The following is a 137,218-nucleotide window of genomic DNA, read 5'->3' on the forward strand; positions in this document are numbered from 1 at the left end:
ATTTGGAGTTCTGTAGGCTTCTTGTATATTTATGGACATCTCTTTCTTTAGGTTAGGGAAGTTTTCCTCTATAATTTTGTTGAGGATATTTACTGGTCCTTTAAGTTGGGAGTCTTCCCCCTCATCTATTCCTATTATCCTTAGGTTTGGCCTTCTCATTGTGTCTTGGATTTCTTGTATATTTTGGGTTAGTAGCTTTTTGTATTTTGCATTTTCTTTGACAGTTGTGTCAATGTTTTCTATGGAATCTTCTGCACATGAGATTCTCTCTTCCATCCCTTTTATTCTGTTGGTAATACTTGTGTCTATGACTCCTGATCATTTTTTTAAGTTTTCTATCTCCAGGGTGTTCTCCCTTTGTGATTTCTTTATTGTTTCTACTTCCATTTTTAGATCCTGCATGGTTTTGTTTAATTCCTTCTCCCGTTTGGTTGCATTTTCTTGCAATTCTTTAAGGGATTTTTATGTTTCCTCTTTAAGGGTTTCTATCTGTTCTTTGAGAGTTTTATTTATGTCTTTCTTAAAGTCCTCTATCATCATTATGAGAAGTGATTTTAATTCTGAACCCTGCTTTTCTGGTGTGATGGGGTGTTCAGGGCTTGCTATGATGGGGGAACTGGGTTCTGATGATGCCATGTAACTTTGGTTTCTGTTGCTTATGTTCTTGCACCTGCCTTTTGCCATCTGGTTAAATCTAGTGCTACCTGTACTTCTGTCTCTGATTGAAGCCTGTCTTTCCAGTTGTCTCGCTTGTGTTTGGTCTTCTGGAAGTCCAGATGTCTCTGTGATTGTTTCCAGCTGCCCTGATTACAGTGGTATCTCTAGGATGCCTCAGGATATCGTGACTCTAAGGTAGCAGTCCAGCTAGATGTCTGCTGTTCTGGGTGCAGTGTCTTCTATTAGATATCTCAGGATATGTTGTCTGACACTCTGAATTCAGTTGTTCCTCTGTGGCTCTGTGTAGCGCGCAGCCTCGCTGATAAGGAGCACGCCACACTTCAGGATTCTTCTGACAGCATTTATTAAACAGCTCTCTTAATAGTGAGGTGGAGGAAGGACGCCGAGCTCAGAAAGCCCGCTGCTTAAATAGAGCTTTGTGAGACGTGCAGATCCCTCATTGGCTCAAATCTTTCATCCAATTGTCATACTCGGTTTTCGCGCCATGTGCAGGTGCATTCTCAAGTAAAGCTTCCGTGAAGAACCAGGAAGCAGAAGCCTGCGCCATCTTTCAATGGCAAATGCGGCTCCTCACAGCTCTGGGTTGAGTGGACCTTCCAGTATGTCTCAGGCGGAATCTGGGGTCCACACAACTGCAGACCTGGTAGAGGTCTGGTCCAGGCCTCAGAACCGGGAGATGGGCAGAAGGGGGGTGCTAGCCAGCAGGGGCACAGGGGTTGGGTGGGGGGGAGGGGTATCTGCTGGATTCTGAGCACTCAGGGCACCCAGCTATGAGCTCAAAGTAGTATGTGGGTTTTCCTACCTAAAGCTGGTTGTGGGATCTGTGGATCCCCCAGAATGTGTCTGGCGGAATCTGGGGTGCACTCACCCGCAGGCCTCAGACTGGAGGAGGGGCAAGTGGCGGAAGGGGAGTGCTAGCACTGGCTATGGGTTCTATGGATCCCCCAGAATGTGTCTGGCAGAATCCGGGTGCACTCACCTGCAGGCCTCAGACAGGAGGAAGGGCGAGCGGCAGAAGGGGCGTGCTAACGCTGGCTATGGGTTCTATGGATCCCCCCGAATGTGTCTGGTGGAATCCGGGGTGCACTCACCCTCAGGCCTCAGACCGGAAGAGGGGCGAGCGGCAGAAGGGGTGTGCTAGCGCTGGCTATGGGTTCTATGGATCCCCAGAATGTGTCTGGCGGAATCCGGGGTGCACTCACCCGCAGGCCTCATACTGGAGCTTAAATAATTATTAAAATTATGTTCAATATATATCTGAGTGAAAACAGCCTTTTTAATTGGACAAATAGAAAAAAAATGTAGCTGCTTATATTATGAATGCTAATTATGTTGTCCAAAAATGTCCTGCTTACATTAGAGGATCTGCACATAGCTTCTGGAAAACTGGCTCCATTTTGTTATTATTGGTAAATGAATATGTCAATAGCCAGTAGCTGTAGAGAACAGATAGAATTGGGATTTTAATATTTCCTGTTCTTGGGACTGGGTGACTGAAGGGAAGGAGGTCCACCATGCCAAGAAAGTGTCAAGGAGAGGAGAGATGCTATGCCTGAGAAGAACATAGTTCAGATATGCATAGGCACCATGTGAATGATTCTTTCTATTGCTTTCTCTTTCTCTAACTGATTGATTTCATCCCTGAATTTGATTATTTATTGCCTTCTGCTACTCTTGTGTGTTGTTTCTTCCTTCTTCCTTTTTCCCTAGATCTGTCAGGATGTACTTTTAAATTGCTGATATGAAACGTTTGTAAATTCTTTATGGAGGCATTCAATGCTTTTAAATGACCCATTTAGAACTGCTTTCATTGTGTCGCATTAATTTGGAAAGATTGTGCTTCATTTTCATTTAATTTTAAAATTCCTTTTATTCATTTATTTTTTTCCTACCTAGAAATCAGTGAGTATACAGTTGTTCAATTTTCATGAGTGTTTTGGAGTTCTGTTCTTTCTGCCTTTGTTGAATTCCAGCTTAAATCTGTGGTGGCATAATAACATACAAGTTATTTGAATTTTCTTTCATGTGTTGAGGTTTACTTTGTGACTGACTACATGGACTATTTTGTAGAAGGTTCTATGTGATGCTGAGAAGCAGGTACATTCTTTATTGTTTTGGTGAAATGATCTGTAGATATTGGTTACGCTCATTTGATTGATAAAAGCATTTAGTTTCATTATTCCTTCATTAGTTTTCATCCAGATGACCTACTGATTGGTGAGGTTAAATCTTAAAGTCTCACATAGTAATAAATGAGGTTCATTGTGCAGATTAATTTAGCAATGTTTTATTTGAAAATGTGAGCACTCTTGTGTTTGGGGCATAGAGTTTCAGAATTGGGAAAGATTAGGTAGATTTTTTTCTTTAATGAGGATGAAATATTCTTTTCTGTATCTGTAGATTAATTTTGCATTAAAATGTGTTTTGTTCCATACTAGAATACCTAATCCAGTTTGTTTCTGGAGTCTCTTTCCTTGGAAAATATTTTAGCCAGTGCACATTTGCCTGGAAAATATTTTTCTAGCCCTTTACTCTGAGGTAGTGCTATTTTTATTTCTGAGGTGTGTTTCTTTTATAGAGCAGAATCATAAGCCTGTTTTAGCATCCATTAACTTGTGTGTTTTTTAGTGGGAAATTGAATCAATGATGTTCAGACATAGTAATGACCAGTGATGGTTAATTTCTATTATTTTGTCATAGTTTTTCTCCCTCCCTCTCTCTCTTCTTTCCTCTCTCTCTCTCCCTCTCTCTCTCTCTCCCTCTGTCTCTCTCTGTCGCTGTCTCTCTCTCTGTCTCTAGCTCTCTCTCTCTCTCTCTCTCTCTCTCTCTCTCTCTTTCCCTTTCTATTGGTGTGGGTGTGTATTTTTTCTGAGTATCACATGTGTTTTTTGTTTGTTTTGTTTTTTTGTTTGTTTGTTTTTTGAGACAGGGTTTCTCTGTGTAGCCCTGGCTGTCCTGGAACTCATTCTGTAGAGCAGGCTGGCCTCAAACTCAGAAATCCATCTGCCTCTGCCTCCCAAGTGCTGGGACTAAAGGCATGCGCCACCACCACCCAGGGAGTATCACATGTTTTGTTTTTGATGGTATAGAATTACTTATTGCCTGTCTCCTGTCTTCTTGGATGTAGTTTCCCTTTTTGGGTTAGAGTTTTGCTTCTAGTATTTTGTGTCAATCTGGGTTTGTGGACACATATAGTTTAAATTTTGATTTTTCTTGAAATATTTTGTTTTCTTCATCTATGGAGATTGAGAGTTTTGTTGTGTATAGTACTCTAGGTTGGCATCTGTAGTTTTTTAGAGGTTGCAATATATCTGTTCAGACACTTGAAGCTTTAAGGGCTTATTTTGGGAATTTTGGTATAATTCTGATGTTTGCCTATGTGTACTACCTTTCCCCTTTATCTCTCCTCTCTTAATATCCCTTTCTATGTTCTGTAGAATTACTGTTTTGTTTGCTATGCAGTGGGAGGAGTTTCTTTTATGGTGTTGTTTAATTGGTGTTCAATAAGCTTATTACATGTTTATAGGCATGTCTTTCATTTGTTTGGCAAAGCATTCACCTATGATTTTATTGAAATTAATTTCTCTTCCTTGGGATAGTACTCTCCATTTTCATCTATTCCTCTGATTCTTCAGTTAAACCTTTTCATGGTAACCCATATTTCTTGGATATTATCATGTCAGGATTTTTTAAATAAAATATTTTCTTTCTTTGATGTATCATAACATGTATCCTCAATGGTTAGTATTTCCTGGAGGCAATTGCATACAAAAGTACTATCCAATTACTAAAACAATGTGTTTTTATTTCACCATGTCTGCCTAATGAACCCATACAGTTTATATAAAGTCCATTCTGTCATTCTTAAGCTGCAATCCTGTTTTATAGAGTTTTTGCCCTTGTTGTGCTATGATTCTAAATAATTTTAAATGTAGTATAATTTTTCCCTAAGACAAAGTATTTGAAGTATAATCCATATTACTTGAAAAGTACAAAAAAAATTTGAAATCTTTTTGTGAACTAGACCTTCATCTTGCATTTCTGAAATTTCTAAACTTTTACCTCATTATGATGTGAAAATCATAGTAGAATGAAAGAGAAAAAAAAGAAACCTATGGAAAATTCCAGTTAATCATTGAGGCTCAATCTGAGTTCTTATTAGTACTTTTTGTAGACTGATAATACATCATATGTGTGAGTTTTGCAGGTAAGTACAATGTCTCTCTTCGTGTTGTACAGTATTTGCTTCATAGAAAGTAAATGACAAAGTATTGGGTAGTAAAGATGCTTTTACTGTAACACTTTTCAACCTCTGATCAGCTCAAAGTTGTCAACATGGATGACATTGTTGGAGGCTGAAGTTCAGGTGCATTCAGTGACAGGTGAAGGTACTAGAATTGGAGCAGTGCTGTTATATATACATGTGAATAGTGTTTTTGATAATTACTCTGAAGGAATCAAACTCACTTTAAAAGGAAACAGGTAAGAAAATATAATCAAGGTTCTCTCCTTAAAACAACAAAATCATGGTATTTTATAATGGGAAATGGAAACCAAGAATAATATCTCGTTGGAGACAATAGTGAGATAGGAATTGATTGCCTTGTTTTTCTTGGCCACAGACAAGTGTTTTGTTTACCTATTATCAGAAATAATTTCAGCTGGGGATACCTCACAGACCCTGACCATTATTGTAAATAAAGGCGTCATTTTTTTTTTTTTATAAAGCACCTTAGGCAAAGGTAAAAAAAGCAAAGGGTGAATATAAAATTTAACTACATTCAGCCTCCATTTAAAATTACAATCTGCCTGTTAGTTACATAATAGGTCACTACTGCTACCTACCCAGCTCTACAGAGAAATACACCATCTTCTGGAAAAACAGAGCAGCTGAAGGCAGAAAAGGATTTTTTTTTTCCTTCTGCCTATATAAGGTCATGATCTCTGAAGCTATTTTCTGGCAGAAGGCAAGGAGTTGTGATTCCTGCTTTCCACACTTCAGTTTTATCAGGGACAGGGCAGGGAATTGGTTGCCTACCAATAAAGAGTGGCTCGTGGAAGGTGTAATTTCCATATAAATTTTTGTGAGACATTTCATTCTGGAGGAGAAAGAAAAGATGTGTTCTTCTCAGGTAAATGTGTGCATTGGTATGGGACATGATGACTATTTTTAGAGAAATAACCTCATATTATAACATCCAAACTTTCACTGTGCTAACTCACATTTACAAAAAAACCCTTCATATTATTCTGTGTTTTAATTTATAAAATAATTCATATAGCATATTATTTAATAAATATATAATTTTATTATATATTAAACTATGTAATAAATGTATAATACATAAGTAATATATATTGTATATTAAGTTATATAATGAATACATAATAATAAATTATATAATAAGACTGAGAGACTATTGCCATAGGTCTCAGCTTTCCTGCTGCTGCAACTCTTTAATAAAATTCTTAGGTTTTATTGATCCAAACCATGAGGTTATTTTTGTTCCTAGTTCATAACTGCACTTTTGCTACTGCAATGAAGCATGCAATGTATTACATGATATGTAAATATCTCTGCTTTCTCGAGGCTAGAAAACCAGCATTAGATCATTTAGGGGATTATGCCATTTGACCAAGAAAAGTGTCAACATCCACATGTTGAGAACTACTAGACTATTGGATCTTTGCAGAGAAGTCAAATACTCTTTTTCATAGATCATAAGTCATCAAAAATTCATATTAGTTACTGATATCATAAAAGTTTACATAGGTAACTAATCTTTTCTTGGGTCAAATATAGAACTTAGCTAATAGACATGAGGGAAAATGGTTAATTTTAATTTCAGGGTCTACTGACATTCATTGATGTGGCTATAGAGTTCTCTAAGGAGGAGTGGGAATGTCTCAATTCTGCTCAGAAGGCCTTGTACAGAGATGTCATGTTGGAGAATTACAACAACCTGGTTTCTGTGGGTAAGAATATTTTTATTTCATAACTTCTACTTCACCTCAGGAATGTCTGAAACTTATTTTAGTATTTGGATCTGCCTTCATTAATTACACTTAATTATGAGTGACATATTTACAACTAATATATTACCTAAATTTATTTTGATTTTACATTTAACCTAAGGATCCTTCAATCTTAGTTACTTATTTGTAGGCAGTCATTATAATTTATATGTGAATCCACTTTGACTTCCACAGTTGTCTTTATCTAGTGTTATAATTTTAAAAAGATATTCAGAGTTTGAAAAAGAATTGAATTATGAAGAGTCTAAATTATTTTGGAAAAAAAGTGATTTTTAAAAAGTCATTCATGCATTTTTTAACTCTCCTTCATGTTACATGCATGGTACATTCCTATGTAAGTACCCAGGCACATTCAATTGTATATTGTTATGTATATTTGAATATACAGGTGTTACACTTTCAAAACCAGAGTTAATCATCTGTCTTGAACAACAAAAAGAGCCCTGGATTGTTGATCGAGAGAAAACAGAAGGAAGAGAACCAGGTAATCTGAAATAACATAAAATGGGAATGATAATTCTAAACCAAGGAGCAATCTAGACCTGAAGTGTGGTTATTATTTTATATTAAATCTATCTTACATAGAGATTATTCCTAAGCATTTAATTAAAAATACTGTACCAAAGAAATGTAAACCATGGCTGTTATTTGAATTTTGCCTTATATTATTTGAATAGTGGTAGTTAGAAATATAGTATGTAATATCTGCTTTAAAAAGTAGTAAATGATTATTTTGTATTTTAATTGTTATAATTATTTTTCTGTTGCAAATATATGACAAGTACATTTTAGTAATTATTGTTTTATTACCTTTCTAAAGAATGTTATAAAGTATATTTTGCTCATTTTTTTCTTTCTTTCATCTCCTCGCAAATTAGTTCCACTTCCAACATTAATTCAATATCTTAGTTCTCTGACTGTTTATGTTCCTTTCTCTTTCTCTCTCTGTCTCTATCTCTCTTTCACTTTCTCTTGCATTCTCACTTTCAAAAACAGAAAAAAGAAACAAAAGTAGAAGCCAAAAATGTATTTAAAGATAGTGTTATATTTGTACTGACAAATATTTGTGAACATAATCCAAGAAATATAATTAATATAACTAACATTGCATCATAGAATAAAACTGATTTTCCCTCTCCAAGAAATTATGTACTTTGGATAGGTTCTTACATCATAGAAAATTTTCTACCCAATTTCTCCTTCTCAAAGCTGGGGTCTTATCTGCCTTGAACATGTCCTTGTCTCTTGAATGTTGTCACAATCTCAGTGAGTTTATATAGACATTAATCTTGTGTGGAAATGCTATTTAGCATCGTTAACCACCTATGTCCTATAATATTCTTGTGTTTTATCTCTTGTGTTGATCCATGAGCATTGATAGGAGGGGTGTGAAAAATATAAGTGCATACTACTGAGTCTTCCAACATCTCGCAGTTTTTTCATTTCTCCAGGTGTTGATCTCCACATTAACCTTCTTTATTGAAGGTTGATTGCTGCAAAGATATACTGGAAAAACAATATACTTTTAGGAGACATATTATCATGAATTTATTTATTTACTTATTTATTTATTTATTTATTTTTTTTGGTTTTTTGAGACAGGCTTTCTCTGTGTAGTCCTGGCTGTCCTGGAACTCACTCTGTAGATCAGGTTGGCCTCGAACTCAGAAATCCACCTGCCTCTGCCTCCCAAGTGCTGGGATTAAAGGCATGCGCCACCACCGCCCGGCCTATCATGAATTTAATTTGCAGAAATTATAGTAGATTATAATACAAGACCCAGGACATGTTTACTCTCAGATTATTGGCCTCATATACAGTTTCAACTATGGGTTTTAACTTAAACAACCACCATACTGTCAAACAACCTGTGATAAATACTGCCAATGCATTTGTGGAATGATTTACACCAATGAGCATTGTTGAGGCCCACATTTTGCCTCAACACTTTGTCTCAACACTTTTGGGGCTAAGTGCTCTGATCAAGAGAGAGTGTGGCTCTTGGGGCAAGAGACTCGAAGAATGGAGACAAGACAGGGTGTGATTCAGTCTCTTCTATTTTCTCAAGTCTCCCTCAAGTCTCTCTTATTGAAGGGAATTCTGAGGTATTTATATACACAAGCAGGAGAACACAGGTGAAAACATTTACCACGTGCACCATACAGCTGAGGTCACTAAACAGCAAAACAAGCTATGTGGGATAAACAATATACTTATCACAGTGTGCTTCAGCTGTTATAGGCTTTTGAAAACCAAGTCTTTCATCAGGGTATATGGTTCCAGATGGCTGCAAAGTTGATCTAGCCGCTTTCTGCTTAAGTCAGCTCCCAACAGAGCATATCTTACACGAAGGTCAACATTGGACATCACAAAATAAATAAATGAATAAAACTAATAATCAATATTGTCCTCCTATAGCAAAGTAGTACCTGAAAGTACTATGAATGTAAGTCAGTAAGCATGAAATATGCAGTTTAATATTCTACTCAATATTTCTAGTGTTTTATGTATTTACTGTCTTTGTCAGTGGACACATATCCTCAGGTTTAAAATGAAAATAAATATGTCTGGAATTACTGTGATATTTCAGTGGACTATAACTCAAAATATTACAACCCATTGCTTGTACTATATGCAATGTGTAGAGACATGTGATGTGTAGCTTTGCAACGTCCATCCTAATTAGTGGTAATGTCATTTAAGCTGTCTTTCATGTGAATATATGTTAGGAAGCTTGTGTGACAGTAGTTTTTCATATATCATTAAAAGATGTGAACCAGAGAAATGGTGCAGAAGTTAGAGCTGATTGCATTTTAATTGTATGAATTGATTTCAAGATCCAGAAGCCACCTAGTGGAAAAATATTCTATAAAGGATTTCCTGATTACACATATGCCTACACACACACAACACACACACACACACACAGACACACACTGTGTGTGTCTGTGTGTGTGTGTATAAAAACGTTAAAATTGGCCCTACTGTGTTATTGATCTCCACTATATTTCTTCTCTATTCTATGCCCGACCTCATGATATAAACTTGAGTATATTTTGTTTATCTTCTATAAAAAACAACAAGGATATTCGGGTCCCTAACTAGCTACATAGATATTCTAAATATAACAGATATTGCCATATCTTAAAAAGCTAAATTAGCACATGAAATTAAGCTTGCATTGTTTGTTTTCTCAAAATTACTCATTTATATTGATTGTTCCTAACTTCATCCATTTATCTAAAAATTCCTTAAACATAAAATAATAAAAAGTTTCATGAACCCTAAAAGGATCTTGTACATACAGCTTACAAACTGTAAGTCAAGATGAAATGGACTGTTTAAATACAACACAAATCCTCTGATGGTAAACAAGTTTCCATCAGAGCCACCCAACTAAAGAAATCCTATGGCACATGTTAGAATGAATGCCAAGTTCTTTATGTTTTTCTTCAGTGAAAAAACTCAAGGAAGTTTTCAATGTTTTTCCCTTTACAAAATAAAAATGAATTTATTTGGTCCAAAATCTAAACAGAGATAATTGAGTCTCCGTATTCCTTATATAATAAGATACTAAATTTGGTAGTAAAATATTTTGAAAATTAACTCAAACACATTTACAAATGATTATCTACTATGTTTAAGTTGGTTTCATTCCAGAGATGAAGAGGATTTCAACATAAGTTAACTAACAAGGTAATAAAATGAGTAAACAAACTACAACATAGATACCACAGGATAATCTCAAAAGGCTCTGAAAAGGCCTATGACAAAATACAGGATCATTATGTTACACTTATAAACAGACTAAGGATAGTAAAGGGAGGTTTAAACAAGCCTGGTGTAGCAACATTCTTCATGGAGAGAGCCTCAAAGCAATTTGCTTAAAATCAGGGACAGTAGATGTTTGCCCATATTTTCCATAGATATTTAATATTTTATGAAATCATATCTAAAGCAATAAGACATAGTAATTAGTTTTAGATAATAAGCATAGATTAGGTACTATCAAAGTGTCTATTATTTGATAATAATTTTACATATACATAAATTTGACATGGCATTTCTCAGTCTTTTAATCAGATTTGTGTTGATCTGTGGTTCTTTTTAACAGCATTGTCATCCTTAGTGACATAACACACACACACACACGTGGTGATATATTTATATATTATAAGGTATATAAATTTTACATATGTAATGAGTATCATATACAGACATATTTATTTTGTACAATTTTAAGTAAATGTAAAACAATATTTCTATGTGGATTTACCAAAACTACCTTTTTATTATTTGTCAAAAAATCTTATTTCTTTTTCTATATTGACCGTTTGCCTGCTCCTAATTTAGAAACTCTTACCCATTCCAATTTATATTTCCTCTATTTGTCCCCATCACTATCCATATAATTACACTACACTCATAAGTCTTAGGAAAATGAGCATTAGTTTCTCACTAGATATGATCAGCATCATGGGTTTTGCAGTACAGAGTGTTCATCACTTAAACAATACATTGTGACAAACAACAGGAACTGACACACAGAGATGATTTTATGTAAGTGTAAATACACATAACAAATACACATACACTTGCACAGGTACACAAGTGTAGGCTCTTAAAATATAATCAAAGGAAAAAGGAAGAAAAGCTTTTACATGGGAATGAAGGTGGGGAATGTGGAGTCTTTCCTGGGACATGCTGGGGGAAAAGAAGGGATGGTAAATAGGATGATGTGCCTACTACAATTGGAAATATTTTTTTAATTAGTTAATTAAACTAAGTTATTTTGCATCACTTTACATAAAGCTTTCTTGTTATATGGGTATTCCACTTGTTTGATTAGATTTGTACCAAGGTATGCCATTTTACTTGTGGCTATTGTGAAGGTAGTTATTGTACTTATTTCTTCTTCAGGCCATTTATCAATTGTATGAAGGAGGGCTACTGAGTTTTTGGGTTAACTTTATACTGAGCCCCTTTACAAAGTCATTTTTAGTGTACGAAGTATTTGATGGAGTTCCTCAGTCATTTACATATACTATTACATCTTCTGTGCATTGCAATATTTTTCTTTTATTCTTTTTAAAATTATTTTTTAATTATTTTATATATTTCATCTCAAATGTTGCCACCTGGATTCTCTTCCCAAAGTTCTTCATCCCATTCCCATACACATTCACCTCTGAGAGGGTGTCCCCCCTCGTCTGCCCCTGCACATCAAGTCTCTATAAGTTTAGGCACATCCTCTCTCACTGAGGCCAAACAAGGCAGTCCTTTGCTACATATGTGCCAGGGACCTTGAACCAGCTTATGTGTGCTCTTTGCTTAGTGGTTTAATCTCTGGGAGCTCCCAGGGGTCCAGATTAGTTGACATTGTTCATCTTCCTATGAGGTTGCCTTCCCCTTCAGCTCCTCAATCCTTCCTCTGTTGCTTCCATAGGGTCCCCAACCTCAGTCCAATGCTTGGCTGTACATATTTCCTTCTATCTTAGTCAGCTGGTGGTAGAGTCTCTCAGGTGCCAGCTATGCTAGACTTCTCTCTGCAAGCACAACATGGTATTAATAACAGTGTCAGGGTTTGGTGTCCACCAACAGCCCAAGTTGGTCACTGTGTATCTTTGCCTTTACTTTCTGCTCTATTTTAGTCACAGAATTTCTTTTTATCAGGAACAATTCTGGGACAAAACTTTTAAAGGTGGGTCAGTAAAATCATTCCTCCTCTTTTACACTTTATATCTTCTTGATCTCCTTTTGTTGCCTGACTGATCAAACTAGAAATTAAAGTAGTATGCTGAGGAAAAAGTTTGGCTCTGTTTCTTCTGTTTCCGTTTTGTGGAATAATTTGAGGAGCACTGATATTAGCTTTTCGTTGACATTATGGAAGAATTCTCTGCTAAAAGCATCCAGGGATGAGCTTTTTGATGTAGTTGTTTTTGTTGAGAAATTTTAATGACTGCTTCAGTTTCCCTAGTTACATTGTTTACCTGATCTTAACTTTGGAATGTGGAGTCTATCCAGAAAAGTACACATTTCATTTATACTTTCTAATTCTAGGCACAGAGCCTTTTGAAATAAGAGTTATTGATTCTTTGGATTTCATTGGGTTTGTTGTTATGTCCATGTTTTCATGTCTGATTTTTCCATTAGGGATGTTTTCTCACTGATTTTTAGTTAGTTCAGCGAAGGGTTTGTCTGTCTTGTTGATTATTTCAAAGAACCAGCTCTATGTTTTCTTGATTCTTTTTCTTGTTATCTTTGTTTCTAATATTTTGCTTGAAGCTATGTGTTTTCTTTCCTGCCATCTAATCCTGTTTGGTGTCTTTGTTTTTGTTTTTTGTCATTGTTTTTGTTGTTCTAGTGCTTTCATGTGTGTTTAATTTGCTAGTATGTGATGTATCTATCTATTTTCTTTAAGAAGGCAGTGTTATGATCTTTCCTCTTAGCATTGCTTTCAGTGTATCTCATAAATTTGAGCATAGTTTGCCTTAATTTCTAGTGAATTTAAAAATTCTTTAATTTTTTTATTTCTTCATTGACTTCAATGTCATTGATTTAAGAATTATTCAATTTCTATCATTTTGTATGCATTCTGATTTCCTATTGTTGAAATTCAGGATTAATTCATGGTGCTATAAAAATATACTAGTGTTTATTACAGTCTTCTTGTATTTAATGAAGCCTAATAAATGACAAAGCATATGGTCAATTTTTGGGAAGGCTCTGTGACCTGCTAAGAAGATTATATACTATTTTTTTGTTTTGTTTTGTATATATCTGTTAGGTCCATGTGATTCATAATGTCTGTTATTTTCTTTTTTGATTGTTTGTCTATTGCTGAGAGTGGAGTGTTCAAATCTCCCATTATTATTGTGTAGTGTTCATTGTATGTTTTGAGATTTTGTAAAGTTTTTTTTAAAATAATTGTGGGTTCATTTGTTGTGTAAAAGTTCAGAATAGAGACTTCACCTGGTATGTTATTCCTTTTATACATATAAAGTGTTGTTCTTCATGTGTTCTGATTATTTTGATTGAATATCTATTTAATTAGATATACAAATGGCTAATCCAGCTTGTTTCTTGTGTTTATTTGATTAGAACAACTTTTTATCAAGGACTTTCTTCTGTTGTAGTATTTGTCTTTGTTACTGATTAAAAAAAAAAACATTTTGATTTTCAAAAAAAACAATGAAATGATAGATCCTGGTCACATATCCATACATTTAGTCTGTTTTTTTTTTTTAAATAGGAAAATTTCATCCATTTATATTGACAGATATTAATGAGGAGTCATTGTTAGTATCTGTTATTTTGATATTGTTGTGGTGTGTGTGTGTGTGTGTGTGTGTGTCTGTGTGTGTCTGTGTGCATGTGTGTGTTTGGTATTTCTTCCTTTGCTTTTTCTGGTGTGAATTATTTATGTCTTGTTTTTTGGGGGGTGTATTTACCCTTCTAGTGCTTGAGTTATCCTCCCACTATTATTTATAAAACTGTATTAATGGAAATTTTTTTATTGTATTTGCTTTGCTTATGGATTTTTTTGGTTTTCTTCATTGGTGGTAATTTAATGTTTTGGGGGATAAAGGTTGTGGTCGAATATCTGTAGTGTCATATGTCTAGGCCCTTCTAGCTTATAGATTATCTGTTGAAAAGTCACGTGTAGTTCTGATAACTTTGTCTTTATATGATTTTTAACCTTTTTCTCTGGCAGCATTTTGTATTCTTTCTTTTGTACTGTACATTTAGTCTTTTGTATCTTATACTCTGAGGATTTAATTTTGGATCCGATCTATTTGATGTTCTGTAAACTTCATAGATGTATAAACCATATGTTTCTTTAGGATGGAGAATTTAATTTTCATAAATTTGTAGTGAATAATTTCTGTGCCTTTAAGCTGGGAATCTTCTCTTTCTTCTATTCATATTTTTTGTGGTTTAAACATTACATACTTTTCCAAATCTCCTGCAATTCTGGTGTTAGAAATATTTTAGACTTGAAATTTTCTTTATCCAATTTATCTTTTTCTATCATATCTTCTACATGTTTGATTTTCCCTTTCATATCTTTTATTTGGTTGGCAGTACATGTGTATAAAGATCCTGTTCTCTTCCCTAGGTTTTTCAGTTCATGTTTTGTTCATTGCTTCTATTTTTCTTTTCAGATTGTGAATATTTTTATTTACTTACTTCATCCATCTGATTGTAATTTCCTGCATTTCTTAGTATTCATTTATTTTCTCTTCAAGGATATCTACATTAGATTTTATTTTCTGTACTTTAGGGGAATTATTCATTTTTTAATGGTCTCTATCATCTTCACAACATGAAATTTAAGACCATTTTCTTGCAATTCAAGTTTGCTAGTATATACAGTGTTTGCTAGTGTATACAGTGTTTGCAAGTGTATACAGTATGTACAGTATATATTTTTTGTCCTCTTGTTGTGAAATAGTACTTTGGGTATTGTTGAATATATTTTTCTCATGTGCTTTAGCCATCTGGTTGTCACTGGTATTGGAAGGCCTGGTAGAATTGTTGCTGTTCTCTGGGATTTCGGGTAGAGTTGTGTTGCCCTGTGTGGCAGCAGCATTTTAGAATTACTGGCCAAGCTGGTAGTGCCTTGTGGCTTCAAACATTTTTTTGCTCAGGAAATGAATGTCCTTAAGGGACAAAGCTAGGGGTTTCTAATGGCTGCAGGAATTTGGGATTGCAGGTAGTTATGTGTACTGAAAGATGCAGATCTCTTCTGTTGTACTTGCCAGGGAACCTGTATTGTAGAGGTTTAGGGACTGGGAAATCTCACATGGTTGGGCTGGGTGTCAGCAGGCCTCCAAGGATGCAGACAGAGCTGTCTTCCAGACAATGATGTGCAGACCAGGGATTCAGAAATATATTTCAAAAATAATGTTTGAATTTTCAAATTTTAGTTTCAGAATATCATACTTTAAATTTAAATATACTGTAACATATGAGTATTTTAGAAAAATCGACATTATACACAGATTAAAAATTCTCAATGTTATATGAAATTTATGTCTCAGTGAATTTTCTTTAAGATTTGAGAACAATTTTAAATCTTCATTTCTCATGTGCCTGACATGATTTGTAACTGGTACACTTAGATTTTTATTATGTTTCTTTCTTACAAATAATCTTTTTGATGTTAAAACCATTAATTAATATTTGACTAGGATTCAATCCTAAAATGAGTATTGTACTTCTTTATTTCTGTCATTGTTTTCTTCAAGTGATCTGAAAAATGATTTGTATCCATATTAATAATTGAGAATCATAATGAGGAGGAAAAATTATTCATGGGTGATAGTTAAAAAATTTGTTTCAAATAAACTTTTACTCTGAATAATTCCTGATGACTTTTGTATATATTAGAAAATATATGATACATTTCATGAAATGTGTCTTAACCTTCTTTACATTTATGACATTTATTTCATTGGAACAACGTTTCTGAAATTCTATGTTATGTCCTTTTGCTTAAATCCTATGATTAGTGTTATTTTAGGCATTATTCCAGTTTATTATTTTCATCCAACTCAAACATGTCATATAATGGTTTACTTTATTTCTTTCAGCACTGTCCTGTGGTCATAACAAGGCACTCTTCCCAAAAGTGTGTATAGAAGATTATTTCCAGAAAGAAATAACACAACAATTTGAACATAATGACCTTTCAGATTTACAAAGAAAGAAGTTCTGGGAATATAGAGATGGCAGTGAGAAGCATAAAAAATGTCATCATGGAAATGTTCTGCTGGGGAAACACATCTATTTGTTTTCTGAAAAGGACGAAGAGGCTCGAATCTCTCCTGAGAGAACTCAGTTTGGGTCACTCCCAATTATACAGTTAGAGACTGCTCTAATAAAATGTTCACAACAAGTTTTGAAATACAACTCAGTTCTACACACAAATGTACAACCATTCAAAAGTGATATTTGCATGAATAAACTAGATTTCTGGAATTATTTAACAAGTAACACATTATTAGACAATATTACACCAAGTTATGAACAAAGAAGATTTTGGAGACAAGAAAGTACTGAGTATCATGAAAGTGAAAATTATTTCCCTAAAAATTTATTGCAGCTCTGTCAACCAGTAAATCTTTGTGATGAGTTCTACAATTTAGATCAATGTAAGAAAATGACCATGTATGCAATGAAACTTGGATCATATCATGAGAGAGATGCTTCTGCAAATGCAAACAGATTATATGATATCAACATAGTCTATCAGAACCCATTAAGGAAGTATTACCTAAATATTCTACATAGAGGTATTTTATACAAAGGAAATATCTTACATGATTCTCTTCATGAAAGAATTACTAGTAAAAATAAGATAGGTAATTCTGTTTCAGAAATTCAAGACAACCCTGAAAGAAGACAGGCTATCTCTAATAACTACTATCAGTTATTTTTCCAACTTCTGGAATACACCACAGAGAAAATTCACAAATATGATGATAATTATGGTATTTTAAATCAATCCTTAATACTTCAGTTATATAATGCAATATGGATGAAAGAAGATGACAGCCGATACACATGTGATGCTTACATGAATGCAACAATTGAATCATCAAAATTACAGAGGGATAATATAAACCATATTAACAGAATTATTTTCAAGGACCTAACATGTGAAAAATTCTTGAATTTTTATAAATATATATTTCCACATGTTTCAGGTCATAAAGGAGAAGGCACTCAGAAAGGCAAAGTATTTACCCAGACCCCAAATATTCAAGCTCACCAAAGTATCCATAAAAGAGACAAACCTTACAAATGTAAAGAATGTGGAAAATCTTTCTCCTGTTTCTCAAGGCTTAAAGTTCACCACAGAAACCATACTGGAGACAAACCTTACAAATGTAATGAATGTGGAAGATCCTTCTCCCATTCCTCAAGTCTTAGAGTTCACCACAGAATCCATACAGGAGACAAACCTTACAAATGTAATGAATGTGGAAGATCCTTCTCCCATTCCTCAAGTCTTAGAGTTCACCACAGAATCCATACAGGAGACAAGCCTTACAAATGTAATAAGTGTGGTAAATCATTTACACAGTCCTCAGATCTTAAAATTCACTACAGACTCCATACTGGAGACAAACCTTACAAATGTAATAAGTGTGCTAAATCATTTACGCAGTCCTCACAACTTCATACTCACTACAGAATCCATACTGGTGAGAAACCTTACAAATGTCATGAATGTGGGAGATCCTTCACCTATTCCTCAAGTCTTAGAATTCACCACAGAATTCATACAGGAGACAAACCTTACAAGTGTAATAAGTGTGGTAAATCATTTACAACGTCCTCACAACTTCATGCTCACTACAGAATTCATACTGGAGACAAACCTTACAAATGTACTGAATGTGGGAAGTCTTTCACTCACTCTTCAAATCTTAAAGATCACCACAGCATCCATACTGGAGACAAACGTTACAAATGTACTGAATGTGGGAAGTCTTTCACCAGTTCTTCATATCTTAAAGTTCACCACAGCATCCATACTGGAGACAAATCTTACAAATGTAGTGAATGCGGAAAATCTTTTGCCCATTCCTCAAGTCTTAGAAATCACCACAGAATCCATACAGGAGACAAGCTTTACAAATGTAATAAGTGTGGTAAATCATTTACACAGTCCTCACAACTTCAGATTCACTATAGAATTCATACTGGTGAGAAACCTTTCAAATGTACTGAATGTGAGAAATCCTTCAAACAGTCCTCATATCTTAAAATTCACTACAGAATTCATACTGGAGACAAACCTTACAAATGTACTGAATGTGGGAAGTCTTTCACCCGTTCTTCATATCTTAAAGTTCACCACCGCATCCATACTGGAGACAAACCTTACAAATGCAGTGAATGCGGAAAATCTTTTGCCCATTCCTCAAGTCTTAGAAATCACCACAGAATCCATACAGGAGACAAGCTTTACAAATGTAATAAGTGTGGTAAATCATTTACACAGTCCTCACAACTTCATGTTCACTACAGAATCCATACTGGAGAGAAACCTTACAAATTCAATGAATGTGGGAAATCCTTCACCCGTTCTTCCAGTCTTAGAGATCACCACAGCATCCATAATAGAGACACATCCTACAAATAGTAAGAAGTGTGGTAAATCATTTACACAGTCCTCACATCTTTTCATTCAGTATAGAATTCCTACTGAAGAGGAATTACATTACAAATGTAATGAATGTGGGAATTCTTTCACCCATGCCTACAGTCTCAGAGTTTACCACAGAATCCATGTAGGACACACACCTTAGAAATGTCATAAGTATGATAAATAATTTACATGGTTCTTACATCTCCAAGTTTACTACAGAATCCGCTTAGAGTTCAACCCTATAATGTAAAGGATGTGCCAAATCTTATATCTGGTGTTAATCTCTCTAAGGTCATCAAACAATCCATACTGGAAAGCAATCTTATAGGTATAATGAATGCAGAAAGTCCTATTCCTGCTCATCAAATTTTCAGTCTTACCAGAGAATCCTTACAGGAGACAAACCTGAAAAATTTGGTAACAGTGGACATTTATTTCCAAAGTCCTCAACTCATCAGCCTCATCACTATAATCTATCCTGAAGACAAACCTTTCATATATAGTGAATTTAGGAAATCATTTACCCTGTCCTCAAATCTTCAAGGTGACCACAGAATCTGTGTTGAAAAAAAAGTTACCAATGTAAAGAATGTGGAAAATCATACACTCTGAAATTTTATTTGCAAACCAAATTTAGCATGCATACTAGAGGCAAACCTTACAAATGTAAAGAATATGGCAAATCATTTATCACAAGTTCAATCTTTAGACCACAAAAAAGATCCATGCAAGAGACTAACATGATAGGTAATTACTCTTCTAGTATTCATTCAGAAATCTGTTGTTTACAATGAGAAATGTATTCATAAGAATTTAAATAATGTTGAAACCTTACTCATTATCAGAGAACTACCACAGGAAAGTCCCATATTTCATTAGGAATTGGAAACATTTTACCCAAGAAGAGCTCATATTATTAAGTGTTTATTTGGAAAAAATGAAAAAAGTTAACCCAGTACTAATCTGACATCATTAATTAATCATGGTATGGAGTTTATATTCTAACAAATTAAAGAAATAGTATTTTAAAATGTAAGGATTTAAGTCAAGATAATATTAATAACTATCCTAATAAAAACCAGTTATATAGTGTTGTGTATGTTTTATTAGTCTTTAAACTTTTTATAGAGTTTATATTATAGGTAATTTTAAAACTCAAACTAATCCCTTCTTTGTCAATGTTTTCAATAAATATATTACAAATATCTTCTATTAATCCTGCCTTGGTGTGATTAGTATTCATTTTATGCTAGGATGGCATCATTCTCATCCTACTGTTACTCATTAATAATACCACAAAATCATGTCTCAAAAAATTAATTTGATATCTTTAGACAAATGCCAAGACAGCAATTATGAGATGTACATATCCTGAGGAGAGAATCCCTGAGGTTGTGTGTGTATGCGTGTGTGTGTGTGTGTGTGTGTGTGTGTGTTTTATGGATGAAGTCACTGTCATTTCAAGGAACATAACTTCAGGTATATGAAAAAGTTCAAAGTTGCCCCATTGTTGGGTGATGGGATTGAGGATTTAATATGATAAATCCTCCTGTGCACATATTTTGATATTCATTGTGGGTGCTGAATATAGTCTACTATAGAATTCTCCTGCATAGAAGTTTTATCCAAAATATTTGTTCCCTAGAGAAATTGGTTATCCTAAATAAACCAAAACTGCCTCCTTCTTACATATATACATAATAAACCTGTCTCTCTTCTTCTTTGTGGCTATTGACCTGTGTCCCATGTTAAACTCTGTGGGATGAATCTGCAGAGCTTTCTGGACACAGTGATTCAACATTGCAGATCATATCACTGGGATCACATCTGAATATAGCTTTTCAACAGAACCCTTTACTCTTTGCTCTCTGTCTTTTAAATATTGCCTTGAGACAACAGTCAGATCTATTAATGGAAACATGCTGAAAATGACAAATTTTAGACAATATATTTTTTTAAACATGAAGGAAGTACTTTGAGTCTTTTAAATGAATAGTATTAATAATTTCATTAAGGATGAAAATTGCCAGTGCATTAAGTACTAATTATTATATAAGTAAGACTTCACAAATAACATTTTATGAATGTAGAAAGAAAGAAGTTTATCAAAAATGAAAACTATACTTAGAATTGTATCTTTCACAAGTCTGTGCAGAGAGATTTTGGAACTCCAAGAGAACTGTATTGAAAGATAGCTGTCTGAAATCTGTCTCCAGCAGAACACAGGCAATCAGCCTGTAATCGATGATTTGACTTGAGTTATTCATTCATTACTGCCAGTTAGCATTTCCTGAGATTTCCTTTGCAAGCCGAGGCTAGTCCTTGGCACTTCACTCAGGTTTGGTTTCTTGAGCTGTGCTGAAGAATTTTACTTCTATAAAATCCAAGTTGTTAATTGTTGGCCTTAATTCTGAGGAAACGGGATTTCTATTCAGAAAATACTTTCAAATAGATAGATAGATGATAAAACATTAGAATATACATAGATATGTAGCGGATATATTATATGTACATAAATATGCTTACCAAAATAAATATTTATATCTATATATATGTAATCTATGAATGTATTTTCTGAATAAGATTCCATACACACACACACACACACAATCTAGGTTTATTTCTATGTACTTAATCCTCCCTCTATAATTATGTTAATATAGATAGGATATAAATGTATAAGTTTTCTATATATGTATGTATGGGATATAGATATAGGTTTAGGTACAGATATAGTAATGGGTAGAGTCTATGATTGGATATAGTCTATTCTAATCGTTTCAGTATTTGGTTTTAATGTTTATGCTTTTTAATCCCTTTAGATAGTTTTTGTAAAATGTTAAAACCACAGTTTTGAATATATTTATCATTTCTGGAACGTTTTTTAGTAGAGTTTTGAGTATATATATATATATATATATATATATAATCTAGGTTTATTTCTATGTACTTTATCTATCCTCCATCTATAATTATGTTAATATAGATAGGATATAAATGTATAAGTTTTCCATATATGTATGTATGTATGTATGGGATATAGATATAGTTATAGCTTTAGGTATAGATAGAGTAATAGGTATCTTGATACATATATATATGTGCGTGTGTGTGTGTGTGTGTATCAAGATACCTTCTGAAATAGGAATACCTTAATTTATATTTTCATTATAAGTATCACTTTCATTTTCTTCTGTTGCTTCTTGCACCAGGTAGCATGTAGAATACAATATTTAATAGGTAGTGGTAAAATGGACATCAGTATCCAAATTTTTAATAATGAATGCAGTTCCTTTAAGTTGCCTTCAATTGGCAGGATGTTGGCAGTATGATTTATATCTGTAGTTTTAAAAATTACTTCAGTAATTTATGTACATCCAAAATTCTGTATCCTTTCCAGTCCCCCTTCATAGTGTCCCTCCTCCCATACCTGCTCCCCTTCTTCTCTGAAAAGATGTGCCTCCCCAACCCCCCAGATATCTGCCTTGCTGCATATCAAGTCTCTGTGGGGTTAGGAACTTCCTTTGCCATAGAAGTCAGAAAGGCAACCCTATGTGATGGAGGCCTCATTCTAGCCCATGTGTGCTGTGTGTAGTTGCTCAGTTTCTGAGTACTGTCAATTATGAAGGTTAGTCAACTTGTTTGGTATTGCTATGGAGTTTGTATATCCCTCATGTCCTTTAATCTTTCTCCTAATTTTTCTGTAAGAGTTGCTGACCTCTATCCAATGTTTGGTTGTTCGAATCTACATCTGTTTTAGTCAGCTGATGCAAATAGCCTCTCAGAGGACACTTCTCGTCTTCTGTCTGTAAGAATAACAAAGTATCATTCCCACTGTTGGGAATTGGTTCTTGGTCATGGGATGAGTCTCAATTTGGGCCACTTACTGGTTGTCCAGTACATCATTCTATGCTTCATTTTTGTTTCTACACAGATTTTAGACAGGACAAACTTTAGTTCAAATATTTTGCTGATGGGTTGGTGACCTTAACCCTCTACTAGGAGAACTCCCTGGCTAGTGGAGGTGACCTCTTCTGGTTTCATGTATGCATTGTTAGGCATCATGTCTGTGTTCACAACCATTGACTTAGGGGAGCATCCGCAATCCCAGCAGATATCTGCTGCTTAATAGAGATTACCCCCACTCCCTCCCTCAGCTGGTGCAGAGTTCTTTCCATTATCATGTACAGCTAGACCTCTCACCTGTCTCTGCACAACTGATTCTGCCCCACAAATTTCTCTCCCCATGCCCTCTTTCACCAAGTTTTCTTGCTCCCTCTGGCTTCTATGAGTGTCTATTTCTTTCTCTATGTAAGATTCAAGCATCTGCACTTGAATTTTTCTTTTTGTTTAATTTTTGTACTGTTGGGTAGATCATGTTCGTTGAACCTTTATGGCTAATATCCACTTATCAGTGAGTACAGTATCAAACTGTACATGCCCTTTTCAGTCTGGGATAGATCTTCCAGGATAATATGTTTTAGTTCCATTCACATGCCAGCAAATTTCATGATGCCCTTCTTTAAAAACAAATAGCCAAATAGTATTCCATCGCAGAAATTAATCACATTTTCTGTATCCATTCTTTAGTTGAGTGACTTCAGAGTTGGTCCCAGTTTCTGACTCTTGTGAATAATACTGCTATGAACACAGTGGAACAAGTGTCCATGAGGTATGGTAGAGCATCATTGGTTTAGATGACCTGCAGTATTCCTGGGTTTTCAAGTAAAACTATTTATAATTTTCTGATAAACCACTGGACTGATTCCAAAGTGTTTGTACAAGTTTGCAACCCCACCATTAATGAAGGAGTGTTCCCCTTGTCCATATATGTGGCAGTAGGTGACATAAGGTGATAGCTCTTGAGTGTTTTATCTTGGGTATTCTGATTGTTGCAAAATGGAATACCAAATCACTGAAATGCACTTCCCTGGTGAATAATATTGCTGGACATTTCTTTAAGTGCTTTTCAGCTATTTGAGATTCATTTGTTGAGAATTTATTTAGTTCTGTTTTTAGATTGGGTTATTAGGTTTGGTGGAGTAAATTTCTTTGTCCTTTATGTAATTTGGATATTAGCCTTCTAATGGATGTACATTTAGGGAAGATCTTTTCCAAGTCTCTTGGCTGTTGTTTTGTCCTATTGCCAGTTTTCTTTACCTTACAGAAGGATTCATTTCAGTTTCATGAGGTCTCTTTTTGATTGGTAGATTTTTACTACTCAGTCATTGTGGTTATATTAAGAAGTTGTGTCCTGTATAACTGCATTCAAGGCTATCCCATAATCTTTCTTCTTTTTGGATGAAGTTATTATTTATTAATTTTTATAAATGGGTAAAATAGACTGTCCTGCTTGACAGACCTCAGGAAGTTCAACTATAGTAAGAATATCTGCAATAAAATACTGAAAATTCAACCAATGCACCATATTTGTAATAAATTTAATCTGTTAAAAATCAACTTTCCCTTTACCAATAAAAAGGGTAAAAACAGAATGAGGCCTAAGAAAGATATACTCCCAAAGTAAAACATGAGTAATTCAGAAAAATCTAGGTGTTGTGGACAACTGTCATATCTAACTTGTTTGGAATGACAATACTGGTTGTTTATTGGTTTTGTGATACTAAGCCAGATGCTGCACTTCTGAGTATAGGTCTATATGTCACACTATGTGATCACTTCTGGTTAAGTTTAAACTTACTTTTGAAAAGTTTATATTAAAGTACACAGTATACACATAGTTTAATAATCTTCCAAACAGCATAGTACACTATTAGATTTAGTATATTTAATTTTATATTGAGAACTTTGATCCACATAGAATAGAGTTTTGAAAATATCAATCGATTTAATTCATCACATTCAGATATCCTGTTCGATCAGCACAATTTAGAGAAGATTCTCTCTTTTTCTACTGTATGTAATTTGCTTCTTTCTTTTTAAAAATCTATTGTCCACCACTGTGCAGGCTTATTTCAGGTTCTTTGATTTGTTTACATTGATCATCCACTCTGTTTCTATACCCATAGCAGGCAGCATACAGCCTGTATACATCAACATGCCACAGTTTAGGGAACTGCCAGGGCAGCAAGGCGGGAGTAGGTGGGTTGGGGGGTGGAAAACAACATCACAGAAGTGGGGGAGGGAAGATGACATAGAGGGTGTCCAGAAGGAATATTGAGAAAGGGGAACACATTTGAAATGTAGATAGATAAAATATCCAATAAAAAATCTATATGTTGCAAGCCAATAGCCAACATCATGTTAAAAAGAATGACCCTTAAACAAGTCAACTAAAATCAGGGTCAAGACAAAGCTTTAACTCTCCCCCTATCATTTCAATATAGTACTTGATGTTTTAGCTAGAGCAATAAGAAAAGTAAAAGAGATCAAAGGGATACAAATTGAAAAGGAAAAGTACCTCTATCTGCAGATGATATGATAGTATATTTAAGGGATCACAAACTTTTACCAGAGAATACTTACAGCTGATAAACACCTTCAGTAAAGAAGGCTTTTCAATACAAATATGATACATATCAGTATTACTCCATGATGCAAGCAATCAATGGTCTGGTAAAGAAATTAAAGAAACCACACCCCCAAATAGACACAGATTACATAAAAATATCTCTCCCACTTGATCAATGTGCATGATGTTTTAATGTATTTGTTGGATTTGTTTTGGAGTTATGTTATTTAATAAATTGTCATCAATATTCATAAGAAAGTTTGGTCTGAAATATTCTTAGTTGAAGCTCAGTGTGGATTCGATATCAGGTTGGTTTTGGTCTCATAGTATGAGATTCTAATGCTCCTTCTGTTTCTATTTTGTGGAATAGTTTGTGGAAAATTGGTATTAGTTCTTCTTTGAAAGTGTAGTAATGCCACGCGGTGGTGGCGCATGCCTTTAATCTCAGCACTTGGGAGGAATAGAATTGAAGACCCAGAAATGAACCCACACACCAATGGTCACTTGATCTTTGACAAGGGACCTAACACCATCCAGTAGAAAAAGGACAGCATTTTCAACAAGAGGTCAACATGTAGAAGGATTCAAATTAATCCATTCTTATCCCCTTATACAAAGCTCAACTCCAAGAGGATAAAGGACCTTCACATAAAGCCAGATACACTGAAACTAATAGAAGAAAAGTTGGGGAAGAGCCTCGAATACCTGGGCACAGGGGAAAAGTTCCTGAACAGAACACCAATGGCTTATGTTCTAAGATCAAGAATCGACAAATGGGACCTGATCAAATTGCAAAGCTTCTGTAAGGCAAAGGACACTGTCAACAAGACAAAACGGCAACCAACAGATTGGGAAAAGATCATTACCAATCCTACATCCGATAGGGGGCTAATATCGAATATTTACAAAGAACTCAAGAAATAAGACGCCAAACAACAAAATAACCCCATTAAAAAATGGGGTACAGAGCTAAACAAAGAATTCTCAACTGAGGAAACATGAATGGCCGAGAAGCACCTTAAGAAATGTTCAATATCCTTAGTCATCAGGGAAATGCAAATCAAAACAACACTGAGATACAACCTGACACCAGTCAGAATGGCTAAGATCAAAAATTCAAGTGATAGTAGATGCTGGTGAGGATGTGAAGAAAAAGGAACACTCCTTCATTGTTGGTGGGGTTGCAAACTGCTACAACCACTCTGGAGGTCAGTCTGGTGGTTCCTCAGAAAATTGGACATAGCACTACCTGAGGACCCAGCTATACCACTTCTGGGCATATACCCAGAAAATGCCCCAACATATAACAAAGACATATGCTCCACTATGTTCATAGCAGCCTTATTTGTAATAGCCAAAAGCTGGAAAGATCCCAGATGCCCTTCAACAGAGGAATGGATACAAAAAAAAAAAATGTGGTACATTTGCATAATGGAATATTACGCAGCTATTAAAAATAATGAATTTGAGAAATTCTTAGGTAAATGGATGGAACTAGAAAATATCATCCTGAGTGAGGTAACCTAATCACAAAAGAACACACATGGTATTTACTCACTGATAATCGGAAATTAGCCCAAATTTTGGAACAACAAAGATTCAACTACTAGATGACATGAAGCTCATGAAGAAGAAAGAACAAGTGAGGATGCCTAGGTCTTTCTTAGAAGGAGTAACTAAATACTCAAGGGAGCAAATATGGAGACAAAGTGTGGGACAGAATCTGAAGGAGAGGTTATATGGAGACCATTCCACCTGGGTATTCATTCCATGTGCAGTCACCAAAAATAGACGCTGAAATGGATGTCAGGAAGGGAAAGCTGACAGCAGTCTGATAAGGCTGTCTCATTAGGTGTCCCCCAGAGTCTGACATATCCAGAGGCAGATACTCACAGCTAACCATTAATCTGATCAAAGGTTCCCAATGGAGAAATTAGAGAGCAAACTGAAGGAGCCTTAAGGGCTTGTGGCCTCATGAAGAGAGCAACAATACCAACCATCCAGAGCTCCCCAGGGTCTAAACCACCAGCCTAAGAGCACATATGGAGAGCCACAAGACTCCAGCTGTACATGTATGGGAGGATGGCCTTGTTGGGCATAGGTGGGAGAAGAGGTCAATGGTACCTTGAAAGCTGAGCACTGAGTGTGTGTGTGGGGTAATCTGAGGGTGGGTAGGGGGATTGGGGGGTAGGTGGGTAAATACCCTCATAGTAGCAGGAGGAGGGGGGATTGGATAAGGGGTTCCTGGGTGGTGGGGAGAATGCGGTAAGGGGATAAAATTTGAAATGTAAATATATCCAATAAAAGAGAAAAAAAAGAAAAGCAGTTAGAACTAACATCCTTAATAAAATGTCAGCCCGCTTTAAAAAAAAACTATCTTGATACTAAAATTTGTTTTGAGAATTGTATATTGAAGAATGGTCAGCCTTGGTGTATCTACTCAACAAGCAAGCTGGGCAGACCTGCTCAAAACTCTGAGGTCTGGGAATTCCATCTGGAGGCAGTGAAGACACAGCATCAGAGGCTTATCAATTTGCTCTTTCCCCCAATCCTTTTCTAATATCTCAATGCCCATAGTCAGCTTGAAGAAGCGAATGAAGACTCAGCACCCCTATTCCCTGGGCTAGGGGACTAAGGTGGTAAATGTTGGGCTGTCTTTCTAGGGAAAAGTATTGGTTTTGTTGAAATAGAGAGGTTTAGCTAGGGTTTATTGCATAGCCATAACCTATTAGTAGAAATCTGTATAATTAGTATCAAGATGAAGATATAAATTCTTAAATGGCACCAATTTACTTTGATTACAAATTTTAAGGTTTTCATTGGTACGAGCTTCTTATTGATATAAGAGTGAGATGAATATTGTTACCCTCATAGGCATTGTACCAGTATAACACATTTAGGAATACAAAGCTTAGACCCAGTCCTTCTTTAACTTTTTAAAACTGATTTGAGATGGTCAGCCTGTGAGTTAAGGGACTATAGCAAATTCATTATTTTATTTTATTATAAGTGTGTTCTCTATGTTTATTTAGAAATAGCTGAGTGGAGTTAACAGGCAACAGTCCAGATTACCTTACATGGATAGCTGGTTTTCAAAACATCAGAAATCCTTAGAATTGACATGACAAACATTTCTGTATTAATGTTCATTTATTATAATATATAGGAGTTTATTATAAGTGTGTTCTTTATGTTTTATTTAGAAATAGCTGAGTGGAGTTAACAGGCAACAGTCCAGATTACCTTAAATGGATAGCTGGTTTTCAAAACATCAGAAATCCTTAGAATTGACATGACAAACATTTCTGTATTAATGTTCATTTTCATTAGAGACCTGTCTGCTCCGGACAGCTTCCTATATTGAATTCTAAGAAGAAATTGAGCATCCTTGGAGTTACTCCAGTTGTGGTGAGACAGCCACTAGGCAAGAATTGCCACTTTCCTTCTACAGACAAATTACTGTCCAGAAAAGGACACACTTGCAGAATAGTCGACTGATTATATCTGCCTAGACAGAGTAATCAGCCCTTAATAATTCTGCAGCACTAAGGTCTGTCAGATGATCCTGGGCCAGAAGGCAGAAGAACAGATGCTCCAACGTTTTGAAGTAGAGCGAGTGTCCAGGTATTCAGAGGTCTCTATAAACTGGCTAAGTTTTAGAAACTACGATTTGTGCTTCCCACAATTATAGTTAACTCAGTCATTCTGGGTTTCTGATGGGGTTGAAAACATATAGCTAGCTATTGACCTTAAGAGAAAAGATTTGAGTGGATGGTCGTCAGCTGACATTCATCCTAAAACCAGGTTCAGAACTAAATGTTCTAGTTAGAATAGATGACAGAGGAGCTGGTTAGTCAACAAAAGGATGGACTGGGTATTAGGACTATCCTGTGCCTCACTGGTACAAATTGGCATAATTATGCTCTAATTGTATTTTGAGAGAAAAGTTTCATTTTAACAGGGAGGGTGATGTGTAGGAGGAGCTAAGGTGGGAGGAGTACTGAGAGGAAGAAAAGGAGTAAGAAGAGGAGAAGAAGAAGGAGAGGAGAAGCTAGGTGATGAAAGAGAGAAAGAGGGGGGAGACAGGGAGGCAGATATTCATGTATCTCCACCAGTCAAAGATAGTTGATATATCTAGGTTGGGTAGTGTGTTACACCTCTGATTGAACAATTCCAAACTTATAAAGCCTATGATTAACATTATTTTTAAAAAATGTATAAATGCAAAAAGGAAAAGGGGCATGGGTTAGGGGTTTCCTAAGGGGTGTGGGGGAGGAATGGGGATAGGGGATGCCATCTGAAGTGTAAATAAAATATCTAATAAAAAAATTTTGGACCTTAAAAAAAAGAAAGAAAGTGTAGTAATGCTGGGCAGTGGTGGCACAGGACTTTAATCCCAAGTCTTTGTCTCAAAGTTGGCTCTGATTCTGATAGGTCAGCTTTTGTATGTTATGGGGCCTTTTCTGCTTGCAACTTTTTATATTTTTCTTTGTTCTGTAAATTGGGTGTTTTAAATATTATGTAACAAGCATATTTTTCTTCCTGGTCCAATTTAGTTGGTGTTTTATCAGCTTCTTATGTGGTTATATGCATGTCTTTCTGTAAGTTGGAGAAACTTTTGACTATGATTTCATTAAAAATATTTTCTGGTCCTTGGAGTTGGGACTCTTCACCTCGTTTGTAACTTCTTATTCTTAAGTTAGGATTTTTCATACTATGCCAGATTTCCTAGAAATTTTTGTGTCAAGTATTCATTAAATTATTTTTTTTATGTAACAGTTTCTTCTACTGTATCGTAACACTTCAGATTCTCCCTTCAAACTCTTGTATTCTATTGGGGATGTTTATATATGATGTTTTTGTTCTTTTTCCTAAATTTTCCAATTCCAGGATTCACTCAAATTGTGTTTTCTTTATTGAGTCCATTTCTATTCTCATGTCTTGAACAGTTTTATTAATTTCATTCTCCTATATGATTTTATTTTCCTGGGTTTTTTGAAGAGTTTATTAGTTTCCTCTTTAAAGTCCTCTACTTCTTTGATTATAGTTTCTGGATTGCTTTGAGAAATTTATTAATTTCTAATATAAACACATCTATCACCATTACAGGACTTGATTTAAGGCCATTTTCTTTGTCTTTTGTTGTATTAGAATATCCAGGGCTTACTGTGTTCAGATACTTTTGCTTTGAGGGTGCCATGAAGTCTTGATTCTTGTAGTTCTTGTTTAGGTTCTTATTGGGCCTTTACCCATCTAAGTTTCCCTGAATGTTCCTTATATATTAGTTATAGGGAAGACAGACCTAAGTCTAGATGTTCACTGTGCAGTAGGCCTCCTATGAGCAGCCATGTACAAGTGGTTTTTGGTATAGCAGGTCTGGAATGTTTGGTGGGCTTTGTCTTTCCTTGGTAGTACGGCCTGGATGATAATTGTTAGTCTGGAGTGACAGAATACAGCAAAGCAGTGGACAGAAAATGGAGTGCCAGAGAGAGCCTGAATCTATCTCAGGGATATTAGGCATGGCCCAGAGGATAGGCAGAAGTATAGGGAATAAGTGATCTGACTTCATTGTTTCTTCTTCAGCATGCTTGGATGTTCCTTATTTGGTAGCCATGATGGAAGCCAGAAAATACAGTGGCTAGGCTGATTCTGAGTTTTTGATACTAATCATAGTAGCACACAGAAATCTCTATTCATATGTTTGTATGTATTATGTTACCTGTTACCATAGATGTATACCTAAGAGTAATTTGTCATGTGTTTAATGGTATTAAACACTTAGCAAGCATCTAAACAGTATTTCTAAACAGCTACCCAATTTTGTACTTTTTCTAATCCTCTGTGTTCTCAATTACTATATTGTTAGTACTTATTACTATCTCTTTCCTAAGTACTATCTCTGTCTTGGGTCTGCAACTTGAAAACATCCAGTTGATTTTCCATGAATGGTGGGGCGAAACCTCTGACCACATTCTATGTACCTGCAGGTTTGTAAATATCCTCTGGATATAAAAATCTATGACATCTCTCTTATATCCACCCTCTTGCCCAGTACCTTAGTATTCCATCCATTATTTCTTTATAGTCCAAAGTACTGTGCCAAATGTGTATCATCATTTACAAGAGACAAAGGTAAAAATAAAAATCAAATAAAATCAAATATATCAGTGGTTAAACTATTTCTTGACAGGATCTCATAGTGTAGAGCTGGTTATCCTTGAACATGTTATATTGCCTGGATCCAGTGTTTTTGTCTTTTCTTCATCAGCCACAAAAATATCAAGGCGATGTGAATCAGTTCATGTTTATTAGATCAATCCTGGTCAATGATGGGTCAAATGGCACCTTCTCATAACTCTGCAGTCTTAGGTTACAGTTTTCAGAGTCTGGCAGGCTAGATTTCCCAAAAAAACTTGTGAAATTCTCCATGGATGCTGGTTGCCTATTATGAACCTTCCTTTCAAAGTTATTCCCAGAAAGTCTTTAAATTGTAATGAGTTCCTTTTATTTGCTTTGAGTTAAGGGTCCAAAATTATTCTTTTGCTTATGGATTTGGACTCTATAAGAGAATTCTGTTGAAAGGTTATTCTGGCTGTAACATGGTAACTTTGCAAAGTCAACTAAATGAAAACATAAATACAATACTTATGGAATTCTGGTAGTAATTTATTGAACTTTATATTCATTATAACAATCACTTTAAATCACTTTATTGAGTCAGTTGTTTTAGCGTAATGCTTTAATCACAGCACATGGAAGGCAGAGATAGGTGGATCCCAGCATCCCAGCCTAGCCTGGTCTACAGAGAAAGATAGAGGATTTTCAGGTCTACCTAAAGAAGCCCATTCACAGGGAACAGAATCATATAACATCAAACAAATAAATTTTATTTAAAAATTAGGTAGATATTTTTCTTTAATGAGAATGAAATATTCTTCTCTGTATCTGTAGATTAATTTTGTGTTAAAATATGCTTTTTTAGATTTTTTAGATATTAGAATATCTAATCCAGTTTGTTTCTGGAGTCTGTTTGCTTGGAAAATATTTTAGCCAGTGCACATTTGCCTGGAAAAAATTCCAGCCCTTTACTCTGAGGTAGTGTCTTTCTCCTTCCCTCCCTTTCTCCCACCTGCTCTCTCTCTCTCTCTCTCTCTCTCTCTCTCTCTCTCTCTCTGTGTGTGTACTGTGTTTGTGTGGGTGTAAGTGTGCATTTTTTTAGCTTCAAGTGTTTTGTTTTTGATGGTATATAATTACTTATTGCCTTTCTCCTTGGGTGTAGTTTTCTTTTGTGGATTGGAGTTTTGCTTCTAGTATGTTCTGTAGAACTTGCTTTGTGGAGACATACTGTTTAAATTTTGATTTTTCTTGAAATATTTTGTTTTTTTCATCTATGTAGATTGAGAGTTTTGTTGTGTATAGTACTCTAGGTTGGTATCTGTGGTTTTGTAGAGGTTGCAATATATCTGTTCAAACCCATGAAGCTTTAAGTGCCTATTTCGGGAATTTTGGTATAATTTTGATAAGTTTGCCTATGTGTATTACCTTTCCCCTTTAACTCTCCTCACTTAATAGCCTTTCTATGTTCTGTAGGATTACTCTATTGTTCCCTATGCAGTGGGAGGAGTTTCTTTTCTGATGTTGTTTAATTGGTGTTATTACATGTTTATAAGCATGACTTTCATTAGTTTAAGAAAGTTTTCTCTATGATTTCATTGAAAATAATTTCTGTTCCACCATTAGATCATTTAGGGGATTATGCCATTTGACCAAGAAAAGCATCAACATCCACATGTTGAGAACTGCTAGACTATTGGATCTTTGCAGAGAAGTCAAATACTCTTTCTCTCAGATCATAAGTCATCATAAATTCATATTAGTTAGTGATAACATAAAATTTACACAGTTAACTAATCTTTTATTGGGTCAAATATAGAAATTAGCCAATAGACATGAGGGAAAATGGTTAATTTTAATTTCAGGGTCTACTGACATTCATTGATGTGGCTATAGAGTTCTCTAAGGAGGAGTGGGAATGTCTCAATTCTGCTCAGAAGGCCTTGTACAGAGATGTCATGTTGGAGAATTACAACAACCTGGTTTCTGTGGGTAAGAATATTTTTATTTCATAACTTTCACTTCACCTCAGGAGTGTCTGAAACTTATTTTAGTATTTGAATTTGGCCTTTATTCATTATAGGTATTGATTAGTAACATATTTACAGCTAATATATTATGTACATTTATCTTGATTTTACATTTAACCTAAGGATCCTTCACTCTTAATTACTTATTTTTAGGCAGTTATTAGCATTTATATGTGAACCCACTTTGACTTCCACAGTTGACTTTATCTGATGCTATAATTTTAAAAAGATATTCAGAGTTTGAAAAAGAATTGAGTTGTGAAGAGTCTAAAACATTTTGGAAACACATGGTTATAAAAAAGTCATTCATGCATTTTTTAACTCCCTTTCATGTTACATTATGGTACATTCCTATGCCAGTACCCAGGTGCATTCAATGGTATATTATTATGTATATTTGAATATGCAGGTGTTGCACTTTCAAAACCAAGGGTAATCATCTGTCTTGAACAACAAAAAGATCCCTGGATTATTGATCAAGAGAAAACAGAAGAAAGAGAACCAGGTAATCTGAAATGAAATAGTATGTGATGTGATAACTCTAAACCAAGGAACAATCTAGTCCTGAAATGTGGTTTTTATTTTATATTAAATCTATCTTACATAAAGATAATTCCTAAGCATTTAATTCGGGATACTGTACCAAAGAAACGTAAACCATGGCTGAATTTTTGTTTTATATTATTTGAATAGTGGTAGTTTGAAATGTAGTATACATACATAAACATATATACATATATATACATATATGTATATATATACATATATGTGTATATATATGTATATATGTGTATATATGTATATAGGTATATATATGTATATACATATGTGTATATATATGTATATATATATGTGTGTGTATATATATATATATTTTAAATTGGCCCTAGTGTGTAATTGCTCTCCATTGTGTTTCTTCTTCTCTCTTGTATGCCCCATCTCATGATATAATCTTGAGTATATTTCTTTGTCTTCTATAAAAAACAAACAAGTATATTAGCATCCCTAACTTACTACATAAATATTCTAAATATAACAGATATCCCCATATCTCAAAAGGTACATTATCACATGAAATTAAGCTTGCATTGGTTGATTTTTTCAAAGTTTCTCATTGATATTAATTGTTCCTGTCTTCATCCATTTACCTAAAAATTTCTTAAAACATAAAATAATGAAAAAATTCATGAAACCTAATAGGATCTTGTATATAAAGCTTACAAATAGTAAGTCAACATGAAATGGACTGATTCCCGAATCCCAATTTAGAAACTCTTTCCCTTTTCCAATTTTATATTTCCTTTATTTCTAGTCATCACTATCCATATAATTATACTACACTAATAAGTTTTAGAAAAATGAGCATTAGTTTCTCACTAGATATGATCAACATCATGGGTTTTACAATACAGAGTGTTCATCACTTAAACAATACTTTGTGACAAACAACAGGAACCCATTCACAGAGATGATTATATGTATTATAAATACACAGCAAAAAACACACACATGCACATACACACACATGCACAGATACACAAATGTAGGCACTTAAAATATAATCAAAGAAAAAAGGAAACAAAAACTTTTAACATGAGAAGGAAGTTGGGCAAGGTGGAGTCTTACATGGGACATGCTGGGAGGAAAGAAGGGATGGTAAATAGGATGATGTTCCTATTTCAATTGAAAATATATTTTTTAATTAGTTAATTAAACTACGTTATTTTTTTATCACTTTACATAAAGCTTTCTTGTTATATGGGTATTCCGCCAGTTGTCCACTTTACTGAAGCCATTTTTAGTTTTAGAAATTATTTGATGGAGTTTCTCAGTCATTTACATATACTATTATATATCATCTGCACATTGCAATATTTTTTCTTTAATACTTTTTAAAGATTTTTTAAAATCATTTTATATATTTCCTCCCAAATGTTGCCACCTGGCTTCTCTTCCCAAACTGCTTTATCCCTGCCCCACACACATTCACCTCTGAGAGGGTGTCCCCACATCGCCTGCCCCTGCACTTCAAGTCTCTATAAATTTAGGCATATCCTCTCTCACTGAGGCCAAACAAGGCAGTCCTCTGCTACATATGTGCCAGGGGCCTTGAACCTGCTCTTTGCTTAGTAGATTAGTGCCCCAGTCCCACAGAGCATTGAATTGGGATCAGAACACTTGAAAGAGAGAACTGGAGGACAGAAACACAAAGAACTATCGGCTTGTTTATAGGCTGATCAAACCACTGATTTTACGTTTTTCACACAGGGGTTATATAAACAAAAAGGCAGGATGTGGGGACGGGGATGATGCAGGAGCATAGGTGTTCAGGGGGAGTACAGATATCTCACAGAACAGAGTGTCAGCTGGCTTAAGATTCAGGGGACAGGTCACTATGACTCTGACTATGACTCATTTGTCCTTATCTAAGTTGGTACTATCTACCAAGGCTAGCCAAGGTCTATGATTATCTACAAGACTAACTACTACCTGTTCCTATCCAGGCTGGTAAATTTCCACCAAAGCTGCATGTTTACAATATCTTATAATTATCTCTTTCAGTGTTTTTCCACAGAAACTGGAGAATTTCTGTTAGCAGGCTGACTTAGGCCTATGGCTGATTTTAGGCCTTCAGTTTATAAGCAAAGCTGCCCCTGACAGCTTAGTCTCTGGGAGCTCCCAGGGATCCAGATTAGTTGACATTGTTCATCTTCCTATGGGGTTGCCTTCCCTTTCAGCTCCTTTAATCCTTCCTCTGTTGCTTCCATAGGGGTCCCCAACCTCAGTCCAATGCTTGGCTATACATATGTGCTTCTATCTTAGTCAGCTGGTGGTAGAGTCTCTCAGGTGCCAGCTATGCTAGACTCCTCTCTGCAAGCACAACATGGCATTAATAACAGTGTCACGGTTTGGTGTCCACCAACATCCCAAGTTGATCTCTGGATATCTTTGCCTTTACTTTCTGCTCTATTTTAGTCACAGAATATCTTTTTGTAAGAAAAAATTCTGAGTCAAAACTTTTAAAGGTGGGTTAGTGAAACCATTCCTCTTCTTTTACAATTCATACCTTCTTGATGTCCTTTAGTTCCCTTATTGATCGAACTAGAAGTTTAAGTAGTATGCTGAGGAAACAAGGAGAGCATGGACAGCCCTATCTTGTTCTTCACTTTAGTAGACTTTTTAAAAGTTTCTCTCCACTTAATTTAAATTTGGCAATTGGCTTGTTCTTTATCGCCTTTTTGAATTTAGCTGTATGCCTTGTATCCATGGTCTCTCGAAGACTTTAATATGAACAGGTATTGGAATTGTTTAAAGGATTTTCATTGTCTATTATAATAATCCTAGTTTTCATTCATTCAGTTTGCTTATATATTGGATTACATTGATAGATTTTTATATATTGAATGACCCCTTCGTACCTGAGATGAAGCATTCTCGATTATGTTGGATGATATTTTTGATGTCTTCTTGGATTTTTGTTTGCAAGTATATTAATGAGTATTTTGCATCATTGTTCATAATGGAAATTTCCTTTGACTGTTGTATATTTCTGTGGCTTAGGTATCAGGGTCAATGTGTACTAGTAGAATGAGTTTGGCCATATTTCTTCCATTTCCATTTGGTGGAATAGTTTGAGGAGCATTGGTATTAGCTTTTCGTTGACATTATAATAGAATTCTCTGCTAAAAGCATCCAGTCATGAGCTTTTTGATGCTGTTGTTTTTCTGTTGAGAAAATTTTAATGACTGCTTCAATTTCCTAAGTTACATTGTTTACCTGATCTTGATTTAACTTTGTTGTGTGGAGTCTATCCAGAAAAATTTAGATTTCATTTATACTTTTTAATTTTTGACACAGAGCCTTTTGAAATAAGAGTTATTGATTCTTTGGATGTCCTTGAGGTCTGTTGTTATATCCATGTTTCCATTTCTGATTTTTCCATTCAGGATATTTTCTCTCTGATTTTTAGTTAATTCAGCTAAGGCTTTATCTGTCTTGTTGGGTTTATCTATCTTGTTGATTTTTCCAAAAAACCACCTCTGGTTTCTGCGACACGCTACCTAGCCGATAAGGAGCACATCACACTCAAGATTCTTCTGACAGCGTCTTTTATTGTTACAGCTCTTTTAGTTAGAAGGATGCAAGATGGAGAACAAAGGAAGGACCCCAAGCCCCAGAATGTACTGACTTATATACTATCAAAGAGACATGATCTGTCCTCATTGGCTTACAGACTGGGGTCTCATTTACATATCCACTGATAGTACTTTCAGCGGGAAAATTCACGCCTACGCGTGAGCACAGCTGCAGACACCAAGGCCAAGAAGAACCAGGAACAGGAAGCCAGCGCCATCTTATAATGGCGAGCGTATAGCTACTTCAGCAAACCCAGCATGGCTCCTAACAGGTTTCCTTGATTCTTTTTCTTGTTATCTTTTTTTCTAATCTTTTGCTTTAAGCTATGAGTTTTCTTTCCTGTCATCTAGTCCTCATTGGTGTCTTTGTTTCTTTTTGTTCAAGTGCTTTCATGTATGCTTTTAATTTGCTAGCATGTGCTGTATCTATTTTCTTTAAGAAGGCAGTGTTATGATCTTTCCTCTTAGCATTGCTTTCAGTGTATCTCATAAATTTGAGCATAGTTTGCCTTAATTTTCAGTGAATTTAAAAATTCTTTAATTTTTTTATTTCTTCTTTGACTTCATGGACATTGATTTAAGAACTATTCAATTCCTATTATTTTGTATGCATTCTGATTTTCTATTTTTGAAATCCAGGTTTAAATCATGGTGCTATAAAAATATACAAGGACTTATTTCAGTCTTCTTTTATTTAATGAGGCTTAATATATGACACAGTATATGGTCAATTTTGGGTAAGGTTTTGTGACCTAAGAAGAATATATATTATTTTGTGTTTGCGTGAAATGTTCTATATATATATTTGTTAGGTCCATGTGATTTATAATATCTGTTAATTTTCTGTTTTGATTATTTGTGTATTGCTGAAAGAGGGGTGCTAAAATCTCCCACTATTATTATTTGTTCTTCCTTGAATATTTTGTGCATTTATAAAGTTTCTTTTATGAATGTGGATTCATTTCTGCTCTAAAAGTTCAGAATTGAGACTTCACTTGGTAGATTATTCCTTTTATACGTATAAAGTGTTATTCCCCATCTGATCTGATTATTTTGGTTGAATATCTTTTTAATTAGATATAGAAATGTCTACTATAGCTTGTTTCTTGTGTTTATTTGATTTGAACAACTTTTTATCAAGCACTTTCTTCTGATGTAGTGTTTGTCTTTTTTGCAGAGGTTTTTATTTTTTTAAACAACAAAAGGATGAATCATGATTACACATCCATACATTTAGTCTGTTTTTTTTTTTTTAAATAGGGAAGTTCCATGTATTTATATTGACAGATACTAATGAAGAATGCTTGTTAATATCTGTTATTTTGTTATTGGTGCGGGTTATGTGTGTGTGCATGTTTATGTATGTTGGTGTTTTTCTCTTCTTTTGCTTTTCCACATTCACATTTAGTGTGAATTATTTATTTCTTGTTTTTTTGGTGGGTTATATTTACCTTTCCAGTGCTTGAGTTTTCTTCCCACTATTATTTATAAGGCTGTATTAATGGAAATTTTTTAATGTATTTGCTTTGCTTATGGATTTTTTGGTTTTCTTCATTGGTGGTAATTTACTGTTTTGGGTGATATAGGTTCTTGTCAGATATCTGTAGTATCATTTGTCTAGGCCCTTCCAGCTTACAGATAATCTGTTGATATGTCAGGTGTAATACTTATAACTTTGTTTTTATATGTTTTTTAACCTTTTTCTCTGGCAACATTATGCATTCTTTCTTTTTTATTGTATATTTCCACATATTTCATGTCATAAAGGAGAAGGCACTCAGAAAGCCAAAGTATTTACCCAGTCACCAAATATTCAAGCTCACCAAAGCATCCTTAAAAGAGACAAACCTTACAAATGTAAAGAATGTGGGAAATCTTTCTCCTGTTTCTCAAGGCTTGAAGTTCACCACAGAATCCATACTGGAGACAAACCCTACAAATGTAATGAATGTGGAAGATCCTTCTCCTGTTCTTCACATCTTAGAGTTCACCACAGAATCCATACTGGAGACAAGCCTTACAAATGTAATAAGTGTGGTAAATCATTTACACAGTCCTCAGATCTTAAAATTCACTACAGAATCCATACTGGTGAGAAACCTTACAAATGTAATGAATGTGAGAAATCCTTCTCACGTTCTTCAAATCTAAGAGCTCACCATAGAATCCATACAGGAGACAAACCTTACATATGTAATAAGTGTGGTAAATCATTTACAAGCTCCTCAATACTTCGTGTTCACTACAGAATCCATACTGGTGAGAAACCTTACAAATGTACTGTATGTGGGAAATCCTTTAAAACATCCTCAGATCTTAAAATTCACTATAGAATCCATACTGGAGACAAACCTTACAAATGTAATGAATGTGGCAAATTCTTCACAACTTCTTCAAGTCTTAGTGTTCACCACAGCATCCATACTAGAGACACACCCTACAAATTGTAAGAATTGTAGTAAATCATTTACACAGTACTCACATCTTTTCATTCACTACAGAATCCTACTGGAGAGAAAACTTACAAATGTAATGAATGTGGAAAATCCTTCACGCATTCCTCAAGCCTCAGAGTTTACCACAGAATTCATGTAGGAGACAGACCTTAGAAATGTAATTATGATAAATAATTTACAGGGTTCACACATCTTCAAATTTACTACAGAATCCATTCTAGAGTTCAACCCTACAAATATAAAAGATGTGGCAAATCTTCTCTCTGGTGTTAATCTCTCTAAGGTCATCAAAGTATCCATACTGGAAAGAAATCTTAAAGGTATACTGAATGCAGGAAATCCTATTCCTGCTCATCAAATTTTCAATCTCACCAGAGAATCCTTACAGGAAACAAATCTGAAAAATGTGATAGTTGTGGACATTTATTTCCAAAGTCCTCAACTCTGCAGCCTCATCACTATAATCCTTTCTGGAGACAAACCTATCAAATATAGTGAATGTTACAAATCCTTTACACTGTCCTTAAATCTTCATGGTGACCACAGAATTTGTATTGCAACAAAATCATTACCAATATAAAAAATGTGGAAAAAGCTACACTCAGAAACCATATTTGCAAACCAAATTTAGCATGCATACAATAGGCAAACTTTCAAATGTAAAGAATATGGAAAATCATTTATCATAAGCTCAGTACTTAGACCACAAACAAGATCCATGCAAGAGACTAACATGATAGGTAATTAATTACTCTTCTAGTATTCATGCAGAAATCTGTTATTTACAATGAGAAATGTATTCATAAGAATTTAAATAATTTTGAAAACTTACTCATTAACAGAGAACTACCACAGGAAAGCCCTATATTTCATTAGGAATTGGAAACATTTTGCCCAAAACCAGCTTATATTCATATTAAGTATTTAACTAAAAAATGAAAAAAATGTTCACCCAGTAATAATCTGAAATCATTAATTAATCATGGTATGAATTTATGTTCTAACAATTTAAAGAATAATATTTTAAAATGTAAGTATTTAAGCCAGAATAATATTAATAATTATCCTAATAAAAACCAATTGCATAGTGTTCTGTATACTTTAGTAGGGGAGAATATTGTAATTTGTGAGATAAAGTTTATGTGAAGATTATTGTTTTATTAGTCTTTGAGCTTTTTATAGGGTGTATACTATAGGTAATTTTAAAACTCAAACTACTCCCTTCTTTGTCAGTGGTATCAATAAATATATTAAATCTGTCTTCTAGTAATCCAGCCTTGATATGTTTATATTTTATTTTATTTTATTTTATTTTATTTTATTTTATTCTGGGATGATATCATTCTTGTCCTACATTTAATCATTAATAATACCAACAGAATCATGTCTCAAAAAATTAATTTGATTGATTTAGACAAATGCCAAAACATCAATTAAGTTTATATATCCTGAGGTGAGAAACCCTGACTTTTCTCACTGTTTGTGTGTGTGTGTGTGTGTGTGTGTGTGTGTGTGTGTGTGTGTGTGTGTTATGGATACTGTCACTGTCATTTCAAAGAACGGAACTTCAGGTATATGGAAAAGTACCAAGTCAACCAATTGTTGGGTGATGAGATGAGGATTTTAGATGACAATTCCCTCTTGGCACATACTTTGATAGTCATTGTGTGTACTGAATATACTCTACTATAGAATTCTCCTGCATAGAAGTTTTATCCAAAATATTTCTCACCTAGAGAAACTGGTTCTGTAAAATATCCCAAAGCTGCCTCCTCCTTACATATATACATAATAAACCTGTCTCTCTTCTTCTTTGTGGCTATTACCCTGTGTCCCATGTTAAACTCTGTGGAATGAATCTGCTGACCTTTCTGAACACAGTGGTTCAACATTGCAGATCTTATCACTGGGATCACATCTGAATATAGCTTTTCAACAGATCCCTTTACTTATTGATTTCTGTCTTTTAAATATTGCCTTGACACAACAGTCAGATCTATTTATGGAAACATGCTGAAAATGACAATTTCAAGACAATCATCTTTTTAAACAAGAAGGAAGTACTTTCAATCTTTTACTTGAAGAGTATTAATAACTTCATTAAGGATGAAAATTGCCAGTGCATTAAGTACTAGTTAGTATATCAGTAATTCTTCACAAATAACATTCTATGAACGTAGATGGAAAGAAGTTTCTCTAAAATGTAAACTATACTTAGAATTGTGTCTTTCACAATTCTATCCAGAGAGATTTTGGAACTCCAAGAGAGAACTGTCTTGAAAGGTAGCTGTTTGAAATCTGTCTCCAGCAGAACATAGGCAATCAGCCTGTAATCCGTGACTTAACTTTGAGTTATTCAATTCATTTATTACTGCCAGATAGCCTTTCCTGAGTTTGCCTCTGCAAGCCAAGGTTCATCCTTGTCACTTCACTCAGTTTTGATTTCTTGAGCTGTGCTGAAATAATTTTAGTTCTATAAAATCCAAGTTGTACATTGTTGACCATAATTTGTTGGGAGCTGACTGTTAGCAGAAAGTGGCTAGATCAACTTTGCAGCCATCTGGAACCATATACCCTGATGAAAGTTTTGGATTTCAAAAGCCTATAACAGCTAAAGCACACTCTGATAAGTATATTGTTTATCCCACATAGCTTGTTTTGCTGTTTAGTGACCTGAGCTGTATGGTGCATGTGATAAAATGTTTTCACCTGTGTTCTCCTGTTTGTGTTTATAAATACCCCAGATTTCCTTTGAATAAAAGAGACAGGACGAGAGAGATGGGACAAGAATTAAGACCTGACCACACAGCCTGTCTTGTCTCCATTCTTTGCATCGCCTGCCCCTGAGGCCCCACTCTCTCTCTTGACCAGAGCACTTAGCCCCAGAGTGTGGTCCTCAACAATAATTCCTTGAAAAACGGTTTTCTGTTCAGAAAATACTTTCAAATAGATAGATAGATTATAAAAATTAGAATATTCATAGATATATAGTAGATTTATTATATGTACATATATATACATACCTAAATAAATATTTACATAAATAATCTATGAATGTATTTTCTGAATAAGATTATATATGTATATATGTATATATATATATATATATATATATATATATATATATATAATCTAGGTTTATTTCTATGTAATTATATCTATCTATCCTCCATCTATAATTATATTAATATAGATAGGATATAAATGTATAAGTTTTATATATATGTATATATGGGATATAGATATAGTTATAGGTTTAGGTATTAATATAGTAATGGGTAGAGTCTATGATTGGATATAATCTATTCTAATAGTTTCAGTATTTTGGTTTTAATGTTTGTACTTTTAAATCCCTTTTAGATAATGTTTGCAAAATGTTAAAACCACAGTTTTGAATTTATCTATCATTTCTGGAAGGATTTTACTAAATAGATAGATAGATAGATAGATAGATAGATAGATAGATAGCAAGATGCCTTCTGAAATAGGAATACCTTGACTTATTTTTTCATTATAAGTATCACTTTCATTTTCTTCTTTTGCTTCTTGCAAAAGGTAGAGTGTAGAATACAATATTGACTAGGTACTGGTAAAATAAACATCAGTATCACATTTTTTAGGATGAAGGCCTTTGCATTAAGTTGTCTTCAATTGGCATAATGTTGGCTGTATGGTTTATATCTGTAGATTTAAAAATTACTTCAGTAATTTATTTTCATCCCAAAATATGTGTCCTTCCCAGTCCCCCTTCATAGTGTCCCTCCTCACATCCCTGCTCCCCTTCTTCTCTGAAAAGTTGTGCCCTGCCTGGATATTCTTCCATGCTGCACATAAAGTCTCTGTGAGATTAGGAACTTCCTTTGCCATAGCAGTCAGAAAATGCAACCCTAGGTGACAGAGGCCTCATTCTAGCCCATGTCTGCTGTCTGTAGTTGCTCACTTTCTGACTACTGCCAATTATGAAGGTTAGTCAACTTGTTAGGTATTGCTATGGAGTTTCTATCTCCCTCATGGCCTTTAACCTTTCTACTAACTTTTCTGTAAGAGTTGCTGACCTCTATCCAATGTTTGGCTGTTGGAATCAGCTTCTGTTTTAGTCAGCTGAGGCAAATAGACTCTCAGAGGACACTTCTAAACTTCTGCCTGTAAGAATAACAAAGTATCATTCCCACTGTTGGGGACTGGTTCTTGGTCATGGGATGAGTCTCAATTTGGGCCACTTACTGGTTGTCCAGTACATCATTCTCTGCTTCATTTTTGTTTCTACATAGATTTTAGACAGTGTCAGGAGCCATAATGGGACAAGCTAATAATTTGCAGATGATCATCCTGAAATGCTTGCCTTGGATTATTATATAATCTGCGAAGAGTGTGCCCCATTAGCAAGGCTGTGGTGGATGTGATTTTAGGAACGATTCCTGCTATTAATATGCTTTTCCCATTATTATTATTATTATTATTATTATTATTATTATTAGACATATGCAACTATCACTAAGCAATAGCACACCCCTTTGTAGCAGATCTCTGCAAATCCACGAGACTGTACTGTCTTGTATCGATACTATATAGACAAATAGATGACTTCTTAAATCTTAATGATGATCCTATAAGAATTCCTAAAATTATATCAATGATTAAGCTCTTTTATATCGGGACTGCTATTAAGTCGCTCAGGCATAGTCGAAACTGCAAAGAGAACTCTGCCAGTCTCCCAGTGTTATCAGTTAATTGCCCCTAGACCTTCTCCTGCCTAGAGCACATTCCAAGAGGTCATAAAACAATTAGCCTAGGTTACTAGAGGGAATCTACAATTTATTATAGGTACCAGGACAGAAAAGAAAATATTGCCTGGGTTTATCTATACAAAACTTGACTAATTACTTAAGTTATAGTTTGAAACTTTCTGTGAACTTGTGGAACTAGACAGGTGATGACTCTCTAGCTAGATAATTACTCGTAATGGGTATTTATGTAAACATTCTATGTTGTAAACTTCTATTTCAATTTATGGTCCAAATTTTGGTGTGAACTTGTGATGAACTTTGTAACATGTGTTTATGTACTTTGAATGGTGTATAAATACTGAAGACAAAGAAGTCAGTTAGTGAGTTAGTTAGAATAGAGTTAGCTAGAATAGTCAGTCAGTTAGAATAGTGAATTACGTTAGTTAGAATAGAGTTAGAATAGAGAGTTAGAATAGAAGATAGAAATAAAGATAGAATAAGAAATTTTCATTTTCCCAAATAGAAAAAACATTTTCTTTTTCCCCACTTAGAACCTTTCTGTGTTTCCCCTCAGATAGATTTCATGGGATATTTTTTACACTTAATAAACTCTATAACAACTTTTCTAAGTGTCTTTTCTTCCTGTTAAACAGCTGCAAGTTAGAGCCCAGCAGTTCCTGCTGAGATAGAACAGAGGCCATGTTGCCTAACCCTCTATCTTAGGCTGCAGGTGTTAATCACCCTAGCCTGCAGTCTCTTATCCTCAGAAGAAGTTTTTAGGGTAGTACAAGGCTATTTACTTAACTCCTTGCTCATTTTTTTTTTTACATTTTTTTTATTAGATCTTTCATTTACACTTCAGATACCATCCCGTTTCCCCATTCCCCCCCCCTTAGAAAACCCCTATCCCATGCCCCCTTTTCCTTTTTGCATTTATACATTTTTTTAAGAAATGTTAATCATAGGCTTTATAAGTTTGGTATTGTTCAATCAGAGGTGTAACCCACTACCCAACCTAGGTATATCAACTATCTTGCTCGTCTTAAAGCTGGAGTGCAAGTGCCAGTTTCTGGCCACAGGATTGCTAACTGCAGATCAGCTAGAGTAGCATTAGGGGCTGCCACAAGAAGAACCTGTGGGAGGAGGAGAAGAAAGAAAGAAGCTGCATCTCTCCCCTTTCATCCCCAAGTCAGGGGGTGGCTCCCAGGAATACAAGACAAACTTTAGTTTGTATAAGCCCACTTTGTTCCATTCTGCCCCTCACATGTGGGCCACTATGTTGCAGACCACTCTGCCGCATGCTTGGGGCTAAGTGCTCTAGTCAAGCGAAAGAGTAGTGATGCCTCCATCTCTCATACACAAGAGACATTAAGAATGGGGATAAACCAGAGTGTGTAGTAAAGTCTGGTTACTCCTTTATTGTTCCTTCTACTGATGCACATTGACTCCTATTGACTCTATTACAAGGAAATCCTGGGTATTTATAAGCACAAGCAGGAGAATACAGGTGAAGACATTTTACCACATGCATCATTCACCTGGGGTTACTAAACAGCAAAACAATCTATGTGAGATAAACAAGATATTTATCAGAGTGTGCTTCAGCTGTTGTAAGCTGTTGAAAAACAAGTCTCTCATGAGGGTATATGGCTCCAGATGGCTGCAAAGATGACAGCTGCTTTCTAGCAGCTTTCTGCTAAAAGTAGGCACCCAACATGAGTTCATATATTTTGCTGATGTGACCTTAACCCTCTACTAGGAGAACTCCCTGGCTAGTGGAGGTGACCTTTTCTCGGTTCATGTGTACATTTTTAGGCATCATGTCTACATTCACAACCATTGACTCTGGGGAGCATCCACAATCCCAGCAGATATTTTGATCATAATAGATTTTATACCCACCCCCTCACTAAGCTGGTACAGAATTCCTTCCATTATTGCCTAATGCTAGACCTCTCACCTGTCTTTCTGCACAGCTAATTCTGGCCCACCAATTTCTCTCCCCATGCCCCGTTTCACCAATTTTTTATTGCTCCTCTGGCTCCTATGAGTATCTATTTCTTCCTCTATGTAAGATTCAAGAATCTGTACTTGAATTTTTCTTTTTGTTTAATTTTTGTACTGTAGAGTGTATCATGTGCTTTCATACTTTATGGCTAATATCCACTTATCAGTGAGTACAAACAATACATGCCATTTTCAGTCTAGGAGAGATCTTTCAGGATAATAGTTTTTAGTTCCATTCACTTGCCTGCAATATTTATGATGTCCTTCTTTTTAAAACAATACCAAAATGCTATTTCATTGCAGAAATTAATCACATTTTCTGTATCCATTTTTTAGTTGAGTGACTTCAGATTTGTTTCCAGTTTCTGACTATTATGAGTAATGTTGAAGCATCATTTGTTTGTATGACCTGCAATATAACTGGGTTTTCAAGTAAAACTATTTCTAGTTTTCTGATAAACCACTGGATTGATATCCAAAGTGTTTGCACAAGTTTACAACCCCACCATTAATGGAGGAGTGTTCCCCTTGGTCCATATCTGTGGCAGTATGTAATATCTCTTGAGTGTTCTATCTTAGCTGTTCTGATTGGTGCAAAATGGAATAGCAAAGACTCTTAGTTGCACTTCTCTGATGACTAATGTTGCTGGACATTTCTTTAAGTGCTTTTTGGCTATTTGAGAGTTCTCTGTTGAGAATTTATTTAGTTCCATTTTTTTAATTGGGTTATTAGGTTTGTTGATGTAAAATTTCTTTAGTTCTTTATGTAATTTGGATATTAGCCTTCTATTGGATGTACGTTTAGGGAAGATCTTTTCCAAATCTGTTGGCTCTTGTTTTATCCTATTGCCAGTGTTCTTTACTCTACAGAAGGATTCATTTCAGTTTCATGAGGTCACTTTGTGATTGGTAGTTTTTGCTACTTGGTCATTGATGTCTACTAAGAAGTTGTGTCCTATATAACTGCATTCAAGGCTTTCCCATAATTTTTCTTCTATTAGATTTAGTATATTTAATTTTATATTGAGATCTTTGATCCATTTGGAATAGACTTTTGTACCAGGTGATAAATATCAATCTGTTTAATTCATCACATTCAGATATCCTCTTAGATCAGCAAAATTTAGAGAAGATGCTCTCTTTTTTCATTGTATATACTTGGCTTCTTTCTTTTTAAAAATCTATTGTCCACCACTCTGCAGGCTTATTTCAGGTTCTTTGATTTGTTTACATTGATCATCCACTCTGTTTCTATACCCACAGCAGGCAGGACACAGAGTGTAGACATAAACATGCCCCAGTTTAGGGAAATGCCAGAGCAGTGAGGCAGGACTTGGTGGGTAGGAATGGAAGTAACATCATAGAAGTAGATGGAGGGGAGATGAGCTAGAGGATTTCCAGAAAGAAAACTATGAAAGAGGAAAATATTTGAAATGTAAATAAATAAAATATCCAATAATAATCTATGTGTTGCAAGCCAATAGCCAACATTATGTTAAAAAGAATAAACCTTAAACAATTCAACTAAAATCAGGGTCAAGGCAAAGCTTTCCACTCTTTCCCTATGTTTGGAATATAGTACTTGATGTTTTAGCTAGAGCAATAAGAAAACTAAAAGAGATCAAAGGGATACAAATTGGAAAAAAATAATTATGGATGTCTGCAGATGATATGATAGTATACTTAAGGGATGACAGAGTTTTACCAGAGAATATTTACAGCTCATAAACACCTTCAGTATAGAAGCATTTTCAATACAAATACAATACATATCATTATTACTCCATGATACAAGCAATCAATGGGCTGGTAAAGAAATTAAAGAAACCACACCCAACAATAGACACAGATTACATAAAAATATCTTGCCCACTTGTTCAATGTGTGTGATGTTTCAATGTGTTTATTGGATACATTTTGGAGTTATGTTACTTAATAAATTGTCATCTGTCGGTGTTGGTAGCCAACTTTTAGCAGAAAGTGGCTAGAAATCAGCTATCATCTTTGCAGCCATCTGGAGCCATATACCCTGATGAGAGACTTGTATTTCAACAGCCTACAACAGCTGAAGCATACTCTGATAAATATCTTGTTTATCCCACATAGCTTGTTTTGCTGTTTAGTGACACCAGCTGCATGGTGCATGTGGTAAAATGTCTTTACCTGTGTTCTCCTGCTTGTGCTTAGAAATACCCATGATTTCCTTGTAATAGAGTCAATAGGAGAGTCAATAAGAGTCAATAAGTGTCAAGAGAGTCAATAGGAGGTGTGAATATAGTCAATAGGAGAGGGCCATTACAGTGGGGTCGTCAATTGATGGTTTAAGTCTCCCCTGTAGAGCACTAGGTTTGAGATAGCCAGAGACCCAACAGGACCATGGCCTGTGAGATGCATGTCCTGTGAGATATGGCATGGATCTCCCCATGCCCCTTTATTCCAAATTCCTCCATGCAGTTCACATCCTTCATTAACCTGCATCTTGCAGGCATGTTGACTCAGCAGCTCTTTCCAGAGAGGTTTTGTGTCACCATCTACTGGTACAGGTAGAGGGCATGACTAACAGGCTTCAGCCTCAAGTTTTCCATATTCATGAGTTATCTAAATGCTAAGGTCATAGCTCAATTAAGTCCCTCCTTGTTCCCCCTCCCTATTTAAGCCAGCTCCCCCTGGCTTTTAAGGGGGTGGGGGGTGTACATCCAGACCCATCCACATTCACCAGGAACAATAAACTTTTGAACTCTTGGGACTCCACTTGTCTTCTGGTGCCTGCTGCCACATTTCCAGCCTTTGTATAAAGACTTTCTCTTATCTATTGAGACCCACCATCCTGTGGCCAGTGTGGAGGACTTCCCAACCCAACAGTTGGTGCCCTGCCACAGTCATCAATGTTCATAAGAGAAAATGGTCTGAAATACTATTTCTTAGTTGAATTTCAGTGTGGATTAGATAGCAGGTTGGCTGTGGCTCATAAAATGAGCTTCCAATGTTCCTTCTGTTTCTACTTTGTAGAATAGTTTGAGGAAAATTGACATTAGTTCTTTTTTGAAAGTATGGTAACAATGGGCATAAGAACCAAATATTCCTTGGTATTTTGGGTTGGGAGAATGTAATGACTGTGGGTACTTGAGTAAAGGCCATTATTTTCAGATGTCATCCTGGTGGAATTTTCCTTTGATTAATTTTTGTTGAAAGTCTATTTTATTATATATTACAGTGCCTGATTGAGTTGCTTCTTGGGTACGTTTGCTTGGAAAAATTTGTCAGTCGTTTATTCTGCACTAACATATTTTTTGTTAATATATGTTTCTAGTATGCAGCAGAATAGTGGGTCCTATTTTCAAAATAGTTTTGTTTGCCTGTGTCTTTTTATTGGTGTATATTTATCATTAATATTGTAAGATATTACAGACCAATGACTTTTTTTTTTACTCTTATATAGGCATTGTGCCTGTATAACTCATTTAGAAAAAATACAAGGTTTAGACCCAGTCCTTTTTAATAATAATTAAAAAAAAAAAACCACCTGATTTGAGATGGTTGGCTTGTGAGTCAGAGGCCTATGGTAATTGCATGGCTCATTGCTTACTGTTAGGATGTTTTCTAGATTTTAAATAGAAATAGTGTTAAGGAATTAACAAACAACCGTTCAGATTGCCTTACATAGTTGATTTTCAAAAACATCAGAAATCCATAGAATTGATGTTACAAACATTCTTATATAAACATTTATTTTATTGGAGACCTATCTGATCCTGACAGCTTCCCAGTCTTGGATTCTAAGAAGAAATTGAGCATCTTTGGAGTTACTCCAGTTGTGGTGTGACAGCCACTAGGCAAGAATTGCCTCTTTTTATCTACAGACGAAATATTGTGCAAAAAAGAAACACACTTGCTGAATAGTCGACTGATTATATCTGCCAAGACAGAGTAATCAGCCCTTAGTAATTTTGCATTACTATGTCTGTCAGATGATCCTGGGCCAGAAGGCTGAAGACCAGATGCTCCAATGTTTTTAAATAAGGAACTGTCTAGGTGTTCAGTGGTCTATTTAAATTGGTTGAGTTTTAGAAGCCACGCTTTGTGCTTCCCATATCTTTATTTAACTGAGTCATTCTGGATTTCTGATGGGGTTGAAGATTTATAATCTCACAGCAAACCCAGGCTATTTACCTTGAGAGGATGGTTTTCGATGCTATTCATTCTGAAGACAGGACATAAGCCAGATTCAGAACTAAGTTTTTTAATTGAGAGAGATGGCAAAGGTTCTATTTAGTTAACAAAAATGGTGGACTGGGTGTTAGGTTTATCTTGTACTTTGACAGTCACAACATGGTAATATAGTTAGTGTTCAATTAATATGTGAAAAGAAAAAAAAATTTATTGGACAAAAAGTGGGAAATGTGGCGGATAGCCCTAGCCTCTTGTTGTCATGGTAATTTCACTTCTGGGAGGGGCTACGAAGGAGGAGTGAATCTTGTAAACCTTCTGTCCAATCAAATTTGTTAAATAAAGGCTACAGCCAGTGATTGGGCAGTAAAAGAGGAGTGGGAGGAGCCAGAGGCAGGAAAAGAGGAGAAGAGGAGAAGAACCTTTGGAGGAGTGGGGAGTTGGTGGAAGAAGAGAAGACGAAGAAGACCTTGACCTAGGAAACCGCAAGTTGTTCAGAGCTCTCTTAGCCGGGGAATAATGTAGTTTAATGGTAGATCTGCCCAATCTAGGCATGCAGCATTCATTTGATATTTATTGACTTGTGTCTTTTCTGCTATGGACTTCCTATGGGCAAGAGATTTCCTGCAACATCAAGTGACCATAGGTGTGTGGGTTCATTTCTGGATCTTCAGTTCTATTCCATTGATCTTCCTGCCTGTACCAATACCATGCAGGTTTTTTTTTTTTTTTTTCACTATTACTCTGTATTACATCTTTAGGTCAGGGAAAGTGATTTCCCCAGAAGTTCTTTTATTGTTGGGAATAGTTCTTGATGTCCTGAGTTTTTTATTATTCCAAATGGACTTGCAAATTGTTCTTTCTATCTTTATGAAGAATTGATTTGGAATTTTGATGGAGATTGCATTGAATCAGTAGATTGCTTTTGAAAGCTGTCCACTTTTACTAAGTTAATCCTGTCAATCCACAAGCATTCAAGATCTTTCCTTCTGAGATCTTCTTTGATTTCTTTCTCCAGAGACTTGAAGTTCTTGTCATACAGATTTTTTACTTGCTTGGTTAGATTCACACTAAAGTATTTTATGTTATTTGTGACTATTGTGAAGTGTGTCATTTCCCTTATTTCTTTCTCAGCCTGTTTGTCCTTTGAATAATGGAGGGCTACTGATTTGTTTGAGTTGATTTTATATCCAGCCACCTTGCAGAAGTTGTTTATCAATTTTAGAAGGTCTCTGGTTGAAGTTTTAGGGTCACTTAAGTATACTATCAAATCATCTTGAAATAGTGAAATTTTGACTTCTTACTTTCCTATTTGAATCTCTTTGACTTCTTTGGTTGTCTAATTGCTCTGACTAGGACTTCCAGTACTATATTGACTATGTAAGGTGAGAGTGGGCAGCCTTGTCTAGTCCCTGATCTTAGTGGGATTGCTTCAAGTTTCTCTCCATTTAGTTTGATGTTGGCTACTGGTTTGCTATATATTGCTTTTACTATGTTGAAGTGTGGACCTTGAATTCCTGGTCTTTCCAAGACTTTCACCATGAAGGGATGCTGAATTTTATCAAGTGCTTTCTCGGGATCTAGTGAGATGATCATGTGGGTGTTTTTCATTGAGTTTGTTTATGTACTAGATAACATTGATGGATTTCCATATATTGAACCATTCCTGAATTCCTGGGATAAAGCCTACTTGATCATGATGGGTGATTGTTTTGATATTCTTGGATACAGTTTGTAAGATTTTTATCAATTATTTTTGCATCGATATTCATAAAAGTGATTGGTATGAAGTTCTCTTTTTTGGTTGGGTCTTTGTGAGGTTTAGGTATGAGCATGATTGTAGCTTCATAGAACAAATTGGGTAGTGTTCCTTCTATTTCTATTTTGTGGAATAGTTTGAAGAGGATTGGTATTAGGTCTTTATTGAAGGTCTGATAGAATTCTGCACTAAAACGATCTGGTACTGGGCTTTCTTTGGTAAAGAGACTGTTAATGACTTCTGATATTTCTTTAGGAATTGTGGGACTGTTTAGATGATTTATTTGCTTCTGAATTATCTTTGGTACCTGGTATCTGTCTATAAAATTGACCATATCATCCAGATTTTCCAGTTTTGTTGAATATAGATCTTTGTAGTAGGATCTGATTTTTTAAAATTTCCTTAGTTTTTGTTGTTATGTATCCCTTTTAAGTTCTGATTTTATTAATTTGGATATGGTCTCTGTGCCCTCTGGTTAGTCTGGCTAAGTGTTTATCTATCTTGTTGATATTCTCAAAAAACAAGTTCCTGGGTTTTTTTTTTTTTTTTTTTTTTTTTGATATTTTGTATTGTTCTTTCTGTTTCAAGTTGGTTGATTTCAGCCCTGAGTTTGATTATTACCTGTCATCTACTCTTCTTGGGTTTATTTGCTTCTTTTTGTTCTAGAGCATTCAGGTGTGCTGTCAAGTTGCTAGTGTAGGCTCTCTCTAGTTTCTTTTTGTAGGCACTTAGAGCTATGAGTTTTCTTCTGAGTACTACATTCATGGAGTTCCACAAGTTTTGGTATGATGTGTCCTCATTTTCATTAAATTCTAAAAAGTCTTTAATATCTTTCTTTATTTCTTTCTTTACCAGGTCATCATTGAGAAGAGCACTGTTAAGTTTCCACATATATGTGGGCTTTCCATTGTTTTTATCATTATTAAAGACCAGCCTTAGTCTGTGGTGATCTTATAGGATGCAAGAAATTATTTCAGTATTTTTTTTTTTGTTGAAGCCTATTTTGTGACCAATTATATGGTCTTTTTTGGAGAAGGTACCATGAGATGCTGAGAAATAGGTATATTCTTTTGTTTTAGAATGAAATGCTCTATAGATATCTGGTAAATCCATTTGGTTCATAACTTCTGTTAAATTCATTATGTCTCTATCTAGTTTCTGTTTCCATGATCTGTCCATTGCTGAGAGTGGGGTGTTGAAATCCCTAACAATTATTTTGAGAGGTGCAATGTACTCTTTGAGCTTTAGTAAAGTTACTTTTATGTATGTGGGTGCCCTTGCATTTGGAGCATAAATATTCATAATTGAGAGTTCATCTTGGTAGATTTTTTTGTTTGATGAGTATGAAATGTCCTTCCTTATCTTTTTTGATTACTTTAGGTTGAAAGTTGCTACTCCAGATTGTTTCTTGGGACCATTTGCTTGGAAAATTGTTTTCCATCTTTTTATTCTGAATTAGTGTTTGTCTTTGTCACTGAGGTATGTTTTCTGTATTCAGCAAAATTTTGGTTCCTGTTTATGTATCCAGTCTGATAGTCTATGTCTTTGTATTGGAGAATTGAGTACATTGATGTTAAGACATATTAAGGAAAAATGATTGTTGCTTCCTGTTATTTTTGTTGTTAGAAGTGGAATTATGTTTCTGTAACTATCTTCTTTTGGGATGGTGGAAGATTACTTCCTTGCTTTATCTAGGTTGTAGTTTCCCACCTTGTGTTGGAGTTTTCCATCAATCATCTATTGAAGTGCTGAATTTTGGGGAAGATATTGTGTAAATTTGGTTTTGTCATAGAATATCTTGGTTTCTCCATCTACAGTGATTGAGAGTTTTGCTGGGTATCGTTGTCTGGGCTGGCATTTGTGTTCTCTTAGGGTCTGTATGATATCAATCCAGGATGTTCTGGCTTTTATACTCTCTGGTGAGAAGTCTAGTGTACTTCTTATAGGTCTGTCTTTATATGTTACTTTACTATCTTCCCTTACTACTTTTAGTATTTTTTCTTTCTTTTTTTTTTTGTATATTTGATGTTTTGATTATTATGTGTTGGGAGGTATTTCTTTTCTGGTTTATTCTATTTGGAGTTCTGTAGACTTGTTGTATATTCATAGACATCCCTTTCTTTAAGTTGGGGAAGATTTCCTCTAAAATTTTGTTGAAAATATTTACTGGCCCTTTAATTTGGGAATCTTCACCCTCATTTATACATATTATCCTTAGGTGTGGTCTTCTCATTTAGACCTGGATTTCCTCGATGTTTTGGCTTAGGAGCTTTTTGCATTTTGCATTTTCTTTGACACTTGTGTCAATGTGTTCCTTGGCATCTTCTGTACATGAGATTCTCTCTTCTATTTCTTGTATTCTGTTGGTGATGCTTACGCCTATGATTTCCTAGGTTTTCTATCTTCAGGGTAGTCTCCCTTTGAGATTTCTATATTGTTTCTACTTCCATTTTTAAATCTTGGATGGTTTTGTTTAATTCCTTCACCTATTGGTTGCATTTTCTTGCAATTCTTTAAAGGATTTTTGTGTTTCTTCTTTAAGGGGTTCTACCACTTTACCTGTCTTATCCTGTACTTTTTTGAGTGAGTTATTTATGTCCTTCTTTAATTCCCCTGGAAATTTTGTTTCAGGCCTTTTTGGATTTAATTTTTTTTTATTTATGTATCTGTTTCTTCTGCTGTATCTTAAACACTTCAGATTCTACATTCAAACTCTTGTAGTCTACTGAGGATGTTTATGTATTATCTTTCAGTTCTTTTTCCTACATTTTACAATTCCTGGATTCACTCAAATTATGTTTTCTTTATTGAGTCCATTTCTATTCTTATGTCTTGAACAGTTTTATTCATTTCATTCCCTATAAAATTTTATTTTCCTGTGTTTTTGAAGGAGTTTATTACTTTTCTCTTTAAAGGCCTCTACTTCTTTAATTTTAGTTTCTGTATTGCTTTGAGAGATTTATTAACTTCTAATATAAACACATTTATCATCATTACAGGACTTGATTTAAGGTCATTTTCTTTGTCTTTAGTTGTGTTATAATGTCCAGGGCTTGCTGTGTTGAGATACTTTTGCTCTGAGGGTGCCACAAATTCTTGGTTCTTGTGGTTCTTGTTTAGGTTCTTATTGGGCCTTGAGCCATCTAATTGTTCCTGGATGTTTCTTATATATCAGTTATAGGGAAGACAGACCTATGTCTACATGTTCACTGTGCAGTAGGCCTCCTATGTGCAACTGTGGACCAGTTCAGTTGTTTTTGGTATAGCAGGTCTGGAATGTTTGCTGAGCCTTGTTGTGCCTTGGTAGACAGGCCTGGATGATAACTGTTAGTCTGGACTGATAGAAGCCAGCAGAGCAGTGGACAGAAAATGAAGTGCAAGAGAGAGCCTGATTCTATCTCAGGGCTATTAGTCATGGCCCGGAGGATACACATAAGTATGGGGAATAAGTGATCTGACTTCATTGTCTCTTGTTCAGCAGGCTTGGATGTTCCTTGTTTGTCAGGTATGATAAAAGTCAGACAATACATTGGCTAGACTGATTCTGAGTTTTTGATACTAAACATAGTAGCTTAGGGAAAACTCAATGCATGTTTTTATGTATTATGTTACCCTTTCCATAGATATGTACCTAAGAGTAATTTGTACAGTGTTTAATGGTATTAAACACTTAGAAAGTATCTAAACTGTATTTCTAAACAGCTACCCAATTTTGTACTTTTTCTAACACTGTGTGTTCTCAATTACTATATTGATAGTACTTGTTAGTATCTATTTCCTGAGTATCATCTCTGTCTTGAGGTCTTCAACTTGCAGAAATCCAATTGAGTGGATTTTGCCATCATGAGTGGTGGTGTGGTACCTGCCACCATACTTTATGTATGGGCAGGCTGGTAAATGTCCTACAGATATAAAATTCAATTATGTCTCTCTTATATCCACCCTCTTACCAAGTACCTTAGCATTCCAACTACTATTTCCTAGAGTACTGTGCCAAATTGTGTATCATTATTTACAAGGACAACGCTAAAAATCAAAATCAAATAAAATCAAATACATTCTTGGTTAAACCAGTTCTTGACAGGACCTCATAGTGTAGAGCAGGTTAACCTCAAACTTTTTATATTTTTCTGGAAACAATATGATGTGTTTGTCTTTCTGTATCAACCACAGACATGTCATATTAATATACTCATGGGCCAATTAACAGAGGTAATGGCTCAGTCTAAGTGATTTTTCTCAGGTGTGTCAGGTTGAAAACCAAGCTCTGTTAGTTATGTTTGCTATTGCTTTGATGAAATAATTTGACCAAAAGCAACATGAGGAGAAAACAGTTTATTTCACTCACAGTTCCACATAAACATTTATCTTCAATAGCAATGAGGGCTATAACTCAAGGCAGCAAGGAACATAAAGATAAGAGCTAATACATAGGATGTGGGGCAATGCTGCTTACTGGCTTGTTCAGACTGCTTACCTGTATAAGGCAGGACCACAAGCCCAGGGATTGTATGACCACTAATGGATATGACTATCACCAATACATCAAGAATTTTAAAAATGTCTTTCACACTTGTGGACAGCCTAATACTTTGGAAGCATTTTCTCAATTGAGGTTCCTTCCTTTCAGGTTAATCTAGCTTGTGTAAAGTTGACAGAAGTCTAGCTAGGATACCTGACACACCTTGACACACAAAAGCATTCCTCCCCAATTAAAAAAAAAAAGGTGTTCTCGTTCATTTATTCCTAAGATGTCATGTTAATATTTACAAAACATAATAAAAATGAAACTTTTAACATTCCACAGTCTTTACAAGTCCAAATATATTAAAAGTCCAGTGTCTTTACATATCCAAAGTCACTTAAATAATCAAAGTCTCTCACTGTTGGGCTCCTTTAAAAATCAGAGTTAAGCTACAAATTTTCTTACTTAGTGAGTCACCATATAAACAAAGTAACATCAGCCTCCAACATGTGTAAGTAACATTATGCACAGTTATCTGGGAATCACTCAATATCTTCTGGACTCCTTTAAAGTGCTTGGGTCATTTTTCTGGCTCTTCCCTCTGTAGCATCCATACCAATCTATACCTTCCATACAGCAGCTAATTCTACTCCACTGATGCTCAGGTTCTTGGTGGTCATCCCATGTTACTGGCTTTATTCAAATTCTGTCATCCCTTTCTGCAGCTGTGTTGTACCTTCACCAGCAGTCTCACCTGTGCTCCCTTCAGGGATTCCAACCCTGCCACAAGTTGCCAAGCCTCAGTTGCCCTACATGATCCTTTAATGTCTTCAAAATGAGTACTGTCTAGATGAATCACACACTACCAAGTTCAGTGCCCAACATGATCTACACTCTTACCCACCTCTGGAAGATAGATTTTGTGTTTTGACTTTGAAGTAATACTTCCCAGAACATTTCCTCTCAAAGATGCTAGTTGCTTATTAGTCATAGGTGATTCTTCAGTCACACTAATCAGACACTACAAATTTGTCACTCAAAAAGCCTGATAAAGTTTGTATTTCCCTCTGAAACTTAACAAGCTAGGCCTCCTTTGTCTATAATGTTCTCAACATTCTTAGAGTTCAAGGGCTTCAGGACAACTCATTGAGATCTCAAAAGTTAAGCAGCTCTTCTAGACCAAAGGTTCAAAGCTCTTCCACAATCCTGTCCAAACCAACATGGCTAGGTCTCTCAGATCAATATTCTGATGCTGCCACCAAAACCCATATTTTTTAGGATTCTCTAAAGTAATAATGCTTATGAAATAAATCTACTTATATAGAAAGAGTTTTTCTTGACATGATATATAGACTGCTGTCCAGGTAATATAACAATCACTGGTTGTAAACAGAATGTCAAAAACAGAGTGTTTGGTGAGTCCAAAAAGATGAATGTGTACACTGGAATACTGAAGAGTTACTCTTTAAACAAAGTTCAAGAATGAACATGGTCGCAAGCTGAGGACAGATAGATAAAAAGCATGCCTTCTTTCCCATCCTTCTAGACTTTTCCAGCAGAAGGTGTGGCCCAGAATAAAGGTGTGTTTCCCCACAAGATCAGATTAAAGGTATTTGTTTTCCTAGCTCAATGTTCCAGACTAGAGTAGATTCAACTAAACACACCTAGCAAAACATCTCCCAGGTATGATCTTACACTCTTGATTGTAGTTTTTTCCTGATGTTATCAAATTGACAACCAATGATAGCCATCACACAAGGAATCATAAGCACCTACAGTGTTAAACCATAAGCTGAAGTAGCAGACAGGCCTCTGAGAGGTTAACATACACTATTATGCATGTATTTCCCAATTACTCCTTTGTTGCATTGAAAATCAAGGCCATGTGAATCAGAGCAGTTCATGTTTATTATGTCAGTCCTGGTCAATGATGGGTCAAATGGCACCTTGTCATAGTTCTGTGGTATAATTTATTGAAATTTTTATTCACTATAAACATCACTTTGAATCACTTTGTTGAGTCAGTTGTTATAATCACTGCTTTAATCACAGCTCATGGGAGGCAGAGGTATGTGGATCCTGGTGTCCCAGGCTAGCCTGGTCTACAGATCAAGATACAGGATTTCAAGGACTACCTAAAGAAACCCATTCTCAGGTAACAAAATCAAATAACATCAAACAAAATAATATTTTATCAATTGTTCAAATTATTGTTCTTTTTATTCTGTGAGAAGTAATCAAATCAGTTCTTTTTATAAACTGAACAAAATTGCTTTTTATATATTTCTTAGGTTCGCCACATAGTTACATCATGGTCTTTGCCAATATTTTTTGATCACGTATAATTGCATAATGTCAACATTTTTAACATGTGCTATAATTTTGGCTAGAGCTGTTCCTGATAATTGGCATCATTTTATTCTACCTTTTATAATTATCTCAGAAACTTTTCTGTATATGTCTTAATTGTTTTACTTTGTTTATAGCTACAAAAGAACAATTCTATAATACTTTCTACTCTTTGCAAAACGAGTCCAGTAGGAAAATGAATTGAAGGCAAAATGAGCAAATTAAGAGCAATTTTAGGATAAATTCAATTCACATATGCAACTTGTAGTATGCAAGAAATAACTATTTTTCTGTGTCATCTGTTAGACAGCTTGGAATATTTAAATTTAAATCTTTTTTTAATATTTGAAACAAATTACTTGACTCATGTGCACCTAATCCAATTGTAGGCCTCTGTCAGTTAATATCAGCCACTAATTTTTGAAAATTATTAAGTGTTTTCTATTAGTTCCTATGAATCTGTACCCTTTGTGGTCAAATTTTATGATGCTTGATATTAAAATCCAAATAACTAAGTGAATTTTCTCTTTGTATTTTTTTCCTTTTGGAGTATGGCAGAATTCTTTGTGTTACCTTAAACGTATTTTCCAAAACACATATTTCTGAATCAACCAAAAAATGTCATACATATAATGATAAATATTAGACAGAGGGAATTGCTTATAAATTATTTTAATGTTTTTTGCACAAAATATTGACATAAAGTTAGACTATTCAACATGTGCTGAGAAAATAACTTCCAGTGTTATCCCTTTAGTGGATGAATATTTTTCAGAGTAGGTATTGAGAAAGCAAGGCTTTACCTGCCCTGCTCCTGCAAGGGTATTGTGAAAAAGCAATCCTCAAAGTCAGTTATTATTATAGGCTAGGATCTTTGTAAGAAAGATGTTAAAGGAAATACATGGACATAAATGTTCCTTTGGTTGACTTAACTGCTCTCACATCTGTTATCAGCCTCTATTTTCCTGATTTCTTTTTTACAGCAAACTCAGGGATTCCATGGGACTTGTAGACTCTTCTAGATGTTGAGCCTACAGCTATTCTTTTACTAGTTGTTGAAGAGCCTGAAATTTTTATTTTGTTTAGAGACATTGTTTTTGCTATACCAGTCAGTTGTGTAGACATTTTCAGGGTAAGGGTATGTCAGCAGTGTCCTCTTTTATAAATTTGGAAATTGGATACATTTCATGTCTTGTTTCTAGAACAGGGGCATAGTTTGTGATTTTTCTCCATCAACATTATCAATAACTTCCCAAACAGGAACTACCATATCATATTTAATTTCCTTAGTTACTGTCCTGAGAATTTTGGGAATATTAATTTATATACACCTGTGTTGTGAAAGATACCTTTCCTATAAATTTATGGTTATGGAAGTCATATAAATTCCCATTTTTCATTTTTTCCTTCAGTTCTCACATGGGTAATCCACTGGACACTTTTTCTTATTTTTGATAATTTACCAGTTCCTATAAATTGTATGTAAATCTTTGGAAGTAGTCAATTTAAATTCCAAGATTTTGAAAAAATATACTAACATCAGCTCCTAATACTACTAATCTATCTATGTGAACACAATTCATTTGTTTCATTAATTTGGGTCTCTGATCTGTCTCTCTATCTTTATCTCTATCTCTATCTCTATCTCTATCTCTATCTCTATCTCTATCTCTATCTCTATCTCCAGATAGATAGATAATCCAGGAACTCAGGCTGCCTCTGGCATCCTGAAATCCTGCTTTTCTGAATACAGTGGTTCCTCTACTTCTCTGAGTGCAGTAGTTCCTCTGGGATGGTTCAGGATATGGTGTCTTCATGGGAGCAGACCAGCTAGGTGTCTGCACCAGCCAAAAAGACCAGGTGAGAAAAGGAAGAAGAGTGGAATTCCATAGGTGTAGGATTTGTGTGGGTGATGGGTCTTGCGTGCCCTAGGCTTCCAGTTAAAGTTCTGGGACATAATGTTGTAGTAAGAGTTCTTACCCTCTGCTCTGATTGTAGTGGTTCCTCTAGGATGGTTCAGGACATGGTATCTCCACAGGAGCAGACCATCTAGGTCTATTCCCTGATTTTAAAGAGATTGCTTCAAGTTTCTCTCTAATTAACTTGATGTTGGCTACTTGTTTGGTATATATTTCTTTTACTATTTAAGTATGGACCTTGAATTCCTGTCTTCCTGTCTGCTTATCTACCTTTATGTCTTCTCCTGTCTTCACACCAAGATGGGATTTTACTTCCCTCTTTCCCAGTAAACTTCTTATACCAGATATGCTTTGTGGCATAATTTTATAGGGGTAAATACACCTTGACACACATTCAGTCTGCCACCATGATCCCTACATTTTTCTTATCACCTATTTTATGACACTATTCCATAGAGACATGAGTAAACATCTACTTATTCAATAGGATACAGAGAACAGATCAAATTAAGGGTACCAAAAAAGTGTGATTTATCGACCAAAGCTTTATTGGGCTTAATTGCAGAAATAGTTGTATGAGTTACACACAAATGCAGGGATGATTCAAAGACAACTCTATCACCAAGCCGCTAATTATGTTGTCAAAAAAAAAAAAAAAAAAAAAAAAAACCTGCTTACATTAGAGTATCTCCATATAGCTTCTGGAAACCTGGCTACATTTGGTTATTATTATTGGTAAATAAATGTGATAACAGCTAGTAGCTGTGGAGGACAGATGGATTTGGGATTTTAGAATTTCCTGGGCTTGGGACTGGGTGACAAACAGGAAGGAGACCCACCATGCCAAGAGAGTGTCAAGGAGAGAAGAGATGCTATGCCTCAGAAGAACATAGTTCAGATATGCATAGGAACCATGTGAAGGAGCTGAGAAACCATGGGCTAGAGGGTATCCAACTGCCTCTAGAGCAACTAACTAGAATATAGAATTTAGTAAATAATAATATGTAATTATTGGTGGGAGGTGGATTAACTGCATGGAGGTTACACAGTGGCCCAGCTATTTAGTTTTTAAAATCATCTTAACATATAAATGTTGTGTGTCTCTTTCCTTCTGTAACCAAACAATTGAGACAGGTATTGAACCTACCATGGGAAATTATTTATTAATATCTGTTTCAACACCTTATGTATATTGTCATATCATCTGCAAACAGCTATATTTGACTTCTTCCTTTCAAAATTTTAATGCTTTTTTTTCTTTAGTTGTCTTATTATTCTATTTAGAATGCCAAGTACTATACTGAATACATATGGAGATAGTGGGTAGCCTTGTATTTTCCCTGATTTTAGTAGTAATGATTTAAATTTTCTCCATTCAATTTGATGTTGAATATTGACATATCTTTTGGTGTAATTGCTTTTTCATGTTTAGGTATGAGCCTTATATTCTTGATCTCTCTAAGCCTTTTAACATGAAGACATGTTGTATATTTGTCAAAGGCTTTAACAGCATCTAATGAGATTATCATGTTGGTTTTGTATCTATTTGTTTCTCTGATAAATTATATTGATAGATTTTAGTTGATTGAACCAACACTGGATCACTAGGATAAAGCATACCTGATCATGCTAGATGATAGTTTTGATGCATTCCTGGATTTGGTTTGTGAGTATTTTTTTAAGTCATTTTTACAGTCCAGACTTTACCCAGCTCCCAGTCTACTCTCTGACTGTTCCATATCCCACACCTCCTCCCCACCCCAACTCCACAAAGATGGCCTGACTCCCACCCACCCTACCTTAACTCTCTATTCCCTGTAACAATAAGTCTTTGATGGTTAGGTGTATCTTCTCTGACTGAATCCAGACCTGACAGTCCTGTGCTGTACATGTGTTGGGGGTCTCAGTGTCTGCTGTATGTTGCCTGGTTGGTGGCTCAGTGTCTGAGATATCTCAGGAGTTCAGATTAGTTGACTGCTGGTAATCCTATTAGACCACCCTCCTCAGCTTCTCCCAGCTTTTTACTAATTCAACCACAGGGGTCACCTGCTTCTGTCTGGTTAAGTGTCATATCTGCATCTGACTCTTTCAGGTGCTTTTTGGGCCTTTCAGAGGGCAGTCATGATAGGCCACTAGGAAAGAGCCTCAAACTCATTGGCACAGAGTGAAATTTTATGAACAGAACTCCAATAGCTCATCTTCTAAGATCAAAAGTTGATAAATGGGACCTCATGAAACTGGAAAGCTTCTGTAATACAAAAGACATAGCCAATCAGACAAATCAACAACCTAAGGATTGGCACTAACCTCACATCCAATAGAGTGCTAGTATCCAAAATAAAGAACTCAAAATGTAAGCACCAAGAAACCAAACAACCCAATAAAAATGGGTATAGAATTAAACAGAGAATTCACAACAGGGAAATGTCAAATGGCTGATAATCACTTAATGAAATGTCCAAAGTCTTTGGTGATCAGGGAAATGCAAATCAAAATGACCCTGAGATTCCAATTTACACCAATCATAATGGCTTAAATCAAAAATTCAACTGAGAGGATATGTTGGTGAGTATGTTGAGAAAGAGGAACACTTTTTCATTACTACTGGGGTTGCAAACTGGTACAACCACTCTGGAAATCAATCTAGTGGTTCCCCAGGAAATTGGAAATAGATCTATTTGAAGACCCAACTATAGCACTCTTGGACATATACCCAAAGGATGTTCCACTATGCCACAAGAGAACATGTTTCACAATGTTTGTAGCAGCCTTATTTGTGATTTTAAAGCTGGAAACAACAAAGATGTCCTACAACAAAAGAATTGATACAGAAAATGCCATTCATTTACACAGTGGAACACTACTCAGCTAATAAGAATGAGGATATGCTAAGTTTTGCAGGCAAATGGATGGAACTAGAAAATATCATCCTGAGTGAGGCAACTTGGTCCCAAGAGAACATTCCTGATAACTATTCATGAATAAGTAGTTTGTGAGTATTTTATTGAGTACACTAACATCAATGTTTAGAGGAGAAATTGGTCTTAAATAATCTTCCTTTGTTGATTTTTTTGTATAATGTAGGTTACAGGGTGACATTGTCCTCATAGGATGTGTTTGGAAATGTTCTTTCTGTATCTGTTTTGTGAAATCACTTGAGGACTATTGCTAATAGTACGTCTATGGAAGTGTGGAGGAATTTTCTTCTAAAATTATCTGGCCCTGGATATTTAATCATTTTTATAATTTTAAGCAATGCTTCTATTTCCTCAGAGGTTATACATGCCATTTATATAAGCTACATGGTTTTCACATAACTTTGGAAAGTGATATGTGTCCAGAAAATAGGATATTTTATTATAATTTTCCAATTTTGTCGAGTATACACTTTTGAATTAACACACAATGATACTGTGGATTTCTTCCATGACCATGTTTAGGTATCCCTTTTCATTTATTATGTAGCTAATTTGAACACTGGCTTTTTGTCTTAAAGTTAATCTGGTTAAAGGATTTCTATCTTATTCACTGTCTCAGAGAACCAGCTCTTGGTTTCACTGATTCTTTCTATTGCTTTATTTCTCTCTGATTGATTTCATTCCTGAATTTGATTATTTATTGAATTCTGCTCCTCTTGTGTGTGCTTCTTCCTTCTTCCTTTTTTTCCCTAGAACTTTCTTTTGAACTGCTGATATAAAAAGTTTCTAAATTCTTTATGGAGGCATTTAGTACTTTAAATGATACATTTAGAACTGCTTTCATTGTGTCCCATTAATTTGGGAAGGTTGTGCCTTCATTTTCATTTAATTTTAAAATGTCTTTTATTCATTTATTTCTTTCCTTACCCAGTGATCATTGAGTATAGAATAGTTCAATTTCCATTAGTGTTTTCAAATTTTGTTCTTTCAGCTTTTGTTGATTTTCAGCTTAAATCTGTGGTATCATAATAGCATACAAGTTATTTGAATTTTCTTTTATGTGTTGAGGCTTACTTTGTGACTTACTACATGGACTATTTTGGAGAAGGTTCTATGTGGTGCTGAGAAGCAGAAATATTCTTTATTGTTTTGGTGAAATGTTCTATAGATATTGGTTAGGCTTATTTGTTTGATAAAAGCATTTACTTTAATTATTCCTTCATTTAGTTTTCATCTAGATTACCTGCTGATTGGTGAGGTTAAACCAGAAATCCTCTTACTAATATTGAATGGGGTTCATTGTGCAAATTACTTTAACAATGTTTTTTGAACAAATGTGAGTACCTTTGTGTTTGGAACATAGAGTTTCAGAATTGGAAACAATTAGGTAGATTTTTTTTTCTTTAATGAGAATGAAATATTCTTCTCTGTATCTGCAGATTAATTTTGTGTTAAAATAAGTTTTGTTAGATATTAGAATAGCTAATCTAGCTTGTTGCTTGGAAAATATTTTAGCAAGTGCACATTTCCTGGAAAAAAATTTCCAGCTCTTTTCTCTGAGGTAGTGACTCTCTCCTTCCTTCCCTCCTCTCTCCCACCTGAGCGCTCTCTCTCTCTCTCTCTCTCTCTCTCTCTCTCTCTCTCTCTCTCTCTCCCTCCCTCCCTTTCTCTCTCTCTCTCTCTGAGTGTGTGTGTGTTTGTGTGGGTATGCAATTTTTTTGAGCTTCACATGTTTTGTTTTTGATGGTATGAAATTACTTATTTGCCTGTCTCTTGTCTCCTTTGGGTGTAGTTTCCTTTTTTGGGTTGTATGTTCTGTACAACGGGATTTGTGAACACATATTGTTTAAATTTGGCTTTTTTGATTGAGAGGTTTGTTGTGTATAGTACTCTAGGTTGGCATCTGTGTATTTTTTACAGGTTGCAATATATCTGTTCAGATCGTTGATGCTTTAAGGGCCTATTTTCGGAATTTTGGTATAATTCCGATACATTTGCATATGTGTATTACCTTCCCCCTTTAACTCTCCTCACTTAATAGCCTTTCTATGTTCTGTAGAATTACTCTATTGTTTGCTATGCAGTGGGAGGAGTTTCTTTTCTGATGATGTTTAATTGGTGTTATTACATGTTTATAGGCATGACTTTCATTCGTTTCGGAAAGTTTTCTTCTAAGATTTTTGAAAATATTTTCTTTTCCTTGGGCTAGAACTCTTTACATTTATCTATTCCTATGATTCTTAGGTTAAACTTTTTCATGGTACCCCAGATTTCTTAAATATATCATGTCATGATTTTGTAAGTATAATATTTTCTTTCTTAGATTTATCATAACATGTATTCTCAATGATTAGTATTTACTGGAGGCAATTGCATAAACTGTATTATTCAATTACTAAAACAATGTTTGTATTTCACAATGTCTGCCTAATGAACCTGTACAGTTTATGAAATAGTACATTCTGTCATCCTTAAGCTGCAATCCTGGTTTACTAAGTTTTTGCCTATGTTTTGCCATGATTCTAATTAATTTTAAGTGTAGTATAATTTTTTCTAAGACAAAAGTATTTGCATTATAGTCCATATTAATTGAAAAGTACAAAGAAAATTTGAAATCTCTCTGTGAACTAGACCTCCATCTTGCATTTCTGAAATTTCTGAACATTCACCTCATTGGCATAGAGTCTTAAAATGTGAAAATCATAGCAGAATGAAAGAGAAAACAAATAAAAAAGAAATCTATGTAAAATTTCAATTAATCATTGAGGCACAATTTGAGTTCTTATTGGTACTTTTTGGAAACTGATAATAAATCTTATCGGTGAATTTTGCAAGTAATCACAATGTTTCTCTTTGTGTTGTACAATATTTTATTAATAGAAAGTAAATGACAAAGCACTGGGTAGTAAAGATGCTTTTGATATAACACTTTTTGAGCTCTTATCAGCTCAAAGTGGTCGACATGGATGATAGTGTTGGAGGCTGAAGTTCAGCTGCATTCAGTGACAGGTGAAGGTACTAGAATTGGTACAGTGCTGTTATATTTACATGTGATAATGTTTTCGATATTTAATCCAAAAGAATGAAACTCCCTTTAAAAGGAAACAGGTAAGAAAATAAAATCATGGGTTTCTCTTTAAAACAACAAAATCATAGTATTTAAGAATGGGAAATGGAAGATAAGAGTAATATCTCGTTGGAGACAATTGTGAGATAGGAATTGATTGCCTTGTTTCTTCTCGGCCACAGGCAAGTGTTTTGTTTACCTATTATCAGAAATAATTTCAGCTGGGGTTACTTCACAGACCCTGATCATTATTGCAAATAGAGGCATCATTTTTTTTTGATAAAATATCTCAGGCAAAGGTAAAGAAAGCAAAGGGGGAATATCAATTTTAACTATGTTTAGCCTCGATTTAAAATTACAATCTGTCTGTTAGTTATATAAGACGTCACTACTACTAAATACCCAACTCTATAGAGAATTACACCATCTTCAGGAAAAACAGAGCACCTGATGGCAAAAAAAAAAAGGATTTTTTTTCTTCCTTCTGCCTATATAAGTTCATGATCTCTGGAGCCGTTTCCTGGCAGAAGGCAAGGAGTTGTGATTCCTGCTTTCCACACTTCAGTTTTATCAGGGACAGGGCGGAAGATTGGCTGCTATCAATAAAGAGTGGCTCCTAGAAGGTGTAATTTTCATATAAACTTTTGTGAGACATTCCATTCTGAAGGAGAAAGAAAAGATGTGTTCTTCTCAGGTAAATGTGTGCATTGGTATGGGACATGATGACTGTTTTTACAGAAATAACCTTATATTATAACATCCAAACTTTCACTGCGCTAATTCACATTTACAAAAAAACCATTTCATACTATTCTGTTAATTTATAAAATAAGTTATATAGCATATAATTTAATAAATAATTAATTTTATTATATATTAAATTATGTAATACATGTACAATAAATTATATATTGTATATTAATTTGTATAAAAATACATATTAAATAATTTATGTAATAAGACTGAGAGCCTATTGCCATAGGTCTCAGCTTTCCTGCTGCTGCAACTCTTTAAAAAAAATTCTCAGGTTTTATCGAACCAAACCATGAGGTTATTTTTGTTGCTAGTTCATAACTGTACTTTTGTTACTGCTATGACGCATGCTATGAATTATGTAATATGTAAATATCTCTGCTTTCTCATGGCTAGAAAACCACCATTAGATCATTTAGGGAATATGCCATTTGACCAAGAAAAGCGTCAACATCCACATGTTGAGAACTGCTAGACTATTGGATCTTTGCAGAGAAGTCAAATACTCTTTCTCTCAGATCATAAGTCATCAAAAATTAATATCAGTTACGGATATCATAAAAATTTACATAGGTAACTAATATTTTCTTGGGTCAAATATAGAACTTAGCCAATAGACATGAGGGAAAATGGTTAATTTAATTTCAGGGTCTACTGACATTCATTGATGTGGCTATAGAGTTCTCTAAGGAGGAGTGGGAATGTCTCAATTCTGCTCAGAAGGCCTTGTACAGAGATGTCATGTTGGAGAATTACAACAACCTGGTTTCTGTGGGTAAGAATATTTTTATTTCATAACTTCTACTTCACCTCAGGAATGTCTGAAACTTATTTTAGTATTTGAATTTGGCCTTTATTCATTATAGGTATTGATTAGTAACATGCTTACAGCTAATATATTATGTACATTTATCTTGATTTTACATTTAACCTAAGGATCCTTCACTCTTAGTTACTCATTTTTAGGCAGGCATTAGCATTTATATGTGAACCCACTTTGACTTCCACAGTTGACTTTATCTAATGCTATAATTTTAAAAAGATATTCAGAGTTTGAAACACAATTGAGTTGTGAAGGGTCTAAAACATTTTCGAAACACATGGCTATAAAATGTCATTCATGCATTTTTTAACTCCCTTATATGTTACATGCATGGTACATTCCTATGCCAGTACCCAGGTGCATTCAATGGTATATTGTTATGTATATTTGAATATGCAGGTGTTGCAATTTCAAAACCAAGGGTAATCATCTGTCTTGAACAACAAAAAGATCCCTGCATTGTTGATCAAGAGAAAACAGAAGAAAGAGAACCAGGTAATCTGAAATGAAATAGTATGTGATGTGATATCTCTAAACCAAGGAACAATCTAGTCCTGAAATGTGGTTTTTATTTTATATTAAATCTATCTTACATAGAGATAATTCCCAAGTATTTAATTTAGAATACTGTACCAAAGAAATGTAAACCATGGCTGAATTCTTGCCTTATATTATTTGAATAGTGGTAGTTTGAAATGTAGTATACATACATAAACGTATATACATATATATATGTATATATATATATATATATATATATATATATATATATTCTAAATATAACAGATATGCCCACATCTCAAAAGGTACATTATCACATGAAATTAAGCTTTCATTGGTTGATTTTCTCAAAGTTTCTCATTCATATTAATTTTCATCCATTTACCTAAAAAATCCTTAAAACATAAAATAATGAAAAAATTCATGAAACCTAATAGGATCTTGTATATACAACTTACAAATAGTAAGTCAAGATGAAATGGACTGATTCCCTGAACCCAATTTAGAAACTCTTTCCCTTTTCCAATTTTATATTTCCTCTATTTCTAGTCATCACTATCCATATAAGTATATACTACACTAATACGTTTTATAAAAATGAGCATTAGTTTCTCACTAGATATGATCAACATCATGGGTTTTACAATACAGAGTGTTCATCACTTAAACAATACTTTGTGACAAACAACAGGAACCCACTCACAGAGATGATTTTATGTATATGTAAATACACAGCAAAAAATACACACAGACACACATACACACACATGCACAGGTACACAAATGTAGGCACTTAAAAAAATCAAAGGAAAAAGGAAAGAAAAACTTTTAACATGAGAAGGAAGTTGAGGAAGGTGGAGTCTTACATGGGACATGCTGCGAGGAAAGAAGGAATGGTAAATAGGGTGATGTTCCTACTTCAATTGAAAATATATTTTTTAATTAGTTAATTAAACTACGTTATTTTTTATCACTTTACATAAAGCTTTCTTGTTATATGGATATCCCTCTTGTTCGGTACCAAGATATGCCATTTTACTTCTGGCTATTGTGAAGTTAGTTATTTTACTTATTTTTTCTTCAGGCCATTTATCAATTGTATGAAGGAGGGCTACTGAGTTTTTCGGTTAACTTTGTAACTGTCCACTTTACTGAAGCCATTTTTAGTTTTAGAAATTATTTGATGGAGTTTCTCAGTCATTTACATATACTATTATATCATCTGCACATTGCAATATTTTTTCTTTAATACTTTTTAAAGATTTTTTAAAATCATTTTATATATTTCCTCCCAAATGTTGCCACCTGGCTTCTCTTCCCAAACTGCTTTATCCCTGCCCCACACACATTCACCTCTGAGAGGGTGTCCCCACATCGCCTGCCCCTGCACTTCAAGTCTCTATAAATTTAGGCATATCCTCTCTCACTGAGGCCAAACAAGGCAGTCCTCTGCTACATATGTGCCAGGGGCCTTGAACCTGCTCTTTGCTTAGTAGATTAGTGCCCCAGTCCCACAGAGCATTGAATTGGGATCAGAACACTTGAAAGAGAGAACTGGAGGACAGAAACACAAAGAACTATCGGCTTGTTTATAGGCTGATCAAACCACTGATTTTACGTTTTTCACACAGGGGTTATATAAACAAAAAGGCAGGATGTGGGGACGGGGATGATGCAGGAGCATAGGTGTTCAGGGGGAGTACAGATATCTCACAGAACAGAGTGTCAGCTGGGTTAAGATTCAGGGGACAGGTCACTATGACTCTGCCTATGACTCATTTGTCCTTATCTAAGTTGGTACTATCTACCAAGGCTAGCCAAGGTCTATGACTATCTACAAGACTAACTACTACCTGTTCCTATCCAGGCTGGTAAATTTCCACCAAAGCTGCATGTTTACAATATCTTATAATTATCTCTTTCAGTGTTTTTCCACAGAAACTGGAGAATTTCTGTTAGCAGGCTGACTTAGGCCTATGGCTGATTTTAGGCCTTCAGTTTATAAGCAAAGCTGCCCCTGACAGCTTAGTCTCTGGGAGCTCCCAGGGATCCAGATTAGTTGACATTGTTCATCTTCCTATGGGGTTGCCTTCCCTTTCAGCTCCTTTAATCCTTCCTCTGTTGCTTCCATAGGGGTCCCCAACCTCAGTCCAATGCTTGGCTATACATATGTGCTTCTATCTTAGTCAGCTGGTGGTAGAGTCTCTCAGGTGCCAGCTATGCTAGACTCCTCTCTGCAAGCACAACATGGCATTAATAACAGTGTCACGGTTTGGTGTCCACCAACATCCCAAGTTGATCTCTGGATATCTTTGCCTTTACTTTCTGCTCTATTTTAGTCACAGAATATCTTTTTGTAAGAAAAAATTCTGAGTCAAAACTTTTAAAGGTGGGTTAGTGAAACCATTCCTCTTCTTTTACAATTCATACCTTCTTGATGTCCTTTAGTTCCCTTATTGATCGAACTAGAAGTTTAAGTAGTATGCTGAGGAAACAAGGAGAGCATGGACAGCCCTATCTTGTTCTTCACTTTAGTAGACTTTTTAAAAGTTTCTCTCCACTTAATTTAAATTTGGCAATTGGCTTGTTCTTTATCGCCTTTTTGAATTTAGCTGTATGCCTTGTATCCATGGTCTCTCGAAGACTTTAATATGAACAGGTATTGGAATTGTTTAAAGGATTTTCATTGTCTATTATAATAATCCTAGTTTTCATTCATTCAGTTTGCTTATATATTGGATTACATTGATAGATTTTTATATATTGAATGACCCCTTCGTACCTGAGATGAAGCATTCTCGATTATGTTGGATGATATTTTTGATGTCTTCTTGGATTTTTGTTTGCAAGTATATTAATGAGTATTTTGCATCATTGTTCATAATGGAAATTTCCTTTGACTGTTGTATATTTCTGTGGCTTAGGTATCAGGGTCAATGTGTACTAGTAGAATGAGTTTGGCCATATTTCTTCCATTTCCATTTGGTGGAATAGTTTGAGGAGCATTGGTATTAGCTTTTCGTTGACATTATAATAGAATTCTCTGCTAAAAGCATCCAGTCATGAGCTTTTTGATGCTGTTGTTTTTCTGTTGAGAAATTTTTAATGACTGCTTCAATTTCCTAAGTTACATTGTTTACCTGATCTTGATTTAACTTTGTTGTGTGGAGTCTATCCAGAAAAATTTAGATTTCATTTATACTTTTTAATTTTTGACACAGAGCCTTTTGAAATAAGAGTTATTGATTCTTTGGATGTCCTTGAGGTCTGTTGTTATATCCATGTTTCCATTTCTGATTTTTCCATTCAGGATATTTTCTCTCTGATTTTTAGTTAATTCAGCTAAGGCTTTATCTGTCTTGTTGGGTTTATCTATCTTGTTGATTTTTCCAAAAAACCACCTCTGGTTTCTGCGACACGCTACCTAGCCGATAAGGAGCACATCACACTCAAGATTCTTCTGACAGCGTCTTTTATTGTTACAGCTCTTTTAGTTAGAAGGATGCAAGATGGAGAACAAAGGAAGGACCCCAAGCCCCAGAATGTACTGACTTATATACTATCAAAGAGACATGATCTGTCCTCATTGGCTTACAGACTGGGGTCTCATTTACATATCCACTGATAGTACTTTCAGCGGGAAAATTCACGCCTACGCGTGAGCACAGCTGCAGACACCAAGGCCAAGAAGAACCAGGAACAGGAAGCCAGCGCCATCTTATAATGGCGAGCGTATAGCTACTTCAGCAAACCCAGCATGGCTCCTAACAGGTTTCCTTGATTCTTTTTCTTGTTATCTTTTTTTCTAATCTTTTGCTTTAAGCTATGAGTTTTCTTTCCTGTCATCTAGTCCTCATTGGTGTCTTTGTTTCTTTTTGTTCAAGTGCTTTCATGTATGCTTTTAATTTGCTAGCATGTGCTGTATCTATTTTCTTTAAGAAGGCAGTGTTATGATCTTTCCTCTTAGCATTGCTTTCAGTGTATCTCATAAATTTGAGCATAGTTTGCCTTAATTTTCAGTGAATTTAAAAATTCTTTAATTTTTTTATTTCTTCTTTGACTTCATGGACATTGATTTAAGAACTATTCAATTCCTATTATTTTGTATGCATTCTGATTTTCTATTTTTGAAATCCAGGTTTAAATCATGGTGCTATAAAAATATACAAGGACTTATTTCAGTCTTCTTTTATTTAATGAGGCTTAATATATGACACAGTATATGGTCAATTTTGGGTAAGGTTTTGTGACCTAAGAAGAATATATATTATTTTGTGTTTGCGTGAAATGTTCTATATATATATTTGTTAGGTCCATGTGATTTATAATATCTGTTAATTTTCTGTTTTGATTATTTGTGTATTGCTGAAAGAGGGGTGCTAAAATCTCCCACTATTATTATTTGTTCTTCCTTGAATATTTTGTGCATTTATAAAGTTTCTTTTATGAATGTGGATTCATTTCTGCTCTAAAAGTTCAGAATTGAGACTTCACTTGGTAGATTATTCCTTTTATACGTATAAAGTGTTATTCCCCATCTGATCTGATTATTTTGGTTGAATATCTTTTTAATTAGATATAGAAATGTCTACTATAGCTTGTTTCTTGTGTTTATTTGATTTGAACAACTTTTTATCAAGCACTTTCTTCTGATGTAGTGTTTGTCTTTTTTGCAGAGGTTTTTATTTTTTTAAACAACAAAAGGATGAATCATGATTACACATCCATACATTTAGTCTGGTTTTTTTTTTTAAATAGGGAAGTTCCATGTATTTATATTGACAGATACTAATGAGGAATGCTTGTTAATATCTGTTATTTTGTTATTGGTGCGGGTTATGTGTGTGTGCATGTTTATGTATGTTGGTGTTTTTCTCTTCTTTTGCTTTTCCACATTCACATTTAGTGTGAATTATTTATTTCTTGTTTTTTTGGTGGGTTATATTTACCTTTCCAGTGCTTGAGTTTTCTTCCCACTATTATTTATAAGGCTGTATTAATGGAAATTTTTTAATGTATTTGCTTTGCTTATGGATTTTTTGGTTTTCTTCATTGGTGGTAATTTACTGTTTTGGGTGATATAGGTTCTTGTCAGATATCTGTAGTATCATTTGTCTAGGCCCTTCCAGCTTACAGATAATCTGTTGATATGTCAGGTGTAATACTTATAACTTTGTTTTTATATGTTTTTTAACCTTTTTCTCTGGCAACATTATGCATTCTTTCTTTTTTATTGTATATTTCCACATATTTCAGGTCATAAAGGAGAAGGCACTCAGAAAGCCAAAGTATTTACCCAGTCACCAAATATTCAAGCTCACCAAAGCATCCTTAAAAGAGACAAACCTTACAAATGTAAAGAATGTGGGAAATCTTTCTCCTGTTTCTCAAGGCTTGAAGTTCACCACAGAATCCATACTGGAGACAAACCCTACAAATGTAATGAATGTGGAAGATCCTTCTCCTGTTCTTCACATCTTAGAGTTCACCACAGAATCCATACTGGAGACAAGCCCTACAAATGTAATAAGTGTGGTAAATCATTTACACAGTCCTCAGATCTTAAAATTCACTACAGAATCCATACTGGTGAGAAACCTTACAAATGTAATGAATGTGAGAAATCCTTTTCACGTTCTTCAAATCTAAGAGCTCACCATAGAATCCATACAGGAGACAAACCTTACATATGTAATAAGTGTGGTAAATCATTTACAAGCTCCTCAATACTTCGTGTTCACTACAGAATCCATACTGGTGAGAAACCTTACAAATGTAATGAATGTGGGAAATCCTTCATCGGTTCTACAAATTTAAAAGTTCACTACAGAATCCATACTGGTGAGAAACCTTACAAATGTACTGTATGTGGGAAATCCTTTAAAACATCCTCAGATCTTAAAATTCACTATAGAATCCATACTGGAGACAAACCTTACAAATGTAATGAATGTGGCAAATTCTTCACAACTTCTTCAAGTCTTAGTGTTCACCACAGCATCCATACTAGAGACACACCCTACAAATTGTAAGAATTGTAGTAAATCATTTACACAGTACTCACATCTTTTCATTCACTACAGAATCCTACTGGAGAGAAAACTTACAAATGTAATGAATGTGGAAAATCCTTCACGCATTCCTCAAGCCTCAGAGTTTACCACAGAATTCATGTAGGAGACAGACCTTAGAAATGTAATTATGATAAATAATTTACAGGGTTCACACATCTTCAAATTTACTACAGAATCCATTCTAGAGTTCAACCCTACAAATATAAAAGATGTGGCAAATCTTCTCTCTGGTGTTAATCTCTCTAAGGTCATCAAAGTATCCATACTGGAAAGAAATCTTAAAGGTATACTGAATGCAGGAAATCCTATTCCTGCTCATCAAATTTTCAATCTCACCAGAGAATCCTTACAGGAAACAAATCTGAAAAATGTGATAGTTGTGGACATTTATTTCCAAAGTCCTCAACTCTGCAGCCTCATCACTATAATCCTTTCTGGAGACAAACCTATCAAATATAGTGAATGTTACAAATCCTTTACACTGTCCTTAAATCTTCATGGTGACCACAGAATTTGTATTGCAACAAAATCATTACCAATATAAAAAATGTGGAAAAAGCTACACTCAGAAACCATATTTGCAAACCAAATTTAGCATGCATACAATAGGCAAACTTTCAAATGTAAAGAATATGGAAAATCATTTATCATAAGCTCAGTACTTAGACCACAAACAAGATCCATGCAAGAGACTAACATGATAGGTAATTATTTACTCTTCTAGTATTCATGCAGAAATCTGTTATTTACAATGAGAAATGTATTCATAAGAATTTAAATAATTTTGAAAACTTACTCATTAACAGAGAACTACCACAGGAAAGCCCTATATTTCATTAGGAATTGGAAACATTTTGCCCAAAACCAGCTTATATTCATATTAAGTATTTAACTAAAAAATGAAAAAAATGTTCACCCAGTAATAATCTGAAATCATTAATTAATCATGGTATGAATTTATGTTCTAACAATTTAAAGAATAATATTTTAAAATGTAAGTATTTAAGCCAGAATAATATTAATAATTATCCTAATAAAAACCAATTGCATAGTGTTCTGTATACTTTAGTAGGGGAGAATATTGTAATTTGTGAGATAAAGTTTATGTGAAGATTATTGTTTTATTAGTCTTTGAGCTTTTTATAGGGTGTATACTATAGGTAATTTTAAAACTCAAACTACTCCCTTCTTTGTCAGTGGTATCAATAAATATATTAAATCTGTCTTCTAGTAATCCAGCCTTGATATGTTTATATTTTATTTTATTTTATTTTATTTTATTCTGGGATGATATCATTCTTGTCCTACATTTAATCATTAATAATACCAACAGAATCATGTCTCAAAAAATTAATTTGATTGATTTAGACAAATGCCAAAACATCAATTAAGTTTATATATCCTGAGGTGAGAAACCCTGACTTTTCTCACTGTTTGTGTGTGTGTGTGTGTGTGTGTGTGTGTGTGTGTGTGTGTGTGTGTGTTATGGATACTGTCACTGTCATTTCAAAGAACGGAACTTCAGGTATATGGAAAAGTACCAAGTCAACCAATTGTTGGGTGATGAGATGAGGATTTTAGATGACAATTCCCTCTTGGCACATACTTTGATAGTCATTGTGTGTACTGAATATACTCTACTATAGAATTCTCCTGCATAGAAGTTTTATCCAAAATATTTCTCACCTAGAGAAACTGGTTCTGTAAAATATCCCAAAGCTGCCTCCTCCTTACATATATACATAATAAACCTGTCTCTCTTCTTCTTTGTGGCTATTACCCTGTGTCCCATGTTAAACTCTGTGGAATGAATCTGCTGACCTTTCTGAACACAGTGGTTCAACATTGCAGATCTTATCACTGGGATCACATCTGAATATAGCTTTTCAACAGATCCCTTTACTTATTGATTTCTGTCTTTTAAATATTGCCTTGACACAACAGTCAGATCTATTTATGGAAACATGCTGAAAATGACAATTTCAAGACAATCATCTTTTTAAACAAGAAGGAAGTACTTTCAATCTTTTACTTGAAGAGTATTAATAACTTCATTAAGGATGAAAATTGCCAGTGCATTAAGTACTAGTTAGTATATCAGTAATTCTTCACAAATAACATTCTATGAACGTAGATGGAAAGAAGTTTCTCTAAAATGTAAACTATACTTAGAATTGTGTCTTTCACAATTCTATCCAGAGAGATTTTGGAACTCCAAGAGAGAACTGTCTTGAAAGGTAGCTGTTTGAAATCTGTCTCCAGCAGAACATAGGCAATCAGCCTGTAATCCGTGACTTAACTTTGAGTTATTCAATTCATTTATTACTGCCAGATAGCCTTTCCTGAGTTTGCCTCTGCAAGCCAAGGTTCATCCTTGTCACTTCACTCAGTTTTGATTTCTTGAGCTGTGCTGAAATAATTTTAGTTCTATAAAATCCAAGTTGTACATTGTTGACCATAATTTGTTGGGAGCTGACTGTTAGCAGAAAGTGGCTAGATCAACTTTGCAGCCATCTGGAACCATATACCCTGATGAAAGTTTTGGATTTCAAAAGCCTATAACAGCTAAAGCACACTCTGATAAGTATATTGTTTATCCCACATAGCTTGTTTTGCTGTTTAGTGACCTGAGCTGTATGGTGCATGTGATAAAATGTTTTCACCTGTGTTCTCCTGTTTGTGTTTATAAATACCCCAGATTTCCTTTGAATAAAAGAGACAGGACGAGAGAGATGGGACAAGAATTAAGACCTGACCACACAGCCTGTCTTGTCTCCATTCTTTGCATCGCCTGCCCCTGAGGCCCCACTCTCTCTCTTGACCAGAGCACTTAGCCCCAGAGTGTGGTCCTCAACAATAATTCCTTGAAAAACGGTTTTCTGTTCAGAAAATACTTTCAAATAGATAGATAGATTATAAAAATTAGAATATTCATAGATATATAGTAGATTTATTATATGTACATATATATACATACCTAAATAAATATTTACATAAATAATCTATGAATGTATTTTCTGAATAAGATTATATATGTATATATGTATATATATATATATATATATATATATATATATATATATATATAATCTAGGTTTATTTCTATGTAATTATATCTATCTATCCTCCATCTATAATTATATTAATATAGATAGGATATAAATGTATAAGTTTTATATATATGTATATATGGGATATAGATATAGTTATAGGTTTAGGTATTAATATAGTAATGGGTAGAGTCTATGATTGGATATAATCTATTCTAATAGTTTCAGTATTTTGGTTTTAATGTTTGTACTTTTAAATCCCTTTTAGATAATGTTTGCAAAATGTTAAAACCACAGTTTTGAATTTATCTATCATTTCTGGAAGGATTTTACTAAATAGATAGATAGATAGATAGATAGATAGATAGATAGATAGATAGATAGCAAGATGCCTTCTGAAATAGGAATACCTTGACTTATTTTTTCATTATAAGTATCACTTTCATTTTCTTCTTTTGCTTCTTGCAAAAGGTAGAGTGTAGAATACAATATTGACTAGGTACTGGTAAAATAAACATCAGTATCACATTTTTTAGGATGAAGGCCTTTGCATTAAGTTGTCTTCAATTGGCATAATGTTGGCTGTATGGTTTATATCTGTAGATTTAAAAATTACTTCAGTAATTTATTTTCATCCCAAAATATGTGTCCTTCCCAGTCCCCCTTCATAGTGTCCCTCCTCACATCCCTGCTCCCCTTCTTCTCTGAAAAGTTGTGCCCTGCCTGGATATTCTTCCATGCTGCACATAAAGTCTCTGTGAGATTAGGAACTTCCTTTGCCATAGCAGTCAGAAAATGCAACCCTAGGTGACAGAGGCCTCATTCTAGCCCATGTCTGCTGTCTGTAGTTGCTCACTTTCTGACTACTGCCAATTATGAAGGTTAGTCAACTTGTTAGGTATTGCTATGGAGTTTCTATCTCCCTCATGGCCTTTAACCTTTCTACTAACTTTTCTGTAAGAGTTGCTGACCTCTATCCAATGTTTGGCTGTTGGAATCAGCTTCTGTTTTAGTCAGCTGAGGCAAATAGACTCTCAGAGGACACTTCTAAACTTCTGCCTGTAAGAATAACAAAGTATCATTCCCACTGTTGGGGACTGGTTCTTGGTCATGGGATGAGTCTCAATTTGGGCCACTTACTGGTTGTCCAGTACATCATTCTCTGCTTCATTTTTGTTTCTACATAGATTTTAGACAGTGTCAGGAGCCATAATGGGACAAGCTAATAATTTGCAGATGATCATCCTGAAATGCTTGCCTTGGATTATTATATAATCTGCGAAGAGTGTGCCCCATTAGCAAGGCTGTGGTGGATGTGATTTTAGGAACGATTCCTGCTATTAATATGCTTTTCCCATTATTATTATTATTATTATTATTATTATTATTATTATTAGACATATGCAACTATCACTAAGCAATAGCACACCCCTTTGTAGCAGATCTCTGCAAATCCACGAGACTGTACTGTCTTGTATCGATACTATATAGACAAATAGATGACTTCTTAAATCTTAATGATGATCCTATAAGAATTCCTAAAATTATATCAATGATTAAGCTCTTTTATATCGGGACTGCTATTAAGTCGCTCAGGCATAGTCGAAACTGCAAAGAGAACTCTGCCAGTCTCCCAGTGTTATCAGTTAATTGCCCCTAGACCTTCTCCTGCCTAGAGCACATTCCAAGAGGTCATAAAACAATTAGCCTAGGTTACTAGAGGGAATCTACAATTTATTATAGGTACCAGGACAGAAAAGAAAATATTGCCTGGGTTTATCTATACAAAACTTGACTAATTACTTAAGTTATAGTTTGAAACTTTCTGTGAACTTGTGGAACTAGACAGGTGATGACTCTCTAGCTAGATAATTACTCGTAATGGGTATTTATGTAAACATTCTATGTTGTAAACTTCTATTTCAATTTATGGTCCAAATTTTGGTGTGAACTTGTGATGAACTTTGTAACATGTGTTTATGTACTTTGAATGGTGTATAAATACTGAAGACAAAGAAGTCAGTTAGTGAGTTAGTTAGAATAGAGTTAGCTAGAATAGTCAGTCAGTTAGAATAGTGAATTACGTTAGTTAGAATAGAGTTAGAATAGAGAGTTAGAATAGAAGATAGAAATAAAGATAGAATAAGAAATTTTCATTTTCCCAAATAGAAAAAACATTTTCTTTTTCCCCACTTAGAACCTTTCTGTGTTTCCCCTCAGATAGATTTCATGGGATATTTTTTACACTTAATAAACTCTATAACAACTTTTCTAAGTGTCTTTTCTTCCTGTTAAACAGCTGCAAGTTAGAGCCCAGCAGTTCCTGCTGAGATAGAACAGAGGCCATGTTGCCTAACCCTCTATCTTAGGCTGCAGGTGTTAATCACCCTAGCCTGCAGTCTCTTATCCTCAGAAGAAGTTTTTAGGGTAGTACAAGGCTATTTACTTAACTCCTTGCTCATTTTTTTTTTTACATTTTTTTATTAGATCTTTCATTTACACTTCAGATACCATCCCGTTTCCCCATTCCCCCCCCTTAGAAAACCCCTATCCCATGCCCCCTTTTCCTTTTTGCATTTATACATTTTTTTAAGAAATGTTAATCATAGGCTTTATAAGTTTGGTATTGTTCAATCAGAGGTGTAACCCACCACCCAACCTAGGTATATCAACTATCTTGCTCGTCTTAAAGCTGGAGTGCAAGTGCCAGTTTCTGGCCACAGGATTGCTAACTGCAGATCAGCTAGAGTAGCATTAGGGGCTGCCACAAGAAGAACCTGTGGGAGGAGGAGAAGAAAGAAAGAAGCTGCATCTCTCCCCTTTCATCCCCAAGTCAGGGGGTGGCCCCCAGGAATACAAGACAAACTTTAGTTTGTATAAGCCCACTTTGTTCCATTCTGCCCCTCACATGTGGGCCACTATGTTGCAGACCACTCTGCCGCATGCTTGGGGCTAAGTGCTCTAGTCAAGCGAAAGAGTAGTGATGCCTCCATCTCTCATACACAAGAGACATTAAGAATGGGGATAAACCAGAGTGTGTAGTAAAGTCTGGTTACTCCTTTATTGTTCCTTCTACTGATGCACATTGACTCCTATTGACTCTATTACAAGGAAATCCTGGGTATTTATAAGCACAAGCAGGAGAATACAGGTGAAGACATTTTACCACATGCATCATTCACCTGGGGTTACTAAACAGCAAAACAATCTATGTGAGATAAACAAGATATTTATCAGAGTGTGCTTCAGCTGTTGTAAGCTGTTGAAAAACAAGTCTCTCATGAGGGTATATGGCTCCAGATGGCTGCAAAGATGACAGCTGCTTTCTAGCAGCTTTCTGCTAAAAGTAGGCACCCAACATGAGTTCAAATATTTTGCTGATGTGACCTTAACCCTCTACTGGGAGAACTCCCTGGCTAGTGGAGGTGACCTCTTCTGGTTTCATGTGTACGTTGTTAGGCATCATGTCTACATTCACAACCATTGACTCTGGGGAGCATCCATAATCCCAGCAGATATTTGGGTCTTAATAGAATTTATCCCCACCCCCTCCCTAAACTGGTGCAGAATTCCTTCCATTATTATGTAATGCTAGACATCTCACCTGTCTCTCTGCAAAGCTGATTCTGGCCCTCCAATTACTCTCCCCATGCCCCATTTCAACAATTTTTATTTTTCCCTCTGGCTCTTATGAATATCTATTTCTTTCTCTATGTAAGATTCAAGAATCTGTACTTGAATTTTTCTTTTTGTTTAATTTTTGTACTGTGGAGTGTATCATGAACTTTGATACTTTATGACTAATATCCACTTATCAGTGAGTACAAACAATACATGCCATTTTCAGTCTAGGAGAGATCTTCCAGGATAATAGTTTTTAGTTCCATTCACTTGCCTGCAATATTTATGATGTCCTTCTTTTTAAAACAATACCAAAATGCTATTTCATTGCAGAAATTAATCACATTTTCTGTATCCATTCTTTAGTTGAGTGACGTCACAGTTGTTTCCAGTTTCTGACTATTATGAGTAATGGTGAAGCATCATTTGTTTGTATGACCTGCAGTATAACTGTGTTTTCAAGAAAAACTATTTCTAGTTTTCTGATAACCCACTGGATTGATATCCAAAGTGTTTGCACAAGTTTGCAACCCCACCATTAATGGAGGAATGTTCCCCTTGGTCCATATCTGTGGCAGTATGTAATATCTCTTGAGTGTTCTATCTTAGCTGTTCTGATTGGTGCAAAATGGAATACCAAAGACTCTTAGTTGCACTTCTCTGATGACTAATGTTGCTGGACATTTCTTTAAGTGCTTTTTGGCTATTTGAGAGTTCTCTGTTGAGAATATATTTAGTTCCAATTTTTAATCAGGTTATTAGGTTTGTTGAAGTAAAATTTCTTTAGTTCTTTATGTAATTTGGATATTAGCCTTTATTGGATGTACATTTAGGAAAGGTCTTTTCCAAATCAGTTGGCTCTTGTTTTGTCCTATTGCCAATTTTCTTTACCTTACAGAAGGACTCCTTTCAGTTTCATGAGGTCTCTTTGTGATTGGTAGATTTTTGCTACTTAGTCATTGGTGGTCTATTAAGAAGTTGTGTCCTGTATAACTTCATTCAAGGCTATCCCATAATTTTTCTTCTATTAGATTTAGTATATTTAATTTTATATTGAGATCTTTGATCCATTTGGAATATAGTTTTGTACAGGGTGATAAATATCAATCTATTTAATTCACCACATTCAGATATCCTCTTAGATCAGCACAATTTAGAGAAGATGCTCTCTTTTTTTCAATTGTATGTAATTGGCTTCTTTCTTTTTAAGAATCATTTTTCCACCACTGTTCAGGCTTATTACAGGTTATTTGATTTATTTACATTGATGATCCACTCTGTTTCTATACCCATAGCAGGTGGGCTACTGCCTATATACATAAACATGACCCAGTTTAGGGAAATGCCAGAGCAGAAACCAGGACTTGGTGGGTAGGAAGGGAAGCAACATCATAGAAGTAGGGGGAGGGGAGATGAGATAGAGGATTTCCAGAAAGAAAACTATGAAAGGGGAAAACATTTGAAGTGTAGATAGATAAAATATCCAATAAAAAAAACTCTATGTTGCAAGCCAATAGTAAACATTATGGTAAAAAGAATGAACCTTAAACAATTCAACTAAAATCAGGGTCAAGACAAAGCTTTCCACTCTCTCCCTATGTTTGCTATATAGTCCTTGATGTTTTAGCTGGAACAATAAGAAAACTAAAAGAGATCAAAGGGATAGAAATTGGAAAAAAAAGTATGGCTATCTGCAAATGATATGATCATATACTTAAGGGATGACAGAGTTTTACCAGAGAAAACTTACAGCTGATAAACACCTTCAGTAAAGAAGGATTTTTAATACAAATACAATACATATCAGTATTACTCCATGATACAAGCAATCAATGTGCTGATAAAGAAATTAAAGAAACCACACCCAACAATAGACACAGATTACATAAAAATATCTTGCCCTGTTGATCAATGTGCATGATGTTTCAATGTGTTTATTGGATTTGTTTTGGAGTTATGTTATTTAGTAAATTGTCATCAGTGGGTATTGGAAGCCGACTTTTAGCAAAAAGTGGCTAGAAAGCAGCTATCATTTTGCAGCCATCTGGAGCCATATACCCTGATGTGAGACTTGTTTTTCAACAGCCTACAACAGCTGAAGCATACTCTGATAAATATCTTGTTCATCCCACATAGCTTGTTTTGCTGTTTAGTGACCCCAGCTGCATGGTGCATTTGATAAAATGTCTTCACCTGTGTTCTCCTTTTGTGCTTATAAATACTCAAGATTTCCTTGTAATAGAGTCAATAGGAGAGTCAATGACAGTCAATAAGTGTTGAGAGAGTCAATAGGAGAGGGCCATTACAAAGTGGCACCTAACTTAGGTCTCCAGTAAGCAAGATACAATGAAGGACACCACGGGAATTGGAAGCAGGAATCCTCGCACCTGTGCTGGAGAACCAGTCAAGTAATGTAGCTGGCTGCTTTTTTTTTCAGAAGTGAAACAAAGGTGATTGCAGGGAGACCAGTAGGTCATAGTACCAAAAATGGAGCAAGAAATAAGTAAGCAGAAACAGAAAAAAAAAAAAAAAAAAAAGGCTTTAAAGACAAAAGGAGTAAATAGCAGGCTGCTCTGAGTCAAGAGAGCCAAACAGATAAATAGATAAATAGAAGGTTGCTTTAGGCAGAGAGCTGACTAGAATGATAATGTTAATTGATTTAACTTTTAAAATGGATGTGATTCTGTGTTGTATAGTTATATTTTTCCTCTGGATAAAAGGTCAGTGTAAAGGTTTTTCTGGTTACTGGGTCAAGGAAAGACAGATTTGAGAAATAAGATTTTTCTATGAGTTTTCTGATGAGGTCATTAAGGTAATAGTTATATCTTCCAGAATTGTATGGATCAGACATGACAGAGGTAGGCCTCCAGAACACTAGATTCCAGAGAATCAAAATAATTATCTTGATAATAAGTTTGTCTTGAGATTTGTATATTAGAGAATACACAGCCTTGGTGAATGAATCTTCTTGTCACCTGCATGTTCACAGATGCTCTGGACTTCCAGCTGGATGAAGTTAACACAGACATCTGAGGCTTATCAATTTACCCTTCCCCTCCTCCCTCTTCTAACATCTCAATGCCCATATTCAGCTTGAAGAATTTAATGAATAGTCGGCGCCCCAGTTCCCTGGATTTGGGCACTGACGTGGTTATTATTAGGCTGTCTTTCTAGGGAAAATAATGGTTTTATTGGAACAGGAAGGAAGAGATAAAATTGATTACATAGCCATAAGCCATTGATAGAAATCTGTATAATTGTTACTAGGTTGATGCAAATTCACGAATTTCATTGTTATAATTTCTTCTATTCAAAATTTGTGGGTATAAGGCTTAGACCTTTAACTTCTCCAACAGAGGGAATTGTGTGTTGCCCTTAACGAAGAGTGTTGCTTTTATACCAACCATTCAGGCATTGATAAGTCTCTTGTCTTTTGGGTTGATGCTGTTCAACAAACTGATGGCTTTTGTACGGCAACAGATAGATGCTATTCAGATGAAACCCACACAGGTCCATGATTACAGGCTGGAAGTAGGGGACTCTGAAACCTCTGTCATCAAGACTGACAAGGATTAACCTCTAATTTATGTGCTAAGAAGGATAGTCAATGACATGCTAAGCCAGATAGTCAATGACAGGTAAGAGAACATATCGAGACCCTTGCCCCTAAAAAAGGAGGTCTCACCATCCTAAGACATGAGCTCAACCAATGGCTGTTGAGTATCCAAGGACAAGAAAGGGAGGCTGGGGTCCTTTGTTCCAACCTAAGACAGGCATGGTTTCCTTAAGTTTTTCCAGCCTTCCCTTTTGAAAAATAATTTAAAAAGGGGACCTGTTGGGAGCCGACTTTTAGCAAAAAGAGGCTAAAAAGTAGCTATCATCTTTGCAGCCATCTGGAGCCATATACCCTGATGAGAGACTTGTTTTTCAATAGCCTACAACAGCTGAAGCATACTCTGATAAATATCTTGCTTATCCCACATAGCTTGTTTTGCTGTTTAGTGACCCCAGCTGCATGGTGCATCTGGTAAAATGTTTTCACGTGTGTTCTCCTGGTTTTGCTTATAAATACTCAAGATTTCCTTGTAATAGAGTCAATAGGAGAGTCAATAAGAGTCAATAAGTATCAAGAGAGTCAATAGGAGGTGTGAGTATAGTCAATAGGACAGGGCTATTACAGTGGGGCCATCAATTGATGGTTTAAGTCTCCCCTGTAGAGCACTGGGTTTGAGATATCCGGAGACCCAACAGGACCATGGCCTGTGAGACTCGTGTCCTGTGAGATATGGCATGGATCTCCCCATGCCCCTTGATTCCAAACTCCACCATGTTGTTCACATCCTTCATTAACCTGCACCTTGCAGACATGTTGACTCAGCAGCTCTTTCCAGAGTGGCTTTGTGTCACCATCTACAGGTATAGGTAGAGGGCATGACTAACAGGCTTCAGCCTCAAGTTTTCAGTATTCATTAGTTATCTAAAGGCTGGGGTCATAGCTCAATTAAGTCCCTCCTCTTTTCCCTCCCTATTTATGCCAGCTCTCCCTGGCTTTTAAGGGGGGTGAAGGCACACATCCAGACCCATCCACATTCACCATGAACAATAAACTTTTGAACTCTTGGGACTCCACTTGTCTTCTGGTGCCTGCCACCACTTTTCTGGGCTTTGGATAAAGACTTTCCCTTATCTATTCAGACCCACCATCCTGGGCCCAGCATGGAGGACTTCCCAACCAACAGCTGGTGCCCGACCACAGTCATCAATGTTCATAAGAGAGATTGGTCAGAAATACTCTTTCTTAGTTGAATTTCAGTGAGGATTAGATAGCAGATTAGCTGTGGCTCATAGAATGAGCTTCCAATATTCCTTCTCTTTCTACTTTGTAGACTAGTTTGAGGAAAATTGATATTAGTTCTTCTTTGAAAGTATGGTAACAATGGGCATAACAAATATTCCTTGGTATTTTGGGTTGGGAGAATGTAATGACTGTGGGTACTTGAGTAAAGGAGATTATTTTCAGATGTCATCTTGGTGGATTTTTCCTTTGATTAATTTTTGTTGAAAGTCTATTTTATTATATATTACAGTGCCTGATTGAGTTGATTCTTGGGTATGATTTCTTAGAAAAATTTGTCAGTCGTTTATTCTGCAGTAACATATTTTTTGTTAATATATGATTCTAGTATGGAGCAGAAAAATGGGTCCTATTTTCAAATTAATTTTGTTTGCCTGTGTCTTTTTATTGGTGTATAGATATCATTAATATTGTAAGATATTACTGACTAACGACTTTTTTCTCCACTTGTTTTTTTTTTTTTAACTTTTCTTTAATTGGATATTTTATTTACATTTTAAATGTTATCCATTTACCCACTACACCCCCAGGAACCTGTTATCCAATCCCCACTCCTCCTGCTTCTATCAGGGTGTGCCACTACATACCCACTGTACTCCCACCTCTCCAGCCTCGAATTCCCCCACACTCAGTGTCTGGCCTTCATGGGATCAACGATCTCCTCTCCAACCTATGCCCAACAAGGTCATCCTCCCCTACATATACAGCTGGAGCCATGGGTCCATCCCTATATGCTCCCAGGCTGGTGGTTTAGTTCCTGGGGAGCTCTGGTTGGTTGTTATTGTTGCTTTCCGCATGGGGTTTCAGACCCTTTCAGCTTCTTCAGTATTTTCTCCAACACCTCCATTGGCAACCCCTTGATCAGATCAATGGTTAGCTGTGAGCATCTGCCTCTAAATATGTAAGACTCTGGTAGAACTATAAGGAGACTGCTATATCAGGCTCCTGTCACCATGTACTTTCTGACATCCACATCAGTGTCTTCCTTTGGTGACTGCATATGGGATGGGTACCCAGGTGGAATGGTCTTCAGACAGCTCCTCCTTCGGTTACTGTTCCACACATTGTCTCCATATTTGCTCCTTAAGTATTCTGTTACTCCTTTTAAGGACTGAAGCACCCATATTTCTTATTGTTTCTTCATGAGCTTCATGTGGTCTGAGTTGAATCTTTCAACATTCTGGGCTAATATCCAATTATCAGTGAGTGAATACCATGTGTGTTGTTTTGTGATTGGGGTAACTCACTCAGGATGGTATTTTCCAGTTTCATCCATTTACCTAAGAATTTTTTGAATTCATTGTTTTTAATAGCTGAGTAATATTTCATTGTGTAAATGTACCACACTTTGTATCCATACCTCTGTTGAATGATATCTGGTTTCTTTCCAGCTTGAGGCTATTATAAATAAGGCTGCTATGAACATAGGCCTTTGTTATCTGTTGGAGAATCTTCTGAGTATATGCCCAGGTATGGTACAGCTGGGTCCTCAGGTAATGCTATGTCCAATTTTCTGATCTGCCAGACTGATTTCCAGAGTGGTTGTATCAGATTGAAATCCCACCAACAATGGAGGAGTGTTCCTCTTTCTTCACATCCTCACCAGCTTCTAATATCACCCGAGTTGTTGATGTTAGCCATTGTGACTGTTGTGAGGTGGAAGCTAAGGGTTGTTTTGATTTGCATTTCCCTGATGAATAAGGATGTTGAATATTTCTTTAGGTGCTTCTTGTTCATTCAAGGTTTCTTAGTTGAGAATTCTTTGTTTAGCTCTGTACCACATTTTTAAATAGGGTTATTTGGTTGTCTGGAGTCTAATTTCTTTATTACTTTGTATATATTGGATATTAGCCTTCTATCAGATGTAGGATTGGTAAAGATCTTTTTCCAATCTGTTGGTTGCCATTTTGTCCTATTGACAGTGTCTTTTGCCTTACAGAAGATTTGCAATTTTATGAGGTCTTATTTGTCAATTCTTGCTCTTACAGCATAAGCCATTGGTTTTCTGTTCAGGAACTTTCTCCCTGTGCTTAGGTATTTGAGGGTTTTCCTCAAGTTCTCTTCTATAAGATTCAGTGTATCTGGTTTTATGTGAAGGTCCTTTATCCACTTGGACTTGAGCTTTCTACAAGGAGATAAAAATGGATCAATTTTCATTCTTCTACATTCAGAGATCCAGTTGAACCAGCACCATTTGTTGAAAGTGCTGTCCTTTATACACTCGATGGTTTTAGATCCTTTTTCAAAGATCAAGTGACCATAGGTATGTGGGTTCATTTCTGGATCTTCAATTCTATTCCATTGATCTTCCTGCCTTTCTCTGTACCAATACCATGCAGTTTTTATCACTATTGCTCTGTATTACAGCTTAGGTCAGGGATGGTGATTCTCCCAGAAGTTCTTTTATTGTTGAGAATAGTTCTTCATATCCTGTGTTTTTTATTATTCCAAATGAACTTGCAAATTTTTCTTTCTATCTCTATGAAGAATTAATTTGAAATTTTGATGGGGATTGCATTGAATCAGTAGATTGCTTTTGGCAAGATGCCTATTTTTACTATATTAATTTTTCCAATCCACAAACATTTGAGATCTTTCCATCTTCTGAGATCTTCTTTGATTTCTTTCTCCAGAGAATTGAAGTTCTTGTCATACAGATCTTTTACTTGCTTGCGTAGATTCACACAAATGTAGTAGATTATGTTATTTGTGACTATTGTGAAGGATGTCATTTCCCTTATTTCTTTCTTAGCCTGTTTGATCTTTGAATAGAGGAAGTCTACTGATTTGTTTGAGTTGATTTTATATCCAGCCACCTTGCAGAAGTTGGTTATCAGGTTTAGGAGTTCTCTGGTGGAAGTTTTAGGGTCACTTAAGTATACTAACATATCATCTTGAAATAGTGAAATTTTGACTTTTTCCTTTCCTATTTGTATCCCTTTAACATCCTTTTGTTGTCTATCTGCTCTGACTAGGACTTCAAGTACTATATTGAATAGGTAGGGTTAGAGTGGGAAGCCTTGTGTAGTCCCTGATCTTTGTGGGATTGCTTCAAGTTTCTCTCCATTTAGTTTGATGTTGGCTACTGGTTTGCTATATATTGCTTTTAATATGTTTAAGTGTGGACCTTGAATTCCTGATCTTTCCAAGACTTTTACCATAAAGGGATGCTGAATTTTGTCAAATGCTTTCTCAGCATCTAGTGAAATGACCATGTGGTTTTATTCTTTGAGTTTGTTTATGTACTGGATTACATTGATGGATTTCCAAATATTAAACCATTCCTACATTCCTGGGAAAAAGCCCACTTGATCATGATGGGTAATTGTTTTGATGTTCTTGCATTTGGTTTGCAAGAATTTTATTGAGTATTTTTGCATCAATATTCATTAGGAAGATTGGTCTGAAGTTCTCTTCTTTGTTGGGTCTTTGTGAGGTTTAGGTATGAGTGTGATTGTAGCTTCATAGTACAAATTGGGTAGTTTTCCTTCTATTTCTATTTTGTGGAATAGTTTGAAGAGAATTGGTATTAGGTCTTCATTGAAGTTCTGATAGAATTCTACACTAAAACTATCTGGTCTTGGTTTTTTATTTTTTTGTGAAGAGACTGTTAATGATCACTGCTATTTCTTTTGGGGTTATGGGGATGTTTAGATGATTTATTTGCTCCTGAGTTAACTTTGGTACCTGGTATCTGTCTAGAAAACTGTCCATTTCATCCAGACTTTCCAATTTTGTTGAATATAGATGTTTGTAGTAGGATCTGATTTTTTTTTTTAATTTTCTTACTTTTTGTTGTTATGTATCCCTTTTCAGTTCTGATTTTATTAATTTGGATATTGTCTCTGTGCCCTCTGGTTAGTCTAACTAAGGGTTTATCTATCTTGTTGATTTTCTCAAAGAACAAGTTCCTGTTTGTTTTGTTTTGTTTTGTTTTGTTTTGTTTTTTATATTTTGTATAGTCCTTTCTGTTTCAACTTGGTTGATTTCAGCCCTGAGTTTGATTATTTTCTGCCATCTACTCCTCTTTGGTATATTAGCTTCTTTTTGTTCTAATGCTTTCAGATGTGCTGTCAACTTGCTAGTATAGGCTCTCTACATTTTCTTTTTGTAGGCACTTAGAGCTAAGAGTTTTCCCCTGAGCACTGCATTCATGGGGTCCCACAAGTTTTGGTATTATGTGTCCTCATTTTCATTAAATTCTAAAAAGTCTTTACTTTCTTTCTTTATTTCTTCCTTTACCAAGTCAACACTGAGAATAGCATTATTCAGTTTCTATGTATATGTGTGCTTTCCATTGTTTTTGTTATTATTATCGACCAGCCTTAGTCCATGGTGATCTGATAGAGTGCAAGGAATTATTTCAATATTTTTGTATTTGTTGAAGCCTATTTTGTGACCAATTATATGGTCTTTTTTGGAGAAGGTACCATGATATGCTGAGGAACAGGAATATCTTTTGTTTTAGGATGAAATGTTCTATAGATATCTGGTAAGTCCATTTGGTTCAAATTTCTGTTAATTGCATTATGTCTCTGTCTGGTTTCTATTTACATGATCTGTCCATTGCTGAAAGTGGGGTGTTGAAATCCCCCACTATTATTTTGAGAGGTGCAATGTGTTCTTTTTGTGAGCTTTTGTAAAGTTTCTTTTATGTATGTGGGTGCTCTTGCGTTTGGAGCATAAATATTCAGAATTGAGAGGTCATCTTGGTAGATTTTTTTGTTTGATGAGTATGAAATGTCCTTCCTTATCTTTTTTGATTACTTTAGGTTGAAAGTCAACTTTATTTGATATTAAAATTGCTACTCCAGATTGATTCTCGGGACCATTTTTTTGGAAATTTCTTTTCCATCTTTTTACTTGTAGATGGTGTCTGTCTTTGTCACTGAAGTGTGTTTTCTATATTCAGCAAAATTTTGGTTCCTGTTTATGTATCCAGTCTGATAGTCTATGTCTTTTTATTGGAGAATTGAGTCGATTGATTTTAAGACATAATAAGAAAAAATGATTGTTGCTTCCTGTTATTTTTGTTGTTAGAGGTGAAATTATATTTGTGTAACTATCTTCTTTGGCGATAATGGAAGATTACTTCCTTGCTTTGTCTAGGTTGTAGTTTCCCACCTTGTGTTGGAGTTTTCTATCAATTATCCTTTGAAGTGCTGAATTTTGGGGAAGATATTGTGTAAATTAGGTTTTGTCATGGAATATCTTGTTTTCTCCATCTACAGTGATTGAGAGTTTTGATGGGTATTGTAGTCTGGGCTGGCATTTGTGTTCTCTTGGGGTCTTATGATATCAGTCCAGCATCTTCTGGCTTTTATATTCTCTGGTGAGAAGTCTAGTGGACTTCTTATAGGCCTGCCTTTATATGTTACTTTACCATCTTTCCTTACTGCTTTTAGTATTTTTTTTCTTTCTTTTTTTTTTTTTTTGTATATTTGATGTTTTGATTATTATTATTTGATTGGAGGTATTTCTTTTCTGGTTTAGTCTATTTGGAGTTCTGTAGGCTTTTTTTTATATTCATAGACATCTCTTTCTATAAGTTAGGGATGTTTTCCTTTATAATTTTGTTGAAGATATTTACTGGCCCTTTAAGTTGGAAACCTTCACCCTCATTTATACATATTATTCTTAGGTTTGGTCTTCTCATTGTGTCCTGGATTTTCTGGATGTTTTGGGTTAGTAACATTTTGTATTTTGCATTTTCTTTGACAGTTGGCTCAATGTGTTCCATGGCATCTTCTGTACATGAGATTCTCTCTTCTATCTCTTTTATTCTGTTGGTGATGCTTAAGTCTATGACTTCTGATCTCTTTCCTAGGTTTTTTATCTCCAGGATAGTCTCCCGTTGAGATTTGTTTATTGTTTCTACCTCTATTTTTAAATATTGGATTTTTTTTAATTCCTTCACCTGTTGGTTGCATTTTCTTGCAATTCTTTAAAGGACTTTTGTTTTTTTCTCTTTAAGGGCTTCTACCAGTTTACCTGCCTTATCCTGTACTTCTTTAAGTGAGTTATTTATGTCCTTCTTTAAGTCCTCTGAAAATTTTGTTTTAGGCCTTCTTTAGATTTAAAGTTTTGATTTATGTATCTCTTTTTTTCTACTGTATCTTAAACACTTCAGATTCTACATTCAAACTCTTGTAGTCTATTGAGGATGTTTATGTATTATCTTTCTGTTCTTTTTCCTAAATTTGACAATTCCAGGATTCACACAAATTGTGTTTTTTTTATTGAGTCCATTTCTATTCTCATGTCTTGAACAGTTTTATTCATTTCATTCTCCTATGTAATTTAATTTTCCTGTGTTTTTGAAGGTGTTTATTAGTTTTCTCTTTAAAGGCCTCTACTTCTTTGATTTAAGTTTCTGTATTGCTTTGAGAGATTTTTAAATTTCTAATATAAACCCATCTATCATCATTATAGGATGTGATTTAAAGTCATTTTCTTTTTGTATTTGCTTGTGTTATAATATCCATGGCTTGCTGTGTTGAGATACTTTTGCTCTGAGGGTGCCACAAATTCTTCGTTCTTGTGGTTCTTGTGTTTGTTCTTATTGGGCCTTGAGCCATCTAATTGTCCCTGGATGTTTCTTATATATCAATTATAGGGAAGACAGTCCTAAGTCTAGATGTTCACTGTTCAGTAGGCCTCCTATGAGCAGCCATGGTCAAGTTCAGTTGTTTTTGGTATAGCAGGTCTGGAATGTTTGCTGGCCCTTGTTGTGCCTTGGTAGACAGGCCTGGATGGTAACTGTTAGTCTGGACTGATAGAAGCCAGCAGAGCAGTGGACAGAAAATGAAGTGCAAGAGAGAGCCTGATTCTATCTCAGGGCTATTAGGCATGGCCCGGAGGATAGGCATAAGTATAGGGAATAAGTGATCTGACTTCATTGTTTTTTGTTCAGCAGGCTTGGATGTTCCTTGTTTGGCAGGCATGATGGAAGCCAGAAAATACAGTGGCTAGACTGATTCTGATTTTCTGATAGTAAACATAGTAGCAAAGTTTAGTTTCAGTGCATATATTTTTATGTATTATGTTACCCTTTACCATATATATGGACTTAAGTGTAAATGGTATTAAAGTTAAATGGTATTAAACACTTAGAAAGTATCTAAACTGTATTTCTAAACAGCTACCCAATTTTGTACTCTATTTAATACTGTGTGCTCTCAATTACTATATTGATAGTACTTGTTACTATCTATTTCCTGAGTACCATCTCTGTCTTGAGGTCTTCAACTTGCAGAAATCCAATTGAGTGGATTTCTCCATCATGAGTAGTGGTGAGGTACCTGCCACCACATTTTATGTACATGCAGGCTGGTAAAGGTCCTATGGATATAAAAATCAATTATGTCTCTCTTATATCCACCCTTTTGCCCAGTACCTTAGTATTACATCCATTATTTCCTTATAGTCTAAAGTACTGTGCCAAATTGTGCATCATTATTTAAAAGAAACGACACTAAAAATCAAAATCAAATAAAACCAAATGCATTCTTGGTTAAACCAGTTCTTGACAGGATGTCATAGTGTAGAGTAGGTTAACCTCAATCTTTTTATATTTTCTGGAATCAATCCAGTGTGTTGATCTTTCTATATCAACCACAAACATGTCATATTAACATACTCATGTGCCAATTAACAGAGGTAATGCCTTAGTCCAAGCGATTTTTCTCAGGTTTGTCAGGTTGAAAACCAAGCTCTGTTAGATAGGTTTGATACTGCTTTGATGAAATAAAATGACCAAAAGCAACATGAGGAGAAAAGGGTGTATTTCACTCACAATCCCATATAACCATTCATCTTCAATAGCAATGAGGGCTATAACTCATAGGATATGGAGCAAAGCTGCTTACTGGCTTGTTCAGACTCCTTTCCTGTATAAGGCAGGACCACAAGCCCAGGGATTGTATGACCTCTAATGGACATGACTACCCCACATACATCAAGAATTTTATAAATGCCTTTCACGATTGTGGACAGCCTAATCTTTTGGAAGCATTTTCTCAATTGAGGTTCCTTCCTTTCAGGTTAATCTAGCTTGTGTAAAGTTGACAGAAGTTTAGCTAGGATAATTGACAGACCTTGACACACAAAAGCATCCCTCTCCAATTAAAAAAATGGTGTTCTTGTTCATTTATCCCTAAGATGTCATGCTAATATTTATATCACACTATAATAAATGAAAATTTTAATGTTCCACAGTCTTTACAAGTCCAAATATATTAAAAGTCCAGTGTCTTTAAATATCAAAAATCACTTAAATGTTCAAAGTGTCTCAGTGTTTGGCTCCTTTAAAAATCAGTTAAGGTACAAATTTTCTTACTTAGTGAGTCACCATATAAACAAAACAACATCAGCCTCCAACATGTGTAAGTAACATTATGCACAGTTATCTGAGAATCACTCAATATCTTCTGGATGCCTCTAACGTGCTTGGGTCATTTTTCTGGCTCTTCCATCTGCAGCATACATACCAACCTATACCTTATATACAGCATGTAATTCCACTCCACTGATGCTGGGGTTTGTGGTGGTCATCCCATGTTACTGTCATTATTCAAATTCTGGCATCCCTTGGTACAGCTGTGTTGCACCTTCACCAACAGTGTCACCTGGGCTCCCTTCAGGGATTCCAAACCTGCCACCAGTTGGCAAGCCTCAGCTGCCCTACATGATCCTTTAATGTTTTCAAAATAAGTACTGGCTAGGTGAATCACACACTACCAACTTCAGTGCTCAACATGATCTACACTCTTACCCACCTCTGGAAGAGTGATTTTGTGTTTTGAGTTTGAAGTAATACTTTCCAGAACATTTCCTCTCCAAGATGCTAATTTCTTATTTGTTGAGGCCCGAGCTGCTCTGGCCCACATTTGGGGGCCAAAATGTCTCAGACCATTTCTATCACTGTTTGAACCCTCATTGCCAAAAGCCATGGGGACTACCTTGTTAGCCCACACTGCCCCAAGCTGCTCCAGTCCATGGGTTGTGGTTCAGCAAAAGAGAGAGTGAGGATGGACTCCAGGAATGGAGACCAGACAGAGTGTGATTCAATCCCGTTTATTCTTCAGTCTCTCTTCTTCTCTCCAAGTCCCAAGTCTTGAGTTCCTAGTCCCTAGTTCCTAGTCCCTAGTTCATCCAATTTCCAAGTTACTTCTTCCAAGTGCTAAGTGCCTAATAACTAATAATTCTTTTTCCTCAATGCCTAATTCCTACTCCAAGTTGTTCTCTAAGTTGTACTCTCTAACCTAATTCCTAGTTCCAAGTTTTACTCCAAGTTGTATTCTCTAACATAATTCCTAGCTCCAAATTGTACTGCTAATGTCTAATAACTAACTCCAAGACGTAATCATTCCAAGTCTCAAGTGCCTACTACTGATTCCAAGTTCTTCCTCCAAGTTTTACTCCAAGTTTTACTGAACCCTTCTGTCTGCCTCTCAACTTTTATATGTCTCACTTCTTTTTTTTCATTTTTTTATTTTATATTTTATTTACATTTCAGATGCCATCCCCTTTCCCCATTTCTCCTCCCTAGAAAACCCCTATCCCATGTCCCCTTTTCCTTTTATACAATTTTTTTAAATGTTAGTCAAAGGCTTTATATGTTTAGTAATGCTCAACCAGAAGTGTAACCCAATACACAACCTAGATATATAAACTGTCTTTGACTGGTGGAGACACATGGACATCTGCCTCCATGCCCCTTCCTTCTCTCTTTCTCTCTCTCATCACCTTGCTTCTCCTGTCTTTTACCTTCTCCTCTCCTTACTCCATCTCTTCCTCTCTGTACTCCTTCCCCCTTAGCTCATCCTACATATCACCCTTCCTGTTAAAATAACACTTTTCTCTCAAAATACAATTAGAGCATAATTATTCCTATTTGTACCAGTGAGGTACAAGATAATCCTAATACACAGTCCATCATTTTGTTGACTAACCAGAACCTCTGTCATCTCTCCTAACTAAAACACTTAGTTTTGAACCTGTCTTTATCCTTGGCTTAGAATAAATGTCAGCTGAAAATCTTCCACTCAGATCTTTTCTCTCAAAGTAAATACCCAGGATTGGCTATGAGACTATAGGTTTTTAACCCCGTCAGAAATCTAGAATGACTGAGTTAACTGAAATTATGGGAAGCACAAAGCATACCTTCTAAAACTTAGCCAATTTATAGAGACCGCTGAACACCTGGACAGCCCCTATACTACAGTACGTTGGAGCAGCAAATCTTCAGTCTTCTGACCCAGAATCATCTGACAGACATTAGTGATGCAGAATCATTAAGAACTGATTGCTCTGTCTAGGCAGATATAATCAGTCGACTATTCTGCAAGTGTGTCCTTTTCTGAACAGTAATTTGTTTGTAGATGGGAAGAGGCAATTCTTGCCTTGTCTCACTTCTAAGCCATGACTTTAGCTCATGCCTTTAAGTCATGCCCTTAGGCCTTGTCTCTAAATCTGATCTCTAAGTCACACCCTTAAGTCACACACCTTTAAGTCTCACACACCCAAGGGAAAACTCTGGTTATCTAAAGCAAGATGGTATCAGAGTGTGCTCAGCTGTTGTAGGCTAATGTAATCAAATCTTTTATCAGGTTATATGGCTCAAGATGGCTGCAAGGATGATAGCCACCTTCTTTTGGCTCCTCACACTTAATAGTCATAGTTGATTCTTCAGCCACACTAATCAGACACCACAAATTTGTCACTCAAAAAGCCTGATAAATTTTGTATGTCCCTCTGAAACTTAACAAGCTAGGCCAACATTGTCTATACTGTTCTTAACATTCTTAGACTCCAAGCACCTTCAGGATAACTCATTGAGATCTCAAAAGTTATGCAGCTTTTCCAGCCCAAAGTTTCAAAGCTCTTCCACAGCCCTGCCCCAAACAATATGACTACATCTCTCAGATTAATATTCTGATGCTGCCACTAAAAATCTATACATTTTAGGATTCTTTAAAGTAATAACACTTATGAAATGTATCTACTTATATAGAAGGAGTTTCTCTTGACATGATATATAAACAGCTGTCCAGGTAATATAACAATCACTGGTTGTAAGCAGGAATTTAAAAACAGAGTCATTGGTGTGTCCAAAAAGATGAATGTATACACTGGAATACTAAAGAGTTAATCTTTAAACAAAGTTCAATTATGAACATGGTAGCAAGCTGAGGACACATAGATAAAAAGCATGCCTTCTTTCCCATCCTTTTAAATGTTTCCTACAGAAGGTGTGGCCCAAATTAAGGGTGTGTCTTCCCACAAGATCAGATTAAGTTATTTGTTTTCCTAGCTCAATGTTCCAGACTAGAGGTGGATTCAACTAAACACACCAAGCAAAACATCTCCCAGGTATGGCCTCACACACTTCATTGTAAAAGAGACACGTGAGGCAGTGTTCGGGTAGTTACCACAGAGAGGCTTTATTCTCGTACCAGTTGAAGCGGAAGACCCCAAGCCCGGAAGAGGCACTGCTATATGTACCCTAGAGTGGTGTGTTCACTTCTGATTGGCTGTTCACTCATCACCCTTTATTATGCCCCGGGATTGCCAGTGAATTGGCGTGCTTTCGCCTCTTTGCACCTGCGCAGTTAGTTGTTTACTTGTGGGAGCACAGGATGCCAGCTGCATCTTGTAATGGCAGATGTTATCACTGCTAACCATGGCTCCTTACAGAAATACATGGAAACAAGTGTTCCTTTGGTTGAATTAACTGCTCTCACATCTTTTATCATCCTCTATTTTCCTGATATCTTTTTTATAGCAAATACAGAAATTCCATGGGACTTGTAGACTCTACTAGATGTTGAGCCTACAGCTATTTTTTTACTAGTTGTTGAAGAGCCTGCAATTTTTATTTTGTTTAAGGACACTGTTTTTGCTATACTGGTAAGCTGGGTAGACATTTTCAGGGCAAGGGTATGTCAGCAGTGTCCTCTCTTATAAATTTGGAAATTGGACACATTTCATGTCTTTTTCTGGAACAAAGCCATAGTTTGTGATTTTTCTCCATCAACATTATCCATAACTTCCCAAATAGGAACTACCATATCAGCTTTAATTTCCTCAGTTGTTGTCCTGAGAATTTAAGGAATATTAATTTACCTGTGTTGTGAAAAATAAGTTTCCCATAAATTTATGGTTATGCCAGTCATATAAATTTCCATTTTTCTATTTTTCCCTTCAGTTCACACATGGGTAATCCACTGAAAACTTTTTCTTATTCCTGATAATTTACTAGTTCCTATAAATTGTATGTAAATCTTTGGAAGTAGTCAATTTGGATTCCAAGACTTTTGAGAAAGTATGCCAACATCAGCCCCTTATTCTACTAAACTTTCTATATGAACACAAATCATTTGTATCATTAATTTGGGTCTCTGATCTATCATCTATCTATCTATCTATCTATCTATCATCTATCTGTCTGTCTGTCTATCTATCTATCTATCTATCTATCTATCTATCTATCTATCCAGGGACTCAGGCTTCCTCTGGGATCCTGAAATCCTGCTTTTCTGAATACAGTGGTTCCTCTACTTCTCTGAGTGCAGTAGTTCCTCTGGGATGGTTCAGGATATGGTGTCTTCAAGGGAGCAGACAAGCTAGGTGTCAGCACCAGCGAAAAAGACCAGGTGAGAAAAGGAAGAAGAGTGGAATTCCAGAGGTGTAGGATTTGTGTGGGTGATGGGTCTTGAGTGCCCTAGGCTTCCAGTTACAGTTCTAAGGCATAATTTTTTTAGTAAGAGTTCTTACCCTATGCTCTTATTGTAGTGGTTCCTCTAGAATGGTTCAGGATATGGTATCTCCACAGGAGCAGACCATCTATGTCTATTCCCTGATTTTAAAGAGATTTCTACAAGTTGCTCTCTAATTAACTTGATGTTGGGTACATCAAGTTCACATTTGAAAAACAAAATGATTTCAATTCAAATTATCTTTGCCTATCAAATGGTACAGAAAGTAGAAATATAAATCAACTATCAATTTATACATCACAAAACTATGTTTGAATAAAACATAAAATTAAATGAAATTACCATAGAAGTTAATTTTTTAAACCAAGTCCATTTCCAAATGTTCAATATTGTAACAAACAGTTGCTTACTCTTTTTACATGTGTTGATACAACACTGATATACTGTGAAATCAATATATACATGACTTAGAATACACCTTCAATACCTGAATACTTGAATGTGTACATGGAAAAGAAAGAAAATCGTGGGTCAGCACTTGAGTCTGATTAACTGTAGAATGACAGACATATGACATATGTAGGACTATCAGTGCTGAAAGTGCATTAATATCATTTTTAAATTTATATATGGATTTTAGTTTTAGTTCCTGTGATTTGGTCTGCCTCTGTCTCTTCCTGTGTGTTTGTGTATGTGTACAAGAGATAGAGGAGGTAGAAGGAGAGGGATCTATATATCTATATCTATATCTATATCTATATCTATATCATCTATCTATATCTGTTGTAGTAATTATTTAAAAGGTGGCTGCTGGTTAATTCGGCTGTCTAGGCTGCAGCAGCTCTGGCTAGATCAAAGGCCATGTTCAGTGGCCAGAGGCCATGTGGATGCTGCAGCTAAAATCTGCCAGCCAGAGACACTAGCACTGCCACCCACAAGATGCCAGTGTGAGAGATGGCTCTGCCAGTCTTTCATGCTGCCTCTGAAAGGCTGGGCATTGCCACCAACCACACAGGCTTGTCTATCCCACCAACCACACAGGTTTGGTACAGATGACACTCTAGTGCTTAGATTATCCAAAGGCTTATATATTTGGTAATGATCAATAACAAGATGCCTATACAATCAGAAGTGTAACCCAATACTCACCCTAGATATACCAACTACCTTTGACACATGGAGACATGTGAACATCCAGCATCCATGTTCGCCTCTCTCATTCCTCTCCTAGCTCCTCCTTCTTCTTCTCTTCCTACCTTCCTCCTCTTCCTCTCTTTACTCCTCACACCTTAGCTCCTCCTAATATATATATGTATATATATATATATGTATATATATATGTGTGTGTGTATATGTATATACACATATATATACATATATATACATATATATATATATAATGTGTGTATATGTATATACATATATATACATGTATATATTTATATACATACTAATATTTGTATATATAGTAGATATATAGATTAGAGATAGTTAGACAGATAAATAGATAAGACAACAGATGTATTCGATGCTGACATATGCTAGTAGCTATCATCAAATCCCTATAGCTTGAATATAAATGGTTGTAAGCCACCCAACATGGGCATTACAAACAAATTCTAGTCTTCCTGAAGTTCAATAAGTACAGTTAACCACTGAGTCCCTCTAACAATTTTTGTTTATTTGATTTCTTTTGTTTAGTGTGAAATAAGATTTTACTATGTAGTCCTGGGTAATTTGAAACTCATTGTGTAGACAGGCTGGCCTCAGACTCAGAAAGGTCTGCTTTTCTTTAAGATTAAGAGTTTCTGACAACATGCCTAGTTTACCAATCTTTAATGTACTTGAACATTTTATTTGGTTAGTAGTTTTAATTCACCTGCCATTTGAGTTCAGAAGACCATATTATATGTACTTCATTAAAATTGGCAATTCATTTATGAAGGTTTACATATGCTTGACTGAGGGAATGGCACTATTAGGATGGGTGGCCCTCTTGAAGTAGGTGTGTCACTGGGGGTGTGGCTTAATACCATTAGCCTAGCTATTTGAAAGTCAGACTTCCACTAGCAGCTGTCAAATGAAGATGTAGAACTCTCAGCAATGCCTTAATTATGTTTGCCGAGATGCTACTCTGCTCCCTCCTTGATGATGATGGACTGAACCTCTGAACCTGTAAGCCAGCCTAATTAAATGGTGTACTTTACAAGACTTGCCTTGGTCATGGTGTCTGTTCACAGCAGTAAAACCCTAACTAAGGTTTTTAAGTTTATTTTCAAAAGAAAATTTTATTTTCAAAATCATGTCACATATAATTTTAAAAATACTACTCTTTCTTTGTAGAATTTCTTCTTCCTCCCTCCCTCTCTTCATACCTGCCTCCTCCCTCCTATGTGTGTGTGTGTGTGTGTAGGCCAGAGGTTAATGTCAGTAAACACATATTTGGTTTTTTTGACAGTTTCAATAACTATCTTGATTCAATGTAAGTAGGTCCCTTCAGTTGGGCAGAATTAGGACGACAAGGAATCACAGGTTCACAGGTATAGAAAATTCCCACTTATTCTACTTCTGGAGCTAGAATTCAGGTCCTCCTAATAGGATAATAAGCAGTTTGCCATAGAGCTGACCCCCCAGCTTATTCCACATTTGTGTAGTAAAAAAGCCATTTTAGTATTAAACACCAAATATTTAAGTGTTGAATACTTGTATGTCTTAAGAATTCAATAAATGTATCTGCACATGATATTATTACAGTGTTAAATAAAAGTATTGAACAACAGGAAATTACTTAATACAGATGTTTACACTATCCTCTTGGTGAAAGATGCTTTGATTTTCTTAATGAGGTTTTAGATGATTATATAAATGTATTTTTTTATTCTTTCAATTACTTGTACAAACCAAATATTTCATTTGTTAGCTTGTTTGCTTGACTAGCATAATCTTGATCATTGGTATAAAAATGCAAATACAACTGGAAATCAATGGCCAGTATATAAGAGAAAAATAAACTACGGATATTATGCAATGTAAAACACTCATAATGCTCCCAAAGAGCATGACACACAGCATATTACAATTGAATTATATATTGACTTTTTCATTGAGTGTTTATGGTTTGCCCAAGAACTATAAGGGTTGTTGAGTATACAGAAATATATGAAAGGGTGTATTACATTAATTATACTAGATATGAAAGAAAAAATTTGGCAACAATTGTACACAGGCTGCCTGTAAGCAACAAATATCTAGTGCAATAGAAAGAAGGAAAGAAAGAAAGAAAGAAAGAAAGAAAGAAAGAAGAAAAAAAGCAAAGAAATTGCAGATTCCCTAAGGAGACCAGTGAGTCCTGGCAATCAAGTCTGCAGTTGTCATGATAAAGCCCTTGCACAAAGAAATCCTGACAAGGAATAAAAACATGATAATCATAAGGTTAGCAAAGCTTTGAAATAAAAGAAACAATAGGGCCCAATTTCAATAAGCTCATGCTACATGCTAACAATTAATAAATTAAATTTTAGGATCTTCAAAAATATGTCAATTTAACCATTCTAAGGAGCCTCACATTATGGGATTCAAGATATATCCTGTTTAAAATAAGAGATTTTTCATCAGCAGAAATATTGTTGTTTCTTAGGTACATGGGAATGGGAGACTCGAAGGAGAAAAGTTGCTTCTTACGGTCATCATGGTCACAAAAACAAAAGAGGCAAAAGCATTTGAATCCTTGTAAAGTCTTTTAACTAAGAATTTGGTGTGTAAATTGCAGCTAAGATAGGCTACCTTGTAGTCAGGAAAGACTTTGGTTGATTGTTTTGGCTGTGGGTTGATTTGCCCCTCTTTCTTCTGTAAGTCCTGCCTGGATATAGAAGGTGCCTACTTAAGTATTCATATGTTCAGTGAACTGAATTGCAACTAGGTTCACTTCCATAATCTTCCCAAACCACTCCTATCCCAGGTCTCTCCATTTAGTCCAAAAGATGCCCATCATCAATTTCTATTCTCACTACTAGCACCCACTAGATGTAATGGAAAAGAAAAGTTATTAGGATAAGAGGAAAGCAGACCTCCTCATCAACAGTTCTTTGGGAGCAAGTTCAATATTCTTTGGTAGAAGTTCAGTCCCACAGCAAAAACCAAATAAAACTCAGTAGCTGCAGACGAGTTTTCTAAGCAAACAGACAGCAGGCATGAACCTGCAGCTAGAGTTCAGTCATTTTGGTAGGCAGACATAGGACAGAAAGCAGCAGCTGAGGTTTAATCATGAAGAATATGCCAGGTACACCAAACAGCCTGAGGTGAGACAGCAGAATTGGCAAGCTGCAACAGGAAATTCAAGAGCAGTTCATGGGTGAGTTTCTCTCAAGGTCTGCCTTAGCATAAGGTAATCTCATAAAAGCTATGTAAGGTAAGCCAATACATGGATGTTGTTAATGATGAATTGGGAAGTGGAGCAAACCAAACCAATGTTCAGTGCTTATCTCCCAGTGTCCCTGGGGTCATAGTTATACTTCTTCATCCCAGGTCCTTTTATGTGTCTGATATGTTAAAACATCCTTTCACCTACAACAGCTTCAGGAAAACAGTTTTTTTTTCTGTCTGCTTTATCAAGACATCCTTTCACCTGTGTGCCCCAGAAAAAACATCATTTCACAACATTGATTTCCAAATAAAGTGGAAGTTTCAACATCACCTGACAGCATCCCCTTTCCTTCTTTAACCCCTCTGGAACTACCCAAATCTTATGACTATTTTGTTTCCCATTCTGATTGAGATTCATACATCCTTACTAGAGAGTTTGGCCATCCTTACTACACAGGTTTCACAGTTTTTTTTTTTTTTTTTTTTTTTTTTTTTTTTTTTTTTTGTATAAAGATTATATCATGGTTATCCTGTACTTTATGGGTAAGTCAAAGTATAATTGAGTGTCTAACCTATACATCATTCTGGGTCTGTGTTACCTCACTAAGGATGACATTTTCAAGCTACAGCCATTTGGCAGCAGATTGTATGATGTCTTCCTTTCTAATAGCTAAATAGTTTTCCATTGTATACATGTACCACAGAGAATTCAACACCCAACTCTGACCAGGTTATTGGTCATCCAAACAAACATAAACAGATGAATAATGAAAATAACAGATGTTATGAGTGAATTGGAAATAAAACATCTATAGAGTATTTCACTGAAACACAAAAGAATATACAATGTTCTCTGAACCTCATGAAGCATTCTCTAAAATTGTACATGCCATTCTCACAAAGCAAGTCACAAAGCAAGACACAACTGATGAAAGAAAACTGAAAAAAGAGTCTTGTATCATATCAGACAACCATTGATTAAAGCTAGATGTCAACTACAGCAGAAACACCAGAAAGACTACACACTCATGGAAATTGAAGAACTCTCATTCAATGAATTCAGGGTCAGGTTAGAAATATAGGAAGAATTTCAAAACTTTCTAGAATTTAATGAAAATAAAGGCACAGCATACCTCAATTCATGGGACATGATGAAAAGTTTTACGAGGAAATTTATAGCACTATATGCCTCCATATGCCAGCACACCAAAAAGGAATAGAAGGCAGAAAATAATCAAAACCAGGACTAAAATCCATCAGTTAGTGACAATGAAAAAAACATCAAGAATCAATGAAAATAAGTGCTGGTTCTTTGAGAAAATCACCTAGAAACCCCTTAGCCAAACTCACCAAAATACAGAGAGACAGTATCCAAATCAACAAAATAAGAAATGAAAAGCTAGGTAGAATGACAGACACTTAAGAAGCTGAATCATTCAAAAACCTCTACTTCACAAAATTGAAAAACCTTAATGAAATAAATGAATTTCTAGACAGATACCACTTACCAAAGTTAAATCAAGATCAAATAAACTAAACAAGTATTTAACCCCTATAGAAATAGAAGCAGTCATTAAAATTATCCTAAAAGTTACCCAAGGGCCAAATGGCTTTAGCATGATTTTCTACTAGACCTTCAAAGAAGAGCTAATACTAATAATCCTCAAACTATTCTCTCAAATACAAACTGAAGACATCAGCAAAATTATTTGTATGACACCACAGTCATGGTGATACCTGAAGCACACAATGACTCAATAAAAGAAGAGAACTTCAGACTAATTCCTCTATAATCATTGATGCAAAAATACTCAATACAATACTTGCAAACTGAATCCAAGAACACATCAAAGCCATCATCCATTATGATCAAGTAAGCTTCATCCCAGGGATGCATAGAAGTTTCAGTATATGAACATCCATCAATATAATCTACAATATAAACCAACTGAGTGAAAAAAAAATCACATGACCATTTCATTAGATGCTAAAAAAGCTTTTCTCAAAATCCAGCACCCAACATCTGCGTTTATTTAGAGGTATTGATTTGTCTGTCTAGCCCCTTCTAGCTCTTAAAATCTATTGCCAACATTTGACAAATACCTAAAAATAATGAATGCAATATTCAGCAAGCCAACACCAAGCTAAATGGAGACCTGCTTAAAGCAATTCCACCTAAGTCAGTGATGAGAGAAGGCTGCCCACTCTCTTCCTCTCTGTTCAGTATAGTACCTGACATCACAGACAGAGCAATAGGACAACTAAAGGAGATCAACAGGATACAAATTGGAACAAAAATAACAACAACAAAACCAAATTATTTCTATTTGCTTTTGATATGATAGTGTTAATAAACAACCCCAAAACTTCTACAAGAAAACCCTTACAGTTGATGAATAAAGTAACTGAATATAAAATTTACTCAAAGAGATTAGTCGTCCTCACTTGTACAAATGAGAAACTGGCAAATAAAGAGATTAGGGAATGTACAATTGTAGTAGTCATGAATAATATAACATATCTTTGTATACATCTAACCTAGCAAGTGAAAGATCTGTTTGACAAGAATTTCAAGTTCATGAAGAAAGAAATTGAAGAAGATATCAGAAGATAGAAAGATCTCTCATGTTCATGGACAGGTAGGATTAAAATAGTGAAAATAATCATTTTATGAAAAGCAGATGCAATGATACCTCCATCAAAATGTCAACACAATTTTTCATTGACCTAGAAAGAAAAAAGTTCTACTTCATTCTAAAAGATAATTAACACAGCCTTTCCAAAATACAAAACAAAACAACAAAAAAAAAAAAAAAAAACAATCCTGGACAATAAAACCATATACAGAAGAGGCACCATCTCTAACCTCAAGCAAAAGTGATAAAAACTGCATGGGATTGTACAGAAATGGAATGTGGATCAGTAGACTCCAATCAAAATGGAGAAATAGAACCACACACCTAAAAGTGCTTGATAATTTATAAAGAAATCAAATCCATACAACAGAAAACAGAAAGTATCTTCAAGAAATAATGGTGAACTAACTGGATATTTACATGTAAAAGAATGAATATACGTTTATATTTATCAACCTGCAAAAAAACTCAAGTCCAAGTGGATCAACCATCTCAACATAATTTCTGACAAACCAACTCTCATAGAAGCTTAAGAGGGAAATATGCTTGAATACATTGGTAGAAGGGACAATTTTCTGCACAAAACACCAAAAGCTCAAGCTCTAAGATCACCAGTGATAAATGGGACCTCATGAAAGTGCAAAGCTTCTCTAAGGGAAAGGACACTGTCAATAAAACAAAATGTCAGGCTAAACATGGGGCAACAATCTTCACCAACATTACATCTCACAGAGAGGTAATATTCAAAACTTATAAAGAGCTCAAGATTTTAACCCCCAAATGACCCTAATAAGCCAATTAAATAATTGGTAAAAGAGCTAAACAGATAATTCTCAACAGAGGAATTTTGAATGGTAAAGAAGCACATGCCTTCCGGTCTGGGCCAGAGCAGTGAGCAGATCTTGGGTGGCAGCTCTGTCCCCAACCTCCAAGAACCCAGAGGAAGCAGGGATCCCAGGCACTCGAACTCAGGCAATATTTTAGGTAAGCAGACAGCAGGGCCCACCCTAAACAGGGAGTAACTGGGAACCAAAAGTACCCAGGAAGTCACTCCCGGCCCGGAACACTGGTTCCTTCCAGTCAGGGCCAGAGCACTGAGCAGATCTTGGGTGGCAGCTCTGCCTCCAACCTCCAAGAACCCAGAGGAAGCAGGGATCCCAGGTGCTCTAACTTGGACAGTATCTTAGAAACTAGTTCTCAGATCTGAGGCCTGGATCAGACCTCTGCCAGGTCTGCTGTTGTGTGGACCCCGGATTCCACCTGAAACATACTGGAAGGTCCACTCAATCCAGAGCCACAGAAGAACAAATGAACTCAGAGCTTCAGACAATATATACTGAGATATTCTAGAGGAGACACTACACCCAGAACAGCAGACACCTAGCTGGACTACTACCTTGGAGGCACCATATCCTGAGGCATCCTAGAGGTACCACTGTAATCAGTGCAGCTGGAAAAGATCACAGAGACATCTGGACCCCTAGGAGATCAGACACAAGCTAGATAACTAGAAAGACAGGCTTCAGTCAGAGACAGCAAGTACAGACAGCACTAGAGTTAACCAGATGGCAAAAGGCAAGAGCAAGAACGTAAGCAACAGAAACCAAAGTTACATGGCATCATCAGAACCCAGCTCCCCCATCAGAGCAAGCCCTGAACACCCCATCACACCAGAAAAGCAGGATTCAGAATTAAAATCACTTCTCATGATGATGATAGAGGGCTTTAAGAAAGACATAAATAACACTTTCAAAGAACTTAAGGATAGCACTGGTAGACAGATAGAAACCCTTAAAGAGGAAACACAAAAATCCCTTAAGGAATTTCAAGAAAATGCAACCAAACGGGAAAAGGAATCTAAAAATGGAAGTAGAAACAATAAAGAAATCACAAAGGGACAATACCCTGGAGAGAGAAATCCTAAAAAAAAGATCAGGAGTCATAGACACAAGTATCACCAACAAAATACAAGAGATGGAAGAGAGAATCTCATGTACAGAAGATACCATGGAAAACATTGACACAACTGTCAAAGAAAATGCAAAATACAAAAAGCTACTAACCCAAAATATACAAGAAATCCAAGACACAATGAGAAGGCCAAACCTAAGGATAATAGGTATAGATGAGGGGGAAGACTCCCAACTTAAAGGACCAGTAAATATCCTCAACAAAATTATAGAGGAAAACTTCCCTAACCTAAAGAAAGAGATGTCCATAAATATACAAGAAGCTTACAGAACTCCAAATAGTTTAGACCAGAAAAGAAATACTTCCCGCCATATAATAGTCAAAACATCAAATGTACAAAACAAAGAAAAAATACTAAAAGCAGTAAGGGAAAAAGGCAAAGTAACATATAAAGGCAGACCTATAAGAATTACACCAGACTTCTCCCCAGAGACCATAAAAGCCAGAAGATCCTGGACCGATATCATACAGACCCTAAGAGAACACAAATGCCAGCCCAGAATACTATACCCAGCAAACTGTCAATCATTATTGATGGAGAAACCAAAATATCCCATGACAAATCCAAATTTATACAGTATCTCAACACAAATCCAGCACTTCAAAGAATAATTGGTGGAAAACTCCATCACAAGTAGGGAAACTACAACCTAGAAAAAGCAAGAAAGTAATCTTCCAAAAACCCCAAAAGAAGATAGTTACACAAACATATCTCCACGGATGTTAGCCCAAAAGCTTGGATTAGAGAAGACTCAACCCACAGACCACATGAAGCTCATGCAGAAGGAAGACCAAGAGGGGATGCCTCAGTTCTACTTAGAACGAGAAACAAAAATGCTCAAGGGAGCAAATAGGGAAACAAAACATGAAACAGAAACTGAAGGAGGGGCCATCAGGAGACCATTCCACCTGGGTATTCACCCCATGTACAGCCACCTAATCTAAACACTGTTGTGGATGGCTGGAAGTGCATAATGTAAGGAACATGATATAGCTGTCTCCTTAGAAGTCAGGCAAAGACTAACACACTCAGAGGACAATGTTCACAATTAACCACTGATATGATCAGGGGTTTTCCAATGGAGAACTTAGTGAGAGGACTGAAGGAGCAGAAAGGGTTATTGACCCCAGGTGAAAAGCAACATTACCAAACAACCAGAGCCCCCCAGGGTCTAAACCACCAGCCTGGGAACACCTAGGGAGGGACCCAAGACTCCAGAGGTATATGTAGGGGAGGATGGCCTTGTCGGACATAGGTGGGAGAGGAGTTTCTTGGTCCCATTAAAAAAAATGAACATACAGTGTGTGTGTGGGGGATGTGAGGGCGGGGAGGGGATAGTGAGGGGGGGTAGGTGCAGTCACTGCCTCATAGAAGCATGAGGAGGGGGATGGGATAGGAGGTTTCTGGGTGGTGGGAGGAAGTAGCCTAAGGGGATAAAATCTGAAACATAAATACTATAACCAATTTTAACAAGTGGGGAAAAAAAGGTCTTCAGAACCAACATCTTTAAAAAAAAATGTCAGCCCCCTAGGGGTGGGAAATTTTTTTTTTCTCTTGATACTAAAACTTGTTCTGAGAATTGTATATTGCAGAATACACAGCCTTGGTGTATCTACTCATCAAGCATACTGAGCAGACCTGCCCAAACCTCTGATGTCCTGGAATTCCATCTGGATTCAGTGAAGACACAGCATCAGAGGCTTATCAACTTACTCTTCCCCCCACCCCTCTTCTAAAATCTCAATGCTCTTAATCAGCTTGAAGAAGTTAAAGAAGAGTCAGCACTCCTATTCCCTGAGCTTCTGGACTAATGTGGTTAATAATGGTCTGTCTTTCTAGGGACAAGTAGTGGTTTTGTTGGAACAGAGGGGATTAGCTAGGACTTATTGCATAGCCATAACCTATTGGTAGAAATCTGTATAATTATTATCAAGATGAAGTTATAATTTCCTAAATGGTACAAAATTTACTTTGATCTCAAATTTAAGGTTTTCATTGGTACGAGCCTCTTATTAATATAAAAATGAGATGAATATTGATACTCTCATGGGCATTGTGCCTGTATAACACATTTAGGAATACAATGCCTAGACCCAGCCCTTTTTTAACTGAATTGGGACGGTTAACCTATGAGTTAAGGGACTATAGCAAATTCATATTTTTGAGTTTATTGTTAGGGTGTTTTCCATATTTTATTTCGAAATAGCTGAGAGGAGTGAACAGACAATAGTCCAGGTTATCTTATATGGATAGTTGGTTTTCAAAATATCAGAAGTTCATAGAACTGACGCTACAAATATTTATATATTAATGTTCATACTGATTAGAGACCTGTCTGCTCCTGACAGCTTCCTGTCGTGGATTCTAAGAAGAAATTGAGCATCCTTGGAGTTACTCCAGTTGTGTGGTAACAGCCACTAGGCAAGAATTGCCTTTCTCCATCTACAGACAAATTACTGTCTAGAAAAGGACACACATGCAGAATAGTCGACTGATTATATCTGCCTAGACAGAGTAATCAGTCCTTAATAATTCTGCATCACTAAGGTCTGTCAGATGATTCTGGGCCAGAAGGCTGAGGATTTGATGCTCCAACGTTCGGTAGTATAGGGGCTTTTCAGGTGTTCAAAGGTCTCTATAAATTGGCTAAGTTTTAGAAGCTATGCTTTGTACTTCCCACAATTATAGTTAACTCAGTCATTCTGGATTTCTGACAGGGTTGAAAACTTATAGCTATTTACCATAAGGGAAAAGATTTGAGTGGATGGTCGTCAGCTGACATTCATCCTAAAGCCATGTTCAGAACTAAAGGTTTTAGTTAGGATAGATGACAAAGGTTCTGGTTAGTCAACAAAAGGATGGACAGGGTATTAGGACTATCTTGTACCTCACTGGTACAAATTGGCATAATTATGCTCTAATTGTATTTTGAGAGAAAAGTTTCACTTTAACAGGAAGGGTGATATGTAGGAGGAGCTAAGGTAGGAGGAGTACTGAGAGGAAGAAAAGGAGTAAGAAGAGGAGAAGAAGAAGGAGAGGAGAAGCTAGGTGATGAAAGAGAGAAAGAGGGGGAAGACAGGGAGGCAGATATTCATGTATCTCCACCAGTCAAAGATAGTTGTTATATCTAGGTTGGTCAGTGGGTTACACCTCTGATTGAACAATTCCAAACTTATAACGCTTATGATTAATATTATTTTTAAAAAATGTATAAATGCAAAAAGGAAAAGGGGTCATGGGATATAGGTTTTCTAAGGGGGGGATGGGGAAATTGGATGGCATCTGAAGTGTAAATAAAATATCTAATAAAAAAATAAAAAAAAATTAAAAAAAAGAAGCACATAAACAAATGTTCAAAGTTTTTAGTCATCAGAAAAATGCAAATCAGAATAACTCTGAATTCCCATCTTAAACTCACCAATCAGAATGCATAACATCAAAAACTCAACAGATAGCACACACTGGTGAAGATATAGAGCAAGGGCAACACTCCAACTTTGCTGGTGGGAGAGTTAAACTAGTACAACAACTGAGGAGATCAATTTGGAGGATTCTCGGAAAAGTACAAATAGTTCTACCACAAACCCCAGCATTCCACACCTGGGCATATACCCAAAAGATGCTCCACAATTCCACAAGGATACTTGCACAACGGTTCATAGATACTTTATTCATAATGTCCAAAAACTAGAAATAACCTAGATGTCCCTCAACTAAATAATAGATAAAGAAAATGTCATATATCCACACAATAAAACCCTATAAAAATCAAAGACATAATGAATTTTGCAGGCAAATGGAAGAGACTTGTGAATATGATCCAGAGTTAGGAAACCCAGTTCTCAAAGTGCATACATGGTATGTATTCACTTAACTGTGAATATCAGCCATAAAATACAGGATGCCCATACTCCACAGGTCCAATGAGGCTGGGCAGGAAGAACATCACAAGCCAGGTTATTCTAGTATCACTTGGAAGCAGGAATGGAATGGTAGTGGACGGCATAAGGAGGGAAGGAACTGTGGGGGGGAGGGGGAAAGTAGGAGAATAGGGGTGTGTGGGTTTAGGTGTTGTGAAGGGCACTGAAAATGGCTGGAGGGCAATGAGTATGAATAGAAAATTGCAACCAATAGGAAAGCCTTAAGTGGCATCTTTAGAAAGAGATGTCTGGACCAGAACCCTAGTAAAGTGATAGAGACACTGTGCAACTCACAAAACTTCAACCCAAAATATATCCTCTCTAAAAACAATGAAGGGATTGGCACTGGAGCAGATACTGATTGAATGGCCAACTAATAAGTTGCCCAAGGTGATATTCAACCAGTGTTCAAGCACCAAGCCCTGATACTATTAATGATACATTGTTATGCTTCCAGTGAGAAAGCTAGCACGCATGGGAGGCTCTATCCAACAACTGACTGCAGTAGAAGCATATACTCAGAGCCAAACAGTGGATGGAGCTTGAAGACACTGGTGAAAGAACAGGAAGGCCAGTGATCATGATATAAAATGAATAAATAAAATAATGGAAAATTTAAAACCAATATCTCTCTCTATAGTAAGTACTAGAAAACTGATTCCACTGTCAATGTGATGTCTTGGAATTTGGAATATAGTTTTTGTATATCTGATTTTAATAAATGACCCTAATAATTAACTTGAATATGTTGTCCAAGAAATAAGTATTTTGGGGGGCTTTGAGGCTGACTATTTTTTGCAAGTGAGTGTTTTGGCTTTGAGTCTACCAAAGTCTCATTTTACATGGGTTTTCTGCTGTGGTATGTATGTATGTATGTATTGTGGTGTGTGTGTGTGTGCGTGTGTGTGTGTGCGTGCGTGCATGCATGTGTGTATACATATGTGTGTGCACACGTGTGCTGTTTACTTCTTTACAGTGCTGGGAATCAATGTTAAGGACAAACATGTGAGCCAGTGTCAAGGGTTGAGGTCTTGCCCGTGCATATCCATTTCAACAATTTGTTCCACTTTCCAGAGAAACGTGGTGTCAAATATTTCTCAGGAGTTTGTTTTATAAAATGAACCTTGTATGTTTCTCACAAAATTTTGTGTTTGTTTAAATGGAGAAACATAAATGTTAAAAAAAAAAGTTTATGGAAGAAAAACAGTAAAGATAAAAAGGGAGATGATTAATCAGTGAAGAGCTTACAGTACACCAAAATTGGGACATTCAGATTTCTTGGAAATAACATCATAGCAGATACAAGAGGGAAGGGAGAACAAAACAGTTTGTACTGTACCATTCTGTACCTTAGGAAACAAGGTAAATCTGGTCAGAGTCTCTGCTAACAAAGCAGTGACCATTAATGTTGCCTCACCGTGAAGAAACCCTTTTCTTCTCCCAGGAGCAGAACTTGCAATTTCCCATTTCACTTCTCTAGGACACATAACCTTCCCTAATTAAAAATCTCTGAGTTTACACTGCTGTCTTTTCTGATTGTGAAGGGTACCTATAAGTTTTAAATTATTAATGATCTGAGAAAATAGGTCCTTGCTTGCAGGAAAGGGAGAGCAAGCCCAATATCTCTTGTTTCTATATGATTCTAATGAAATGTTAAGTGTATATTTTACTGAAATTAGACCATAACAATATATTTCCTACAACTATCCAGCCATCTAAAAAATCAGGCATAGGCATGTATATCAGTATTTCCTAAATTGCTCTCTTGCTAGACAGAAGCAAGTGAACCTTCGTACTCACTTTCCAGATGTGGTATCCAAATAGATCAATTCCTGATGCAATGAGAGATCTTATCTTAATGCATAAACTTGGGAGTTAGAGTGATTGAACAAGATACCACACAGTATCCAGGGTACACACGCAGAAAGAAAGACCACAGACACACATACACGCACAGAGAAACATATACAGAAACAGGGAGAGAGAGAGAGAGAGAGAGAGAGAGAGAGAGAGAGAGAGAGAGAGAGAAGAGAGACCACATATAGAAAACACAAATATGTACACACATGTGTATATACACACACATAAACTTACAAAAATCAACAACCTTAATATCGCATCTGGTATAAATAGAAATACATAAGTCTCATGGTTTAAAGAGACCCTAATTCTTTCTTGACACAAATGAGTGATTTAGAGCAACATTCATCAAAGATATCTGTTCTGTATGAAGTTGATCATATTCTTCTAGTGTAAGCTAAAAATTGTTTCACCTGGAAACCAATAAAATAGTGTTATCACACGAAAGTATATGTGAGGGTTTATGGTAGTTTTAATAATTTTTGCCTAAAGTAGAAACAGACCAGAACTCTCTCTACTCATGAAGCATAAACATCTGGGTTATGACCATGGTTAAAATACAAATTGTATTTAAAGGAACAAGATAATGATTAACATAACAACTTTCTTGGTTCCTAAATGTCATTTTTAAAGTGAAAAGGGCCTCCAAAAGCTGTCTATAGTAAAAATCAGTTTATATCACAATCCTTTAAAGACAATATGCTAGGAAATTAATAGGTCTGTGCTTTTACAAGATGGAGAAGGTAGAAGCTACTTACAAGTACACAGTTTGGAGGAATGTTTGACTGATTCAAGGGTTTGAGGCACAGAAGCGTTTGTGAACTCACAATATTTTTTTTATTCTAATCTCCACAAGCTGTTCCTAAGGCTGGAATTGTCAGCAGCTATGACTACCAGCCAGAGGTCTGCCCAAGATTGAGCCCATTAACCTTTTCACATGTATAGGAAGTTGGTAGAGGTTTAGGAGGGCTTATGCCTTCACAGATTTCTGCACAGTGTAGTTGTTGGAGGAATGGGGGTACCTTTTCACCCATGCCTCTAGAAGCAGACTTAATTGAACTTGGCACTTTAACCATCTTTCTATTGACCACAATCAAGTTATCAATAGCTCTTTATATTCCTGAAAGTAACACTAATATACTCTTTGATACCAAGCTAAACATAAGTGGAGTAATTTCCTTGCTCAGTCAATGTTATCAAGAAATGTTAATGCATCTGCGGGATACAGAATTTCTATTTATTTTGTCTATGAATGATAAAAAAAAACAGTGCCCATTAAGAAGTAATTGGCTCCAGTGCCCCAGTGTAATGGAACAGGAGAACAGGAAGGTGGGAGTGATTGAATGAGTGGGGGAACTCCATCATAAAAGCAGGGGCAGAGGGAAAAATATGGAGTTTTCAGTATTGGAGAAACCAGGCAAGAGGATAATATTTGAAATGTAAATTAAGTAAATGTAAAATGAAGATTTAACAACCAAAGCTAAATTATCATTATGCAAAAATAAGAAAAGATTTGATTCAAATTTAAGATGTCATAATGATGTCTTGATATGTAAACATTTATAATATTTATGAACCATGATTGTTGGTTTAATCCATATTTAACAAAGAAGATGAATGTGTTTTATTGTTCAATGGATGTGAACAAAAATCCATGTGTTTCTCCTTGCCATTTATGTTTTATTATTTTCTATATGTATAATGATATTAAGAGGTACATGATAATATCTTTATACATGTTCAAATTGTGTAATTAAATAATTGTCATCCTATTTTTAGATTCCAGAAGAGATTTGAAAAGTGGTGCAAAGATTTAAAGAGAAATAAAATCATTTCAAATTTATATTTTACTTATACATTCTCATTTTCTATAAATCATGATTTCAATACTATAACATGTAATTACAAACAGGATTAGTTTACAGTCTGTATGTACATCCTACCCATGCAGCTAATCAAACCTTATAAAGTCACTGTGCTTCTGAATGGGGGCTGACCTTGAATACCTCTCTCAGAAGCAACATTTTCAAGCTCTGATTAGTCACTAAGAATGTCAAGTCTCTCAAATGTAGGGTGCAGGCATAATTCATCATTTCAGCAATGATGACTCTCGGTGTGGGAAGAAAAATAAAGCATAGTTAGTTAAATCTACAGGTTAAAAAAGACAATTATGACCAAACTGACATATGATCAGCTTACCTAAAGTAACACATTTTAATTATATACATAAATAGGTTCATTGTGACATTTTTGGAAAGTACAATGTATATTTTCATATTTAACTCCATTTTCATTTTCCTCATCCTTCTTTTTCTTTCATTTCCTTCCACTTTCATATGTTTAGTAGCTCACCTTTTAATATTACATCTGTCTACACACACACACACACACACACACAAACACACACACACACACTCCACAAATGGCAGTAAGCATGGGGTCATTCTGTGTGTGACATTGATTAATTCATTTACCAGATTTATTTCCAGACATGCCCATGTTCCTCAAATTTTTATAACAGAGATGCTGTGTTCATTATTTAGCTGTCAGAGAGACTACTCCAATTCATTCAAAACATTTTCAGGAGTTAAGATTTAAACAATGTTCATGCAATGAGAGGAAATATACGGATACTGGAATAGTCAACAGCAGTGAGGGCAAATGTCTCTAATGTCCAAGGTAGTCGGTCCTCTTAACTGCTGAGCCATCTGTACAGCCCCTAAATTTCTTTTTGTAAAAGCATCTGAATTCACAGCTCTTTACAAAATCTAGACACCAAAGTTGTTATTAAAGGGTTTGGCAAAGTAGTAGTGTAAAGCACAAATAGATGTATAAATTATAAAGAAATGGAGTTTTATATGAGTTTGGATGAGAAAGAACTATCATGAAAAATACATATTTTCTAACATGAGTAAATTATTATAACTTACATAAATATATGCATATACTCAAACAAAACCAAGGATCTATAAAACATTTGAAATTTCATGAAGTTGGAGAAAGTTGAAATTTTCTGCTAATGCTAAGCTTCCTAAGATAGTTAAAATTTTCACCTTTCCAGGTAATTTACTTGGAACTGATACTTTTCTAGAATATTGTTTTTATCAAATACTGTGTATTTGTGATTGTAAGGTATATACACTTGTACATGTAAGAAGTCCAAAGAATTCCTTGGCTATTATTTCTCAGTCACAATACACCTTAGGGTAGATTTCCTTGCATATTTATTTATTTGTTTTTTTCTTACTTATTTATGTAATTAGGTATTTATTTATTTATTTTCTTAAGTTGAGAATGAAGAAATCATGAATAGAGGAAAATCTGGAGTTGGAAAACTGCCAAAAGATACCAGAAGCTACAAATGCAAACATCACCAACAGAATAAAAGAGTTGGAAAAATGAACCTCAGGCAAAGAAGATACTACAGAAGACATTGGCACATTTGTTATAAAAAAAAAAAAAAAAAAAAAAAAAAAAAAAAAAAAAAAAGCATAGTTTAACAAGTTCCTAATTGAAAACATCCAGAGAATTTGGAAAACAATAAAAGACCAAACCTAAGAATAATATAAATGGAAGTATGTGAACTTTCCTATTTCAAAAAGCCAGAAAACATCTTCAATAAAATCATACAACAAAGCTTCCCTAATCTGAAGAAAGTTATGGCCACAAAGGTAATAGAAGCCTACAAAACACCAAATTGATGGAAAAGAAAAGGAACTACTCAGCATATATTAGCCATAACACTGATTATACAATTAAACAAAAAATATTAAAAACTGTAATGGAAAACAACCATGTAACATATAAAGGCAGACCTACTAGATTTACATCATAATTTCAAAAGAGATGCTAAAAGCTAGAAGTCAGATATCATGCAGACCCTGAGAGACCCCTAATGCCACTCCAACCTACTCTACTCCAACAAAACTTTCAATCACCCTACATAAAAATACCAAGATATTCCATGACAAAACCATAAACAAAATCTTTATATTAAGGCATCACAACAGAAGATACTAGAAGCAAAACTCAAATAAAAGTAGGATAATTACACCCAGGAAATTAGTCATTGCACAACAAACTCAAAATAAGAGAACCACATATGCTTCTCTTCCCAACTGCACCTGGGAGCAGATCCTGTGCTCCAGCATCCCCATCCACCTCACCCACACATAGAGACAGGTGTAACCCTCAGGATTTTTGAAACTACCAGGCTTGCATTTGTGATCCCTACTTCCCCAATCACTGCCCTAATTGGGAGGTCTTTTCCTCAAGAACATAAGACCTCCCCTTGCTGCTGGAGATGCATCCTCCTTCTAGTATGTTACCATGCTGCTTGAGATGTAGCATATCTTGTGCTCCAGCAGTCTCCACTCTGACCACACACAGAGTCATTTGATTAGCAGGAGGTCTGTCACAGCCAGACTCACAGATCAGGTTTTCCAGACCCCCTCTTACAATAAGAGATAGCCTGACCCATGAAGACTCAACATAACTAGGTTAATAGGAGAAACAGGCTCCAGTCATTGACAGCAAGGACAGTTACTATCAGAGAAAACCAGACGATGAGAGGGAAGAACAAGAACTTAAGCAACAGAAATCAAAACCACTTGGCAACAAATCCAGCTTTCTCACCAGAGCAAGGCCTGAATACCCTACTAACCAAAAGGAAAGATTCTAATTTAAAAATCTCATTGCATAAAGATGATAAAAGACCTTAAGGAGGACATATATAACTCCCTGAAAAAAAAATACAGCAGAACACAGGCAAACAAGCAGAAGCCCTTAGAGATTAAACACATGAATCAATTCAAGAAATATAGGAAAACACAATCAAATAGGTAAAGGAATTAGACAAAACTGGTTGTTCATGATCTAAAAGTAGAAGTAGAAACAATAAAAAAATCACAAAGGGAGACAACCCTAGAGATGAGTTTGAAAACCTAGAAAAGAGTTCAGGATACAAGCATCTTTAGTAGAATACAAGAATTAGAAGAGGGAATCTAAGGGATAGAAGATACCATAGAAAACATTGGCACAACAGTCAAAGAAAATATAAAATGAAACACACTTCTAACCCAAAACATACAGAAAAATTAACGACACAATTATAAGTCCAAAGCTTAGAATAATAGGTATAGAAGATAGTGAAGATTCACAATTCAAAGGAACAGTAAACATCTTCAACAAAATCAAAGAAGTAAACTTCCTTAACCTAAAAATGTCATGTCCATAAACACATAAGAAGCCCTCAGAAACCAAACAGATTGGGCCAGAGAAGAAATTCCTCAAGTCACATAATAATTAAAGCACTAAAGCCAGAGAACAAAGAAAGTGCATTAAAAAGTGGTACAGGAAATAGGTTAAGTAACATATAAAGGCAGACCTATCAGAATTACGCCAGACTTCTCAACAGAGACTCTAAAACCCAGCAGATCTGTAGCAGAATCATACTGACCCTAAAAAACCACAAACACCAGCCCAGGTTAATATACTCAGCAAAACTTACAATACATGGAGATATCAAGATATTCCATGAAAAAATCAAATTCAAACAATATATTTCCACTAAACCATACCTACAGAAGACAATAGAAGGAAAAAAACTGTATGCCAAGACACCAAGAAATTTGTCTTCTCACAAAAAAAAACAAAAAACAAAAACAAAAGAAGAGAACAGCACAAATTCCACCTCTAGCAACAAAAATAACATGAAGCAAAAATCATTTGTCTTTAATATCTCTCAACATCAATGGACTAAATTCCACACAAAAAGACATAAGCAAAGAGACTACATATATAAACAGGACCCAGCACTTTGCTGCATACAGAAAACATTCCACAGTGACAGACACTACCTCAGAATAAAAGGATGGAAAAAAATTTCCAAGCAGATGGTCCCAAGAAACAATGTGGAGTAGTCATTCTAATATCCAATAAAGTAAAATTTCAAACAAAAGTTATGAAAAACAGACAGAAAAAGACTCTTCATTATCAACAAAGGAAAAATCCACCAAGATGAACACTTCTGAACATCTTTCCACTAAATGCAAGGGCAACCACATTTGTAAAAGAAACATTACTTAAGTTGTAAACACACCTTGAACTTCACACAGTAATAGTGTGAGATTTCAACAGCCCTCTTGTACCAATGGAAAGATTGTGGAAACAGAAACTTAATACAGACACAGTGAAAATAAAAGAAGTTATGAACTAAATGAATTTAAAAGTTATTTACAGAACATTTCCCTCTAAATCAAAAGAATGTACCTGCTTCTCAGCACCTCCTGGTACCTTCATAAAAATGGAGCATATTTTCAGACACAAACATGCCTCCCTCACATTCTATCAGATCACAATGGACTAAGGCTGTTGTTCAGTAACAACAAAAACAACATAAAGTCTACATACTCATGGGAAGCTGAACAACTCTCCTCAATGATAAGTTGGTCAGGGAACAAAAGAAAGAAAGAAATTCACGATTCTCTAGCCTGTATGGTAGCACAGCCTACCACAACTTAAGGGACACAAAACAGTAGTAGTACCAGGAAAAATTAAAGCTCTGAGTTCCTTCATAAAGAAATTAAAGAGATCCTACACTATCAGATTGATAGCACATCTGAAAGTTCTAAAAAAAAAGAGAAGAAGAAAATGATTTCAAGAGGAGTAGACACCAGAAAATAATCAAACTCAGAGCTGAAAACAACAAATTAGAAACAAAGACAACTATGCAAAGAATTAAAAACAAAAAACAAAAAACTAGGAGCTGATTCTTTGAGAAAATCAACAAGATAGATAAACCCTTAGCCAAACTAACTAAAGGACACAGAGAAAAATACCCAAATTAACAAAATCAGAAATTAAAGGGGAGACATAACAACACAAACTATGAGAATTGCATTATATTATGGAAGTGGGAGAAGAGGAACTTGGTCCTCTGGAGGCTTGATGTTCCAGTAATGTGAGATATTATAGTGAAGCAAGAGTGTGTGTGGGAGCCTGGGAGAAAACACTCTTTGATGCAAAGTGTATGGGGAGGGGTGTGTGGTTCAAGTAGGAGAGACTGGGTAGGAGGACAACATTTTTAAGGTAAATAAATAAAATAATAAAAAGGAGATAGAAATGCAATTAAAATTCATTTTCAATAATAAACAAAAAATAAAATAAAAACAGTGTCTAAAGAAATTTCTGGGTAGTTAAGAACAATTTTTACCTATAAAACCTGGGTTTCATTTACAAAACCACTTGTAGGAACATGTCTACATGTAACTGCCATTCCAGGGCATCTGTTGTTTTTTTCTTTTCTCCTCAGGTAACAAACAAATGTTAAAGATACAGGAAAATGAAACATTAATACCTATAAATTAAAAAATAAGTGTATACTGTATTAGGATCAAGTGTACATTTGTAAAACAAATGTACACAAAACTTACAGAGAACAAAATGTTGCTTGCTTTATTAGCTTTTGTGATTTTTGTGTCTCTGATTAAGATGGGTAGAAGAAAAATGATATCAATAATATATAAGTAAAGGGGAGTTGAATATGAAGGTATGAATCATTAATGGAGAAAAATGAAAATTACAATTAAAATAAATACACACAGAACCACGTGTCTATTTTTTACACTAACAAAATTTGGAATCAAACCTAGTAAAGATTCCAAAAACATTTTTGTATACATTTAATGACTTGAAATTGAAAGTAACCATCTTAATTTTAGAGAGAAACTAAAGACAATTCCATAAGCACTCTACAGTCAGGCAGTAACTATGTAACCATAATAACTATGGTTAGCTAAAGATGGACAAAAATGTGTGAAAATAAAATAATATATAAAATATATTTACTTTCTGCAAAGAAAAATTCCATGAATACATTTAGTTTTAAACTTATCAGGATGAAGCAGTTATGGAAATTAAAATAAATAGAAAGTTTGCTCCAGGATACACTAATTACAGAATAACCTCATGCGTTAATAATTTACTCATCATGGAGTCTAATAACCATTAAAAATTAATATCTAACTGTTGGAATGGTAAATTATTGATATTTTCCCAGGGCTTTCCCCTCTGATACTGTAAATGGATCTCCTATCTGTCCTTAATAATATAGTTTAACACTAAGAGACTTTGGCTCAACCTATTGACCGATTATAATGACTAAGACAAAGAAGTCTATTGTTGCTGTGAAAATTCTCTTTGATACTACAATGTCTAGGGCTGAAAGTAAAGAAGTCAGTGCTGAAGAGCATCATGATTATTCAAAAACATGGATTTAATAATGTTCAGGCAGGTCTTGGTTGAAAAGCCACTTTGAAGCTCATTAGTAAGAGTGAGCCCAAGTACCATTGCACATATAAAAAGAAACATCAGTGTCCTAACTGGACACAGTAATGAAGTAGCTATTTGAACCATATGCATTTATATTAAGAAAATAAAAAATATCCTCAAAAAGATAACATAGCTACTCTCTTAAGAAGCAATGGGTATTTACTCACATCAAAATATTTGAAGTGGAAGGCCTTCTATGAGGGATAACATGCAATGTTTGTCTTTCTGGGTCTGGTTTACCATACTCAATATGTCCTTTCCTTGTTTCCACTCATACATATCTTGAAATTACTGCAGATAACCAGAAAAGAAAAAATAACGATTGCCATGTAAACATATTTGAAAGCAATATAGAAAGAAAAGCAGGGCACATGGGATACAAGCAGGATAAATAGCTTCTGGCTATTCCAAATGAGGCTGTTAACAACACAGCGGAATAGTGTCTTTTCTATATGATAGAGCATCTTTTGAGTATATGACCAGGAATGGTATACCTTGGTATTTTAGTAGAAATATTTTCTTGAGGTATTGCCAGATTGTTACCAAAGTGGTTGCACCAGCTTGCAAGTCCACCAGCAACATAGGAGTGCTCCTTTTTCTCCATATTCTCACCAGAATCTGCTGTTGCCTGAGTTTTGATCTTACCCATTCTGATTGGTGTGAGGTGGAATCTCAGTGTTATTTTGATTTGCATTTCCCTAATGACTAAGGGATAGAGTAATACTAAAAGAAAGTAGATATATGTGAATGGAATACTTAATCTATCCTTAAACAAAACAATTTATAGCCACAATCTTACATTTACAATCATCTTTATGTTTTGATCAAGAATTGTAAATATAATTTGAAACATTGGTACAGAATTCATATATCGATAAAAGCTTAAGTTTTATTGGCATAAATCTTGGAATATTGGAAGAAAAAAATAAAATTAATTTTGGTAGTCATAGATAGGCATTGTGCCTATGAAATTTATATAAGAAAACAAGAGTTAGACCCTGTTGGGAGCCGCAGTGCCAAGATGGCACGGACATCCTGTCTTCCCACTTGTAAACAACTGACTGTGCAGGTGCAAAAGGCAAAAGGCTCGCCAAAGTCACTGCCCATCCCGGGGCGTAATATGGGGTGGTGAGTGAACAGCCAATCAGAAGTGAACACGCCACTCTAGGGTATATATAGCAGTGCCTTTCCCAGGCTTGGGGTCTTTTCCGCTTTTGCTGTTACAAGAAGTAAAGCCTTGTCTGTAGTAACTACCCGATTACTGACTCCATGTCCTTTTTCGCCGGTGATGGGGACACAGAAGAGGTGCGTGCAACAACTGGAGCCGAAACCCTGGAATTTCAAGGCGCGGCGGAAGACCACCCAAGTTTTGGGGCAGGTTAAAAGATTGCAGGAGTCGAGGTACACCTTTGGAAGGTATGCTTGGGGTAGAAACCTTCGTTGCGGGTGGATATTCACCCACTGCCACCGCAGCAATAGCTAGCCTCTTGATTGCGTTGCTTTCAGCTATTAGGGCAAGTCAAGAGGTTTCAAGAGAGGTCAGCTCCAGGCTATCAGAACCAGAGCATGTTAGTGTTAGCTGGCATCAGGCCAAGGAGCCTGGAGGTCAGGCCAGAGGGCCTGGAGATATAGAGTACTCAAAAGGAACAAGGGCTACTAAAGAGCTATTTAAGCTTATGGAACCTCCACCCACAGGTGGAGAGAGGTCGGAGGAAAAAAGGATCCTCCTTTATGACAGAATCTTTGGGGAGCGTCTGCGCTCTGCTACCTGCAGCGGCTTGCAACAAGGCAGAGCAAGAGAGCGTGGCGGGAAAGGCAGACAGAGGAGGGAGATAGTCTGCCCTGGGAAGCGCGGCGGGCACACAGGGAGTGTCCCGCGAGCTCAGAGCAAGCAATGCCAGTGATGGAACAGATGATCTTTGAGGATGTCATGGCTGGGTGCCGTGCAGCCATTGTCCCTCGTAAGAACAAGAGGCTACAAGATTGGCTAAGGGCCTGCTGTGGCCCAGGGAGGGGGGCTGTTTGTGCTTATTCCACAGGTGAAAACAATTCAATTTGGGTCCCTACATGGCTGGTGTAGATTGTGAAGAATGAAGCTAGGTTGCAAGATTACAGCTCTGAGTCTCCTGATACTGAAGTTCCATTTGGCGATAAGTATACCACTGTGGGCCATAGTCAGATCTTGAACTGTTCTCTTGCCAGTATATTCAAATGCTGAAGTACTGCCTAGTTCAAAGCTATTGAGAGTTACTTGGTTGCCCTGGCCTCAGGCACATATGCCAAAAGCCTGGGTCATAAATGCTACAAGTTTTCCATTAGACTTTACACTTTGTTTTGTGGCAGCAAACTTTATAACATAAAGGTAATCCACTTGGTGTTGATTTGAGAGAAAATAGATTGCTTACACCGTTAAAGATTGGGTTTTTGATTTGCCTATGTTTATAGAAAAAAAATACAACATGTGTCTTTTAAGGTTTACAGTTTAAATTTAAGGTTGAAAGCTAAAGCCAAAATGCACAATTCAGGCTTAGCCAAGCCTCAGAGAACAGGCCTGAGGGAGGTTACATTTACATTTGAATTAAGACAATATGGACTGAGCTGCAGAAGCTCAGGTGTTAAAAGCTCCTTTTGTTCTGGGTCTTTAGACCAGGCCCTAGAAATGTGCTTAAGGGAATTTGTCTTTTGTCCTCATTGTTTCTTGTGAGAGGAGGGGTAAACCTAGACCCAAAGATTTTACAACACTCTGTGGGCTAAAGGTTATGATTGTACTGCAGAAATTAAAATTATGCCTGCTTCCCTCCATGAGTATAGCTGTGCCTGCTGATAGAGTATGGTTCAGGTTGTTTTAATTCCTCTGTATTTGGAATTGTTGAGGATGAGATGCTTTGGATTCCTTTAATGTGTATAACAATTATTAGAGAATAAGATTGGCTTTTATCCGATATATTCATTGGACAAAAAAGATTGGTTATTAAGTTAATCCAAAATAAAGTTCAAATTTAAGATTTATACAGCCTAACTTGTCTACTCCAGCTGCCATTTCAGTGAATGCTTATAGAATTTTATAGATATAAAAGATGTTTTTTACCATCCCTTTACATTTCTGGTAAAGGAGAAAGGTTTACAGATAGTAAATTTATTCATAATTTTTAAGAGCCCATGAAGCGATATTTGTTAAAAATAATTGCTTCAGAAAATGGTTAATGTTTTACATTTTATATATACAAATATTGTTGTTGCTTTAATACAAAAAATTAAGAGGTTAAATCTTTTAGTGTGTATTATTCATTGTGTGATACTTTATTAGTGGATTTCTCTAAAAAAGGTTTTTTTCTGCAAGCCATTGCTCCAATATAATGAGCTTTATAAATTTTTAGAGTACTTGTTACTCCCAAAAAGGATTCAAAGACAGTGTCTTTCAATATTTGAGACCTCAATTATATCCTAATCAGTTGGGGCTAGAGAAATGTCTCAGCCGTTAAAGGCTAGATTTTTAAAAATAAAGGCTGAACTCCCAGCAACCACATGGTAGCTCACAACCATTTGTGGTGGGGATCTAATGCCATCTTCTGGCTTGTGAGTGTACATGCAAAAAGAAAATGGTTTACTTTTAATCTTGATTTGCTCTTAGTGATTTTAAAAAGTTGTTAAGAGATATTATTTGGCTAAAACCTCATCTTAAGCTTACCATAGGAGGATTTAAACCTCTGTTTAATGTTTTCAAAGGGATGTAAGTCCTAAATTAAATCATATGTATATCTTCTTGAGTTTATCCTGCTTCAACACAATTAAATTATGTGTTGTAGCCACTGTTTAGAATGTTAAAAAAGGGTGTATCTGCCTTTGTCTTGTTGAATGGTGTGTTTCATGAAGTACAGAATGTTTCGGCTACATGATTTAATATCTTTAGCCATTTGAATAACATTAAAATTAATAAGGTGTTTTAAGAATGCATCTACACAACCAGTGTCGGTGTGTGTAGACCCTCTATTTTTCTTTATGTTATCCAACCTTCAGAATAATTCTGATATCTTGGATTGTAAGAATGTTACATGCGTTTTGGCACAATGCTGGAATGGATCACTAGACCTAGCCTTGGTTGTGTATGTGCCTACCTTTGTGTCCATCCTAGTACATCGTTATGGAGACTTAAAAGAGACTTTGGTCAATCAGAGAGTTGATTTGCTCCAAGCCCATGTGGAGCAGCTCACAGATGTGGTTCAAATAAGCTGCCTGTCAGCAACCCCACATCCGGGTATTACACCTTTGAGATTTGTGAATGATACATTTATTCAAAGCCATAATCTTTCTGCTTACTTAAAAGAGAATTGGAATGGGAAGTTGGACCAGGTGCAACACCAATTGCAGATCCGGATTTCGAGCCTTGATGCAACTCGAGTGGACCCTGCTACCCCTGGCGATTTTACTTCTTGGCCTACCTCCGCCTTTTCCTTCTTTCTTTCTCTCTTTCTTAAAGGGTGGGGATAGGCCTGCTTGGTACAGCCCTATGTTGTGGATTAGTGTTCATGATGGTTGTTCTGTAAGCTCAGAGCCCAACAAAAACGTGACAAGGTCGCTATCGCCCAAGCACTAGTAGTCTTGGAGCAAGCATCTCCCCCTGAAATTTGGCTATCTAGGCCAAGAAAGTAGCTGATGACTGAGACCCTCAGTCGATGCACCCCAAGGGTTCAGCCCATTGCACTGGGTCGATGAGAGGTCTAAGTCCAGCCAGCCCTTGCCTGAATAACTGGTACCTGAATATTTAGAGGTATTTGCGAGTGAATACTCAACAGGGAATGTTCCACGAGTGTGGATAGATTTCCCGAAAGTATGCCTGATTGCACAAAGGTTTGATGCCAAGAAACCTCCCCTGGTGGCGCCCCAGGGTGGAGGCTCCCTTTCCCCGTCAAAAGGCATCGAGATGGGTATGGGAAGTAAACCCATTACAATATCTCATTTTGCACAGGGGATCAGGCCTCTGCTTTCCCTCACTGAGTTGGTGCCGCACTTGATAGGCAATAGGCTGTTCCATCTTAAATATATAGATAGGGGGAGATGTTGGGAGCCGCAGTGCCAAGATGGCACGGACATCCTGTCCTCCCACTTGTAAACAACTGACTGCGCAGGTGCAAAAGGCAAAAGGCTCGCCAAAGTCACTGCCCATCCCGGGGCGTAATATGGGGTGGTGAGTGAACAGCCAATCAGAAGTGAACACGCCACTCTACGGTATATATAGCAGTGCCTTTCCCAGGCTTGGGGTCTTTTCCGCTTTTGCTGTTATAAGAAGTAAAGCCTTGTCTGTAGTAACTACCCGATTACTGCCTCCGTGTCCTTTTTCGCGGGTGAAGGGGACACAGAAGAGGTGCGCGCAACAAGACCCAGTCCTTCTAATAGCTGCTATTAAAAACTCTTTAGGATGGTTATGTAATGTGATTTGAATCAGACAGTAAATTCATGGTAATGTTAGATTCTGATTAATTACTATATATATATTATAATATGTGTATGTAATGTTTATATTACTATATATACATGCATAAATACATACATACATACGTACATATATACATATATGATCTCCAAATCCATCAGAAATTGGTGGCATGTGACATTTAAAATAATTTCATTATTAATAGATCTTTGACTAGGAGACATATGTGATCTTGAAAGTACCCCTAAACCCTTTCTTGAGTATCATCACCGCCATTTAGAGTTGTTTCAATTGTGGCAAACTATTAACTGGATAAAAAATACCCTAATTTCATCTATAGACAACATTCTGTGCAAATAAAGTACAAACAGTTGTGAGAGAGTTAGTTGCTAAGCCAAGACAAGATAATCTAGTCCTTCATAATTCTTTCTTCACTTATGGTTTGACAAATGGTTCTGGGACAAAATGTTGAAGACAGATACTCTAACATTATATGCAAAATCAGGCACTGTCCAGGCAGTCAATTGTTTCTACAAATTATATAAGTTTAGGAAGCTAAATCTTCGTGCTTCCTACATATTCAGGTAATGTTAAATTCAGTCTCAGATGTCTGATGAGGTTGATAACTAATTATAGTCTCATAACTGACCTTGCTTTGATTAACATTAAAGAAGATGTTCTAGATATGAAAGAATGGTTTTCAGATAGTTTTTCAAATTAAAATCAAACCTTATTCAGACACAAAATTTTACACTTTTGGTTAGTATAAATGATAGAATAATTTATCTACATTGACAAACATGACAGACTAGATGATATGTGTATATCATAACTTAAAATTTAAATAATTATTAAAATTATGTTCAATATATATCTGAGTGAAGACAGCCTTTTTAGTTGGACAAATAGGAAAAAATGTAACTGCTTATATTATGAATGCTAATTGTGTTGTCCAAAAATAGCCTGCTTACATCAGTGGAGCGGCACATAGCTTCTGGAAACCTGGCTCTATTTGGTTATTATTGGTAAATAAATATTTCAACAGCCAGTAGCTGTAGAGGACAGATAGAATTGGGATTTTAGTATTTCCTGTTCTTGGTACTGGGTGACTGACAGGAAGGAGATCCACCATGCCAAGAGAGTGTCAAGGAGAGGAGAGATGCTATTCGTGAGAAGAACCTAGTTCAGATATGCATAGGCACCATGTGAAGGAGCTGAGAAAGCATGGGCTAGAGAGCTATCCAACTGGCTCTAGAGCAACTAACTAGAATATAGAATTTAGTAAGTAATAACATGTAATATTGGTGGAAGTTGGATTAACTGCATGGAGGTTACACAGTGGCCCAGCTATTTAGCTTTTAAAATCAACTTAACATATAAATGTTGTGTGTCTCTTTCCTTCAAAACAATTGAGACATGTATTAAACCTACCATGGAAAATTATTTATAAATATTTGTTTCAACATCTTATGTATATTGTTATATAATATGTAAATAGCTATATTTGACTTCTTCCTTTCCAAATTTTAATCCTTTTTTTCTTTAGTTGTCTTATTACTCTTTCTAGATTGTCAAGTACTATACTGAATACATATGGAGATAGTGGGTAGCCTTGTATTATCCTGATTTTAGTAGTATTGATTTAAATTTTCTCCATTCAATTTGATGTTGGCTATTGGTTTGGTGTAATTGCTTTTTATGTTTAAGTATGCGCTTTATATTCTTGATCTCTCTAAGCCTTTTAACATGAAGAAATGTTGTATTTTTGTCAAAGGCTTTAGCAGCATCTAATGACATGATCATGTTGTTTTTTTGTATCAGTTTGTTTCTCTGATAAATTATGTTGATAGATTTTAGTTGATTGAACCAACTCTGCATCACTGGGATGAAGCATACCTGATCATGCTAGATGATAGTTTTGATGCATTCCTGGATTTGGTTTGCGAGTATTTTTTTCAAATCTGTCATGACCAGAGCAAAATGTTGAGGCCCGGGCTGCCCCATGTTTGGGTGGCCAATGTATCCTGGCCCAAGCTGCCACTCTAGTCCCCGGGTCGGGGTTCAGGAAGAGAGAGAGTGAGAATGGACTCGAAGAATGGAGACCAGACAGAGTGTGATTCAATCCCGCTTATTCTTCATTCTCTCTTCTTAGTCCAAGTCCCAAGTCCTAAGTTCCTAGTCCCTAGTTTCTAGTCCCTAGTGCCTCCAAGTTCCAAGTTACTTCTTCCTAGTTCTCTTCCAAGTGCCTGCTACCTAATGCCTAATTCCTACTCCAAGTTGTACTCCAAGTTGTAGTCTCTGAAGTGTCTCCTAAAGTGTCTCATTCTCTCTAAAGAGTCTGATTCTCTCTCTCCTATCTTCTGTCTGTCTCTTGCCTTTATATGTCTCACTTCTAAGCCATGCCACTAAGTCATACTTTTAATCATGCCCTTAGGTCTTGTTTATAAATCTGATCTCTCTCTTAAGTCACACACCTTTAATCTCACACACCTTTAATCTCACATACCTTTAAGAGCTACACACCTTTAATCTCACACACCTTTAATCTCACACACCCAAGGAAAGTCCTGGGTATCTGAAGCAAGATGTTATCAGAGTGTGCTCAGCTGTTGTAGGCTATTGTAATACAAATCTCATGTCAGGGTCTATGGCTCAAGATGGCTGGGAAGATGATACCTGCTTTCCGTCGGCTCCCCACACAAATCATTTTTACAATCCAGACTTTACCCTGCTCCCAGTCCACTGACTGTTCCATACTCCACATCTCCTCCCCACCCCAACTTCACGAAGATGTCTCTACTCCTGCCCAGCCCACCTAAACTCGCTACTCCTTGGGACAACATGTCATTGAGGGTTAGATATATCTTCTCTGACTGAATCCAGACCCAACATTCCTGTGCTGTACATGTGTTGGGGGTCTCAGTGTGTGCTGTATGCTGTCTGGTTGGTGGCTCAGTGTCTGAGATATCTCAGGGGTCCAGATTAGTTGAGACTACTGGTCTTCCTATTAGACCACCATCCTCAGCTTCTTCCAGCTTTTTCCTAATTCAACTACAGGGGTCACCTGCTTCTGTCTGGTTAAGTGTAATATCTGCATCTGACACTTTCAGGTGCTTTTTGGGCCTATCAGAGGGCAGTCATGATAAGCCACTAGAAAAGACCCTCAAACTCATCGGCATGGGGGAAATTTTATGAGCAGAACTCCAATGGCTCCACTTCTAAGATCAAGAGTTGATAAATGAGACCTCATGAAACTGGAAAGCTTCTTTAATACAAAAGACATAGCCAATAGGACAAATCGACAACCTTCAGATTGGCAAAACATCTTCACTAACCCCACATCCAATAGAGGGCTAGTATCTAAAATAAAGAACTCAAAATGTAAGCACCAAGAAACCAAATAACGCAATCAAAAATGGGTATAGGATTAAACAGAGAATTCATAACAGAGACATCTCAAATGGCTGATAATCACTTAATGAAATGTTGAAAGTCCTTGGTGATCACGGAAATGCAAATCAAAATGACCCCGAGATTCCAATTTACACCAATCATCATGGCTTAAATCAAAAACTCAAATGACAGGATATGTTGGTGAGAATGTTGAGAAAGAGGAACACTTTTTCATTACTAGTGGGGTTGCAAACTAGTACAATGACTCTTGAAGTCAACCTAGTGGTACCCCAGAAAATTGGAGATAGATCTACTTGAAGACCCAACTATAGCACTCTTGGGCATATACCCAAAGGATGTTTCACTATGCCACAGGAGAACATGTTTCACAATGATTATAGCAGGCTTATTTGTGATAGCCCAAAGCTGGCAACAGCAAAGGTGTCCTACAACAGAAGAATGAATACAGAAAATGCTATTCATTTACACAATGGAATTCTACTCAGCTAATAAGAAGGGGAAATCCTAAGTTTTGCAGGCAAATGGATGGAACTAATAAACATCATCCTGAGTGAGGCAACTCAGTCCCAGAAGAACATTGATGGTAAGTATTCACTAATAAGTAGTTTGTGAGTATTTTATTGAGTACATTACCATCAGTGTTTAGAGGAGAAATTGGTCTGAAATTATCTTCCTTTGTTGATTCTTTGTGTAGTTTAGGTTACAGGGTGACACTGTCCTCATAGGATGGGTTTGGCAATGTTCTTTATCTGTTTTGTGAAATCATATGAGGAATATTGGTATTAGTACTTCTATGGCAGTATGGCAGAATTTTTCAGTAAAACTATCTGTCCCTGAATGTTTAATGATTTTGACACCTTTAAGCAATGCTTCTGTTTCCTCAGAGTTTATACATGCCATTTATGTAAGCTACATGGTCTTCATATAACTTTGGAAAGTGGTATCTGCCCAGAAAATCAGATATTTTATTGTAATTTTCCAATCCTGTGGAATGTAGCCTTTTGAATTAAGACACAATGATACTGTGAATTTCTTACGTAACTATTTTTAGGTATCCCTTTTCATTTATTGTTTATCTAATTTGTATACTGGCTTTTTGTCTTAAAGTAAACCTGGTTAAAGGATATCTATCTTATTCACTGTCTTAGAGAACCAGCTCTTGGTTTCACTGATTCTTTCTATTGCTTTCTTTCTCTCTGATTGATTTCATCCCTGAATTTGATTATTTATTGCCTTCTGCTACTCTTGTGTGTTGTTTCTTCCTTCTTCATTTTCCCCTAGATCTTTCAGATGTATTTTAAATTGCTGATATGAAACGTTTGTGAATTCTTTATGGAGGCATTCGATGCTTTAAATGACCCATTTAGAATGGCTTTCACTGTGTCGCATTAATTTGGAAAGATTGTGCCTTCATTTTCATTTAATTTTAAAATTTCTTTTATTCATTTATTTTTTTTCCTACCTAGAGATCATTGAGTATAGAGTAGTTCAATTTTCATGAGTGTTTTGAAGTTCTGGTCTTTCTACTTTTGTTGAATTCCAGCTTAAATCTGTGGTGGCATAATAACATACAAGTTATTTGAATTTTCTTTTATGTGTTGAGGCTTACTTTGTGACTGACTACATGGACTATTTTGGAGAAGGTTCTATGTGGTGCAGAGAAGCAGATATATTCTTTATTGTTTTGGTGAAATGTTCTGTTGACCCAACCCGCAGGCCTAGTAATTCTGGGGGCAAGAAGAACCACAACCTGAAAGAAGTATGGGCGCGAGAGAGAAATGGACTCAAGGAAGCAAATGCTTCTCAAGAGTCATATATTTGGGCACAAAGTGTTTATTTACAATACATTTTGCAAAGGGAGGGGTAAGAGGGATCCAGGTGATGGGAAAGTACAGAATCTTCTTGGCCTGTGCCCTGAAACAATGGTGGTCTAATTGCTTTCCTCAAAAGATACAGTACACTGCTTTGAATCTATAAGTCTATCTGTAACTGTCAAGCCGGACCTTGTGGTTGCTAGGGGGATGAAGCTGCAGGGGACGTAACTATCAAGCAGGACCTTGTGGTTGCCAGGGGGATGAAGCTGCAGGGGACATTGTGCAGGTGGGGAGAAATAGGGGGTGAGGGTAAGAGGCGAGAGTCCTGGCTTCTGACATCTCCCCCTTCTCTGTTTAAATGGAGAGGGCATCTTGTGATCAATCCCAACTACATGAGTTTAGAATTTGGAGGTCAAATTGTGGGGGGTCTTGGACAAGTTCATAACCCCAAGACATTGATGTAAGACAAGTCACATTGATGGTCGAAGGCTTTAAGCTATCGACTGTGGGCAATGTCAAGGGAACCCGAGTGCGTGAAAGGAGGGTGAGGGCCCTGTCTTAGGCTTTGTAGGCTGCACCCACTCCTAGCACCAAGCATCCTTTTTAGCTGCATTGGGTGGACCCCTGGGAAGTGGACCTTACAATAATCCCGTCATTGGGCTAACTCACAGCCATCCTAATCCCTTTGGGAATGCTCAGGTTACCAGCCATTTATCAATTTGGGGTGTAATATTGTCTTAAAGGAAGACTCCCCGATATTAGAGGGCTGTATCAAAGGCAGGCCTTAATTTTGGAAAAAGCCAAATTTTGTCAGGGTGATCAAGAGGCCAGGCTCCCTAGTGAGAGAAACAAGGGCAGAGCCAGGCATACCAGGAACCTTTCTTGAGGGCATGAAAATCTAGGAGTCGGCCATAGGGGTAGGCAGGATGGCTGGCAGCTGCACCTGTCTCTGGCAGAACCACTTCTGGATCTTCTTCAGTCTTCAGTTGATGGTAATGAACATCAACAGGTTTGATGGCAGCATCAATCTGGTTCTTAACAAAACTTGTGAGACAATTAAAAGCCCAAGGGCCAAAAAACAGAAGCAATAAAATACCAACAAGGGGTCCTAGTAAACTAGGCAACAGGGTAGTAATTCAAGGTAAAGTAGAGAACCAATTTTGATACCATGATTCTTGTTGTTCTCTGGCTCTTTTTCTTTCTTCTAAACTCTTTTTGACCTTGTCTAGGCTATTTTGGACAAGGCCTGTCTTATCAGAGTAAAAGCAACACTCTTCTTTGAGGGCCACGCAGAGACCTCCTTCCTTAAGGAAGACAAGGTCAAGTCCTCTCCTATTCTGTAACAGCACCTTAAAAAGAGAAGCCACAGAGTCCTTAAGGTCTTGTACTCCTTCCCTCAAATTATTTAAATCTTTATCAATGAGGGATTGGAGATGAGCATAGTGACTATTGGAAATCACTAAGGAAGCTATACCCGTGTCTGCACCAATGGCACTAATCTCTAGTATGACAAACAAGGGGAGGGCAGTCAGGGGTTCTCTCCTGGTTCTCAAAAAAGCTCCTCGATCTATGATGTTAAGGAAGGACTCTGGGTCATGTATAAAAATATGGGAAAATAATAACAACTACACAATAATCTCTAAAATATAAAAAGCTGATATATATATATATATATATATATATATATATATATATATATATAAAATCAAACCAAAAGCACAGGCAAAATATATATCATTGAATGCCAGGGTATATAAAAAGGTGTCATAAAGGATCAATGTCTGGTTACATACCGGAATCAAGTCCCTAGGGGGGAGCATGGAGGGTCTCAAAAGGCAGAGTCCTATTCCTAAAATGGAGCTAAGGGGAAGACCTCCTTCAGGTGAATGAATCTCAAGGAGTCTGTTACCATCATTGGTAAAAGTGGGAGGGGAGAGGATAGCTATCTCCTTATAGAAGGGAGGAGTAGGTGAAAAGTAAATCCAGCATTGTTGACAATTAGGATCGCTGGTATTATGGATAGCTTCAAGAGAAGCATTTACCAAGGGAATAATGAGGTCAGCAGAACTAAAATATCAAAAGCCATAATGGGACAAGCTAACAATGAGCAGACAATCATCCTGAAATGCTTGCCTCAGATTATTATATAATCTGCGACAAATATGCCCCATTAGCAAGGCTGTGACGGACATGATTTTAGGAAAGATTCCTGCTATTAATATGCTTTTGCCATTATTATTATTATTATTATTATTATACATATTCTACTATCACCAAACAATAACACTCTCCTTTGTAGCAGATCTCTGTATATCCATGAAGATGTACTGTCTTATAGTGATACTATATAGGCAAATAAATGACTTCTTAAATCTTAATAATAACACTACAAAAATTACTAAAATGACATCGATAATCACTAAGCTCTTCTACAACAAAACTGCTACTAAATCCCTCAGGCAAAATCAAACTGCTATAAGAACTCTGTCAGTCTCCCAAGTGTTACCAGTCAATTCTCCCAAGAGGGACAGCAACTGGACCTTCTCCTGCCTAGAGCACACTCCAAGAGGTCACAAAACAACCAACCTAAATTACTAATAAAAATCTACAATTTATTATAAATACCAGTACAAAAAATATTGCCTGGGTTTATCTATATAAAACTTCACTAATTTCTTAAATTATGATTTCAAACTTTTTATAAAACTATGGAGCTAGACAAATAATGAATGTCTAGCTAAACAATTATTTTTAATGGGTATTCATATAAACATTCTGTGTTATAAACTTCTATTTTAATTTATAACTTAAAATTTGGTATAAACTTGTGATGAACCTTGTAACATGTGACCATGTACTCTGAAAAATGTATAAGTTCTGAGAACAAAAAGATGAGAGTTAGTTAGTTAGTTAGAATGGTCAGTTAGAATAATGAGTTAATTAAATTAGTGATTTAAAAATTAGTGAGTTAGGAATCAATTAGTTAAGACCCCATTATGTAGAATTTTATTTTGTTAGAATCTCTTCTTCCCCACTCAGGAACTTTCCACGTTTCTCCTCAGATAGCTTTTATAAAATATTTTTTTACACTTAATAAACTCTATAGCAACTTTTTAAAATGTCTTTTCTTCCTGTGACCCAGCAGTTAGAGCCCAGCAGTTCCTGGTGAGATAGAACAAAGGCCATGTTGCCTAATCCTCTGCTGTTAGGCCACAGGTGTTAATCACCCTAGCCTGCAGTCTCTTATCCTCAGAAGAAGTTTTTAGGATAGTACAAGGCTATTTATTTAACTCCTTGCTGGTCTTAAGGCTGGGATATAAGTGTCAGTTTCTGGCCACAGGATCATCTCTGACTGCACGGGACATTGTGCAGGTGGGGAGAAGTAGGGGATGAGGGTAAGAGGCGAGGGTCCTGGCTTCTGACATTCTGTAGGTATTGGTTAGGCTCATTTGATTGATAAAAGCAATTACTTTCATTATTTCTTTGTTTAGCTTTCATCTAGATGACCTACTGATTGGTGAGGTTAAATCTTGAATAATAAATAATAATAAATAATAAATAAATAATAATAATAAATGAGGTTCATTGTGAGGAATAATTTAGCAATATTTCTTGGAAA

General features: G+C 35.8%; 1 pseudogene; it reads left to right on the forward strand.

The window, feature by feature from the left end:
- Nucleotides 1-5,795: 5,795 nt before the first annotated feature.
- Nucleotides 5,796-75,752, forward strand: LOC117716388 (uncharacterized; annotated as a pseudogene).
- The last annotated feature ends 61,466 nt before the right edge of the window (nucleotides 75,753-137,218 follow it).

Source organism: Arvicanthis niloticus, chromosome 10, assembly GCF_011762505.2.
Source record: "Arvicanthis niloticus isolate mArvNil1 chromosome 10, mArvNil1.pat.X, whole genome shotgun sequence".
NCBI lineage: Eukaryota > Metazoa > Chordata > Mammalia > Rodentia > Muridae > Arvicanthis > Arvicanthis niloticus.